The sequence below is a fragment of the Cinclus cinclus genome, chromosome 3 (assembly GCF_963662255.1).
Source record: "Cinclus cinclus chromosome 3, bCinCin1.1, whole genome shotgun sequence".
Lineage (NCBI taxonomy): Eukaryota > Metazoa > Chordata > Aves > Passeriformes > Cinclidae > Cinclus > Cinclus cinclus.
The window spans coordinates 4,390,768-4,534,946 of record NC_085048.1 but is presented as its reverse complement, the minus strand read 5'-3'; positions in this window follow the sequence as shown (position 1 = coordinate 4,534,946).

Genomic DNA, 144,179 nt, shown 5'->3' with positions numbered 1-144,179 from the left:
AATGCATGTTGGAGTCACATAATTCTTTGCCTTTATTTACATGGAAAAAAAATTCTACCATTTTATAATCTCAGTTTGGAATGCTTATTTGCAAATCTAGCTTTCTTCAAAACAAAAAATATTATTTCCAGAAGAATTTAATCATGGGAAGGGTTGCAAAACCTTGGAATGGGGTGACCAGGGAGGTGTTGGAGTCCCCATCCCTGGAGTTGTCCAAGGAACAACTGGATGTGGCACTTAGGACTCTGGGCTGGGTGACAAAGTGGAGATTCATCACAGGCTGGACTCAATGGTCTCAGAGGTCTTTTCCAAAATAGATGGTTCTGTGATTTTTCAGTGAAACTATTTTTGTATCCATGAGGAGATCCATCATCTTGCTCTATGATTTCTTTACCTACTTGATCACCATAAAACAATCCTGGTATTCAAAAGGCAATTTTCTCAGAAACCCTGGAGATTCTGGCTCAAGTGCTCCCCAGTATGATGCAGGCTGCCAGTCTTTGGCCCCAAAATAATTTATCTCATAAAGTCAGCAACTCTACTTTGCTATAACTCAGCCTGTCCAGGAGAATGTGCCAAACTCTCTTATAATATGAACTGAATTACATCTAATCCAGGGACTGCTGCTGTCTTCATTCTCATTTCCAATTCCAGGTGCAGAATGAGCAATTAAAACAAAGCCAGGGTACATCAAGTTTGTGCTGCTGCTGCTCACCAGAAGAATACAAACATAAATCAAGACACCTATGCACAATAAAGGTTATTCTTTCAATTTTGTAATTTTGTAGCTCCTGGATGCTCTCTTTAAAACCATGCCATGCCTCCACTAGATATAAAGAAGGAATATTATCAGCTATTTGTTTTTGTGAAATCATTTTTGTATATAAATTGCAGCAACACATGGACCAAACTACACCATTTACTAAAAAGTATAAAAGCGTATGCCAGATGATCCCAGTATTATCAGTGCATTTAGCACTAATATTTGAGGGCTGTCATTAAAACTGAAGCTGCAGCAATATTTTAACCATCTCTGTACATAGAAGATTTCTCTATTACTTTGTCCATGAACGTTTTCCTTGGATGATTGGTTGACAATATCTAAAAGATAATTTTAGGTCCTGGAGAATTAAACACAGGTCTATTTTTATGAGGTGGGACAGATTGGAAACCGTTTTCCCCCCTTGTTCCAATGAAATTGGAAATGAAAGGAATGTGTGTCATACGAGGGACAAGTGTCATGAAGCCCATATGAATTATACTTCATACCACACTTTATAGCCTAATGCTCAACTATATCCATTTTTCCTGGCAGTATTTTGCCCATCAAAAACAAGTTATTGACACTTATGTCTCAGATATAAATCAGATCCAGCAGTAAAAGTGGAGAAGGTGGTTTCAGAGAGAGCCAGTGATGGGGTAGAATAATGTATTTGGTTTTTTCCTCTAGGATATTACTTTAATATCACCCAGAAACAGTGACATAAAATCATTCCAATTAAATGGTCTTAAAAATAAGATATAAAGCAAATTCAGGTGATCTCATTCTTTTCTAAGTGTCAGAGCAGATACCACAACACTGAGCAGAAATAGTTTAAATTTAGCTGTCTTAGCATATGTGTACAAGGACTGAGAATGTGGAAATTGGATTTGCTTCACTGGAGTCAATTAAGAAGGACTCTCAACAAGGTAGGGTTGAAGTGCATTGACAGGGCACAGGGAATACTTCTGGTATTGATTGGCACTAGCTTGGGTACAAATAAAGCAAAGCATTCTGGTTTCTGACATTCATTTTCTATTACAGCGAAATTGCACTAATGGATAAAATGATAATGAAAAAGTGAATGCAGAGAATAGGAGTTCTCCACAGAGATATGTTCCTTTCAGATGTTAAAATTTAGCTATGCTCTCATTATAAAAGATTTTCCTACCTAATATACAGCTCTGAGGTTATTTCCTCCTGTTAGACTGACCTGTGCTTTTTGTTTTCTCCTTAAACTCTCAGAAATTCCTTGTTTATGAAGGCAAAGCTTAATGAGGTCAGCAGTTCCTGCCACTCTATGGAAGAGCAGCATCTCAAAGCCCTACCTTCTTCTGGTAGTCAATGTCTTTGATGCTACTTGACAGGGGGAAATGCTCATTCATGTCTATTTTTCAGTTAGAGAGGATGAAACAGTTCTGCTTCATATTAGATAATTCTTTTTTACCTCATGTATGTGTAGAGGTAGGAAGGGCTAACAGCAACTCCTTCCCCATCCTCAAAAGAATTAGGTTTGGAAATCATATAAAAGTTTTATTTATTTCCTATCTCTTTGATATTTATGAGATGTTGTTTGATGATCCTATCCACAATCATCAGTGTGCATCTGATAATTTCAGTTTTGACCAACACCATGCACGGATTCTCCCATTTGGATTTTCCTTAGGGGTGCACCCAATGAGCCCACAAGTTCAGCTGCCCGTCTCTGAGCACAGCCAAATGGACCTGCATGAAATCTGTACTGCAAAGGTGATTGTTGCAAGAAGGAAGTTCAGAAAAATTTTCCCCAAAGCAATTTGCCTCCTAATCTCATGAGCTGTGGTGGCCTTGTAGCACAGCCTTTGCTTTATGTCTTTCCCGGGCTTCTATTTCTCAGTAAAACCTTTACTGACATAATTATAAATAGGTTCTTTATTTCTGTCATGGCATATTTATGTAAGTGTTCAATCTATTAAAAATATGTTGTGGGTGCCCTCTGATCCCAAATTCCAGACACAATGTATTTTTCCTTTCAAAAGACAAATATTTTCTATATTTGGAGATTTTGTAACTTTTTACCCTATCTTATGCATTCATTAATTGCTGCTGTGAAAACTCTTGCAGTATGCCAATTATTCTTGTCGCCAACCACTTAAAACACTTGTAACACTAAGAACCCCGGCCTTTTCCCACTTATCTCAGCTTTAGGACAGAAAAGTTATTTCCTTCAGTGTCCAGGCTCTGAATAGACCCCCCCAGAAACAAAAAGTATCACAATGATTTTTGTGACTGCACATTTTCATGAATGGTAATAAGTTGTGATGCCCCCAATAGAACATAAACTATAATTTTCCAGAAGGACTGGAGGGAAGGAGCAGGTGCAACACCAAATCCATTATGAGATTAAGTTTGATGACATTATATTATATGCTTGAACTAATTAGCAGCAAATCAAACCTTATGAATTGGCTAGCCCTGTGTTTGCCATCATATTTGTCATAGTGCCTGACAGATACCTCGCAATGATTTGTAGTTTTCCTCAAAGCCTGTGTCTGGAGCAAGGTGCTTTAGTTACTGTAAATACTGCTAAGTGAACAGAAGTGCTACAGTGAACAGAAGAAAGACTGAGGAAACTGGGGCTGTTCAGCCTGGAGAGGAGATCCTGAGAGGGAACCTCATCCCTGAGTGTCCCTGTGTGTTCCTGTCTGTCTGTCCCTGTCTGTCCCTGTCTGTCCCTGAGTGTCCCTGAGTGTCCCTGAGTGTCCCTGTGTGCAGGGAGGGCTCAGAGCAGGGCCCAGGCTCTGCTCCAGGGCCCAGCAATGGCACCAGGAGAACGGGCAGGAACTGATCCCAGCAAGTTCCACCTGGACAGGAGACAGAACTTCTTCCCTGTGCAGTGACTGAGCACTGAACAGATTGTCCAGAGAGGGTCTGGAGTGTCCTCACTGGAGATATTCCAGAAATGTGTGGACACAATCCTGTGCCCTGAGCTCTGGGTAATTCTGCTGGAGCAGGAAGGTGGGACCAGATGAGTCCCTTGGTCCCATCCAACCTGTCCCATCCTGTGATTCTGTGTTTCTGTAATATGGAGTTACTTGTAGAGTGCCTTGATCTTGGAACTTCTTTATCACCACAGCCTTGACTCATTATTTGGACTCTTGACTGAACCTTGTTATCACCACGCACCTCTGCTGACCTCTCTTTAAGTGACTGACACTTCTGTTTATAAAGCCTTTCTCTGCTGTCACCCTGCTTCCTCTTTCTTTAAGGAAAAAAGGCTTATTCTTTGATGTTTAAGTACCAAGAGATATTTAAGCACCTGTTCTCTGATATTTAAGCACCTGGCCCAACATAGACACACTAGCTGATTTCAAATGTTCCCTGGGGTTGAGAGACCAAGACCAAGAATCCTTCTCTGAGGTCCAGCAGCCTAAAGTCTACTCTAACTGATATTTAGGAAGAGTTAGAATGTGTGATCTGAAGCAAAGTGATATTCCCAATTTCACACAAGTCTTTGGCAGCCCAGAGACCACCCTCCACCTCATTTCCCAAATCCAGAGTTAATGTCTGAATTCCTGGGATGGACTTTCCACTTCGTTGCAGAAGCTTCAAAGAATAATCAGTTTCTTAGTTTCCTTACCTGTAATTTTTAAGTTCCCACATGCACAGAGAAGATGGTTAGATGTCTGCAGGACTGCTGTGCAAAGGTGAATAGTGATACAGTTAGGGAAAATGCTAAAATGTACAAATAGTTTCTTAAATATTAATTTGGATTATTCTAAGGTTATTTGAATCAATGGTCCATTATCTTGGAGAGAGCAATTTTCTTTCATCAAGCAGAGGTGGGTCAGCTGTCTTTGATCAAGGAGTAATGACTTGTAAAAAGCCAAGCCTGGACTGTTTGTCCAGGTACTAATAGTAGTTTGGATGTTCTGAGTTTGAAGATTGGAAACAACTGTTTGAACTGAGTTTCTTAGTTCTTTGATGAATCAGGTTAGTTTTTTCAAAGAAGTCAGTATGAAACTCCTTGAATAAAGTAATCAAAACCAAGGTTAATATCTTAAAACCAATGAGTTAAATAAACAGTGTTGTTGGACAAGTTTTGACTCCCAACACCTGTGGAATATCCAAGGTATAAGATGATTGAAGGACTTCTGCTGATTTAAGTGATCTTTAGCCAAAGTCATTCTCATTTTCTCCTATGAGCACTTTTTCTGCATGCTGTGCAGCTATAAAAATTTTTCTGTTAGCATGTCCCAAAAACGTTCTGCTCACCAGCCTTATACCTGACATCTCTTAGGCAAAACAGATTTTTTTCCACAAAACATCTTCACCTGTATTCCCCCACCTTTCACAGTGAACCTTTTTCATAAATTCCCACAGCATGGTAGCTTTGTTAAAGCTGAGGAGTTTCTTCTACACAAAGATTTTAATACCAGCCTTGCTGCTGGTCCTGACCCAAAGCCAGTTGAATTCAACATCCCAGTGGCACAGATGAGTTTCAGATCAAAGCTTGTAAATCAAAAGTAAAGAAATGTAAGTGAAAATGCAACAGTGATGGGGGGATGAGGTTGGGAGTAAACAGTGAAAACTCTGCTTTTTTCTGTGCATTGTAAGAATATTGACTGTCCTGATAGATACAGAGAAAATGAAAAGACAGGATAGAACATGGAAAGACAGAGATAAAAAGAAGGAAGGGAGAAAAGCAGATATGGAAAGGAAGATGAGTGTAGAATCTGGAAACTGAAATGGCAGGAAAAGATTGGGAAGTCCAAACCAAAAAGACAACAATAGCTAAAGTATTACAAATATGTGTTTATGAGACAGTGGGTGGCTTCAGCTGACCACTGTCACAGAAAATAGAGACATCTGTATTTGGGATATCAATATAGATCACTTTTACAGAAAAAAGAGGAAAAGAATACTCATATTTGTGATTAATTTGATAATAGATTAGGGATCTTAAACAGGTCAGGCAACCACGTCCCTTTCCAGAGGCTGTAAAGTGCTTTGAATCAGCCAAAAGGACATTCAGGTTGCAGAGGCCTAAAGATAGAAGGTGGATCTATGAATATTTTTTTTTGTTGTTGATTCAGTTTATTTATATTGAGCTTTTGAAATGCTGGAAATGCATTTAAAATATCAAGGGTCTTGCAGGTAACACTATTATATTGGTTCTGAGATAGGTATGCTGTCTCCTCACCTTGATCCAGAGGTGGTGTTTATGAAGTCCAGAGGATCCAGTGTTTGTTTGGCTTAAGAAATTTCAATGGAATCAAGAATCCTCATGGATAATCCTAACTTTTGGATTAGTCAGAAGGGGTGGTTAGAGGAAGAACACATTTATGGTCCCATTGTGCCCCACACCAACTACTCTGTGTGCTTTTCCCACTCATCAATAAATACAGCAGGATGCAAACACACCAGAGAAAGACTTCACATCAAACAGCAGTTTTGGCCCAAGAACAATCTGGTGTAAGATACCCATAAGTAGATTTCTGATGGAAATTTGAAATAGGCTGATAAAACATCAGAGGAAGAAAGTTTTGGAACAGCCCTGCAGTAGTACTGGGAGCAGAAAAACACCCCCAAACCCTAATTATTTTTCAGATGTGTTACAGGGATCATAACATGCTCCTGCAATAGCTGGGGAAGAAGCTTGGAAATCCAGGATATGATTTCCAGTCCAATATTCTTAGGTTTATACCTGTCAGTCTTTGGAGAAAAAGGCAACACCTCTGTGTATTCTGAGGGAGAAAGTGTAACTTCCATCAGGAGCAGGATCAGACCATTTGTGTGGATGTTATTTGCAATATTTTTCCCTCTCCTGTTTCCCCGATGGATATGTCTGCATTTTCAGATCCCAGGGAAAAAAAAACAAAAAAAAGGGAAAAAAAGGGAAAAAAACCCCATCTCTACCCAATGGGGACTTTCCTCATTCTCTCGTCTGATGTTTGGTTGCTAATTTGCACTTTTCATGCACCCAGAAGCAAATGCCTGTCTGACACAAAATAAAACAAGCTGCTTCAAGTGCTGTTTGGTTCTGTAGGAAGAAAACAATTTTTGAAAATAAAATGTACTCACCAAACAACCCACCAATGCCGACTGACATTCTCCATGGTGTGTCTGACAGAGGCAAAATGTAGCACAATGCAGAACAAAGAGGCATTTTATATGCCTGGCAGAAATTCTTAAAAGTCTTTTTCTTCTTTTCTTTTTACTTCCCCTGAAAAATAGTTCTAATTTTTACTATAAAAAGAAAAAAAGAAAAAAGCAAATAAATACTGAGAAACTATTAATTGTGAAGGTAGGGAAAGACGGGCTAAAAGAAATGCCTTTTCTTCCTTGTACTTCTTAAAATATATAAAAATAGCTTATCCTTTTCAATTAATTTGCTTTTTTACCTTTTATCCTTTCTTCTTCATTACAGAATTATTGTTCATTTGACAGATAGGAGCCATGAGATAATTTGGGGTTTTGTTTTGGGGGTTCTTTTAATAGCAGTTTGGAATCTTTGTTTTCAGAGAAGAGGCCCACTAGGCATAATGTGGGACTTGTTATTAAAGACAAACTTACATCCCCCAAAGATTTTCAAACATTTCATGCCAGAATGTGATATTTTAAAGCTTTTCCCATTTCACATAATTGGATGCACGTGGCTTAGCAAGAGAAAGACAGTCTCAGCAAATACAGGAATTAATGTAATTTATTTGAGATGGTCTCACAGGAGAGATAGAGATTTTATGCATAATTCTGAGGAAGATAAAAATGTTGAAATCAGTTAGGACTTCTGCATATTGCTTCAAGACCACTGACCTAAGCTAAGGTGGTTATAATAGACAAGGATGGAATTTAGAGAAAGTTGTCAAATTAGTATTCATCCTGGATCCCCAAATGAGCACAATTATCATCCTTGGGAATATGAGTTCCATCCTTATACTTTCTTGGGATGCTTAGTCAAATAATTAGTCAAACTAATTCTAATGTTTGCATAATAATGAAAATATATCCATATTTCATAGGGAAAAAAAACAACAGAAAAACCCTACCATAACTAAAATGTCAAATTTCAGTCCTTCAAAATTATTCTAAATTATATTCATTTAAGACAGGCTATTGTGGAATTCATTAAATTGGTTTCATTTTTAAAATCTGCCTCTTATCAAAAATCCAGGACCCTGAGGTTACACAATTATTTAACAAAATCATTGAGGGCCCTGGAACAAGAAAAGGGAGTTGCTTAGACATGAAATATTTATTCTTATAATTTCTGTATCCCAATCTCTATGTCAAATGGACATCTTCACATTCTCTTTCCTGTCCCGGAAAATTCTGTGAGACAAAGGAATAGTATTATCTTCTTTTTTCAATGAGAGTAAACCAGAAATGTGCCTTGTATAAATATGAAGTGCTGTTTTTAACCTACTTTTGCTGTTTATTTCAAGAGAATCAACACTTTTTTATTTCTAATGAATTATAGAAATCTAAAGGTATACTGGCACTCTGACACACAGACATTTTTCTCTCTATGCCATGATATATGTTTAACCTATATTCCAGCAGTGCTATACTAACTGAAAAGAAAAAAAAAAGATAATTGCCAATAAAGTTTGAGGTAAAACTATGCCTCCTGTCAAGCTGTGTCCAAAACTTCACCCTGGGGCACTGATACTGAGAGAATATGGTGATTTTAAACAGGACACTTTAATTTATTTTCAACTGCAAATTAAATGATGGAAGACCTCATGATTTAATTTTTCTTGAGTCCTTTTGTGTATAAAGTTGATAACAAAGGATATTTCACTAGTTCAAATATATTAGTTTAAATGCTTTCTCTGGAGGATCTTTTCATTCCCTGTGGCATTTTGCTCATCTGGATTTTAATCTTAATTGCATGATTTGGTGGTCAAGTATTAAAACAGGCCAACAAGGACAGTGTTTAAAAAATGTGTGTATGTGGCACTTGGGTACATGGTTTAGTGGTGAACCTGGTGGTGTGGGTTAACAAATTGATCTGATGATTTTAGATGTGTTTTCTACATTAATAATTCAATCATTTGCTGTGTAGAGCTCCTGAAATGAACTTGGTGTGATTTTATGACCTCATAATGGGGCGAAGTCATTCACTGAGGAAATCCACAAAAGGAGAGGGCCTTGTACAGTGAAACAAAACAAACATTGGTTTTATGTAAGTCTCCAAAAGATGCACAAAATTACAAACCAGCACCACTAGAGGAACATTTCTAATGTCTCATCAAATCATGTAAATATATATAGATTAGATCTAGATCTAGATCTAGGTATCAATATAGATATAGCTATAGATGATATAGATATAGATTATAGCTATAGATGATAGATTAGATATAGATATAGATATAGATATAGATATAGATATAGATATAGATATAGATAGATATAGATAGATATAAATATAGATATAGATTAGATATAGACATAGATATAGATATAGATATAGATAGATATAGATTAGATATAGATATAGATATAGATAGATTATATAGATATATTCTGGGTGCTCTATATTTAGGGGTAGAAGGTTTGGAGCCTTATATCCATATCAAGCTAAATAAAATGTTTTTGAATGTAAAGGACTTTGGGAAATTATCTTCCAACAATCAGCTTAAATTCCTCCGTTAACACAGAATCAAGACAAATTGTATTTATAAATGTTTTCAGTGCACATCACAGCACACTGTAGATTGTAAAAATGTGCATACTATAAAAATTCCTATTGTCTTTCAACTCCTTCTACCCATCAGTTCTTAAGGTCTGCATCTGTTCTTCTTCTGCTCCCTACCCACAAGGTCCTCACCACTCTGCAATGAGCAATGAGCTCAAGCAGAAGAGGGCCCTAACATCCTCACAGGAAAGAATTTCTTCCCAATATCCGATTTAACACTGCTCTCTGTCAGTTTGAAGTCATTCCCCTCTGTCCTATCATTCTAGGCCTGTGTAAAAAGTCCCTCCCCAGCTCTCCTGGAGCCTCTTTAGGCACCGTAGAGGCTCTGAGATTTCCCTGGATCCTCCGACCAAACAAAAAAAAACCAAACCAAACCAAAACAACAACAACAACAACAACAACAACAACAACAACAACAACAAAGCAAAAAACCAAAACAAACAAAAAACCACAAAACAAACAAGTTTAAATTTGGAAAATTGTAAAAAAACTTGAAAAGAAATAATAATTATTTTCTGATGATACAAACAAATAAGTATTCAGATATTTCAACCATATGTAGCCCATTTAGATCCAAATCACTTTAATTGCCTTGTTAATAGGGCTTTCAAATGGAATGGACAAATATTCGCAAAAATAAATATGCTTAGATTTGCCAAAAATCCTGCCAAAATATATAATATTTGGCATTTTCATATAATTTTTTATGCTTGCAAGACTTTCTGATTTGTAAGTTTTTCGTCAGTAGCCCTATTTTTTTTGCTTGTACTTGTATACATGCATATACAGAAACATACACTTTCTTAGTGTTTGGTTTTCTGCAGCATGCAAAAACATGTATAAAAATGCACGTGTTAAAAAATCACAAACAAGTTTATTATGTAGAAACCAGCATGGACATGAATCCTCAGTCATTTCATAGCATTCCTGACACCTGACTCCTTCCTTGGTTTATGAGATTCTTCACAAGACAGAAATAAATAACAGGTCTCTTTTAAGAACAAAGGCTGAAGTGAATATATTTAAAAGCTGCACTGTGTTTTGATGTTATTATAGCAATCAAAGTCAGAAAATCACAGTAACTGAGTAAGAAAAATTGACTTCAAAGCCTAAGTGTCTAACGATGATCTGACAACTGCAGCAGTTCATCTGTATTTATGTAATTTATATTACATACACACATATATTTCTCTTACACACAAAGTGTATAATTTATGGCTATGTGGTTAAAAATAAAATTTAAAAAAAACCCATCAGGATATAAACACTAACCTACTTTTGGTGTTAAGCCACAGAAAATACATGCATGTGTGTGCATTGTACTGAAATTTATATGCAGTTATAGACCAGTAGGTCTATAAGAAATTGAAGACCTTTGTGTGGTTCTTTATGTGCAATGATAGACCTGTAGGTCTATAATATCCATGTGGTTTTGAAAATTCATTTTCTTTGCTTCTCACTTTCCTTATTCTTCTGTATTTTTGTAGTAGTGAGTCATTTCTTAAACTTCCAACCTGCCCTGGAAGTCCAGCCTGAATTTCACTCAGACATTGTTGTTTGATATTTGTTCAGAACTGGGAAACCAGGAGTTCTGGGACCTTTAGCAGCTGTTTGACAGATTTTCCTTCCTTGTAACTGAGAGGATAAAGTTTTTCAAACTTCCAGTTCTTTGGGATAAGAGCATCACTTCAAGCAAATTTGTTTATCTGAGGCCATAAAGCCTGACATTACTGGTGGCTCCATCCAATCCTAATATTACTGCTATTGAAAGATTTGCTTTGGATTATGAATGATCTTTTTGTTTGCTTTTATTGTGAACATTCAAGAGCTTTCCCTGAATTTGTGGCAATAAAAAAAAATTCCAATACTTGTATAGCAATCAATTTAAAGTCACTGTCATTAAAACTGTTCCCTAATTATCAGTATTGTCTCATCTCTGAATTGTGTCATTTCCTGCAACCAGTTTCATTGCTGGGTACTTAGTTGTGGAGAACTTGCAGGTTACAATGACCCCAAAGGCAGTAGTTGGATAATCCTCAGCAGCAAAACCAGATGGTGGATCTCCTGTTCTCCCAGTGCACATCTGCATTGTGCACTAATCACTCACTCCGTTGTCCTTACCCAGATGCTTGTGAAACTGCTCAGAGAATTTACCAACATCCATCTGATAAAATTAAGATATCAGCTTGAACTAATGTAAAGGTTAGGGGAGATGAAGGGAAGAAATTAATTGCTGGACATGGATTTTAAAAGTCTGGGGTACCAAAGGGGCAAAATGATGTTTCTCAATATAGTAATGTCAATTAGACTGAGATTTGGACATTTGGAAAAACTGCCTTTCCACTACATATTCCACATAGAAAAGTTAAAAGCAATAGAAACGTGTGAGAGAATTATGCCAGTAAACTGCACAAAAGTGGGGATGGCATAGTTGCACTTCTCCCAAGGTGATGTGTGCAAGTCCCAGTGCAAATTTTTGGCAAAGGGAAATGCAGCCTCAAAATTGCCCGTGCATCAAAATTTATTCTGATTGCTGGTGTGTCACTCTGGGTGTATTACTAATTTATTTTTCTATTAATTGGGAGCAAAACACTGACAGCTTTTCACTATTAGTTCAATCATTGTTTTATTAACTTAATAGTAATTAAGTATTTTCCAGCTTCCTGATGACTTTTAGACCCAGATACCCATGACAGGTCATTAGTTGCAGAGAAGAATGGTCAGGCACTAATATTAAACAATGAGATTGCTTATTCATACACTGCGGAGTTGAGAATTAATAATCATGATAAATTGAATCTCATGAATAACTAATAAGGAAAAATCCAAAACAATTTGCTATGGTTACCAGAACAGATGTATTTTTAAGAAACAAGGGTGAAATTACTCCTTTTTTCACCTGGGTGTAATAATCAGGAATCAGAGCTATTTGCTGTCAGGTGAAACAGAGACTTGGGAAAAAGTGAATGCTGAAATAAATTTGGGATGAGAGTAAGCAGTATAATTGTTACATGCCTGCCATGTACTACAGCAGGAAAAAAAAATATAACATAGACCAATGTTTTTCTGGGAGACATTAAATCAAAAAGCCAGAGGAGATTAGTATGCTGCTATTAAGTACTCATGAGAACATGCCTGAGACACCTGCTTGAGGCCTGAACTCCTTGGAAAAAGTAAAAATGCCAAGAAAAATGAGAGTAGAAGAGATTATGAGGCACCAGAGGAAAAGCAGTTACTTGGAGATCATGTAGTTATGAAACAATTCAGAAGATAGGGACGTATTTTAAGAGAAACATACAATTTTCTTGAATAAAATTATTTCTCAGTGGATGTGTTTATGGATTTGGAGAGCCAGAGATGCCTGAGTGTATCAGTGCTGTCTGCTTTTGTGTGCACGTGGGCTGCACATTGCCTCAGATGCTTCCACAGGAAGATGAGCCCTTAGGGAAAAGCAGAAGAAATAGCAGCATGGCATCATGTCTGTGCAGAGAGGTTGAGATTCTATTCCTAAATCTTATTGATGACTTCCTCAGCTTCTCTCTGGTATATTTTCCATCTCTATATAATGGGGACACTCACAGTTGTTTTTCTCCAGCTCTGGGAGCTGAGAACAAAATACATCAGCTGGACCTGTGAACTTCCCCAGAGGAGGCCAACCTGGAGTCAGGTACGATTTGTCTGCGTCCCTGGCAGCTGATCCCAGCCTTTCCTGGGCTCACGGGGCACCAAGGCTGTCAGCTCCCATTCTTTTTTCCCCATGGAAGCAGCTGATCGAGCAACAAGCACTGAAAGCCTCCTTGGGACACGGGATGCTCAGCCCAGCTGTGTTCTTCAAAGGAGCTGTGGGATTCCTGGGAAATCATCTCCTGCTTGTGGGATCCCCTTTCCCATCTAACTGAGAATTCCTGACTCTGAGCTGTGCAAAAGTGTTGGTGGAAGGCTCACAAGTGCAAAATATTGATGAATGGCTGTGCTGGGTGGATGCATGTATAAAATAGTGATTTATAGTGTTTTAGAAGAAAGAATATTTATTTAGAAAGGTGAGGAAAAGCAGATGACTAAGAAATTAAAAAACTTAAACAAGGATGAGGCACTTGATCTTGGTCTGATAAAATAGTGTTGCATTTTGAACTGGGGGAGAAACAGCTTTTAAAAACATTGCCAGGGACTGGCATTAAGAACTAAAATCTCATTCTGACTTCAGGAAAACCTCAGAAGTCAAACAGCTGCACTGGTGTCGAAATGCAGCACTGAATGTCCAGCAGGAGGCCTGAACACTTCCTTGTCTTTCACGGGCAAGCAAACCAAGTCTCTTTCAGAGGGAGGTAAAACCTGTCTCCGCTTCCTCTTCTCCAACGAAACCATCCATGACACTTCCCCATTCAGCAACAATTTGGAACAACACCTGGGTGGGTTGCAAAAAGCATTTTCTAAACACTGCTGTCACCAAGCCTTCACAATTCATTTGTGTATTAAGCTCCTAATTTTGAGTGCTAGCATGAGGTTTCTTAAAGTTCACATAGTGTAATTGTTACCTAAGGCTGGGAGACTCTGCTCTGCTTTCTAGGTTATTTAGCTGCAGATAATTTATGAGATTGCTGGGGAGGTTGAAAAATTGTTTCACCTCGCAGTTGTTCATGCTTGCACTGGTTTTACAACAGATGGGAGAGAATTTTGCAGTCCTGAATATTTGATTCATGTCGACCGACTGCCTCCTCTCACTCAGTGGAGACAAAAGCCAGAAGGCTGGAGAGGAGCATCAGTGGTTTTTAGAGGGTTGGAGTTGCTTTGATAGATACGCATATATCTCAGTATATTTAAAGCACAAAATTATTATTTCAGTGCTTTGTCTTATTTTCTTAGTGAAGCTGCACAAGGTATCACATAGACCTACAGAAAGTGAACTAAGCAGGAAGAGAGTCTTTGGGAGTTCACTGTAAAAGACAAACTAACACTGGTTCCTGGAATTGCCAGTGACTTCTGAGCTCATTTTGTCTTAGTACATATCATTTTAATTGTCTAGGAATGCCAAGTTGGCCCAGTCATAAGACTGCACTGAAGTATGAATACTGTTATTACAGAGTTTTTGAGGTCAAGGACATCATAAAGCCCAGGATGTGGGCTTTAGTCCTTTCTCTGGTGATTAATTTCTGGCACAGATCAGAAGGGACCTTAAAGTTTCAATCCCCTGCCGTGGGCAGGGACACCTTCCTCTATCCCATGTCAGTCCAAGCCTCATCCAGCCTGGCCTTGGACACTTCCAGGGATGAGACAGCCACAGCTTCTCTGGGTAGCCTGCACCAGGGCCTCAGCACCCTCACAAGGAAGAATTTTTTCCTAATATCCAGTCTGCTTAAAATTATTCCCCCTGGCCCTATCAAGGATGGATGATTACCTTCTGGGAAACTAAAATTTAAAAATAGTGAGTGAACCCTAAACTGGGCACTTCAGTTGAAAGCCTGACATTAGGTGGGATCTGGGCCCTTGCCACCAACAGATGCCTCCAGGGAGTTTTGAGAAAACAGTTTCATTATGAATAGACAGTGAAACCTATTTTTGGAGTGGGACTTGTATCTGTATCTTAAGTGATTATACACTAAAATGATGATAAGATGAAAATTCCACTTCATCTTTCAGGAGGTAAAAAATAAATAAATAAATAAATAAATAAATAAATAAAGCTTAATTGCCTCTAAGGAGCCTTTCAGGTAAACCAGGCAATGGAACACACTTGGAAGGCAGTGGGTTTGATATAATTAGGATTTCTAATCGCTCAGTGGCATCAGACCCCAGGGAATGTTGTGCCAACATATTTAAAGGACTTCAGGCATCTCTAGAGCATGGACAAAATTGAACAGGGCTCATGCAAATCCCAGTAACATCAGAATATTGAATTCAAGGCATTACAGAGGCATTTGGGTGCTCAAATCTGTTTTTAGAATGAGGTTTTAGCATGTCTTTTCCAAAGATCATCATATGAAAAATAGATCTAAACATCATCTTCCTGTGTTGAAGAAGAGCTGAATACTACAGTGAAGTAAAATCCCTATCCTTCTGTAATAAGGAGTGTGAGAGGAAGAAATGAACAATTTTATATCTATCTATTTATCTTTCTAATAACTCTATTTCCATAAGTGGTCAGAATTTGCAATTTCTCTATGATATCTGAAAATCTCGTTTTCTGGGGTCTCACAGAAGCTGTCTCCTTAATGTCTCCATATCCTATTTCCCCATTTGCAAAATACAGGTTGTAAAACTTATTTTGTCTCTCTGAGTTGATCAGACAGAAAACACTTCAGGGCAGGACCATCTTTTAACATAGAGGATTATCATATAGGAAAGGTAATAAAAAAGTATCCATCCAAATTGTTTTTAATAGAAAATTGTGTTTTCAAGAGAGGATATGGGCACACAAATCAATTATGAGATATTGTAAAAGAGATAATGTGAAACTTGCCCAGCATCCCCTTGAGGCTCAACTCTATGTGGTTACACAATGTGAGGTAGGTTAAGTTATGTATTGTCATTTCTGGTACCCAGTTTCTTTGTTGCATTTAATGAGGATGTAAAAAAACCTCCTTTTGGTATCGTGGAGAGGCTCCATTCATGCTTGTGATACACCTCGAGCTCCTCCAGCACTGGCTGAAAAACTCAGTTATTGTGACATGCAAACAATAGAAGTTGGGGAGTGGGAATCTCCACTTCTCCCCTTAAACACATTTGACTTACAAGCTCTATAACTTTCAAGCAAGATTAGCATTATCAATAAATCACCAGGTTCACAGAAGAGGAACACGACAGAATGCTGTGTTGCCGAGGCAGAGAGAATGACAATAGGTGCCTTAGCAGCAGTTATAACAGTGCTGCAACAGATTGTGCCCTAAAGCAGAAAATATCCTGCACACAAGAGGTTATTCAGGTATAGAGAAAAAAAAATTAAAAGTTTAGTTATCGTTGCTAACGTTTTTCAGGGTAAAGAGATAAAGAGAGCAGGAGCGGGAAGGGTGGGACTGGGGAAAGGAACTGGGGAGAAATTGCCAAGCTCTCAAGTTTTAAGGCAGCTCAACCAGCTGTCGGGTAGGAAAGCAGAACAAAGTAGAGCACGTTTTGGGAGAGAAGCATCTCTATTTGTAACCATGAGGGCATCCACGGGTTCAGTGCTCTCACACACTGCAGAGTCCTGACGACACGTATCGTGTCCTGCGAGTCCCACGCTCACTTTCCTGACAGCTCGCTCTCTTTTTCTCACACATCCTCTCTGGGTCCCAGGGCACACCTGGTTCTCTGGCTTGTTCCATCCAATATCAATGAGAATCATATTATCTGTGTGCCAGGCATGCTCTGAAAGCCTGGTTCGCCACCAGTCTTACTCATCCTTTACTGCAGGGAGTGATAAAGAAGGAAAATTGAAGAGAAAAAGAAGAAAATTAAAGCCTCAGAAATGCTCATGTAATTATTCATAAATCACACTAGCAGATCTCCAATTGCAAGGTTTCAGAAGGTGAACAGACTCTTGGGAAACATTTTTAAAAGGGGCATTGGCATTTTTCCAGTCAGGGCTAGAATCAGCAGCCAGGGCTGCAGCTGCAGGGGGCTCTGAGAGGTGAAGGTGGACATTGAAATGTGAGTTCTGGGATGCCACAATGTCATTTATGTTGGAAAAGGGCTCTGAAATCATTGATCCAACCATCAACCCAGCACTGCCAAGTCCACCATCAAACCATGTCCCCAAGTGCCACATTCACAAGGCTTTTAAATCCCTCTAGGAATGGTGACTCCTCCGCTTCACGGTCATCTGTTCCACTTCAGCTGAGAAATCCTCTTTAATTTAAAGGTACTTGTTATTCAGTGGGATAATAATGAATATCTGTATGCTCCAAGCCATTCATTCCCATAAATCTGCACTGGATCCAGAGATGGATTTCTTCTGCACTAAGGACCATTTTCTTTCTGTGCTTTAATAAAGCCCAGACAACATACTTTTCTACCTTCGTTAAATCTCCTTAAATTAGAATTAAGAGTAGTTGCAGAAGTGCAAATCTCCTTGAAAGACATTGTTGTTATGTTCTAGCATGTTGATTACTTTTCTTCCAGGAGAGGGAATAGAGCTATCTCTGGGTAGTTACATGACATAGGATATCCAAGATTTTGTTTTACCTCAGATTTCTTGTGTGACCTGGAAGCACCTCTTGAGAGCAGGTTACCAAACCAGGAAGAGGGGACTGCTTCATATTGCCTAAAATTGTGTGCCTCTGCTTGCATTACTGAACCACACAAGCTCAACCTCTATGAATCAGGGCCCCATTCCTGGAGTTTTTTTCTTGTTTTGGAGAAAGTTTCTTCACATAGATTGTGTTCACAAGCCTAGTGTTGTTCATTTGATTCATCCTTATGTAATTTCAGTGAATATAATGTTCAAACTGAGCATCAATTTGGCAGACTATCATCTGGTTTAGATTTCACACCTTCTTCAGGGTTCTTAGCACCTAAATGGGGCAGGAGGAGGTTGCTGCTTGATTCTAAGCCTGGAACAAGGAAGATGGTTCAAACTATCTCATCTCTTAAAGTGGTTGCAAGGTGATACAGTGGCACAGGCAGCCTCTGGGTCCTTCCTGGGTTTGCAGTTTGTGATGAGCCAAATACCAGCCTGCTGCTCCAACCTGACAGCATCACTGCTCAGGGATGAATTTCTGTTCTGAGAGAGGATTATACAGATCTGGGTATGGCTGCCACAATAATAATTGTCCCCACCAGGCTGCTATATTAATTCTTCAAGGGGTGTCACATAGAAAATGAGCAAAGCTAACACAGATAACTCCTCTGGGACACTGGACCCTCAGGGCAGATGAGAAATTGCCCCTGTCTCTGCTTTGGCATTCCACATCACTCGCTCTCCATGGCTCTGTGCTGTTCCAAGCCATTTTCTCATCATATGCCATGGCGGGAAGAGCAGCTGGAGATGATGGAGAGAGTGGAATGGAGCAGGTGAGAGAATCAGGCCCGATGTGCTGCTTGGTTTTGGTTTGCAATTCTACTTGACTAACACCTGGAACAGAAAGGGAATCCCAAAATGCTGTTGGCACAAATGGCAGCAGTCAGAACCAGAATTACTGCACTGCCCGTGTGGTCAATCCATCAGATATTTTTCAAAGCCAGAGCACAGAATGAACACATTGCCTCAGGACTCCTGTTATGACTATATTCATTTGGAAACAGGTTTTGGATTAAAACACTTGAAACTTGAAAAAAATCTTTCTCTTCATCTCTCCAAGTAGGGACATAGTGAGGGACCCTTTGCCACACTCATCCCTTGACACAGGTTAAAGTCTTTAAAAAAGCACGCCCAGTGAATGCAACAGATCTGCTGCAGACATTAGTGGATTTTAGATTCCCCTGAAAATCCTTTAAAATTAAAAAAAAAAAATTATAAATAATTTCTGATATGTTGCACAGCCACCTTTTAAATGAGAACAACCTTCACCTTGATCATGGAGGAAAAGCCATGGTGATGCAGGAGTTATAGGTCAGTATTGGCATGCAGGGAGGCAGTAGGTACCTTTTCTGTACAAGTGAAATACCTTGTTTTGCCTTATCAACATTGTGACTTTGTGCACACTGGAGTAAAAATTATTTTCATTATGGAAGTATTCTCTGGAGAGAAAGCTTTTTTTAACACTTTCTTACTAACAAGGATCAAAATCACTGCTTTAAGTTATTATCATATTTGTAGAGAAATTCCATGCAAATTTTGTTCCAAAGTATTCCAAACAGTTTTATGAGAAAATAAGTTATTAGGTCAGTATTAGCAGTTGAAGCTGCAACATTTAATTGAGTATTTTACAGTGGAGATGTCTGGGGGCTAAAAGCATCAAGCCCATCTGGAAATTGTCCCCAAAGAGAACACTTTTGGTCTTAGAATGAAAGCTGGGTTTGCAATTCACTGAGTTATCAGCTTTAAAATAAGCAGATGTGGTCAGATTGTGTGTTTTCTTTGCTTTTCTCTAGTTATTCATGTAAATATTGTACTTGCTTAAGCCTGCTCATTCCATAACCTTTTCATCAAGCTGAAATAGGGGCCCATAAACCCCAAATTATATGCAAGTGTATCACAAGATTTTAATTTATATTGTCTTTTTAGTTATTCAATTTTTTGAATTGTAAATAATTAACGTGTTGAATCAGCCCCTATTGCATTTAATAATAAATTAAACGTAGATTTTTTTATTTTTTTTTTAAATAGCAGCTTTTTCTAGGAGGAATTATTTGTTTATTTGTTTGTTTGTTTTTTTATATGAAACTGATTCTTAAGCAATCACTTATTTCCAGAGGCAGAAATCAAGGAAAATAAAAAAATGGTAATATTATGGTAATTGATCACCTTGGCTCAAAGCACCAATCCGTGTCAAAACCTGGGGACAGATGCATACAGAATGATATGGATTTCAGACTCTGCTTATTTTTCACACTCCTGGAGCAACACCTGACCCTTGGAGTAACCTTACAGATCAGTCTAAAAGCAAACCTCAAACCACGGAAAAGATGAGTTGATTAGGACTGGCAAGAAGAGCACTAGGTAGATTTTTGAGTAAGCTGGTGATTATAAAATTAAAAACTGGACCTTCTTGTTTCAGGCCATATTATGCTTCTGCTAAAAATTACTATCTTTTCCTGACATTAATAATCCTGCAGGAACCTACTGAGTTTACTGCTTTGAAGAATGTTTTTTTTCCTTTTTATTTTTCTTAGAAAACTTATAACTTAATCAAATCAAAACACATTTTCACTGTGTCCTTTAGAATGATTTCTTCAATGCATTTTCCATGCCAAACTCTGCCTCTGGCCACTTCTCTCTAGAACTGTTTAATTAAACATTTCAGGGTTGGAGGTTTTGGGTGGTTTTTAATTACATGAAAAAGTTTTTCCTCTTTAATTTTTTTCCCTGATTCTACCATCCACCAAAGCCAGTAGAATAATTTTATTTAAGCTCTCCTGAAACCACGCAGGAAACAAAGCCAAGTTCAGTTTACATCAACAGAAATTTACTTTTCTCTCCAGGATGGAAATGGTGTTTAGTTATGAGGCTCTGCAAAATAAATTACTGAGCAGAGATCCAGGTTATCCATTTGAGTAATCTGGCAGTGGTCTATTAGTAGGATGAAATTCTGCCAATTTACAGTAATTAGTGAATGATGCAGCACAATATTGCATTAGGAACTGTTACTGAGCTCTTGCTAAGGTGCAGTAAAAACACATCCCACAAAATAGATATTTCCCATTTGATATTTTCACCAGCTACCAGTGCTCTGAATTTCAAACTAGACCTACAAAGAGTAACTTGGGTTGTTGTTTGTTATGTATTCATTTTCACTTCCCTAAGTCTAGACTTAAATATTAATGAAGGGAAGATTAAAAAAAAAAAAATAAAATAAAAGCAAATCCCATAAAACCCCTCCAGCCATGCTAGGGGAATCCATCATCTTCTAGCTAGTGGCAATACAAATAATGTAATGTCTTTTTCCTCCTCATTTTTAAGGGTAGTTCGAGATACCTGAACTACCTGGAAAATAAGTAAATAAAAACAATGGAATACTCAGCTGCTTGTGTATTCTTGGCACAGGGATGGAGCACATTTCTTCCTGATTAGAACGAGAGTTGTCTGTGGGCTCTGCCAAGCTCCAGCTCCAGTGCTCAGCACTGAAAATATTCCCTTTTGATGCTTCTTTGGCCGTAACTCAATCTTTCTAATAACAACAATAGTTGGATAAAGAAATGTTTTTCAGTTTGCTGCTGAAATAACAAGCCTGGGGAAAATTATTAGGCTGTGTTGAATTAAAAATGATTTTTTTTTTCTGGATTTAATATGAACATTTAATCTAAGTCTATTTTGAATAGCTGGCTTTGGTTTTAGATTTAGTTTTCTTTTGTAGGTAGATGTTTTCAATGAATGCCTCCGTTTTTCTTTTAAAAATACTGAAATATCTGCCTACTTTTACGAAATGAAACATAACACTAAAGATTCAGTAAATTATCTTCTATATAGCATTTCTATCAGTCTGGGGAGCTGGAGGCTGCCCTTATTTACCTGTGCATTTAATTTTATCAAAAAAGACACATACAACTGAAACTTAATTTGAAAACCTGATTTAGAATTTGTAAAGAAAGTAATAAATGTAACTGTTTATATTTGTTCACAATCTTGGCAGGTTAATGTAAGGCTCAGAGCTGTGATTTGACAGGTTTTAAAAGCAGCCATTGGAAAGTGTCAGTGTGCCTGAATTTAGGTGCAATAAATTAATTTCAGTAGCATGCTGGGCTCTAGTGGAAGGTGTCCCTGCCCATGGCATAGCGTTGGAATTAGATCATCCCTTCCCAGGGGAACTAGAAGGTTCCTTCCAACCCAAACGGTTCCATGATTTTTAGATGAGCTACAAACAGAATTTGATGAATGAATCTCAGCACATGGTTGACAGAAAACAGAGAGAAGAACTTCCAAGGAAGATTTATTCCACCCTAAATAGCTCTCTTTGAATACTGTTTTGATTGTCTTAAAATTTAACGTTTTTGCTGCTTGTGCTAAGCAGAAACTAAAGGATTTAAGAATCTATAGTAGATTGAGGGATTAAAAAAGCAAAAGGAAGAACTAATAATAGAATTATTAAGGTTGGAGAAGACCTCCACAATTAATAAATCCAACCTTTTACCAAGTACAGCCGTGACCATGTCACAAAGTGCTACGTCTGCTTGTTTTTGAAACATTTCCAGGGGTGGTGACTCCACCACTTCTCTGGGCAGCCTGTTCCAATGCTTAATCACTCTTCCAATGAAGAATTTTTTCCAAATATCCAACCTGAACATCCCCTGGCAACCTGAGGCAGTTTCCTCTCATCTCATAGAGAAGCCCAGTGATTTTATGTTACAAACCCTACCTAAACCAGATTATGGTCAGATTTGCTGCTGCTGCTGGGAGGAAGTGAAAGTAAAGCCGAGACCATAAATTCTGGATTAGCCCATGGATCTCTTTCAAACATCTGTTTAGCCTTGTTCTGGTGTTAATTCATCTTGCCTCTTGGATTAGATTGAGCTGCAGCAGGACTCAGACTGCAATAGGTGAGCCAAGTGCTGCAGCTGATCCCAGATTTATGGTCAGGTACTGGGTTTGTGTGGTTTTGGTAGTGATGAGGCTTCTGTGAGCAGCTGCCAGAAGCCTCCTCCATGTCCAGCAGCACCAATGCCAGCAGCTCCAAGGTGGACCCACTGCTGGGCAAGGCTGGGCCAATTAGAAATTCCTTGTCTCCCTGCGCCACTGGAAGGGAGGGAGGGATGGGGAAAAGGTGTTTTTAAAGTTTGTTTCATCTCTTATCATCCTGCTCCCATTTTGTTGGTAATAAATTAATTTAATATCCCCAGACTGAGTCTGTTTTGCCTGTGACAGTATTCAGCGAGCAATCTTTCTCTGTCCTTGTCTCACCTCATGAGCCTTTTGCTACATTTTTCCTCCCCTGTCCAGCTGCAGAGGGAGTGATAGAATAGCTTCAGTGGATGCCTGACATCTGGCCAATGTCAACCTACTCCAGGCCACAAAAAAAAATGTATTTCTGAGGTGGTTCCCATACTAAGTCTGTTCAGCCCTCTAAAGGAAAAAAAAATATATTAAACACCAAATCATTTATGCAGACAGATACACCAGGAGGAGGTGTGTTCACCGAAATGGTGATTCCTCCTGTTGTAAAGTTCACAAGCAGTGGGATGAAACACTCTGTTTTGTATTGTATATGTAAAGTCTGTCCCTTTTCTCTGACTATTGAAATGGCTTAGGGAGCTTGTACAAGTCAATTTTTTGACACTCAGCATCAAGTAACATAATCTCCATCATTACATCCTCCTTGCACTAACTGGAATTTGAGGTGCCCTGACACAAGAAAAAAGAAAAGAAAATTTCAATATGCAAACCAAGTAGTCTGTCCAAAGTCTCAGATGTCTGAGAAATTAATGAAGTTGCTTCAAAAACCATTTTAGAAATGCTGAGAATTCTTTCTGGTCTTAAAGTGTAAAGACATTCAAATTCTGATTTTCTTGAGAATTTCCAACTTGTTTCCTGTTTCCCTGTTTCCTATCATTTAAAAAATGAACAGAACTTATAAATAAATGAATAAATAAAACACACTGACAAGTGCTGTGTTTTAGGTGAAACACAATCCACAAAAAAAATGGTGAAGAATGTGGGAAGGTTTACTGGATTATAGAGAATGTCTTTAATACTGCCAAGTTTTAAGACAAATTTCATTTTTAAGAAAAGCCAATTCCTGATGCAGAACATTCAGCAGCCAAGTCTATTCCTAAATAAACTTAATGAATAATTGATTTCTGAGTTTAGTCTTTAGATCTAAAAATGAAAAAAGGGAAAAAAAGAAAAAAAGTTCCTTAGGAAAAAATCTCAGTTGACAAAATTTAAGGTTTCTGATAAAGTTTTCAATGGTAAATAACCTTTAGTTTTTATTCTATAATAAATTGAAATTAAATTATAAAAAAAATTTACTAAGTATTTAAAAACTTAAAATGCATTTTCTAACATTTTTTGGCTTTTTGAAATGTTTTTCCAATGTTGAGATCTTACCCATGTGTGAAGATGCATTTTTCACCAAGTGTGATATTTTCAGGAAGAAGCTCACTTGGTCTTACCGACACTAAGTGGTTTTGAGGTAACTATGAAAGATAGTGACCCTGATAACAAATACTTGGTTGAGTTATACTGGCATCACCTTTCACATCAGATCCACCTCTGCCTTCCCAAGACTTTCTGGAAGTCATCTGGAATCTGTGTTTTGGTAATCTGAAGGAGAATGGTCACAGTGAGCTTAATTTAATCACTATCTTTAGGCAACTCTGTTAAAGTTGCATGACCCCCACTTTTAGCATGGCCCACGTAGAAAATAAAAAACTGTCTTAAATGCTGTTGTATTTGCATTTCCTCCTAAAGGACTCTTAATTGTCAGGTGTTTGTTTTTGTTTGTTTGTTTGTTTTTGTTGTTTTCTTTCTTTTTTTTTTTTTTTGTAAATAATCATGGAATCATTTACATTGGAAAAGATTGTTAGGATCATCAAACTGCAAAGCCCACCACTAACCCATGTCCCCAGGTGCCAGATCTTTTAAATACTTCCAAGGGTGGTGACTCCCCAACTGCCCTGGGCAGCCTGTTCCAATGCTTGACAACCCTTTTGGTGAAGGAAGTTTCCTTAATACCCAATCTAAACCTCCCCTGGCACATCTTGAGGCCATTTCCTCTTGTCCTAAATAACGCTTTCACCTTTTTACTTTTTTCATCATCCCACCTTAATAATTTTGGTTAGTTCGTTCATAAAAATTAATAGTTCTTTATTAGGTAATTAGAATATTTTTCAGGTTCACTCAGAAGATTTGGAATATTAAGAAAGAGAGAAGGAAAAGAAAAGCTCAGTACAATAGAGAAGAGCTATGCAAAGCAGAAGAGAAAATAATAGGTTGTCATACTTTGTTTAATCAATACAGTGATAAAATGGATAAAGCCTGAGTGTAAAAGGGCACTGGCAAGATTAAACACTTAATTGTGGTGATTCTGGCTTACATTACCAGGGTTAGATTCAGGGTGAGAAGTTTTCTACATGAATATACTGGTAAGGGAAATCTCCATCTTTTTGGGAAATAAAGGCCAAAGAACAGACATTAACACCAAGATGATCTTGCTCCTCTCCTAGAGCTGTGTGTTATCAGCTCCCTGTGGCACACCACAAGACACTGGAAATTCTAACCAGCTGGGTTAAGAACTTTAATTTTCAAGGCAATACATGAAAATGTACCCAGAATTGTACCTATTGGGTTATTTTTCCTGTAATTCATTAGAACCTTTTGCTTTAGTGCATCCAGTTGTAAAACCACAGATTATTATTGTCACTGAAGGAGGGATTTGGAGACAGTGCTTGATTTCAGAAGGCTTTGTACTATCTCAATACATTGTTTGCTGTCTCAGACAAGGAAAGGAAAGAAGCAGCAGTAAATAGAAATCCAAGCTCCAAGGAGCATGAACTGTGTCCTTTCCCAAGTCCATCAGTCCCATCAGACTGAATCTATTTGCAGAACATTTATTCTTGTTTATCTTTATCTGTATGTTTTTCTTCCTTCCTTTTATCAGTTTTGTCAGTCTTCTCTACAAATACCAGCTTGCAGCTCCCACCTCTCAGCTACTTCTGTGTATTTGGAGAAGGCTTGGTGATAGTTGCTTTAAATATTCTCATGTAGACAATACCATGATTTATACCTTAAAATAGTCCCTAAATGGCTTAGGTCCCATGAGAATATATAAATGGATAACAATTTTCCTTAATTCTTTGAGAAGCTAGAAGAATTAGACTGATCCAGTGGCATCATTATTTACTCAAGTTGTTAAAATACATCTGCAATTGATGTTCTTCCAGTTAAGAGATGTGGCCCTATGGATGGGATGTGCTCACGAGGTGGAATTTAGCCATGCCAACCCAGATGATGCTTTACGTCTTGGAAGATGTGAGTGTTTGCATGGGAAGGAAGGAAGAATTAGTCTTCAAATCAGAGTGTTAGATGGTAACTCCATCTTGGGCAGGAAATGAAGGCTTTTCCAGCTCTCTGGAAGATCTGTGAAGACCATAAGCTAGGAGATTTTTTGTTCCTGAGTCTCAGAGTGTCGTTTGAAGCTCACACATAGATAATGGTAGATCTCCTGCATGTACAAAGTCCCTGACACAGCCACGGAACCATAGAATCAGAATTATAGAAAATCCTGACTTGGAAGGACCCCACAAGGGTCATCCAGTCCAACTCCTGGTCCTTCACAGCACAGCCTCAGGAATCCCACGCTGTGCCTGAGAGCATTGTCCAAACACTTCTTGAGCTCTGTCAGGCTCCGTCATTGCTGCGACCACTGCCCCAGGGAGCCTGTTCAGTGCCCAACCACTTTCTGGGTGAAGAACCATTCCCTAATATCCAACCTAAACCTCCCCTGTGATGAGAAGGGACCTTCCCTGGCTCTCCAGGATTGCCCATCTGCCGGATGCTCACAGAACCACTGTACTCTGCTACACAACCCCATGTGCTGGACATGACAGCTGGAACCCTACTGACTTCAAGCAGAGAAGATACTTTGGGCAGATGAGATTTAGGTTCAGTGTTGAATATGAGCACCTTCCAATGGTCACCTTTCCACAAGGCTGAAAGAGGAGGAAAGAGGGAGAAGCCAAGTGGGGAGGAAGAAAGAAACGGTACAGAAATGGGTAAAGCTGGGGCAGAGCTGCCAGAGCAGTAAAATCTTGTGTTTCCAGGTCACTGCTAGTTACTGCCTCCTGCCCTGTAGCTAAAGGGATTTGGGAAAAGGATCATAACACTCCCCAGCACAATCCCTTCCTTGGGCAGCTCCCAGAGAAGCACAATTACAATGCCAACCCTCACTAAGGACTCAGCCTTAGGGCGCAGTGCAGCCTAGACACACCAGAGGTGGAAAAGGCCTATTTAGGTCCATTTAGCCAATTCCCCTGACATTGCAGAGGTCTTCCCTTCCTGCCATGTCCAGCCTTGCTAGCCTTGGGCATGAAGCTGTCACAGAGCTGATGGCTTTGCCACTTCACAGGCTCACGTTTTGCTGGGACTTCTGACACCAGGCTTCAGCAGTTTTTCAGATGTATAATGGATGATTCTGTGACTGCAAAGTCCCCGTGGGTGTCACTGTGGGTAACAGCACTGTCTTTAATGCTGGGTTCGGTTGACACCACAGCACCTGCAGCAGGTGAGAATCAAAAGAGGGACTGAACAGCAGAGTTGATCTGGTACAGCCTGGCCAACGCACAGGAGTTGTACAAAAGTAGTTTTATTGGGTAAAATGGGGGAAATTGACCACAGTCTGTGGCAGATGTGTGCATATAACCTTTGCAATTCTCCTCTGAGGGCATCTTCCCCATGTAAATAACATAAAGAGCAGAGTTGGGAGTTTTGCTGACTCAGGCCTTCAAAGTCCACTCACCACTTTGTCACACAAGGCTCTTGGCCCTCAGCACAGTGTGGTAGCAGATTTGGGTCTGGAACAGCTGTCATGGTTTTATTGCTTATTTTTCTGGAGCCACAACAGTATATATTTATTGATGGTCCTTGGACATCTCCACAATACTTCCCTTGTTTTTCCCTGTTTAATATTCTACGCTTCTGTCCAGAAATTAAAGGAAGTAGTGAGCCAAGTTTATTTACATCTCACATTCCTCTTGTTTCTTTGCTAGGGATGAAGCATAAGCAAACAAATCACTTTACTTCTCCTACATGACTATGATTCAAAGTTCAAGTAGCCACTTCAGGAGCATCAGAACATTTTATTCCCCCAAATGGTCGTTGAAATCATTGTCTATTGGTTGCAAACAAAAAGTAAATAAATAAAAAGATAAAGAATAAGAGAATGTGTGTGCATGTGTGCACGTGCGCGTGTGTGTTAAAGAAAATATGCAAAATGTAAAAAATAAAAAAAATAAAGAGAAAGATACCTGCAGATGGAACAGCAAATAATTGTGTTCTTTCTTAAGGATATAAGAAATGGAATAAAGATTCTTCCAAGAGCTGAGAAAAATATTTGTTTCTTTGTTTTTTTTTTTTGTTTTTTTTCTTAAATCATTCTCCTCTTTAAGATTCAGGACTCCAGGTTTTTTGCTGTAAGACATTTAAGAAGTCACACTGCCTATATCCTTTCAGGATTCAGGCAGCAGTATTAAGGTGCAATATTAAGACTTATATCTAAATCTAAAAGGTCCAGTTAAGCATTCTCTTGGGGAGGATAGAGCTGGAACCTGGAGAGTTAACACAGTGAGAAGCCAAATTTTTATATGGATAGACCTAGATGGGTTCCTCAGTCCTGACTCTCTCACTTTTTAGGGGGTCTGAGTCACCCATCTCATGCATCTGGGAATGAACCTCTTCCTACCTCACTTCCACAACATCAAAACAGAAATAGTATCTTCCCTTGCCTTGGAGGCTCATGGAGGGAATAAATTAGGTAATTTCATAAAGTTGTGCCTGTGTAAGCATGAGCACCTGGGCTAAAAGAAAGTATCTTTAGAAGTTACCATCAAGAAACCTAAAGTAAATGATCCAAAATTTTCTTGAATGTTCTTTCCCCTCAAAGCTTCCAGTTTGTCAGCTCTGTATTTAGGGATATTTCTGCCAGCTGAGCTCTGCCTGTCCTCATGCCCTGCACTCTGGCTTGTGCAGCCTCCAACATGGTCAGCAGTGGTTAAAGAAAAAAATCTCTTAGAAGCCGCAAAGTATCTTCTCTGGAAGTAACATGTTCCTTTCTCAGAACCTCACTCCCAGAGGGACAGGAATTACAGACCAAGTCCTGGACCTGCCTGGTTTCACAGGTGAAATTCAGCTTTTCACAACACTTTGGCATCCCACAGGTCTTGCCTTTTCCTACCTCATAAATTTTCCAGCACAGTGCCATGCTCTTTTTAGGCTCTGTGGGACAATGAATGAGGTCCAGTTGAATGGCCTCATTCGTGATCCACCTACAAGCTATGCCTGGCTAAGTGTTATGGAGGAGAACATGTAGTGAGGATAAACACCTGCGATAGAGATTGTCAGGTGGTGACCATACTTTGAAGGAGGCCCAGAGCAGGCATGTTTAACACCATTGTTGTGTGTTCCAACTGGCCGGAGATGTTTGCAAAATACAAACAATATCCTAGGTCCCAATGAAAACATTTATACCACTATATTTTAGAGTTATAGAATAATTTAGGTTGTAAATTACCTTTAAGATCATCAAGTCCAACTATTAATCAAACACCACTAACCCATTGTCCTGTGCAGGGCCAGGAGTTGAACTCAATGATTCTTTTGGGTCCCCTCCAATTCAGCAGATTCTGTGATTCTGTGATCTACAGCACTTTCAAATCCCTCCATGGATGGTGACTCCCACCACTGCCTATGGCAGACTGTTCCAATACTTGACAACCCTTTCAATGAAGGAATTTTTCCCAATATCCAATCCTCACCTCCTCATGTGCAGCTTGAGTTCAATTCTTCTTATCCTGTCACCTGATTTTGTTCTGGGAGACAGGACTTACATGATTTTGCTTTCTTAAATTCTGTCTATGCCAACTCATTATTCTCCATACCCTGGATGATGGACAGGATGCAAGAGGCTCTCCTTTGAGCCATGTAATCCCGTGGTGAGCACTGAGAGTGGGGTTACCCTCCACTCTATGATCTGGTGATCGACACCCATTCTCAGCCCCAGCAATTTTCACCTTCTCCACAATGTGACCAGACACATCAAAGCTTCCCTCTTCTTCTTTTCATGTGACTTGAGGAAGCACCAGTTGCTGGAACCCTGAAAACTGGGAGTTTAGAACTTTCTGTGCTGTCACGTACTGACTCCCAAAAGAACACTGCTTTTGACCTGAGGTCTTGGAGAAGGTTTCCAAAATTGAATGATAGAACTAGAATCACTGGTGTGCAGTTTGAATAGAAGTGTGTAATATCACAGGGTGAAAAATTTAGAATTTGGGGTTTTAGAATATAACCATATATGGAAGGCAAGATGGAGGTTTTAGGGTGGAGGTTTTATTCTTCTTCACCTTCTTCTTCATGGGTCCAGGTGGGATCTTGTTTAATTGGATAGAAAATGCCACACTGCAGGTCACTGGTGGTTGGTCATTGGGTCAAAAATAAAAATAATTTAGTTGTTATTTCTTAATTGGATATTTAGGCCTTAAAAGACCTTGCAAAGAGAGAGGCACATCACTATTTCACCATTTTCAGCTTGTTAGCTAGAAGTGCTGTAACACTCACTGTAACACAGATAAGAAGTAATAAACATCTGAGTCCAAGCAGGAAATTCTGTCTCTCATGCATTTAATCCCAAAACTAGCAGAAGAGAAAAAGAAGATAAAAACTAATAACCAGCCATAAAAGAAATTCTGAGATACCTCCTTGACATGCAAGAGCATGGAAATATACATCTGGGTCATTGGCTCAATCAGATTTTATCACCCCAACTTTATTACATTACATCATCATGTGCTATCAGTTATCACTGCTTAGTTTTATCAACAATTTTCTTATCAAGACTTTTCCACTCTGTTTTATCATTATTTATTACTCCAAATGTTATCAGGAGCTGGGCATGCCAATTCTGGGCTCCTCTGGCTGTTGTAATAGAAATTCAGTTGCTCAGTGAGAGAGAAAAACAAAGTCAAGTCTCCTGAATATCTCCTGGCTTATCTTCAGGATATGGTGACTCGTTCAGTACTAAAAAGTAGCAGTCAGTTATTCCCCATTGCTGGAACTCATCTTTCTCTACCACAATATCATTTTAAAAGCCCCCCTCCACATGTTATTTGGCCTAGAACAAAAAGGTTTCTCCTAAACAGTAACTGGCATGGCTTGGATGTAGCACGGGGACCATTCCCAATTATTAACTTATTTTAATACAAAGGAAAAAAGTTTAAGCGTGGGTGCAGACCATTCCTTCTTAGTTAACCTCAGTGACTTCCAACCACTCCTAATTTACTTGCACAGAGAGAGCCAGTGTCTCTCCCTGAGATCTTTCTCTCTCTTTTTTAATATCCATATGGTCTCAATGATACTCTCCAAGGACAAGTGTATTCTCCCCTCCCTTTTCATAGAGGTAAAATCAAAATGCCTTATAGGCCATATATGGTACTGAAAGGTTTATAATGAGGTACCAATCCAAGGTCTTTGGAAGAGGTTTCACCATATTCTCCTCTCAGCAGTGAGTAAAACAGTGTCATGGTAGTCTGTCACTACGCCACGTTGCTTAATCACATTACTCTCTGCTTTCATTTGCTCTAATTCTTCACTGGGAAGCTTTTATTTTTGCTCTGAGTAGAACACTTGCAATCTGCCTTTTTACTGTGCATGCAAAAAGTAGCATGTTTTTACCTTCTGAGAACTCATTCAAGAAGACAGCATCATTTTTTGTACATGGTGTTCTCTGAGAGTGCTGCACATCCTGCATGCTTGGTTGGTAGCAGCTTAATGCTGTCATGGTCCTCCAGGGGCTTGTCCCATGTGGTTATAATTAACTTTTAATGTCTGCCTTCAGGGCAAAACACTTAAGGGGTTAACCAGTTTTCTCCAACAGAATGAATAGTTAAATGGTAACATACGTTTATCAATATATTCCACAAAGCAGAGGAAAACATCTCAGTATTTTTTCTGCTCCTAGTCTTGTATTTGTCTGATTCACAGCCACTTGCCAACTTGAGAGTGGAGATTATCCTTTCAAATCTCATAATATAGATGTGCTTGCTATGTGGTTAACACAGTCTTACTTAGTAGCTGAGTCAGTGGGAAGTTTTGTTGGACCAGATCTCGTTGGTATTTAACCATTGCAAGCACTTACAGTCTTTCTTTCTCCCACAAGTACATGGTGCATCATGCTGAGACCTAGGAGACTGACTTACTACAAGGACACACATGACTTTACAACTAAACCAGACAGACTTTACTTATAATGTTGCTAGAGAGACAGGGAAGTTACTATAGAAGAGTATAATTGCCTCGTCATCTGGCTCTGTGTTTTTAGAGTGGGATTCAGTTCCTAAACATTGCATTACAGTGTCACCTAAGACACCCTGGGGCACCAAAGGTACTTATTCAATGCTTAAAATGATGCTAGATACCTGTATTTGAGGAATGCAATCCCACCTTGAATTTAAATGCTAATAAAAGACAAAACGAGCAGCAGTCAACTCCTCAAACACAGAGGATCTTGTGTAATTTTAGCCACTATAGGCTATCTTGCAAATGAAGAAAGGCTCAGTACTTCTGTAAATTCTTTAATACACAAAAACATCTCCAAGGATACCAGTTGGTTGCATTCAGCAAATTAAATTCTTCTTACAGAATGGACACCCTACAATCTGGCACCCTTCTGAGGACACCTGGCAGAGCTCTGAATGAACCCTTGCTTAAGTAGATTGCAGTGAAGCACAAAAAGCTCCTGACTCTGAAGCAAGAGGCTTAGCAGGTGAGTTGTCTGATTCAGTAGGGAGCACGTGTTACAGTGAGCTCTTGGCACTGCATGGTCTGGACATGCCTTCCAGGGCTGTTCTGAGGCTGGAATAAACCCATGCAAGAATGGCCAATGATCTCAAAGTGTGCTGAGTGAGCCCACAAAAGGGACCAAGCTTGTCAAGAATTAAAAATGTTGACCAAAAAGTAGATATTTGCCCTGCTTTGCTCCTATATGCTTGGCTGTGATTTTTTTTTTTCATTGATGTACGATTCAGAAATCTTGAGACTTAAGGGTGCTTAATATGGCAGAAGATTGTTTCCTCTTAGATGTAGTGGAAGATTAAGTTTACATCTAAAAGTCTTCAAACTAACTCATTGTGTTCTTAAAGAAGTTCCAATAGATTCTTTTGCCCTAATGACGGGCACTACAGCTGGGGAGATACTTCAGTAAAGCACTTATATTCTGTGGGAATTTATGGCCACATTCTCTAAGGTATGCTAAAATGAGATATAGCAATTTGGGGACATTTCCTCATCCACCCCATCCCCTTGTCTGTCACTGGGCGTGAACCATGATGTGTTTCAGGATTTGAATTCATCATCTCTGGTGAGTACAGGAAACTGCTGGTACACCCCTCTGCTCCTCACCAGGAGCTGTATCAGTCAAAGTCCAACCTTTCAGCTGAGAAATCTCACAGCCTCACTGCTCCTCAGCAGCTGAAGATAATCACAGACTCATCACAAAAGCATAATGGTTTGGGTTGGAAGGGACCTTAAAGATCACTTAATTCTAGTGCTCTGCCATGGGCCAGGACACCTTCCACTAGACCAGGTTGCTCCACACGCCATCCGACCTGGCCTGGAACACTTCCAGGGATGGAGCAACCACAACCTCACAGTAAAGAATTTCTTCTTAATATCCAGTCTAAACCTACTCTCTTTCTATTTAAAGCCATCCCTCTTGTCCTAATATTGATCTGTGTTCCATAGAGTCTGAAGAGTTTGTGGGCACATTTTGCCTTGTCTGCCATGGGATTCAAAGCCTGAAATAGTGAAACAAAGAGGACCCCCAGGTTGATAACAGCTCAAAAAACGTAGATAAAGTCCCCAAGAGCTGAATTAGATCTGTAGATAGAATTAAATTAATTGCATGGCGTAGGCATTTTCCATCCTTTGTAACAAACGAAAGGATAATGATCATCCCTGTTTTAGAGATGGATGGGAACAAGACACCAAGAAATAAATTGTCTGCCCTTACACTCTTTGGTAAATTAGTAGCACAAGTAAGTGCCAAGATCTGGTGGGTGAGTCTTTCAGCTGACCACACTTTCAAGTCTGCACAATGTTGTAAAGCATCATTTGCTGGGTTCAGGTTGTCCAGGTTGTTCAATGCAATTCTTTGCATTATCAGCCCATTCTTTTGAGACACAACCGAGTAACATTAACTTTTATTCTCAGTCATTTCCCTGTTGTTGACTTGATCTGATCTCAGTGGAGAGTTGCTGTCAGTGTCCCTCAAAGAAAATGGGCTGTGTTAAACACCTCTGACTGTGTTCAAGTAAAAGCCTGAGCCCTCTGTCAAACATTACTGCCTTGGCAAAAGGAAAAAGGGGAAGGAGAACACACCCTGATACACAGCTTATTAAGGGTTACAGAAAATACTTAATACATTTTTCTGTGTATTGTCTGTGACTCCAAATTTGACTTACAAATTCTGATTTATTATCCAATTCTCCATGTCAGAGAGCACAGCTATGAAGTAAGGCCTCATAAACCCTATCACATTGTTGTCTTCACTCTTTTTAAGGTTCACATATTTATTTATGAGCAGAGTCAACCTTAAATAGCAGATTTCATTGGCATTAGGGGATGTCTGGGGTAGCTCGCTCGCAATCACTGCAATGACACATGATATTCACAGTTACACAGTACAGCTCTTAGTAATCCCCAGTTAAATCATCCACTTTTAAAGAACATCTCAACATTATGAAATCAAAAGAGTAAAATTCATCTCTTCCACATCCCTCTCCCCTCAAGTCTAAAAGAAACTAAATCCAACTATGTCAAACCAGACTATAAGAACTCCTAAATCAGTTTCCTTCTGCAGAAGCATTCGAAAATGTGGACACCCTAAGAATGAGGCTCCATTTCCCTCCAGAAATATCCTAATTATATTACTTTTGACTAAGTTGCGCTCTTTTATAAGTCTGGAGCTATTAAAACTTTCCATGCTACCATGTAACTCTTCAGACTGTTCCATAAAAGACAAAATCGTGACACTTTATGAAAATCGTGATAACATATTGGAAGTTTTCTCTATTGCTGACAATAAATTACATTAATTAGAACACTTTTTGAAAGCAGTTTTGGCTGGTGCTATGTATGTATAACTGAAACTGAATTGAAACTTTTTTTCCTAAAGGATCTTCTTGGGGAAGGAGAGAAATAATGGGACTTTCTTTTCTTCATTATATTTTGTCCAAATTGCCACAAAACTCAAATCTTCATTTTTACATCCAATCCTTTAATACTTTGCCAAGCATTTCACAAGCGGAATTTAAAGCACAAACAGTTCCCAGAACAGGTTTTATTGAGAAACTCTGATTTATCTTGGGATAGGGAGTAGTGTAGCTACGTTTTGCAGTTTGGGTATGACCAGACCTCACCATCAGGATGCAGAGCACGAAAATGGACTTGGTATGGATCTTACTGATTTATATATTCATAGGTGGGTTAAAGCAAATATGACAAACTACCCAGAATCATGGAATCATGGAATGGGTTGGGTTGGAAGGAACCCAAAGTTCATCCAGTTCCATCCCCTGCCATGGGCAGGGTCACCTTCCACTGTCCCAGATTGCTCCAAACCCCATCCAACGTGGCCGTGGACACTTCCAGGGATGGGGCAGCCACAGCTTCTCTGGGCACCCTGTGATAAAAGATTTTCCACAGGATTTTGGAAAGCCATTGCAAGACCAGTGTGATGAATGACTCCCTCAAGATCTTGAAGGTCTTTTCCAGCCTTCAGGATTGTATCTTTCTTTCATACAGAAAAAAATACAGCAAAAAATCTGTACAGAGACAGATAGTTAGATTAGACTGCTGCCTTCAGGTGGTTACATTTAGGTTAATTTAGAGATTAATTCTTCCTCTCTGATATCCACACAGAACCCAGCCACTTCTGAAGATTTCATAGTCAGATGAGGTGCATTTACAAGTCAGATTATTGGGTTGGACTATCCAGTTTTATAATAAAATTTATAATAAGTTTGCATAAAGTTGATGGAAGCTTGACTAGCTCCCCACTACAACAGAGAAAGGAAGAAAATTATATCTTGTGCTAATAAAATATGCTACTTTTCTACTGTCTGTGTTTACTTATATTATGACCCACCTGAATATATGCTGAAATGAGGTAAAGAAAACCTTTTTTTGATACATTTTCATGGACTTTTAGTAGGGTGATTAAAAATGTCTTTTAAATAGTTCTATAATATTATCCCTATTTTCACCTTCCCGAAATTATCATATTTCTCCAGCAATCAATAGAATTCTGTTTCCTACTTGAAGAGTTCTCTCTTTATAGATATATATTAATTTTAGGAAACTTGGGAACTTTTCTCTTTTTTCTTTTTTTTTTTTTTGTTTTGTTTTCAGTTCAATCTTTTCACCAGTTTGAACATCTGAGCTTAGTAAAATATACACATGAGAAACAGACACATCAGTAAATGTTATCATTTTAAACTATAATGGTATAAAGAAATACTCTTATTTTTAGTTTCAAAATTGTTTATCTTCTTTTTCCCCCTTTGAAAACATGGTCTTGACTAATAGTTATTGTGCACATTCTTCAACTTTTTTCTATCTTTCCTTTTGGGTTTACCCAGAGGGAAAAAAAAAAAGAACCAAAAAAGTAGAGTTTAAAAGATGTTTCAACCTTTAGTAATTAAGCTCTGGTGAGTGTTACAAGAATATTTAATGCTCTGCTGCTCTATCTGAAGACGATCTGGAGACTTACAAGGAATTACAAGAACATGATTTACAAAACAAAGCTCACATTGTCAGAGCATCCTCTGAAATGCCTTCAGATGAGAATATTTTTTTCTTAGTGTTGCATTAGAAGCAGTGATCAGGGAGAGTCTTACAGCATTAAGACATTTTTGTTTTGTTTTGTTTTGTTTCTCCCCCCCCATATTTAGGAGTAACTTGTTGGGTTTTTTCCACCTCATGCTCACTCTCACAGATGAGCATTAGAGAGAGTTTGGAAATGGAAGGCCTTTCTGCCTGCAGCTAGCAGGGTCAATTCAGTGTGGCAGCTGCGAGCGGGTGACATAGACTTATATTGACACAACCCACTTTTTGCTGCAGAATCACAAAGCGAAAGCACCCGGGGCTCTTCTGCCTTTTTCAATAAGATACGAATTTTTGTCTTCCTTGTATTAAGCAGAGATCTGTCATCTTGGCTTGTACACTAAATGGTCCGTTCTGACTGCCTTGTTTGTGTCCAATCCCAGCCAGGATCTAGAAACATGTGTTAACATTCGGCATGTTTGGGGCGAGCGGGAAGGGCCTGAGGCTAGACTCCCTGATGTCTGCTGGAGGGTAGTCAATAATCATTAGCCCTTCAAGTGGTAGATGCCCAACATAAACTGTATTAATTTATTTAAAAAAATCTTTACTTTAAGCCACAGGGAAAGGCATTTTAGAGAATGCAGCTTCCCTGAAGTAACGAAGCGGTGATAAAGATGTAGTGCCATGGAAGTGAAATTCTGGTTTATTGAGGGGGGGAGCATGGTTTTTTAGCACTGTGTCATCAGCCAGAGCAATGGGAAACTATTAAAAGTAATTAGCCCATGCCTGTCTGTCACTTAAGTTTATCCCTGTGGTGATAAAGAAGTGTGATTAGCCCCAAGTCTTTTCTGATTGCCAACATCTCCGCATTAGCCGCAGAGCTAAACCTGCGGCACAGGGGGAAGTTCTAATGTTCATTGTTGTCAATACGAGGTAAATGAAGCTGGGCTTTTTAATTTTATTTTTGATGAAGCTCAAAGAAACCAAGTTTTTGTACTAATTGAATATTCAGAGAAACTGTGAAGCATCTCATCTAACTGTGACTGTTTATGTGTGGATAGGTGTCAGTGGCAGGCCAAACATTGCTGTCATTTATATTTCCACCCATCTTGGCGTGAGTTGGGTGGAATGGTGTCGATGGAGAAACTTGTTTAGCATAGTTATTTCTATGTTTTTCTACTGCACATATATATCAGATGTATTAAAGTGATAGAAAAAAATCCAGTAGGAGGCAGGGAACTTGGAAGATAGCATTCGGCACACCCAACATTTGAAGTCCAAAAGTGGGCAGTTAGTCTTGCCCCTTGCAGGTAACAAAAAGAACCAGGGACATCCAAAGTACAATTCAATGCATCCTGAAATAAATGGAATGAGTTGTCCCCTTGAGATATCTATTCATGTCCTTTGGCTATGGAGAGGTCTGTGAGGTGGGTTATCCCATTCACGTATAGCTGAAAACACATTACATGAGTGCCAGAGGAAAAATGGAAGGATTCTCACACTGGGAGGAAATTTTCAGGTCCAAATTAATCTAGTTTATCATAACCTCTATAGTTTCCATTAAAAAGACCTCCAGCAATAGGAACTCTGGATTCTTTGTGTTTTATTTTAATATTATGTTCATATATTATTGTTGCATTGTTGAACGAGTGAAATACATAAAAGGAACTAAAGGGTATTCCTCTGAGACACTAAAAAAGCCAACAGCCCAGCTGAAGCCTCCACACCAACACAAACAACACAGACAATGAACAGGAGAAAATGCAAAGTGTAATAGGAAGGGCTTCTATAGGTTTGTCAGCCAGAACAGGAAGGTCAAAGAAAATGTACTCCCTGAAGAGAAAGGCAGGTAAACTGATAACATGGATGAGGGGAAGGCTGAGGTATTCAAAAACTTTTTTGCCTCATTCTTCACTAATAGCACCTCTTACCACAGCACTTGAGTGGACAGGGAGTAGGATGGGGACTGTGGGATCAACATCCCTCTCTCTGTAAGAGAAGACCAGGTTCAACTGAGGAACCAGAACATGCTCAGGTCTATGGGACTTGATGAGATGCATCCCAGAGCATTAAGGGATTGCAATTGTCAAGCCATTCTCCATCACATCTGAGAAGTCATGGCAGTCAGGTGAAGCGCCCAGTGACTGGATAAAGAGGAACAACACTCTCATTTTCAGAAAAGGTGGAAAGGAAGACTTTGGGAACTGTCACCTATCATCTTCTCCTCTGTGCCTGGGAAGATTTGGAATGGATCTTCCTAGAAGCCATGTTAGGGAATATGGAGGACAGGGAGGTTATTTGAGAGAGTCAGCAGGGCTCCACCTAAGGCAAGACCTACCTGACCACCTTTGTGACCTTGTATGATGGAGTGACTGCAGCAATGGTCAAGGGAAGAGCTGTGAACACCGTCTACCTGCACTTCTCTAAGACCTTTGACACAGTGCACCGACACCCTTCTTTCTCAACTGAATTTGATGGACTGACTAAAGTGCATGAGGAACTGGCTGGATTGCGGCATTCAGTGGCTCAATGTCCAGATGGAGATCAGTGACAAGTGATCTATTTTCTTCAGGGCCTGTTCCAGGACCAGTACTGCCAGAAAAGTGGTAGATATCCCATCCCTGGAACCATTCAATGTCAAGCTAGGTGAGTCATAAGAAACGTAATCCAGTCGAAGATGCCCTGCTCACTGCAGGACATTGGATCAGATGATTTTTAAAGGTTCCTTCCAGTACAAACTATTCTGTGATTCTATTATTACTATATTTTATAGCATTATTTAGAGGTTTAAACCTCAGTTTGTCAGGTTCAGTAAACTTTTCAGATTTCTTAGAACTGTTTTCATGGTATCTGGGATGTGAATTCATCATTTTTAAGGCTCTGTTGTAGTCATATATTTAGTTCAACAAGCCTTCCCCTAAGTGTGTCTCAGTGAAGCCATAGGGATTATGCACATGCCCAGGTTTTTTGCTGAACTGGGGCATTAATCTTTAATATTATTGCTTTGGCTGTCCAGCTGGATGAACTGTATGCAATTAGTTACCCTAAAATAACTGCATATGCACGGACAGATTCAATATCCTCTCTAATATATTGGAAAGATAGGTCCTAGGTGGAAAGCTACCAAGAAGCCTCTGGCAAAATGACCTAAGAAAGGAAGGCAGGCTTATTTGACAGTAAGTTTCATGATATCCTCCCTTTAATGCCATAGTTCTTCTGAACAAGTCTCGTGTTTAACAAGACTGGGTGTGTAGCGTAGCAGGTTTTTCCTGCACGGCAGATGGGCATTGACACGTGTAGACCTGTGTGTATCCAGAGCTGACACATCTCGTTTAGCTTGTTGTTGTACTGGAAGGACCAACTTTTCATTTGTCTCAAAAATTTCCCAGCTCTCCATCTGATGCTTTAACATACAAGCCACTCAGACAAGTTACTGCTAAATGACCCATATTAATTCTTAAAAAAATATTAAAGCCTTTGCCACGACCTAATTAAAAATGCCTTCCTTCATCTGTCCTGCATTAGAGCCTATTGTGACAGTGCCTTGAGTAAATGATTTGGAAGAAATGCTTGTTTTCCTGTAGGATTTTCCACCTAAATAGCCAGTTTTTCAAACTGTGAGACAAGACATGCAATGATCAAGAGTATGCTTCCACTGGAATCTGAAAGGGAATTTAGTGGGAGAAAAATAAAACCATTTCTCATGGTAACTCTGTAGATAGAGGCTGTAGGCACCTGAGATGTCTTACAGGACACAGCCCTGGTACTTTGAACCTCAATATAACAAATATCTCTCTTCTCAGTCCTCAGAGCTGCAAGTGAGGATGCATCATGGGAGGGTGGATCTGCTATTCTGACTTTCAAGTACTGGAATTTCAATATCCATTCCCCACTCATCATTAAGAGTATGTCTATAACCAAATGGAGAAGCTACATATTTTTAGAATGTGACACCATATGTCCTATGAAAGTCTTTCATACAAATAAGAACCAGAAAATATAATAATCCTTTCAGAAAGCCATTTTATACCTGTAGTTTTTTCTCATGCTCTTTTGTTTAGCAATCTTCTTTTTGTGTTTATTTGTTGCACTTTTTGAGAAATATGTTAATATTAGTTTTCTTATTAAGGACTTCCAACAGTTTAATTCCTTTCATTAAATAAACCTTATTTTTTTTTGTTATTTTGGCCGAGTGTTTCTCTCTACTGTTCGCAGAAAAAAAAATCCACTCTTTCAGAGATTTATAACTGCTGCTTATCATGATTCTGCAGCATTCTCTCTCTCCTATTTTTTCATTGATCAACTGTCTTACTAAGTATTTACTGTTACATTTCAAATCCACCCAGCTGTCTGTTCATTTTCTGTATTATTCTGAATACACCCATCTCCCTCTTTCCTCACAAAGACCAGATCTTAGACAATGTAACATGCAACACTGGCTTACTCTAGGTTTTTTTTTTGGTTGTTGTTGTTGTTGGGTTTGTTTTATACCAGGCTGTTGGAATGCTTTCAGAAAAATCAAAATATACTGCAGATTATTCCATCATGTGATTCTTTACCCTTTCTTCTCATCCTTGTCTAGAACCAAGTGTGCATTTTACCTACACCTGACTCACACCTCAGTTGGAGGGAAAGGTAACTCCTTACAGAGACACTTCCAGAAGAGAAATATCTTCTTACACATATACTTTAAGACAGGATGAATTGCCTCTTCAATTTTCTTTTTCTGAGGACTGTAGATAGAAACTAGAGAGCTCTAGTGTTTATCTGGTTTTTAGGTGAGGTGAATCCCATCTACTTTTACTTCTCTTATCTGCTCTGCTCTGCTGACAATGGGCTATAAGAATTATTGTAAAAGAAAGTAGGAATGTCCTTGTAAAATGTACCTTTGGAATATTTTTTTGAAAATAGACTTCAACTGCAAGGAGCTCTGGATTTCTTTTCATGCATGAATTATATTTTTATATGTCACTTGCTATTTATTCTCAATTAGTTTGGTCCTTTACACCTGCCTGATGCAAAGACTTTGTTTAGTGATTAAGCATTTAAAAATTATCATTCTTAATTACTATTTTACTTTGTAAAATGATTTAAATAAACAAAGGAAAACTAATAGGAAAAAGCATATCTGATATTCTATTTATTTCTATTTCTATTTCTATTTCTATTTCTATTTCTATTTCTATTTCTATTTCTATTTCTATTTCTATTTCTATTTCTAATATTTCATAGTCTTTCCTTCAAGGTGCTTAGGACTTGTATTTTGTGCACTTCCAGGGCAAAAGCACAGCTGGACAAATGGTAATTTCCTCTGCAGAGTGGAACTCAGAGATCTCAGTTAGAAAGAAGAAAATCATCAGATGTTGTCAGGTTTGAATAAACTGATTTGTTACATCCGTTTACTTTCCAGAGAATCCCTCCCTGCCTTTCTATCTATCTCCTTCTCTGAACCCCTGGAGCAGGAAGATTCTGCCTTAAAACTACTGGGATTAATTATAAGCAACTAATACAAACTCCATTTACCCACACTGCTTCACAGAGGTTTAGAGAACACCTGAAATTATCCCCAAATGAGAGCACATTTATTATTTAGGCAGTCTTCCTCAGATTATAATTTTAGTTCCTCTATTCACTGTAAAAATGTCTGCAAAAGAAAGAGATAGAAGGGTAAGAAAACAGAAGAAACATCCCAGGAGAAAAGTCCCACCGGCTTTAGGGCAGACAGAACAAAATTCAATAGTGCTTATTTTAAAATTTTTTGGACAAAACTGTTACTTATTTTACTCAGTTTCATAACTTTTTTTTTAAATAAAATATCCTAAACTCCTGAACCTGTTAATTCAGTATGTTGATTTTGAGTTTTTTTTAGAGTGATGGTTTAGGAGGAAAAAAAAACAACAAAACAACTTTTCTTTATAGAAGGCCTTGTTTTTTCCTATGGAAAGCAAGAAAAAGACCCTCGTGCTACCTTGTGCTTCTCCTTGCATATTCAACTAATTTTCCATTTGATGTTTCCTGGCTCTCTACAAGTTTCTGTTTCTCAACCACCTCTCTTGCGGGGTTGTTACCTGCCTGCCACTGATGGCATCCAACAGGATCTGGGCTGCTGAGAGATGTTGGGATGGGATTCATTTCACCGAGAGTCATCTCGTGCCTGCCATCCCTTTGAAGGTAGAAGAGGGACATAAGGATTTCCAAGGAGTAATTTATGAGTCCCAAAGTCTAAACCAGATCAAATGTATTGTTCAGTTTAAGTCAGCTTCTCTGCTGATGAAGAAGAGAGATGAGAACAGCTAACTCACATCTATAGGTGTGAACTAGCCATCTATTTAGATGGCTAAACTTAGGTGCTGGCTTGATCCCAGTTCATCCCAGTTCCTCCCAGTGCTAAGGATGGCATGAGTTTGTGTGGGACCTCATAGAATCATGGTAGAATCATTAAGATCGGAAAGCCCTCTAAGGTCACCAAATCAAACTGTTAACCCAACACTGACAATTCCAGCACTAAACCATGTCCCAAGGTGCCAGAGCCACAAGATATTTTTGAAATTCCTTTGTAGCAAATTTAAGATTTTACTACTATATTTAAGCATGTATACATATGACAGTGCCTTGAAAATCGGGATTATTTTATCTCATGACTGGGTTGCATTTTTTTTATTCAAAAAGAACCACAAAACAGTGCATTTCTGACTTTTATTTTGATTAGTGTAGATCAGACAATCTGATTACTTGATAGGAAAGACAAACCAGCACCAGGGTCCATAATTCACCTCCTTTTATACCCTGAGTTTCTCTCCTAGAGTGCGAGTTGAGTGTGAATCCAACTAGTGTAATTTTCCAGTCAAGCTGCAGTTGCACCTACAATACCACATACTGTTTATACTCAAATACCCTCAACTTTTCCATACTCCCTCCTAAATCCCTTGCCTGTGTACTTAACTTAATAAGCCCATGTTTCCAGCTGATTCTGCACTGCAATAAAGGCTACACAGTCCTTCTAGCTGCTTTCCACTGTAAATGCATGCTTCCTCTTTATCTATGCTATCTATTCATTAAATATGTATCTTTCTACTGGAGTTTTTAATCACCACAGGGATCTATTCCATTTCCATGTGAATGATTTTTTGTTGTTTTTTTTTTTTTTTGCAAAGAGGAAAACACACTTTTAATGTAGAGTACACTACATGTTGTTAGACTAATTACATCTTGCCCCTAATTCATCCTCTTTGTACACAAATGTACTCACGTCACACATTTCAAGTGCTGAAAGGACAAAAAGTTCAAAATGGATGGGAGAAGACATTCTTAACAGATGCTTTTCCGTAATCTCAACCCTTGCTTCCCTCTCTACCAAGAATTTAAATATTAATCATAGCAAGTTCTTTAAATATGAGTGTCTGCATTTAAAAAGGAGTGAATTTAGCATACAGGAAAATAAAGCTCTGGTTGTTGGAGCATAATTCAGGCAAGTGTTATCTGCAGCCTGGAATGGAGGAGAGCATCCACATGGCCCTGCCAGTGTACACATGCCTTGGGTGTTCCTACCCACCCCTTTCTGGGGGAGTTTGTCCTGTGCTTAGGGACACCTCCATGTTCTCAAGGGATAAAACAGCAAGCTGGACTGCTTTAGGCCACTTAGTGAAAGAATGGGGCAAATCTTGCTTGAGCCGATATAAAGATGCAATCTTGTCTCTCCAGAGTGAGAAGAAATGGCCTTATGTTGTGCCAAGAGAAGTTTAGATTAGATATTAGGAAAAACCCCTTCACTGAAAGGGTGGTCAGACACTGGAATAAGCATGAGTGCAGCAGGGAACCAGGGAGTAAGTACCAGTGAATGGCAGAGTCAGCATCCCTGGAATTGTTCAAAGGGTGTGGATGTGGCACTTGGGGATGTGGTTTAGTGGTGAACACAGTGGTGCTGAGTTAATGATTGGACTTGGTCTTAGAGGTCTGTTGCAACCTAAATGATCCTTTGATACCATATGACTGCTGTAGACTCCCTTGGTAGAAATTGTTTGGATATTAAGAAAAGTTTGTTTACTGGGAGAGAAGTTAAGGGTTGGAACAGTCTCCCCAGGGAAGTGATGGAGTCACCATCACTGGAAATGTTGAAAAAACAGGTTTGCAGGGCACTTCCTGATATGGTTGAGTGGGCACTGTGGCATTTAGTTAAATACTGGGCTTGATTATTCTGGAAGTCCTTTCCAACAGTAATCATTTTAAGATTCTAAATTGGAGTTGGACAAATCTCTCCAAAGGGTCTTAGCCTTTTTCCTAAGGTAGAGCAAGTGATCTTTGGGAAGTGCTTTTATCTCCCCATTGACAAAAATCCTAAATCAGACATTTGGTTAATTTAATTTCTCTGTATCTGTGATTAAATGGGATGAATCTGACCTTTCTGTTTTCCTTTACCCCAAGGCTCAGTGACCCTCACTAAGGGCAGTAAGGCCTGGCAGCAGCCAGCAGGCCAGTGTTTATTCTGGAGTAAATCCTTGTTAGCCCGAAGCTTCAGTCACCTCGGAGTTCTTGGCCATTTATTCTCATGACAGAAAATCAAAAAACACTGTCCTTTTTGGACCAACACACATGTCACGGTAGAGTCTATGAAAAATAAAACCTCTGCCTCCTCAGAGACTTGGGGAAATTTAAAATGTTTCTTGATGTGGTCAGCTTGTGGGTCATGGCTTTCCTATGGGCCTGATCCAAGAGTCAATTATGCTCTGTGGCCCAAAGCTTTCCCAAACAAATAACTTATTGATGGGAGAGGCTGTATGAAGATAAATGAGATAGGGTCCTTATGACATTTAGTCATTGGATAGAACTAATACTCCAGAAAAGGGGTGTGAGGAAGGGTAAATTTTCCTTTAGGTATTTTAAGGCCCTTTTCATCTTTGCCTAAATGAAAAGACAATGAGCAATGTCCTGATACTGCTTGAGCTCCCACTATTATTTGCATCGGCACCAGGTGTTTGATATCAATTTTAATGAATTTAACTTTCTGGAAGCCTGATTTCTGACCTAAGCTTAGCAACTGGTTTCTGTTTGAGCAAAGAAATTTCCAAAGTGTTAACCCATGCTTCCTCTTACTTCTATAGTTTACAGAAACTCGCTTGAAAACTGGGAATATTTGCATTTTGGAACAAACTCTACCCCTAAGCTGCATGTAGCTTTCTAAGAGTAGGAAGAGTTAAACACCAGGACAATCTTAAGGGATGTAATTAATTTACTTTGTAAAAGCAACTTATTTTTCTTCCCCCTGGAAAAAAAAAATGTTTACAAATTAATTTGCATTTCAGTTTAAATTTCATTGCTCAAGTTAACTGAAGATGGGACTGTCTCAGTAGCTTGTTTTAGACACTCCATAATGTTGCTTATGACATTAAATGTTTCCTAATTCTTTTGCATAACAAACTGTAGAGAACAGAAAAATCTCAGCATTGTCAAACATTGCTAACGCTCTCAAAATATTTCACTAGTATGGTGAGCAGCACAAAAGTTTGTGGTTGTTCATTTAACTAGTTTCCAGTTACCCAAACTGAAAAGGTCACTCACACAGGGACACTCAAGTTAGCTTGTTTTTATTTAAAGACATCAAAAAATCACTTCTAGCTTTTATTCTGTAAAAAGAGGTAATAATCTGGCCTTAATTAGTAATTAAGATAATATATTATAGTTACCCATGGTGCTTTGGCAATGACAGGTTAGGTGCTGGATAAAAAGAGCAGGGAAGATGAAGTTACCCAGTTTTACATATTGAAGAAAAAGTAGATTTGAATTTACTGATTGCTTGATTTTGGTTTTATTTAACATTTGTTTCAGTATTTGATTTAACCTTTTTCTCTCTGGCAGTATTTAACCTTTCACTTTTCTGAACAATTAAAGGCAAATGAATATAAGCCCTTCCAAAAACCACAGAATCTACTGAAGCCAAATGGAGCATCATCATTTTGCAAAAGAGAAAAAAAAATATTTACCTTTAGGCTACTTAAACACTCAATTTACCAAATTACCCCTGTTTAGTGTAATGGAATAAATGGCATGTATAGAGGATTGCTGTTGGCAGGGTGTCATTAGAGCTCAAAAGGTAATGGGCCCTGAATAATGCCCTGAGGAGCCCTGGATGCTGGATGCTGTAAGCTGAAGCTGAATGACCATCTATCAGAAGTTAGATGAGAGTATAGATACACAGGAAAAGAAATCCAAAAGCTGAGCCTAAAATTCTGTAGCTTTGCAGTGGAGATCTTATCCATGACTCTCAGATTAGCATGGAAAACATATTTAAATGGAAACCTTTCCTTCAGGTGTAAATGCTTGGAGGTGAGCTGGTAGTCCTAAGCTGTCCTTGTGGTCAGTGGGAAATAAGCATTTCCACAGCACAACTGAGCCAGTATAGACACCTAAAATAGTTCAGATGAACACCCACCATCACCAGAAACTTCCTATTTTGTCATCAAGCTGCAAATGAATAAATCCTAGTCAACATTGTTATGGAGTGGGAGGGACTGAAAAAAGATTTTAGGTAATGTAAGTCTTAGGAAATCAATGCTGTGGATCTTGGACTTACATTCCGAGACTGAAACCATGAATAATTCCTGAACTGTCTGTGTGGGAAGGATGATGGGACTACCAAAAGAAAACTCTTCACCTTTGCCTGTAGGACCTCCCTGCCACCACTCAGCTTCTACAGCACCGAATTATAGGAACACAGAACAATAAAAAAATAGAACAGCCTGAGTGGGAAGGAACCCATCAGAATCATGAAGTCCAACTCCTGGCCTTGCACAGGACACCGCAGCAATCCCAGCCTGTGCCTGAGAATATTGTTCAAATGCTTGAACTTTGACAGGCTTGGGGCTGTGACTGCTTCCCTGGGGAGCCTGTTCAGTGCCCAACCACTGTCTGGGTAAAGAAACTTTTCCTGATGCCCAACCTAAACCTCCCCTGACACAGCTTCATGCCAGAGCTTCATATGGAGTATTACAGTCCTGTTGTCACTGAGCTCAGAACTCACAGGGTGGACATCTCTCTTTGGAATGTGTGAAAGACGTGGTCTGTCCCATCCACCTACACAACTGAAAGTCTCCACTGAAATGTCTCAGATGTTACGGGATTTGTCTCTCCTCCTTACAAATATAATCATCTACTTCCAAAATCTAATAAAAAACAACCTGCAAAGATCATTTTCCTATCTTTGTAAGTGGACTGTCTTGTTAACTTTCATGTCTTTTAATGACTCTTCCTATCCTTTTGCACATTGTGAGTCTGTTTTCTGTTTGGAGCTTGTTTGTTTATTTTTGCTCTTTCATTTGGAAACAGAGGATTGAACACAGCTTCAATTTTGGCAGTAATTGTAATTGATTTGGCCTTAGCAACAGACCAGGAATGAGGAGGAGAAATAGTGATTCCATTTCACTGAAGATTTCATTATATTTTAATGAAAAAAAATATAAAATTACTATTCACCTGCTGCAAAATTTAATTTTAGGTATTTGTAAAAAACAAAAAAAATAATAAACAAGTTTGATTCACAGCATTGCCACAGAAATAAACTGTCCTTTTCTAGTGAACAAACAAGAAGTTAGAACATTTGCTTGGGATGTGAAAAATCATTTCTGGTCCTCTCTTTTGTACAGAGGGAATGAATTCTTTATCTTTCAGTTGGTAAGGGAGTGTCTCCATGATTACTGTGGAACATACCCTGAGGTGGAATGCTTTCAGTCATTCCTGGTGGTGCCATTTCTTTTTGCATAAATAATGAAACACGCACTGAGCATAGACTGAAATGCAGCTGTCCCACCTCTCAAGTGATCCTCCAAACACCAGGACACAGAGTCCTGGATATTCAAATATTTTTAAACAAAATGCAGTCACTTCAGAATCCTCACAAAAACCAGGAGAGCAGATTTCTACATGGGCAGATATTGGTAGGACAAGGGGAAATTACTTTAAAGTAAAAGAGGAGAGATTTAGATTAAACATTAAGAGGAAATTCTTTACCTAGAGGGTGGTAAGGCCCTGGCACAGGGTGTCCAGTGAAGCTGTGGTTGGCCCTGGATCCCTGGAAGTGTCCAAGGCCAGGCTGGATGAGGCTTGGAGCAACCTGGAATAGAGGAAGATGTCCCTGCCCATGGCAGGGGAGTGTTGGAACTGGTTAAGCTTTAAGGTTCCTGCCATCTGAAACCATTCTATAGTTCTGTGACTCAATAAGAGAATGTAAGGAGTGGTTACCCCACAATATTACAGGACATTGGGATGAGTAGAGCCTATGTACACACAGGCACAGTTACCAAGTGAACTGAGTCCTAACTGTTGCTGTATCATATAATGCACACTGCAAAGCCCTGTTTTCAATCAGGTATTTTTAGCCACAACCCTTCTTGAAAGTTTTGCAGTAGACATAATTATTCCAATTATTAGAGGTATTTGAGTATTTAAGAATCAAAGTTGAAGTATCTAAGTATTACACCAAAAGTATTATATTCCAAATATATTTCTTATTTCAGATATCACCATTGTCTTCTTAATATTTACGTTTTCTCAGGACTATAAGATTTAAAAAATTATTTCAGGTCTGAATCCATTTTACTGCTTTTGTGCACTCCTAGAATTAAACTTTAGACTTTAAACTAATCTCTAGATTTAGGGTGAATGAGGAAATTCCTTCAGTTAACCTTTGTGCTGTGGAAAATTGTCCTCCTTTTGGTCTAAAAATATTCCTCATCAGAGAGGTCTGGGACAAAACCTTGGATATCAGACAAAGTTTTGGACTTCGGCTTGCCAGGATCATATTATGGGTCCGAGTGTTTCATTTCCTCTTTAAGTTCGCTATAAGGAGTCAGAGCATCATCTGTGATTTGTGGTATGCTTCTTCCTAATGAGAGGAGGTTCTGTGGCATTTGGGGTCATGGATTTGTGGGGTTTTTTTTCCAAATCTTTATTCTTACAATTGTCTAAGGGACACAGATTGCAGGTGGCTGAGTTTTAAGATGACCCTGCCAAACTCCTCAGCAAGGGGTCGTGCCAAACATGGAGCAAACACCACGACAAATGACAAAAAACGTGGCTGCATATCTGTGTCCATCCTCAGCTGATGGAAAGGAAGACGGGCCAGAAGTGTTGAAGGGAGTCAGGCCGAGGCCAGAAATGGGGCAGTGTCAGAGCTCGTTAATGTCACAACAACTCCAAAAGCCATACGTTATTTAGACAAGCCCTGGGGCGATCCTAATTGACAGCGTGGAGCTCAAAGCCACCTTTACTCCCTGTCCAGTGGTGTTCAGCATCATTATAAAATTTATCTCTCTTGATCTACCCCTGTATGGAGGGGACTGGCTTACACATTTTAAAAAGAGGTATAGAAATAACAAACCACTTGACTTATGACATCCAGGACATTTATATCTAAGCCAGCCCGAGAACCCATATCACCTATTTCTTAGGCTGGCATATTATGCCTAAGACCATATTCTCTATATGTCAGACATTTTTTAGAAATATTAAGCAAATTAATATTGCATGGGTTAGCAACAGATTAACAGAATGATAAAAAAAATCAAAAAAGCAATCCTGGAGTCTTCACATTCACACTGAGCCTACTTTTAAAAATACTTTGATGATCATCTCTGAACATAAAAAGAATTTAGCTTGCATCCTAAACATACGCATGCAAAATCTACCCCCCTTTCTCTCCTTCTTCTTTAACATTAGTAGGTTCTGTTTCTTAAACAAAAATTACAGATTTCGTATTCCAACTAAGTTATATTCTTCCTAGAGATGTTCCCATTTCAGATGGGGGAAGGAACAAAAATGATAAAGTTAAAAATACAGTCAGGAAGGGGAAAAAGGCTCTTTACTACCTTGCAAAAGTGTCACACCTAGCTGATGTGTAGGGTATGTACCATTATTTCCCCTTTAAATGGGATCTAAACTCTGCCAAAGACAAAATTTTAAATTAAAAAATAATTGCTGCATATTGTATTTCACAGTCTGTTTTTAAACACAGATTGCTTACCTTGGAGAGGTTTATATTTAAAAGGAAAAGTCAGATTTCATCTAACCAGTATCAGTATCTCACAATATGCTTATTGAATGCTGATCCCGACAAAAAGAACAGCTAAGTAGGAGGAAGTCTGCATTTTTGTGCATTAAAAGTGATAGAAAGCAAGATCCTAATCTAAAAATATTTGATTCTGTAGTCAGTAAGCCATGAAAAATCAAAACAAAACCACTTCTGTAACTTAAGATGATGTAAGCCAAAATCAGTTTAAGCGTTTTGATGGATTTTAAAAGTGGAGTGGTGAAGACCATCAATGTTACAAATCAAAGAATGTGAAGAAAAAGACCAATTTAGATCTGAAAGCTCATTTTGGGCTTTCTTAAGGTTAAAAATGAAAAACGATTTTAAATACAAGTAAAATATACCTGGCAATCTCTAAAGGAGATCACAGTGATACTACGTCCGATGAAGTAGACAATAAACAGTGTCTGATGGAAATACAGAAAAAATTATAGTAGTCCTTTTTGATGCCAATGCATCATGAAGTGGCACAAAGGGTGGTCCTGAGAGTAAAGAAATAAAATAAATTTTGACCCTTTTGTAAAACAAATGTTCTGTACAAATAACAGCATGCGGACTATTCTAGTGTTGTGAAAAAGACTGGACATAAGGAAGGTGAACTGAAGAAATAAGAACAGATGCAAATAGTCTTACCCAGACAGGTCACAGGTAGAAATACACCATGTGTACCTAACTGTGGTGGAAAGGCAGGTTAGATGGGTCCATAAGAATTTCCATCCTTTTTCTATCTATATATTTTATTTAACCTACTCCTGTTATTAAAAATAAAGAAAATATTTGTCCATTCTCAGAAGAATTTAGTATCATTGAGTTCTTTCCACTCCAGAAAAAGCCAAATTTTTTACATTACAAATTGAGAGCTCTGATCAAAACATTAAGTAATTTTTTTCTAAATTTCAAAGCAAATATTTACCTCACACACAAAAAAAATCTTCCTTTATACAACTTAGAATAGAACATTTTAACATTTTAGAACTCTCTTTTGAAACCTAAGAGGAGGAAACTCACCAAAATCAACTCTTTGTTACAAAGCAGTATAAATTTCATGACCTACATGTATTTAAAATTTTAATTAGAAGAAAATATCTTCTCAAACCTCCCAAGTTTCTTATAACATTTGATCTAAGAATTATATCTGAAGTGACCCTCAGCATCTCTTTCCCATGACTTGTTGAGAAGGACCTCAAGACTGCAACCCCTCTGAAATGCATGGTGAGTTTTCCTGTTCAGATCCTCTCTATCCCTACAAGGGAAGGGAAGGGAAGGGAAGGGAAGGGAAGGGAAGGGAAGGGAAGGGAAGGGAAGGGAAGGGAAGGGAAGGGAAGGGAAGGGAAGGGAAGGGAAGGGAAGGGAAGGGAAGGGAAGGGAAGGGAAGGGAAGGGAAGGGAAGGGAAGGGAAGGGAAGGGAAGGGAAGGGAAGGGAAGGGAAGGGAAGGGAAGGGAAGGGAAGGGAAGGGAAGGGAAGGGAAGGGAAGGGAAGGGAAGATTCCAACCACAGGGGGATAAGGGGAAAGCTTGACTGTGGAGCAATAAAGCACACTTTTCCCAAGGAAGGAAAAAGGGAAAGGGGCCTTTTGGGTTTATGATCTCCCTTTATGTCATGCTGAAAGACTTGTTTCATGTCAGTTACAGAGAGAATTTATCTCTCCTGTTTTTAGCTCAGTATCATGGCCACAGATTCAGTGCAGGTAAGAGATATCCAAGTCCTTAAACCAACAAAGCACCTGTTGATCCTCCCCCTGAAGGTCTTCTCTCAGGTAATTAAGTAAACTTTGTATTTTAATTATATTTTCCTTGGTTTGGTTCCTTGACCTACCTTCACTCCGTGATGGAAGAAGTTATTGCCTACAGATAATCAGCTATCACACACACTCAACATTCTTCTGTCGATATGGATTTGAAAATGGCTCTTTCTTGCTCATTGCATCAAGGAAAAAAAAATGGACAACTGACACAGCAGGTAGGCTGTGCAAGATGCTGAACTTTGATTTTCAACCTTGAGGAGATTAAAACTTCATCAACCACCTGCTACAGCTCATATTGCCATTCCTTGGAGACTGGAAATCAAGGGAGCATTTTGATCTGTGTATATCACCCTCTTCTGAAATAGCTGGAGTTGTGGGCTGTGTTGACAACCACAGCTCTCCCGATGAACCTCTATCTTGAACACCTACAGATGGAACAAACGCCCCTTCAGAGACCCAGGGAAGAAAAAAACCCACTCTGCATCGACAGACTGGTGGTTGTATGGGGATACAAACGTTGGTTTAAAGAGTAGGCCATGCATCAGTGCTGCGGGTTCACTTTTGGGAGGGCTGGGTAGCCAAAATGCCCCATCTACCCTCTGGCACAGAAGCCATCCTATGTTCAAGACGTGTTTGTGGTTCCATTTTCTGCTGTTCAGTGCAGCTCTTTGTGAGCTTGCTAACGTTTAGTCAGAGATAACAGATTAAGCCAAGTGCAGGGATAATGAAATATAAATTAGTAGGTTTGCCAGCCTTTATCCACAGCACTGTCAGAGTGTATTATCTGGTATATCTAGTTCAGAGCAGTCAGTTAAATTTCCCCTTATCAGAAACTGAGTGTGAAGTGTGGTAATGTTGCTAAGTGCAGAACAAAAATCTCTCTTTTTTTGCATCCCATGACTGCTCCAGGCAACATTCTTGGAAATCTCTGAGTAGGAAGGAAAAGAAGACCCTGAGATATATACACTGTGACAAGCCAGGAGGCTAAGCTCCACCGGTAAACCGTCCTGTGAGCGGCAGTCGCCTGTGGCTGTGACATTACCACACTTTGCTCAGCTTCAGAAAGGGAAATTTAACTGACGACTGCTATGAACTGAAGCCACAGCCTAAACCAGATAATACACCCTGACAATACTGTCAGGCAAAAAAGGCTGTGTTCCCATTGATTTCATCGCATTGGAGACATATTACCCAGGGCTGTGTATGTTTGAGGGTATATGTGAACACTGTGGGAATATCAAAGAGAAAGACACACTGATTTGGGCAGAAATGGGCCTCACAGAGATAAATCCCCAAAGTGCACTGACTGAAATATATATTGTTTGGAGAATGGGGCATGGAAAAGATATTGATTGTAATTATAACTTAATCCTCAATCTACATCTGATATACCCAGCTGTGTTTGTTTAAAGGAGTGAAGAGCAAGGGTGAAAATCGTATTTCTTGCATCTCTGGGTTGTTTCTGATGGTTTAGAAGTCCAGTTTGTCAGCATTTTCAGATAGATGCAAACATCAACAACAGACAAAACTCTAAAAGTTCAGAGCTTGGATTCAGCTCGCAGAGGGTCCCTGCTTCTCTAATCTCTAGGACCTTGGAATATAGATGATCAAATAAACATGTTTTGTGAACAAATGATCACAAAGTGGCACATTTAGAGACACAATATGCATTCTAAAATAATTTAAGAAGTGTTTTAGAATAAAAAGGGTTCTCACACTTTTGAACACAAGACAGCCCAGAATGAGAGGACAGTCTCTAAGTATTTGGCTTTCAAGGTAATGTTTCTGAAGGTGGAAAGAAGAGCTTGTGCTCAACTCCCTCTTTTACACTAAAATTTGTTAACTTTCTTGTAGTTTTTGTCTCCTCACAAACTGTAGACCTCAAGGACTGTAGAAAAATGCTACTTCTTAAAGTTACATTATTTATGGTGTTCACTTTTTTGGCTTAAGAAGCACGAGAAATTTTCTCACAACCCCTTTGCTCTCTACTTCTTGCTCATTGATACTCCAAAGCTTTGGAGGATAAATGAGAAAGGAAAGATGAAAATAATTGGTTCAAACTTTAAAATAAGCTGTTCTGTCATAAAAATATCAAGGCTTCCAGGTGATCAGGATTTACTATTTTTGGAACCTTGATCTCCAGGTCTGTTGGACTGCTGGTGTCAATTTTTCAAGGACTTGGTAAAGAACTTCTGGGTGTTAGAATACAAAGCTTCCTCTGTTCGCAGTAGTGAGCACATCCAGATCCCCTCCTTTTGCCACAACATTTATTGCAAAATTGGAATGAGCTTCCCATGAATATCTGAGTTGCTCCAAGGGCTACCAGAAGAAGGTGAACAAGATTCATGTGTTTTAATTTATACCTCCAGTGTCAGTTTCCTTTGGAAAAAGGAAAGAAGGAGGAAAAATATTGATAAAACTTATTGCATCTTTTATAATGGAAGTGTAAAGCAGGAAAAAATGGATCCTGTCTCCATGTAAAAGATGTATTTGGAACATTTGCAATTAACTCACTTCTCATTTCTCTGCTGCTCTTTAGGTTCAAATATTGTCTTTTTCTCATTCTTAAGAATTCAACAGCTTCAACTCCAGTACTCTGCAAAAGCCATAAATTAGATGAACTGATGTTTTATTTGAAACGTTTCATGCTGGTTTGCAGCTTCCAAATTAACATGAAACAGCACCAGAGGAAACAGAGGGATTCTCCTGCATTGTACAAAGAGCTGTGTGAACTTTTGAAATACTGAGATCTCATTACTGACAACATTTTGACCTCAGAATTTTCATGTGCTGACCTGGAGGCTGCCTTTGGAAGTAGAAATGCAGATTCCCCATTCAGCATGACTGCATGGGTTTATCAAACCAGATTATTTTTTTCAAATACAAAGCAAGAGAACATGGCTTCCAAAAATGAGGAAAAGTAATTAAAAATGATAGATATGAAAGCAGGAAGAATAAATGATCAGCTAGGAAAAAGGCAGACAGAATGAAGTCCTTTCTGGGGTGCTTTTGGTAAGCTTTTATGTTTTGTTGTTAAGCCTGTTGAATTCCACCCAGAGATCTGGGATTAAAAGCTCTGCAGAGGCTTAAAGTACCAAACAGAAGGCAGGGAAAGAGCAAGAGCTACTCGTCTTCTGAAGCTCCCTCTTGTTACTCCTGTGACCCAGTTTTATTGGGAATGCTGCTCAGCAGCTAAAAGAAAAAAAAAACATATCTGAGATAAGGTAATAGAACAAATACTAAAGAAACATTTTCTTTTAAACTGGAAAAGAAACCAAGTAAAATATTCTAGTCCCACAGAAACCAAAAAGAATCAGTGCTAGTGTCAACAGACCCAGAAGTTCGTTACAATACAAAACCTTCTCAAAATTTGGAGTAATTATTTTAAAAGACATTCTAAGACAAAATTTGGGGAATAGCACTACATCCTCACTTTATGGGTTGATGGAAGGAGGACCTTAGGGGTGTCCCTGCCCGTGGCAAGGGTTTGGAACTAAATGAACTTTAACTTCTTTTCAAACCAAACCGTCCTATAATTCTATGACTAAGTAGCTTGCAAAGTTTCTCAGGGCTCCAAAGAACTTTATTTTTTTTCAAAAGAAAGCCTGGAGACAAATCTTTATTGAACCCCACCACATAAGAGAAGGTAGATTGCACCAGCTAAAAATCTGGCCAATTGCTCACGTTTTTTCCAACATCTCTTCATTCAGTTTTAACATCATGGAATGAATTCAGGAATTCTGCAAGGGTTGGACAAGTGTAGAAATCCTCAGGTAATGGGAGCAGGAAGGAGCCTTCCTTGCAGGGAAAGAATGGAGTCACTGTCAGCACAGCAACAAGTCACTTTAGACTTGGGATTCAATACAGATTTTCAGCTGCTTTGCACTATGTATAAGTCTTGTGAGCTTAACACTTACTGCTGATGCCCCTGTTCCTTTGTGGGATTGTTGTATTCTATTGCAACAAAATAATGCTGCAAGCAATTTCTTCTCTCAGTGTCATTTTCATTCCAGATTGCTCCTTGCTGGAAATTAGCTGGATGGTGTTGTTTAAACTGTTTTTAAAACACAGAGTGTAAAAACCTCACCTCCAGACTCCACAGACTTCCCTAACCGACTATGACTGAATGGAAAATTCTGCCGCTCTGATTAAACTTATATGCAGAGGTGAATAAAATATAAAAGAGGTCTTGAGCATCATCTTTTATTTAGTGTCTTGTCCGATAAGTATGATCATACTTTTAAGGATCACAGTATATTTTTAGACACCTTGTAAAGCACTCAGGCTTTTGCTTAGAGTACTAAGAGTGTATGGTTTAATAAGCCAGTTGACAGAACATTAGTGACATCAAAGCCATGGAAAAAACCCTGTTTGCTTGCTCTTCCTTTCATCTGACTTTAAAATACTGTGCAATCGACAGGATTAGGAGAGAAAAAACACACATACACATGCAAACCAAGTGCATTTGGTGAATACTGTGTGATGAACTGTTTGAAAATAATGATTATTTTCAGGAAACTGAGATATTCTTCTCCTTCTAAATGCACATCAGATTTTATGCAAGCCCACTGTCTCATTCTGCTCGTATGGTGCAATTTATCAAGGGATTTCTCAGGGATACCAGATTGATGCCATCTGGGTATTGTGTAGACAGGAAAAGTACACGATGCATCACCTCCTTTCTGCTGTTAACCCCCAGTTTGTCAGGTTTGCTCTTGAAAACAGAGAATATTCAAGTTTCTATGTCTAATGTCAGGCTAGAGCCCCAGGAGGGGTGGTAGGTGGTTATATCTATCAGGTCACATCTGACATAAACACCACACATGGGACACATCTTGCCCAACTAAAAATGTCCACAGAGCTGGTTTCCTGCAATACTCAACAAAACCAACATAGAGCAAGGGGAATTTAAGCAAATAATTCATCGGACCTTCTGAGATATTTATTCCAAATGAGCTGCAGTGATTCCTAAAAATGCCTTTTCTCCCCTCTTTTTCCCCTTTCTCCTTTCTTTCTGTAGAGAGCTGGGTTATATGATTACAGATATCTACATTTTACATAATAAAAGACACATTATACAATTGTGGTTGTATTTCTACATGATATTTTAACTTTTCCTAGATCTGATTATCCCCAGATAATCAGAGAAGATCTCTAATCAGAGAAGATCTCTTAATATAAAGGGAAGCCAACTGAAAAAAAAAAAAAAAAAAAAAAGATCACAACCAGCAAACCTCAAATTGCAGCTGGGTGTAGAAATATTGAAATACCATCCATTTTGCACAATACCACCTCCAACTGGCTGTCTAAAATGATGCATTGAAGAGGAAGATTTGCTCTCACAACATCAGTAGGAATAGAAATTTAGCAAAAAGTTTACCTCTTGATTAATTTTGTTAGACACTTCAGTGATAATCTAGTTATACAAAACCTCTCAGAATTTCAATTTCATGCATTGACCTTTTGGTTCTGCAAAGAATGGGGAGAACAATTTTCTCTTTTAGATCATTTACTATTGTTTGATAAGGTACAACTCAGGAATGAAACAATACATCCCCCTAAACACCTGATTTACACACACCTCTGGTTCCAAATATTGATGCTTTAGTGCTACTGCTCTCAATCGATGTACTGTGTCCATTATTTGACTTCACCTTAGACTGGAAAAAAATAATTTAAAAAGTATTATTTAACTTATTCATAAGATTCCAGCTGGTCATTATCATATGTCCAGAGAAGATGTGGCTGCCCCTGGATCCTTGGAAGTGTTCAAGGCGTGGCTGGATGGGGCTTGGAGCAACCTGGTCTAGTGAGTGGCATCTCTGCCCATGGCAGGGGGTGGAACTAGACAATTATTAAGGCTCCTTCCAACCCAAACTATTCTATGATTCTGTGATTGCTTGGGCTTCATCTTCAGGTCTTGAGGCCTGTGCTGAATGGCAGAGCAATGCCTTTGAACAAGAGAGCCTTTGCAGTTTACACATCATGTATCATCTCTGGTTTTCCAATACTTTGCACAAAGTGGTAGAACAGTAGGATTTCCTAATTCACTGGGAAAGCAAGCACTCATATCTATGTTGCTTTCCATATAAAACCCTTAGAATACACTCAGCTGTGAATGTAAAGCCAAAGCTGAACAGTGATTTCTCCTTAAGGCCTGATTTTCCAGGCAGTATTTTGCCTATGGAGATGTTTCAGCATTAATTTTGATCATATTCTCTTTCACACCCTCTATCTAAGGTACTAAAAAGGGAATTCACAGGAATTCGTAAGGTGCCATAAGCAATGTTCTCAGAAGTGTAAAAGAAATGAATACGATAATAGCTTTCAAACTAAGTTCTCCTCAATGTGTTTAGTTCACTGGGTGTTAAAGAACATTTAGTAACAGTTTAAACGAGTCAAATGAGGATGCAATCAGAATTCATCAGGTAAGGCACTACCCACACTGGATGTTATCCCCTCTTTATGTGTGCTCTAAAGGTGTCCCTCCCTTCCTGACCTGTTCAGATGAAAGCTGACCGCCTCCTTTAAAGCACATTTTTCAGGGACATTAATCAGAGCACTGGAAAAGTTGATTTTTTAAATTTTTTTTTTATCTTTTTAAGCCTAGCATTTAATATCTCAGCCCACTCTGCACAATGGGAGATGTCAGGCTTCTGCTGGAAGTTTCTTTCTCAGCAAAGTCTGCACAGTGGCCATGTCCACCTCTGGAAGTAAATCCCATTCTGTCTGGTGTTAAGAGGTTTTTGCCACTCAGAGGTGGATTACATCATGTTTCATGTCCTCTCACTTCTAGGTGTAGGAGGTCAAGATCTGTAGGAAATGTCATGAGCTGGTTGCTAAGTTTTCACATTTTTCATCATTCACCCTTGAGATATATGGATTAGATTTAGATTAAGCGTTAGGAAGAAATTCTCCCCTGTAAGGGTGCTGAGGCTCTGACCCAGGGTGCCAAGAGAAGCTGTGGCTGCCTCATCCCTGAAAATGTTCAAGACCAGGTTGGACAGAGCTTGGAGCAACCTGGGATAGTGGAAGGTGTCCCCTGCCCATGGCAGAGAGGTTGGAACGGAGTGATCTTGAAGGTCCTTTTCAACCCAAACCATTTTGTGATTCTGTGATTCTCTGGTATCATCCCCATATGGAAAATTCCCATAGAATTTCATTGAATTCATAGAATTTCATTGGGGAAAAAGAAAATGAAATTTTCTCAGAAATTCTTAAGTGCTTCAAATTGAACAATGATATTTTTTTCCTTCTATAGGATTGAATATATTCTTCCACAGGAGATTAGTTTTTCCATATGCTGATCTACATGTTTTCAGTATGATTTCTATTAAATTCCTTAACAAAACATTTCCAGGTGTGAATATTTTTTTTATTACAGTCCTACTTAATGCCTTGAGACTGATACAGACAGGAACAACAGGTGTCTGGAATGCCTTACAAAAGTATCTGAAGAACTTTTTTAATTTAAGGTTAGAGATATTCTTGTATATAAGATATTATTGAAAAGTAACTCCCTTCAATAATAGCAAACAGGATAGATTAGTAGTCTAATTTATTTGAATATTTTGCAGAAACACATTTTACAAACATATTAATTTGAATATGGTGCCCACACACAGGGTGTGAAATGAGACAAAAGGACGGCAAAATGTGGGATACATAACTTGAATTTTAAGCAACATGAATGGATGATGGTGCAAGTACTATTGTTTCATTTTTTCACCATCAGATGGAAACATCATCACTTCAAGTCATGTGCTGAAGGTTTCACCAGGCACATCTGCTCAGAGCTGGGGAAAGTCACCTGGAGTCATGTGAGGCAGCCTGTTCACATCTATTGATACAGAAATACATTATCTCCCCTAATCTCTGCCAGAGCTGCCCTGACCAAGGATCTGCAGCCAAAGTTCACATGACAGAGGAGGTCATTGAGCTTTTGAGGTCCTGTGTCGCTGCTGTCCATGATACTGAACAAACCAAGGTGGAACATGAGTTGGGACACTCAGATTCCTCTTATTCAAGGAATACATTCCAGGAATGAGACTTAATACATAAAGAGTCATATAATTTTTTGGTTTGGAGAAGACCTCTAAGATCATCAAGTCCAATCATTAACCCTAACACTGCCAAGGTCATCATTAACCCATGTCCCCAAGTGCCACATCTACAACAGCTTTTAAACCCTCCAGGGACTGACGGCACCACTGTTCTGGGCAGCCTGTTCCAAGGCTTGACCACCTTTTCTGTGAAGAAAATTTTCCTAATATCCAATCTAAACCTGCGCTGGACCCACTTGAGGCCATTCCTTCTGGTCCTATTGCTTGTTTCTTGGTAGAAGAGCCACCCCGACCTGGCTCCAGTCTCCTGTCAGGGAGTTGAAGACATTGAGAAGGTCCCCCCTGAGCCTCCTTTTCTTCAGGCTGAGCCCCTTTCCCAGCTCCCTCAGCTGCTCCTCACCAGACTTGTGCTCCAGACCCTTCCCAGCTCTGTTCTCTTCTCTGGACACACTCCAGCCCCTCAATGTCAATGAAAATATGAAAATATCTCAGCCTGGTGGGATGAATAGAAGCTCATTATCACTCCAAGAAAACTGACAAGCAATAAATAAAACTGTCAGATGAAATTTGTTTTGATTATTTAAGGTAAGCAATAAAACTGAAGTTCAAGAAGGTTCCTGACATGGGTAGGTGGCATTAATTCTTGACACAGGCAGCTTTAGAAGAAATAATTTGAAATATTCATGTAATATATTAGCTACTAGGTCAGTTGTGAAGTGAACACGCCTGCACACTGCAGGATAAAAAATGGTACAAATCTGCAATGCGTAAAAGCCATAAAACACAACGAATGAGCCAGTCAAAGTTTTAGGAAGAAATGTAATGCCTTAACTCAGGAACACATTCTCAGAGTGGACCTTCCCGATCATCATGTAGTGCTTTGCTGTTTTGGACAACCACAAAATACCACAATGTTTCAGAGCATTAATTGATCAAATTTCATGTTAAAATCTCAAGAGTCAATGGGCTTCTGGGACTATGATTCTTGAGTTACACCTTTTGAAGATAAGTTGAGGAGCTGGAAGGCTCTCTCTGCTTCTAAGTTCTGGCACAGGATGGCCAGATTCATGTCATGAAACTCTCTTGCTTCCCCATGTAGATTGGCCATGGACAAACTGCCTATTGAGAAATGTCCAGGAACCATATTAGCTCTGTGAGCAGAAAGCTCATGGGACAGCACTGACCAAAGAAGTGCATTCTTCTAACAATATCAATAGTTCTCCATGTTCCTCTCCTGACACAGCCAATTTTGGTTTGTTGTAGCTCTGATTTCCTGGGTGATCCTCCTTTTCTCAACAGCATAGATATTAAACTTTTCATTTACTTCAGTCTTTTCTTCAGGAAGGACCAGGGTTTTTCTGACTGACAAGTTATTATAAAAGAGCAATATCAGCACCTTTGGGTCTTAATTCATGTGCCCAAACTGAGACCACCATGGGGACTTCAGGGGGGATGAAGGATGAGATCCAAATCCAAACCAGCAACCATGCCAGTAAAACTGCTTTGCTCAACTTCCACCTCTGTAGGCTTTCAGATTTCACCAGTGTTTTCCACAAACTTATAGGTACTTATTAAATAAAAGGAACTTAGATCTTAACCTCGATAGGTTTCATTGCTGACCTTAATATTCTGGCTGTGAAATTTCTTATGATATATTGTCGATATCAGTGCAAGATATAGAAATAAATATGATACTAAAATATGAGCAAAACAATCCATATTTTTGCTCTTCAGGGTTTCAGAGCCAGCTAACCAAGCAAGTATCAGAAGCACCATTACATTTTTACTGTTCATTTAGGAAGGACAAACCAAATAAGCCTTAAAGACTTCCCTGGAGTTGTAGCCAGACAGGCAACACATGTGACCATGCATCAAATATCTGCATATTGTCTGGGTTTGAAAACAACACATACACCTTTGAACATGCAAGTTAGTTTAGGGATACAGATGGATAAATACAAAGACACATCGTGGTAATCTTACAGGTCTTCAGGCTTTCTGCATTCCCTTTGCAACCTATTAGTGATCTGTCTACTAATATTAAATAAGCTCCTTTAAAGAATTTTCCCTAGATTGGTTTGAATCACGAACTCAGAGATTTGAAATAGGCACTCCTTCATTCCAGTTAAAATAAAATTGTGTTTCTGCTGAAAAGTCAGCTCAAGAAAACTGTGCATGTGTTCCTAAACCAGGACAACATAGTTTTAATGTGGAGGAGGAAAACGAGAAAACAGGCATAACCTGCTACTCAACTCTGTGCCAATACTATATATTTTGGACAGTAATTTAATCACAGAGACCTCTTAATGACCACAGGTGTTTTCCTCTGTAGAAGATTGTGTTGAACTCAGATGAGAATGAACCATGTGTTTTGGTAAATTACAACTGAGGTAGTTTGAAATATATCATTGTGCATTAAAATGTCTATTTTAATAATAATTTTTAAATACAGGTAAGACTCATCACTGCTCTTCACCTGATGCTCTTATTTTTCAAATAAGAGAATTCTGCTTTTATTGTTTATTCTTAGCTACTAAAATACAAAATATAAAGGACTTTTTGGTACTTTCTGGTAACCCAGGGAAAATACTAAAATGTCCTTAATTTATTTAAATAAATATATAGATTTTCATATATATATTCAGCTTTTTCATTGTCTTGGGAAAGAAGAAATAAAGTCTTATTTACTAGATAGTGACTGGCATTTTACTGCAAATTTTCACCAAGCCTGTTTCTGTAAGTATGGGGATTCCAACAAAAATACTCAACATCAACAGTACAGAGTTGCTCTCATTAGACAAATATTCCCTTCTCTTGCTCCTGCTTCCAGCTGTTTAAGTCAACAATGAAAACTGCAGTTGGAACAATGCCAAGTGACTGATGAATAAACTGCAGAATTAAAGTGAAAATTATTTCCTATAAGCTGAAAGGAGAGGTAATTAAACAAAAAGCTTTGAGAACCACAGAAAACATTTACCTTTGAAAAGTTAGGAGGAAATTCTACATAATATTAAAGTCTAAAATTTATTTAAACATTGTCCAAGCACATACTTATGTCTTTGTTCAGTTTTACTTATTTAGATGGCAAAGGCAAAGGTGTGTGTGTGCTGTTATTTTTTTCTTGCAGTCATTATTATTAGAAATACATCAGATAATCTGTTGAGCTATACTTAATAAGGTGTGATTTAAAGCATTTTCCTTTAAAAATGTTATAACAATTCTGTTTTCTACTCTTACCTGTCTAACCTGTAAGAAGACTGACTTACTAGCTCAAATATATGAGGGGATTAATTTTATTCTGCATGGGTTTTTTTTAAATTTATTGAAATTATATAATTACATAATGACAAATGTCATTAAATTAACGCCTCTAAAATATTTTTGAAATTTATCCTACTATCACCTTAAACAGGAGTTAAATCAGTTTTTGTAAATAATGCATTTAAAGTGAAATTATCATTCTCAGTTTTTAAATTACCACAGCACAAACAGATGTTTGTTCCAAGTGTTTCTAATTTCTTTCTTAGAATGGGATCCTAGAGCAGAAGCATTAGAAAAACTGCTTTGTCAGGCTTGGGGTTTTGTGGGGTTTTATTGTTTAGTTCACTTTTCAGGCTTGCACTGGATTTTGGGATAGCATTTGTACAAATCTTTTATGTACATATCTCAGATGCCCAAGCAGGAGTGGCAGCAACGAGGGTTCAGAAACTCCAATCTCGCTTCAGCAGCCCCTGGGACTCAGCAAGATGCACTGTAGGATCCCTGATGGGCTAGGGATGACCCGTGTTCTCTTTCCAGAACAAAGCTGTCCCTTCTCCACTATTCCTCCTCCTTCTTTCTCTCTGTCATTCTTCACTGCCCTTTCTTTGTCCCTTTTAGAGAATCTCTTTTCCAGTTGCCTGTGTGATCATGTTCTGTGGCTGAGTGGTCATAAACAGAAAACAACCAAGTCCACACTCCTCTGTGCATGTACAGACATTGCAGACAGATCCCATGAATCAGTCTGAGTGATTTATTTGTATAAGGACTATTGATTTTCTCTTTCTCTCCATGAACCAGAAGGTGGCATCTGATTACTGGCTTGTAAATTTGCATCTCTTCTATCTTCACTGCCGCGGTCAACTTCAGTGAATCCATTTCTTAACATATTCATCAGTGTGAACACACAGAATTTATGCCCAACTGTCTATATTCTTCTGTCAAACACACACACACACACACACACACATAAATATAATTGTTAACCAGTTCTGTTATTATTAACCTGGCACCAAACTGTTTTCCTTTAAATCTGAAATCACAGTGCATTTATTGACAGGTTCAGCGCCACAATCCAGGAGCTTGACCTTACTTCCATTCTCCAGACTGGAAAATGAAAGCAAAGATCCAAGGTGTCCATCAGAGGCAGGTAGAAATGTTGTGACAAAGCACGGAATATTTAAATCGCATTGCTTTCACTCTTGGTCTTCCAGCTACAAGATAAGTTGAACCAGGTGTTCTATTTTATAAAATCATCACCTTTGTCGATTCCTCAAGTGTCTGACCTTAGTTTCTATGTATTCAGACCTCAGTGAATAATTAGTGTTTGGGCCTCAATACTGAGGAAAATGAACAAACATCCTGTATTCCCAGAATAGCTGATCCATAATGAGTTGTTCCTGTTGACCTGTAAATGTTTGGATCTTTTTAACCAAGCAGATGATGCTTTTAAATCCAAAGGTGTTTGGTTCAAACCCCGTTGCACTAAGAACAGTTCTTAAACACGGCTGTAATATTAGAGGGGAACTTTTATTACTGAAAAAGTATAAATAATTGGCTTTTCTTATGAGAAACAGCTGTGTAGAGGTGCAAAGAGCTTTCAGTGAAGTCTCTGGGCTCACTGTGTAATGACTGTCAAGACCTACACTTTGAAAAGGTTTGGAGTTGTTTCATGTTAATTGCTGAATGTGAGGATTCAGATGTTTAGAACTTTCTGGCCTCAATCAACAGAATTTGTTTGCTGCTGAATGGTGTTTTCCCTGACAGAAAGTGTTGCTATAATTTTGATATAGCACGGACAGGATCTACATGCACATCTTAAGAGAACAAACTGTGCTCCAGACAGCTGGAAATACTAATGCATGACATACACCCCATTTATCCTTAATCCCATAAACAGAGAGCTTGCCTTTGAAAGATCATTTAGAAAAATGCATGGAAAGCTGGACAATGACACAAGGATTTCTGACCTTCATGGCAAAGCCAAAAGACCAACCTCCATCTCCAGGGAAAGAACAAGAATTACTGGTGCAGGTTGTGAATGTGAGTACTGCAAGGTGACAGCAACATGGTGAAGCAGCAGTCAGGACTGGAAGATGGGAACTGACAGGAGTGAGCTGTTCAAAATCAAAAAGAATATGGTTAAAGGTGATGGGATGCTGATTTATTTAATGCAATAGTAAAGAAAGAAGAATGAATACCCTGGGTGAAAGGGAAGCTGTCTGGGTCAAAGTCACACAGGGGAAAAAGGATGAAAGAGTTATCAGTGCAGTTATTCTTGAAGTCCCTTATAAATTGTCAAGAGAAGCCATGTGAATAGAGAGAGTTTTCTGTGACAATCTCATAAACATAGTGCTTTAAATAAATACATACATGCATGTACTCACAAACATAAGTAACATATTTTACATTGCAGTGTGGTTATAAACCATACAATCTATACACTAACAAGATTAAATTATTACTAAGAACTAATCATTTAGGTGCCCCAACTCTCAGATAAAAGCTGAAGAACAACAGAAAAAGAAATTGCCAATAAGATTAATTCACTCCTTTTAGAGCTGGCAGTTCAACAAGCAATGTTCAACTCTGACAAGTTCAACAAGCAAACCTGTGGCAAATTAGGTTTGGATTAGGATTGGCCAAATAACAAGGATGCTACAGAAAGCAAATCCATTTGGAAGGTTATGTACATCCAAGCAAGGAGGACTCACTCAACCTGGATGGTGCTGAGGTAAACAATCTGTTCCACTTCTTTTTGTTCAACTCACATTCACAACTTACTCCCCTTTTTTCCTGACTGCATTTGAATCTTTTGACACTGTTTTAATTTCTTTCCTAGTTCTCACTTGGTTTGATTTTACAATTCTGCTTCCATTTTCTATGAGACATCCTTTTCCATTGTGCATCATCTTCTAAATCAATTTATATTTATGATCCTGTCTCTGATTATGATGAATAATCAGGGAGAGATAAATGAAATATGCCATGAAACACAAACTATCTGCTTATCTAGGCAAAGAATCTTTGAATAAAATTATTCCATTTGAAATTTAGAAAAGTAGAAGGATTTTAGTCATTAAAACAGTGCAGAGTAGTCTTCAAGTAGGAGAATTTTGAGCATAAATTACTCTCAGCTCCCAAGATGGAATTCATGAACTCATCAAAATTATTTTCTGATATCAATGTTCACAACAATAATAAAAGTAGTTATTCTGAAATCCTTTTCTGTCCTGAACTTTACAAAAAAAAAAAAAGGAGAAAGAATAAAATGAATCCCGCATCACATTAAATGTCAACAGAACATACATCTGCAGGTAAAACCATGCCAGACTTCCTTCACAGTCAATGGGGAGACAAATGTCCAATCTGGGCTCTGATGTAATTTCTTCCTTCAAAATATAATTTTAGAAGAAAGTAACTAAAAAAGGAAGCTCTACCATTAGTTTACTCATAGGTGTCCCTGTTTGGTTTTAGCATCCAGAGACACCACACCAAAAGCTACAGAAATGAGTCTGCTCATGGATTACACCACTCTGAAGGCTAAAAAAGAAATCACGTGCATGTGTGTGTGCATATGTACATGTGCAGCTTCCACAAATGATTCCAAATGGGAAAATTACATATGAGCATGTAACTATTTCATTACATCCCTTCCACCTTCTGCTGCCACAGTGTTACACAAAGCTTTTATTTAGAAAAGGCAGTAATTTTGTTCTAACATGCAGAACACCTGGCTCCCCAGAATATCATTATGGGGAAGGAATGCTTTTATTGTTTTATGATGGTTGCTATCAAAAAACAATAAGTAGAGTAAATGTGTTAACTGATATCTAATTGTCTTTCTATGGCTGGTTTGACAGAATAAAACACCACGACCTTCTGGAAGCAATTAAAGGTATTAATAAAATGAATTTGCTGTGCACATCTATCGCTGATCACAGCACAGAGCACATGAGCACACAGCATAAATTAAAATTACATTATTAAGCTGCATAAAGTGCTCTTTTATTTTACCTGGACTTTGCTGTTGTGACCTGGAAAACAAAACCAGAAAGAAAAAAGAATATCTGGTTCAATCACACAAATTAATAAAGAATTAACTCACTAGACTCTTTTCTCAGTGGTTTGCAAACCTTGGGACAAACTTACCCTGACATAAGTTTAGTCAGGTAAACCACAGTGAGGATTCTCTTTTCTGTGTTTCCATCCTTGGCCACGTTATTAACTGGTTTGCACTGCCTGGAAGATGGAGCTTACACACAGTAACAAGAAGCAAAACAGAAATTGTAACATTTTTGCTGTAAGTACAAACACATTTCATTTTATTTGTGAAGATTAACATGTTTCCTGAATTGTTTGAAACACTAAAGTGCACCTACTGGAATAGACATAGAAATCCCTGCTCAGCTGGTCGTTTGCCATCTATTTCTGATGCAGGAGCTTCTGCTTAGAGATTTTCTCAGAACAGGTAAGTTCCGAGTGTGTGTTTGGATGTGTACATGATTGCACAGGTTGAAGAAAGAGGGCAAGATTTCTATCTAGAAAAATAAAATTCAGCCTAATTGTGGAATTTAAGCCTATTCTTTTAAAGCATTTCCATACTGTGAGCCTTTTACAGCTGCAAATAGATTAAAGGGGTGTTTAAAGGTATAGCATTAAATGAGTACAAATAACTGTTTTACGTAAGTTGCCTGGGGTACATCAGTAGCCTTCTAAATGATCAAAAGGTATAGCTGGAGGCAAGGTCCAAAACCACCTGCTTATATAAAAGCCTTTTATATGAGGTAGCTGATATCATACATTTACATTGATCTTCCTTTAAACACAGTAATGAAATCAGCATCAAAATTATGTTAAAGTACTGCTATAACTACCTTGAAGAGATGGGAGCAGAAGTACAATTCCATCCTTGCATTGCCCCATTTACCTCTGCACTGGGATCATGGATTCCACCTGTACCTGGCTGTGGATCAGCAGGACTGAGGTGTCTTAAGATTTTTGAAGAGATTTTGAGATTGATTTTGAGCTCTGAGGAAGGTTCTTCACTTTAAACACATGAGCAGTTCCAACCACCTGCACGGAGATCTTCAGCCTTTGCTGCAGGCTTGAGCATGGATGATTGGCTGAATAAGACCCAGACCAGATAAAGACACTGATGACACAGACATTTTGCTGGCCTACAGGGTTTTCAAGCATCATTAAGTGAAAAAAATTATTTAGAAAAACCTGGAAGTGTGGCCCTTCCAAAACTTTCATACTTATTAATGTAAGTTACTTCACAACTCTGCATATCTTAACAGGGCAAGTAATTTCATTTTTCTAAGCAAAGTTAAATCACACCAACATCTGCAGCATTATTATTCTCTGTGCATTACTGATGTTATTTTTTCAAGTTTTACTTTTTTAATCAGTTCAGCATATCTTGACATTTGTAACGTGCCCACTCCTAAGAACAGGTGGTCTTTTAAACAATAGTGTTTATGCAATCAGTACTATCAAATACTTCTAGGCAACTTAGATATCATGATAGAGCAATAAATGTCTGTCAGTCTCTGTATCAGAGGCTGGACAGGGCTCTGAACAACCTGCAAGATGTCCCTGTTCATGGCAGGGGGTTGGAATAAGATCTTCTAGGTCCCTCCCAACCCAGACCATTCTATGATTCTGGCTGTCCCTATCCCTGCTGAAAAAACAACAACAACAACAAAAAAAAACAAAAACAAAAAAAAAAAAACAAAAACAAAAAAAAAAAAAACAGGTGCCACCAGTACAGCACAAATCAAAAGCACTTGAGGCTGTGACCAGAGGCAGAAATAAGTAAATAAATAAATAAATAAATAAATAAATAAATAAATCTGAAGTTGGAATAATTTCATTCAATCCTTTTGACTCCTGAGGATGATGGACTAACATGGAACTAGAGGCCAAGTTAAGAGAGATGAATTTCATGTTGTGAGACCGTCATTGACAAGACCAGGAGTATTTTTCTGTTTCTTGTTTACCAAGAGTTCTAACCTGGCAACTGAAGAAAGTGCTCATGATATGGCCTCTCTGAGTGGTACTTTAATAAAACTTCAGCCCTGCCTCATTTTTTGCAGGACGTGGAACCAATCTGTGCCTGCAAAGCAAATAAACATATTTTTTCATGTAATATTTCTGAGATGTTTCTTAACTATTAAAAGTAGAAGACAAAAACCTGAATTCAAACCTTGACCAGATTAATTTTGCTTGCTTACTAAAATACGGCAATGTAACTGATGTTTTATTTCCTCCTTGAAAAATAAAATGTGCAGTTCACTTTTAACAGGGAAAAAAATGTAAGGAAAAAAAAAAAAATAAACCCGAGGAAAAGTCCTAAAAAGAAACCTGCAAGCCTTAAAGGACATTGATCAGGTCCTTGTCCCCCATGAACACATGCACAATAGAAAGCTTTTAAAGTGCCCTCATTGTCAGGATACTGACCTTGTTTAAGAAAGAAAATGACATCTTTGTGTTCTGCATTTATTCCCTAAATGGGTAACTTCCGTCCAAAAACAGGGGAAAAGAAAGAAAAAAGACCAAAAACAAAAGCATTTTTTTGAGAGTCATGATACTTAAACTATATTACTTATAAAAAGATTGAAGACCCCACAATTATGTGTATTACTTTTACAGAGAAAAGTGTTTACGAAGTCTAGGGAGAAGGAAAAAAAAATAAAAAACAACCCTCAGCCAACCTCAGGGTTTAAAAGCCTTTTTCAAGGTATCTTTTTTCTCTCCAAGGTGCTGAGCTGGAGTCGATAAAAGACCTCTCTTTGAGAATAAAATGCAAAAAGTCAAAACAGTTTTCCATTTTAGAAGAAGCCTTTCAGTGTGTTTGCCACCATTTTAATGAGTTCTTCCCTTCTCTGGGTAATCAATATAGGAACCTTAACCACATTTTAAGAAAGATCAAAACAAAACAAACAAAAAAAACCCAAAAAAAATAAACAAAAGACTGTTATTTGGGCTGGTGCTTAAAGACTGCAAAATTCTTTATAAAGTTGGCACTGAAAAGGCACTGAAATAAAACCTGTGAGGCAATGGTACACCTCACAAATACATAAGTATCTAAAGGAAGGGTGGTGGAGGATGGACCAGGCTCTGCTCCAGGGCCCAGGAGGACAAGCAGGAACTGATCCCAGCAAGTTCCACCTGGACAGGAGACAGAACTTCTTCCCTGTGCAGTGACTGAGCACTGAACAGATTGTGCAGAGAGGGTCTGGAGTCTCCTCATTGGGGTATTCCAGAATGATCTGGACACAATCCTGTGCCCTGAGCTCTGGGATGGCCCTGCTGGAGGAGTGAGGTGGGACCAGATGAGCCCCTTGGTCCCTTCCAATCTGACCCATCCTGTGATTCTGTAATTCTGTGATGTGGAGCTACTTGGAGAGTGAGAAACCAAGAGAAGATGGAGAGGTCCTGCAGACAGAAGTATCACTTGCAACTTGAATACAACCCGGATTCTTTCTTCAAAGTCCACAGATCAGCAGGACTGAGCAGGTGCAGCATGTAACAGGTAATTTTGCTAAGGACATTAAGAGGGGAAACCATCCAGGTCTGCCTTGAAACGTTCACACCTGTTTTGAAGATCAGCTCATTTGTTTGGCTTAATTACCATTTGAGGTCCCTTCCAACTGAACTATCCTACTCCATTGGAATCAATGTGGCATAGATGACATGGTATATGGAAGGAAAGCAGGAAAAAAATAAAGGTAGTGAGATATTTCATGCTCTCAGATAATGAAATTAATTTAATAAAGGTACACAAATATATATCTGTCCCCAGTGGGCCTTTCCTAGACACTAGCAAGCAGATTCCTTCTAAACACCTTGTAGTTTATAGGAAATGTCTGCAAGGGATGCAGCTGTTTCTAATTCACCATCAGATTTCTATAAAAATGACTAAGATGAAAATAGAGTGCAACTCATTAAAACTCAAGGATAAATTAAAAGAGGCTAAAATAAAAGCTTCCCTATAACAAAACACAAAGAACCAGGGAACACAGTGTTTCTTTGAAGTATAGATGATGGTGGACAGACCACTACTGCATAGCACGATGATTTTCCAATATCTTAATGTTACTCCTTACCAAGAAGTACAAGAACTGGAATAAGAACTGTTGGAGATGAAGAATGTTGAGCCAGCAAATGTCATCTATCATCTTTCAGCCAACAAATGCTGAATTCACCACCTCCCTGTGTGATACAGGATGCAGGAGACCAAAGCAAATACCTGTTGTCAACACCTGGAACTAAAAAGACCACCTGCCAGGATTGATTGGCATGACTTGCCTATAACAAAAGCTGCCTCAAAAAAACTACAGGACAGAGACAGACAGGCAGAGTTCAGAAGCAACTTAAATAGCACCACATGCTCCCCATGATGGCTTTATCTGAATCCTACTCAAAGCCACCTCCCCTTACTTTTTAATTCACAAGTTACTGATGTCTTCAGAAGTGGAAAAAGAAAGGAGGAGAAGAAAGGAAATAGCCTTCCCTCTGCTTTCTCCAAGGATAAAACACAGTCTGTTTGGCTTTGGTTATGGGTAATGGTAGCTGTGTTTTCAGACTGATGATTTAGTCCTATTGTCTGGACAAACATTGAGTAACATTTTACACAAACACAGGTTTGGAGTGAAGACTACAGCGTCTAAAGAAAAATACGTTGTACTTTGGGATCTGAGAGTCTTGCAGAGGTCATGTCCATGCCTAAGCTTTTTCCACAAGATATTTTCTTAAAGATATTTCTGCCAAAAAAAAACACTCCAGGAGATCCTGCCTTTCAACAGGGGAGTGGTATCCAGCTCCCTTGTCCTGCTTTCTGTTGTCTGCAAGACAGCAAGGCAATGAGGGAACTTGCAGCCTGACAACTCCTTCCTCCCACTGAGGTGTGTCTCTGAGTGCCACAGCTCCCACACCTGACCCTGCTGCATTTCATTAGAAATCTGCTCACCACAGATCTCTGATGCTCAGGCCACAGCCTGAACACTGAAATGTCATTAAATCCATGGATGGCGGCAAGTGAATCAAGGATGGCGTATTTAATTTCTCGCTGGCTGCAGCCTGGCATTATTTGTGTTTCTGAAAATTGCTGCCATATAGTAGGAGTAGCTATTTCTACATCCCTAGACTTGGTGCAAATAATGAAGAAAAAGGACAATGTGTCTGTACGGGGATTGCTGAAACTTAAAAGAATGGGAGCTACTAATGAAATAAAGAGGTTTTGAAGAGGTTTTGATAAACATTCTCTTAAGGTCAACGTTTTTGGGAACCAGTGTGGAAAGACACATCTGCAGATGTGTCTGCACATCAGGCTGCCTACAGCTGCCAAAAAAACATAATGAGGAGATACTTGAGTCTTTATCCAACTGTGACAATAAAGGTGGGGCTCCCAGTAAACAAGTCCAGCATGTAACAAATAGACATTGGCCTTAGATTTCCTTATGATGGTGTACAAAATTTTACAACTACCAGCCAGCCAAAAGTGTCAAATTCCCATCTTTTCTTGAGTGAAAAGGGAAATGAGACAAGCTAAGAAGGAAATAGAGTTGCAGGAAAGGGATGAGGGGATCTCTTCTGGCAGAAGAGATCCAAAAGATCTCTTTGGTGTTGTCCTATATTTCCTTTGTTAGGATTAGAAGAGTTATAAATGGATCTGTAAAATGCTGGACCTGGATTCATTAATTTAAAATGGGTCAAGGAGTGACATCTCATGAGATGTAATAGACAAAAACTGTGCAGAAATTTGGCTGGGGAAACCCTACTAAAATATATATTTTTAAAAACTATTCCAGAGGAGACATATCTCAGTTTCTTTAATTTACTGATTCAATGTTTATCTTAACAAGATCATATAACAGACTTCTACAGAAGCTTTCCCAGAGCTCAATGACACTGAGCTCTTCCTTTTGAAAGAAGAAGGCCTGTACTATATTTCTCTGCTAAATACTCTGTATAGGAATACAGCCACTGTATAAATGTGTTGGTTTAGCTGAATCCCAGGTAGTTGGGGAAAAAAATTAAAACTCAAAAAATTAAAAATTAAGCAATTGGTGTAAAGATTTTCCTAATGAACAGTGATGCTCCACATTGAGATGCAAATGTCTACTAACCCTTGTGACATCTATTATCAGTTTTCTTTTGTCATCTGGAGCATGTCATGGAATCTTATGTGTCATTTAGGTACCTTTCAGGCCCTACCTCAGTGGTGCAACCTAAGGAAAGGTGTCACTGGCATTTATATTTCCCATAATAATCTTCATTGGGTAATAAGATGTTTCTGGGGAAAATGCCTCAGCTTCCTGAATTGGCTATGCCCACCTAGAGTCATTTTCCAAAAAAGACTCAGTTTGAAGGTGAAAATATCAATTCTACTTTAGGGATTTACATTGCTGATCTTCCTCAGAATCAAGCCTGTTAAGATTGCAATAAATTAAGATAATTTTTAAAAATATAGAGTCAAAATAAATCGACATAAGAGCCCAGTGATTAGATCACTCATGTGGAAGGCAGATGACCTGGTTTGCAGACTTTTCTCAAACTGTGGGGTGGTTATGTCAGCACTTTGCACATCCAAACAGAATGTTCTCATTGCTGTAATATTCCACAGACAGATCACTAAATGTTTGCTTCAGCACCACTGCTCAAGACTGGCAAGATCCATGGAACCAAAAGGAGAGGATGTGCAGCTCAGGGATTTGGCTGGAGGTAGGAAGATTTGATATCTTCCTTATTGTTTGTAGAAAATAACTATCCAAAGAAAAAGAAATATTATTTCTTGATGTTTTCCACCTGGCTCAGAACCTTACATTGTAATGTGGACACTTAATTCTGCCTCCTCCTGCCTCACTGTTTAGCTGCTCACTTGAGCACCCAAATCCCTGTGTCAAAAACCTCAGCTCATGGGTGAAAAACTAGGGATGAATTTCCTTCCCTGCAGCCTTTTCATCCAAGCTCTGTTAGGTTTGCAAATTTTTTGGAAGTGATATTTTCTTTCTAGATGCTTTTAGAGCCAAATACATGCTGTAAGTGGACTGTCATAGTCTGAGGAAAATGTTATTAACACAACCAGAACATGTTACTGATATCCATACAAGCCATTATTTATTATTGCAAGAGTAATTTCAGCCTTTTTCTCATTATCTACATTATTTTTTTCCCTCTTCAAAATAATTTGAATTTCCAAGCAAATAAATTCTGTGCAGAGAATTTTTTTGAACAAATCCTAAGATTATATTGACAAGCTTACAGTATCTAGCAACCATTTTTATTATTATTCTATTTTTACTTACATCTACACTGAGGAATACACTGAACAGCAATGGATATGTTTTATGGATCTCCACACAAAAAAAAATAAAGAAAGCAAGAAAAAACAAGCATAAGATAGAGCCCCAGCGAAAGCAATGAAAACATTTTCCTTTCAAAGCTTTCCTTTGCTTGCTAGGAAAATATTTATGAAATGCAGTTTAATGCATTTGCTGAAAATTAACACAGAGATGCATTTGCAGCTAATTAACCTATTCTCAAAGAAAGCAATTGGGAAATGCTTGATTAATGTTTAAGGCATAAGATACACACAAAAAATGTAGGCAAAACTTCATCATGGCACCCAGGAGATCGCTGTGTGACACAATCTAGAGTCTGTGTGTAGCTCACTCTCCACAGGAACTAATTTTGAAGCACCAGAATGCTGTGAATTGTCTGTAAAACACTGTAGAAGAAGCTCAGCGTAGAACAGAAGGCACGCTTTCCCTAGGAAGAATGCTGATAAAATTTTAATGAAGTAACATGTTGTCATGGGGATTTGTTGCTATTCATTAATTCATTGTGTTTTTCCCCTATAGTTTTGCTGAAGTTGAGTGACAAATTGTCAAGTAGCAGTCTTAGAGGTTTAAAGTTTCCCATTGATAATCCAACTTTACCACAAATAGTTTTAAAATATCCAGTGTTTATGGAATAAGTCCTCAGAGGTGTTGGAGTTAGATTCATCCATGTGGGGAGAGCCAGGGTTTGTGCTGTGTTTACTTTATTCCCTCAACCACCTCACTAAGAGTAACTGAAAAATCTACCTCCCAGGCACAGGTCGTAGCATGTCTGAATATTTCCAGACATGTTCATATTATCAGCATGACCATCTTTAAAAAAACAAAACAATAGTCCTGAAAAATGTGTGTCCTTCCCAGTGAGGGTAGGGTGAAGACTCTGGCCTGAAGCCCGAGAAGAGCAGTGGAGGTGGGGAAGGGTCTGGAGCACCAGGAGAGGCTGAGGGAGCTGGGAAAGGGGCTCAGCCTGGAGAAAAGGGGGATCAGGGGGGACCTTGTGGCTCTGCACAACTCCCTGACAGGAGGGGACAGCCAGGGGAGGGTCAAGATCTGCTCCCAAGGAACAAACAGGACCATAGGAAAAGGCTTCAAGTTGTGCCACGGGAGGCTTAGATCTGATACTAGGAAAAATTTCCTCAGGGAAAGTTTTGTCAAGCTTTAGAACAGGTGGAGCCACCACCCCTGGAGGTATTTGCAGGCTCTGTAGATGTGGCACGTGGGGACACGGGTTAGTGGTGGTCTTCTGGTGGTGCTGGAGGAATTGTTGGAATCAATGATCTTAGAGGGCTTTTCCATGATTCTATGGGTATTGCTGCTCCCAGAGTTGCAGGTATAAGATAATTTTATCCTCTTGTCTGGGCACTTGGGTGTGAGATCTATGGGGATTCTGTTTTGTTGTTTTGGGTTTTTATTCTCGCAGGGGCTTTATCAATGCAACCCCCATCAGGATGTGAAGTTATCTATGGAATTTGCCTTTACAAGAAGGCAAATACATAAACGCCCCACAAAAAAGGTTCAAACCATAAAATGGTGAGGTGCATGAGAAAAAAGGAAGTTTAGTAGGCCTCATCTGAGAAGAGATATTGACTCATTTATGGTTTTGACTCTTGAGAGCTGAGTGCTGTTTCCTTACTCAGTGTGTGCTTCCACATCAGACCGTGTTTTCTGTCTTTATCTTTGCAAATATCTACACCCAGCACAGACTTTTGTAATTTTTTATTCAAGATGACCTTTTTGTAACTGAAAAGTTACCCTGAGCTACCTGAATGCCATAGACAATGACAATCACCTTCAGCTGGTATCAGTTGGATCAGTTGTTTCTCATTTAAGCTATTCCAAAGTCTCAGGGTTTTTTTTTTGGTTTTTTGTGGTGGGTTTTTTTTTTTTTTTTGTTGTTGTTGTTTTTGTTTTGTTTTCCTATATAGGGCAAATACTTTCAAGGTTTTCAGAAAGAGGATGGTCTAAATTTTGCACAATGAGGTGATACTGACATAGCAACACACTGCTAAAGTATAGTATCTTCCTGGACTGCCTTCCAGCTGTTTTCCAGATTGGCTGACAATTCTGCAATGGAAATAGTTAGAGTGTAATATCAGACTTGATTGTGACAAGTTCTGGCCTCCAGATTTTAATTTCCCACTAATAAAGCTGAAAATGAAGGTGATGATTTTAAACAGACATTTTGAGACATCTCTGTTTCCCTAATTATCAGCAGTGACTGTGGATATTTAGTCAGTAAGGGATATGTAGGAGACAAAACTATTTCATGAACAGCATGATCTTTGTTCAGTTGCTCTAATGGTTGCACCCATGGTTTTGAAACTACATCTACAACTGGAATAATTTTTCCTTCAGAAGATTGCCTAAAAAATTCTCCTTTCCATTTCTGTACCAGCATCAAGAATAAATCTTCCTAACCACGACAAACCAGGGATCTGAATTGTTTAGTCTACCAGAAACAGTCTTAAAACAATCTCTTAAATTATTAAATTTCATATCAGATGTGTTTTATCAGAGTTCACCCCTATACTGTGTTGGCTGGAGAGGGACCTTTCACAAGGGCAGAGATAGAACAAGGGGGAATGGCTTTAAACTGACAGAGGGCAGAGTAGAGGTTAGATAAGATGAAGAAATTCTTCCCTGTGAGGGTGGTGAGGCCCAGACACAGGTTGTCCAGAGAAGTTGTGGCTGCCTTATCCCTGGAAGTGTTCAGGGGCAGGTTGGAAGCCAAGGAAATTCATGCATCTCACACCCTGTGCTTTTCCACAGAGCTTTCAAGTGATAGAAAAGTTGAACCAGTTATTGCTGAGGCTGTACCATGTCTAAACCCAGAACAAAAGGTGTAGCAGGCCAGCATTGCTACTCATCCTGTCCTGCTGGTTCTACCTGTGGCTTACTTGGAAACAGGATGACTCCAGAGATTTAGCTTGTCTCTGTTGCTTCATCTTTCCCAACATATTTTCTCACTTCAACATGGTTTGAGTAAACATGACTGAGAAGTGATAGGAAAAAGTAGACTAAAAGAATGAAACATTTGAGATTATAGGTCTAATTATGAGGACTTGCAGAGCCAAAAATTTGGATTCTGACTTGGTTGAATCAGTGTAATCATAGATCAGTTTAACTTTATAGCAAGTGATAATCAGGGGCAGAGCCTGCTTTGTTAGTGTTAAGTGGGGAGTTAAGCCAAATTATCCTGTTACACACCGGATCAGAATCAAGCCTCTTGTGATCCTCCACCTAGATTTTCCTTGCTGTCTAACCTTCTGCATCTAAATCTCCTTTTAAACACCCTTGTCTTTCATTCCAGTAGGACCTTAGCATAATTTGCACTTTAATTCTACCTTTCGTTAAATGATCTTAATGTCCTTTACAGGAATTAATTGATTAAGGCTCTGCTTGCTCTTAAGAGTGCATGCTTTTATCCTCAGTTTATCCGGGGGGATATTGAAACATATCCAAGTCAAGTAACAAGCTCAAGGTCGCAGGAGGGGAGTGAACAAAACTGGGAATAGAACCTCCGTGCCTGGATCTGCCCTGCTGCAACCCCTGCACTCAGTTGTGCTCATCGCCCTGTGTGTGAAGGCAGGTCTGGATCCAGCAAGTTTTAGTGAAGACTTGTGGTGAGATGTAATTAATTTGTTACGAATGCCTATAAATAAAATAAATGCTGAAATGATCCACACTTCTCTGTTGTCAAAATCATCCCCATCTCTCGCAATCCCTGCTCACTGGCTGCTGACATTATTTCTTGGTTATTGGCTGACAGTTCAGTGCCTTGAGTGTTCCTCTCGCTGTAGGGTTAGTAGGATAATTGACAAACCACAGGGACCAGATCCCTGGATTAGGATGACCGGACTGTCAAAACAGCCATGACAAACTCTCACATCAACTTGTACTGCAAGTCAAGTCTATGAGGAAAAAATGCACCTTGGCAGAGCCAGAAGGGAAGTCTTTAGTTTAAATCTTTTCCCACTGCACAAAAAGCTACAGCAAGGGGGAGGAGAGAGCATGGATCTTTGTGTTTAATTCATAGAAAACTCTGTTCCAGCAAGTCACAATTAATTAGAGTACTTGAGTAAACATTTTGGGGTCCTATTGTGTTTGCTTAATGTGTTTACTGGAATGCATGACAGATGTCACTTCTGTTTCTTATTAGAGACTGACAAATGACTGTAAAGTCTGTGTGTGTACAGCCCTCAAGAACACCCACACACAAACAAATCAATTTATTTTGCAAGGTGAATATTAGCATTTAAAAGTCATAGGTACTATTTAAATTAGTTACTGTCTACATAAGAACTTTAGAAATTGAAAGCATTATAGAAATACTGTTACTAGTATTACTGAATAATATCTTCAGGGCTTTTTCTTTTTGCATTTAAATTTTTAAAAAGAACACTTGAAACAATAGTCAAATCATTTGCTTTACTTCATGTCACTTTTAACATCGCTTAGACTTTCAGAAATTCAGTCACACGTCTTTGAAATGACAGCTAGAGTGGCATCTGTTTATAAAGAAAGAGAAGTGTTCTCTGTATGAAAATCTATATTGCAAAATGTTGAAAGAAAATTAAAATGCAAATACAGAAGAAGGTTATTTACTTCATTCTGCAACTAACACATGGGATCAGGACACCTAGGATTAGAAATATTCAATTGTTTTTAAAATATAAAACTTGAAAATTATTCTTCATGCTTCACTTGGGCTTTGGAGTAGAATCAAATGGGTTTAGAATAGCTAATCAGTTTTTGGGGGGTTATTTTATTGAGAGGCACGTTTAAGAAAGAAAAGTGAAATTAGAAAAGAAGATTCCACACTGTTTTACTTAATGTCACAGAATGCAAAAGAAGAGCTAAGAGTTATAGTACTGAGGATGAAAATCTAGAGATAGGAGGGAACCAACGTAGGAGGAAATGACATTTTCTGCATGAAAACTAAAATGACAATTTTGGTTTGCATTTTTCAGAATTTTGTGGTTTATTTTATTTTTTTCTTTCTGAGGCACCAAGCTTTCTGGTAAGGAAAAAGATTTGCATCCTGAAGCTGACTGTTGTCATTCAGATGTGAAATGCCCTCAGATTCATAGAGACACAGTTTGAATTAAAGATTCTTCTTTATTTTGTTGTTTCTTTCTTTTTTTTTTTTTTTTTTAACTGCAGAATCAAGTCCAGTCATAGGACTCTTTTTTAAAGTCGGTTCCTCCTCTGTCCTTTGATTTATAAAGACATGGACACCAACAGGTTTATTCATGTGGTTCCAAAAAAAAAAAAATGTTCAGAGAAGAAGCTGAAGTGGAATTTTATTTTTTTCCCTCATACTGCACAAAGTAGACATTAAATGCATCTAGACATTTTTAAAATATGCTGATATATGGCCAAAAGAGTCTTTAGCTGCTGATAGGACTTAGTGAAAACTAACATAAGGCACCCCAGTTAACCCATCCATCATCTAGAATTGCTTTTACCAGTCCTGATCTGAATGAAATTTCATTTGCTCCAGGGAAAGTTTGCTGAAGTTCTGTGTCGAAGGAGTCAAATCTCCGTTGCTGAGAGAGCCAAATAAAAAGTTTATGTTTGGCCTTAGGCCAGTCCTGCTTGTTACCTTTGAAACTCAGTGTCAGTGGGAGGTTAGAACAAAATCTTTCTTTGACCAACTTGCTGATTCCTTCACTCACATTGTTCTGCTCCACGGGGTCAAGCAAATTTGGCAGTAGGGGAGAAGAGTCAGCAGTGTGTTCTTGTTGTTTGTGCCAGCTGGGTCTTTGCTTACAGTAGCAGAGAAGTTTTCATAGCATGCCTTGATCAAAGAATCAGGGTTACAGAATGGTTTGGGTTGAAGCGTTCTTAAATCTCATCCAGTTCCACCCCCTGCCATGGGCAGGGACACCTTCCACACCTTCCACTGTCCCAGGCTGCTCCAAGTCCCATCCAGCCTGGCCTTGGACACTTCCAGGGATGGGGAGTTCACAACCTCTTTTAGTTTAGCTTTGTTTAAATTATTTAGCACATTTTAGCTCAGGTGTATTAATTTCTGTGTGACTGATGCTTCCTCAACGAAGTTAACACCATTGTCACCCTCCAAATCACAGTGTCACCATATAAAAAATTAAAAGTTAAAACTTTTGGTTTTATTATTATTTTTTAAAAATTCATTCCAAGTGAAAAATCTGAAAGTTTCCTTTTGGAGAGGATAGCTTAGAAACATATAATTGTTTTTGCAAACACTATTTTCTTATTCTTTCTGCGCAAATTAAATCTGTGTAACTGAATTAAATCCATGCAACCTTTCAATTATCCTGGCTGCAATTCTCACAACTCCACTGTAATATGAGATACTAAAAAAGTATTTACAGCATGAAACTTAAAATATCAGCAAGGATGTTCCAAATGTATAATTTGAGCTTTGTAGCCTACTTCTATACTCTGATTCAACATTTCTGATAAGTAAGTGTATGTGATTGGGAAAATGATAGTGGTGCCAAATTTGTGTGGGATACAAGAATGTTTGCCACATAAAGGAATGACATTATTCAACGTGGTAGAAACTGCATCACCACAGTTTGAGTAACTTTTCTGTAAAATTCTACAAGTCTTCCCTCAAAGAAAATAATGTGCTAGAATAAATTTTTCAACCATTTCAACCATTTTGAGTTTTGGTTTGTTGTTGATTTTTTTGTTGTTATTGGTTTTGTTTGTTTGTTTTGGTTTTGGTTTTTTTTGTTTGTTTGTTTGCTTGTTTGTTGCTTTTGGTTTGGTTTGGTTTTTTAACAGGGTTTTTCACTGCTGAGTTCTTAACATAACCTTCTGTTAACATCCAAATTACAGTTTTTCATGTTGGACTTCATGCAGGGATATCATATATTTCTGATCCTGCTTGTTTTCTATGCAATTAGCAGCACCTTTAGAGACTCACCTGGTAGCTGTCCAGCTTCTGGTCTTACTGACATCCTAATTTCAGGGAATGACCAACCAGCAGTGCCAATGCATCCCAACATTGGCTCAGCTGCCAATGAGTTACACTGGTTCAACAAAGACCCTCAAATGCCTACAGCAGAAAGGAGATGACTTTCCCCAACTATTTGGGAAAATAGTTAAAAAATTAAAGCTAAAATTACCAAGATTTCTGAAAGCAGAAGCAAAGGCAATGCAGTGCTGAGAATACTGGTGAATAATAAATGGGATGATCTAATGAACAAGGTCTGAATAAGAATGTTTAATATGTTGAAAGCAAAAACACAGCAGAAGAGACTGAAGTTCCTCAGCCATTTCCTTGTAAGAAATCCACATGGACCTTAAGAACCAGGGCTGAGTGCTTGTATGGTATAAATCAGGATCACCTTTGCTTTTCACCTTTCACTTGTGTCTTAGAATTGGGATCAGAATTATGTAGAGAAAAAGTAGTAATTGCACACACAAGTTACATGTACTTATGAAACCAACAGTAGATGTGTCTGTTAAAGGAATTAAGGAAAATAAAAATCAGTTCAAGACTGAAGCCTGAACACAGTGGAAGGTTCTGGCCGTAGTTCCAGCAGTAACAGGAACATTTTGAGATCTGTCAAGAAGCCAAACTGAGACAAATGAAGAGGTCCCCCACTGGGTGCCCAATGGCAGCCCGTAAGGTCTTGCTTTCAGCCTGGGTGCTGTAGGCAGCATTTTGCCAGCCTTGCACAGGATCTCAAGGACCTTGTCTAGCAGCTATCAGCAGAAATTTTCTATTTGGAGTCAATTACTTTCTTATAGAAGACATTATGCTCTATTCACAAACTTCCAGCCCAACAGGGAGTCAGAGCTTAGATTCCTCAGGGTACAGGTCAGATGAATTACCACCTACCTCAGGTTTAAATTCATGTGACTTCAAGGTCAGATGGAGACATCTGTCTGAACCTGCTTCTGCTATTTGATTGCATTTATTAATATCAACAATGCTTTTTCTGGATCCCTTCTGATTCTTATATTCAGTACACAGCTGACACAGACCACACTTTGTGCAGTACTGAAAGTTGTAAATGTGTGGCTTTTTTCATGCTTACATTTGTGCTGTCTCAGTCACACTTATTCTGGTGTTTACCATGTTCTACTTCACTTGGTAATAAGTCAGTCTGTGAAACTGGTTACCTTTTTCATAGGATCACAGATAAACAGAACGGTTTGTGCTGAAGGGACGTTAAAGAGTGTTTTGTCACAGCAGTCTCCCATGAGTAAGGACATTTCCCACTAGATCAGGTTGCTCAGGACCCCGTCCAACCTGGAGCATGTACATGGAGATAACACAATTTCTCCTCCCTCAACAGATCTCAGCTTGGCCCAAAGCATGAGGATATTTGGGACCAACTGAGAAGAAAAGCCCTTGGTTGGCAGGTATTTTTGTGGTACTGGATTTTTCTCCTTCTCCAATATGTAAATTGTGTACACCCAGCAAATTAAGAAATGGAGTCTGGGATGGGCTCTGAGGAAGCACAGCTCTGCCTAAGCCAAGGAGAGACCTGTTTGCAAAGGTACCTTCCTTGCTGCATCTTCCTCTAGTGATTCCAAAAAACGGCACTTTAACTATTTTTACTGTTGAGATTTGCTTTTTACAATTCTGAGATACCAATGCGGGAAACAATGAGGAAGAAATATTTCCTATCAAAAATAGCGCACTAAATTGAAATTATATCTATCATTTAGAATAGCACCAACACAGGCATTTTTCTTCTCTGAAAATTTTTCTTCTCTGCTGTTCCTCCTGCTCAGTGGCTGCAGTGTCTCAGTGCAGAGTCCACAAAAACACAGGTGATCTCACTGCTCTCAGCAGAATTATTTTTAGCCAGAAGAATCATTTGTAGCAGCAAACTCTGAGCATTGGTTACAAGAAAATCCAGTCATAACTGAAAGGGTGCATGAAATTAAAATGTAAACCAGTAAGCACCACAAGGGAAAAAAAAAAGAAATCTAGTTGTGTTCATGCTATTTCTATCTATTTATATCTAACTAAAATTCTACACATTTTTATTTATATGTCTCCAAGCAGGTAATAATTAAGACAGATGCCAATGCCTGTAATTCAAACCATTTTTGCTTGCTATTGTTTGTGCTGTATGCTCAGGAGCTTTAGTTATGTTTTGAACAACCAGTGAGTTAAAATTGCAAATACCTACAGATCTGAGCCTGCCTTGAGCAGCCTTTTTGGTTCTGATTCCTGACCTACTTTAGAGGGTTTATTTATTTTTTTGCTGAAGGTAGCACCCAGCTTTTCAAAACAAGATGCTGAGCTAGAGGAATATTTCTAAACAATAACTTAGTTTGAGAGCAGTCAGTAACTGTAGGCTGTGAAAGCTCTGGGAATGAAGGATTATATCAAACCAAGGACCATCAATTTTGTTTCCTTAGGTAAATACACAGTGATTTCAACTAGATTGTAGGGGTCAAAATGCAGGCAGTGGAGAAGGAAAAGAAGAATGAGGAGAGGGGAAGGGTCTAAAGTTTACAGGTATTGTATATAGCAGAAAATAAATTTATTCATTGAGTGTACCATAGCAAAAAAAAAGAAAATTTTATTCATGCTGCAATGTGGCTGTGGTTATATGTCCAGAGAAATCACATTATGTGACATTATGTAGAGCAGCTCCCCATCAGTGACTTCCACTTTCACTGAACTTTCTTCCATCACCTGTCATCTTAAAGAAGTGTGTGCATGACTCAGAAGTCAAAATCGATAGAAATATGGAAAATGTAAGTCCTTTAGGCTCACTCACTGCTAATTTCAATAGCATCCAGCATCAGTGCTGCAGTGACAGGATTTCAGAGAGACTTTCTGCAATAGTGTGTAAAATAAAGTGCTATTATAGTTAATCTATAGTGTTCTGAAGAATGGGGCTTTGCACACAACACATTGATATGAATATGCGTTATTTAATTTAATATTTATCAGATTATATAGGGAAAATAGACCATCTCCAGCAAAAGCCAAATGCCTGCAGTTCTATAAAGGGGAAAAAATCTAACAGATTTCCAAATAAAAATTCAAATAGGCTTTAACTTTTACAGCTTTGAGTGCCAATAGGTAGATTAAAAGTTAGCTTGAAAAAATGCCTGAGGGAGCAAACAGTTGCTTAATGAGGATACATGGAATGAAATTAAAATGCAGCCTTAATAAAGATAAATTCAAAATGTAATGTTAGCAAAGTCATATTATTTAAATCACATTCCCATCTATAAAGTGACTACATTTGGTCTATCTGGAGAAACAGAATGAAGAAAACATACACAAACCCTCTAATGATCTCCCAAATCTCAAAGGTTGACTTCAAAATTATGGAATAAGATTTAGCCCACAGAGAATATGAATGGTTACATACAGTGCAAAAAACCTCATTTCAGCTTAGGGAATCTTCAAAGCTGTCTTCCCAAAAGGGCTGGATGTGCATGTTTTGGCTAGTGAGAAACAGATTAGTTTTGCTAAATATTAATAAGCCTTTCCTATACGCCTTAATACTTGTTATATTCTCATGCTGTTTTCCTCAGCAGTAAGAGTGTCTTATTGATCTGACACAGGTATTTCACTGCACACTGTGACACCAAACACACAGATGTTAAAAATAAGACCTGCCAGAGCTAGGTTGACAGACATTTACTTCAGCAGCTGCAGGTACTTCACCAGGCACAGCTCTAATTCAGCTCAGCCTAAGACCCCGTCATTTACAATACTGTTTTGGGATGATCTGATATATTGTCCATGAGCTTCTCCCATCTGTGTCATAGAATCACAGAATATCCTGAGTTGGAAGGGACCCACCAGGATCATCCAGTCCGACTCCCAACCCTGCCCAGACACCCAACAATTCCACCCTGTGCATCCCTGAGTGTGGTGTCCAAACTTTCCTTGAGCTCTGGCAGCCTTGGGGCTCTGCCCATTCCCTGGGAAGCCTGTTCAGTGCCCCAAAACCCTCTGAGGGAAGAACCTTTCTGAATATCCAACCTAAACCACCACTGAAACAGCTTCATGCTGTCCCTCTTAGTCCTGTCACAGGTTACCAGAGAGGAGAGATGGGTGCTTGTCCTGCTGCTGCCCCTCACAAGGAAGCTGCAATCTTCTCTGAGACAGTGTAAGGTGGAAGTTCAGTGCAGGGTATCACACTCAGTCCTAATAAAAACCCAGTGGGTACATACAAGCCTGCCACACCCTGACAAATACCCCATTACACGATGCAGCAAAATGTGCTCGGTGTATATGGAAAGTGGAAATGTTGAAAGGCAGTCTTCATCCTGTATTTGAAGTGACATTTCTTACTTAAGGAGCCGGTTGTAAGATGAGGACAAACCACTGAGAACAATTGTCTGTGTGGTAAAACACTTCTCACAGAGCTGAGGAAGCTGTTAGTACAGCAGCGTGCACCGCTAAGAGTCTGATTAGAATTCCAGTGAACAAGCTCTACAATTATGATTTGATTTTAATTAGTTTAGATATTAACAGAATAGGCCCCAGCAGCCTTTAAATGTCACTGAGTTTCCCAGAAGGCCAAGGGTGTCTCAGCCTTTCTTGCTTTGTCCAAAGGGCCTCCGGGAAACCAAGAAAAAGCCAAGAAATATCAAAGCCTCAAGTACACTGTGGTCACCCACACTAATCAGCATTGGGTCTGTCAAGCGTCTCTGTGACTCACATTACCAAACCTTTTAAAAGAAGCACATTTTAATAATTTCCTGAAATTACCCACTAAGGGCATATGTAACATTTAGCACATTATTATATACGCCGCACTGAGGTTCATCAATCAATCAAAACAGAGTATAATGTGCATGTTTAAACTACATCACAGAAGAGAATGTTGTTGTTGAGAACTTTTCAAAACACATTGGTGCCAGTCTACTGGGGTGGCAAGTAATTAGGAAGAAGGTGACCAGTGACATTGTGCACTGGGAAAATATTGCCAGGTTTGAGTGTGAAGCAGCTATTTTTTTTCCTTAGCTGAAGCAGTTGATTTGCTTTTGTGAAGCTCAGAGACTGAAGGGTCCTTGAGGAATCTGAAGGCCCTGACTATTGTTCAAGTCAGTCCTTTAGTTTCAAGAAGAGAAAAAACTATAGAACTAAAAAAGTTAGAGCATGACTCTGTGGAGGGAATTTAGTAGACAAAATACTGTGCCAAATATTATTTTTTCATGATGCAATTAAAATAAGCTTCTGGATTTTAAAATGGCCCCAGTAGATTATCAATCAGAAGGTTCGAGGAAACTGAGTGAAACTCAGCTCCAAACTTAACTGTCTGAAAGTACACTGAGGATCAAAACTCTCCTTATTATGGGATGTCCAACCCCTGGAAATGTTCAAGGCTCTGAGCAACCTGATCTAGTAGATGGCATCACTGCTCATGGCAGGAAGATTGGAATTAGGTGATCTTCAAGGTCCCTTCCCACCCAAGATCTTCTGTGATTATATGATTCTGTTAGTATTAGAATCTATTAGTAGATTCTGGCTCATATCAGTTGTCTAAACAAAGGATATTGTGCCCTTTGAGTGTGTTAGACTACTGAAGTCTTTGGCTTGAAGCTGTCAGTTACAAAGCAGGAGATGGATCAAATCTTTGTTCTGGACAGGCATCTGAAGGCAAGACACTGTGCAACACTGAAAAATACTGGGCTAAGGGAATTTAGTTGATATTATAATATCCAGCCTCTTCTCTACTGCACAGTATGCAACAATAATAACATAAACTGTCAGAGATACTCTTTGTGGTGTCTAGGACACAAATTTCCCAAGCACTCATTTTTTAGCCACTCCGTCTACACATAATTTAAGAGGCTTCAAGTCAGTGGACTATGAGCCATCTGTCAAATCAAGATTACTGAAGAATACTAAATTCTATAGAAAACAGCATCCCTTGGAATAAGACATTAATATAAACTCTGGCCATCAAAATGATCAAGTGGAAGTAAGAGTTGACTTGGTGTGAATTCAAGATAAAACTCTGAGTGCCAGCAAAGCTGTGAGATAACAAACAGAAATTCTTGCGAGACATCTCCCATGTTGTGATGAGAAAAACTACATAAATACCATAAGGAAAAAAGAAAAAAAATATTCTCTGAGGTGGTGGAGCTGTTCCTGACTAGAGTCCATCTTTTCTTTGGACTTGAAGCAAAAGTTGGCAATGTTCACACTGAATTTCACTTACCTTTGGATCTCCATGGGGATCAGTGTGGGGTTCCCTATGATTCCAACAGTGCAATCATCTTCTGTATGAATTCTCCTTTGTTCCAGTCAAATGTGTTCACCATCAGAATGATATTTTCTTGGCATGCAACCAAGAAATGCTTCATGCACTCAACAGAAAAGCATGCAGAAATCTTTGAGGTTGCAAAGCCTCCTATAATTTACTGGAAAACTATCCAAGGGTGGAAGTCAAACCTGAAGCATTTTTGTGCTCCACGAGGCATCCCCTGAGCTATGGAATGTTACCCCCAAGGCATGCTGAGGCTCTCTCTGGTAGGCTACCTGTTGGTACAGACCACAGATGTGGTGGAGAACATGCCAGCCGTGAAGCAGGAGGGATGATAAGCAGCTGGGTGTGTGGGATCATTCTTTGTCCTGTTTCCATTTAGCAGCACTGGTAACTATGAGGGGCTGCTGATTGGTTTTAAAGAGCAGAATGCACTCAGGCAATGCTGGTTTGGCAGCTAGAAAACACCTAGGAATGTTTCATCAGAGCAGGAGAGGAATGGCTTTCTAGAGTTGCAACAGGGGATAGCAGACTAGGGTATCACAGGCCAATCTTGATTTGAGGAATTTTACCTAATTTGATTTACTATTAATTAACACGAACTTCAGATTAATAAGGAAAATCTTAGGGAAATGTCTTCTCCTCACTCAATGTGAACTTCAGTTAACACCTCTTCCCCCCTCTCTCTAGTTTCATACTTCCTATTTTATTTTATTTTTCTGGGGGGGAGGTGGGTGGTGGGCGTATGGTTTAAAGTGTATTACATTCTTGCCATTTCTGCTGATGTGCTGTGTGGCTGCAAGAGATTGTTGATGGCTTAAACATTGCTAAAATCACTGGAGCACTCTTTCCCACTGCAGCAAACTGCAAAGCAGTAGCTGTTCATCTGCAGCCTCTGCAGCCCATTCCCCCCCAAATATGCCTACTAATGGAATTTGGACTGTGACTCGAACTTGGGATTACATAAAGGGGCTACTATTGTCTAATCCCAGGAGAAGAGCGTATCCACAATTTATGCCAGAAGAGAGACTGGAATGCTGATGGCTCAGACATTCAGGTGGATGCTGCTGATCTGCGAAGTAACAGCCCCAGCACAGCCCATCAGCTCAGGCTAGGACATAAGGAAAGAGGCAAACCCTGGAGGTAGGTGGGCCCTGCCTTTTTGTCCCTTCTCAAGCTGTGATAGCTCCCCTGATGGGGAAGTACCAGCACAACCACATGAAGCCTGAAGGTGTTCAGCTCTGATGATGGGCCAAAAGGGGCTGTAATTGACCCAGCTGGGCTGGTCTAATAGGCAGCTGGATTGTCTTGGAAGGTGTCAGAGGCTCAGAGCACTACATCATCCAGCTGAAACCCCACAGGAGGTACCTGGGCATTCCCACCTGAACCTGAGTGAATATAAATCAAGTAGATACTGGATTCTGGGCTTTCTCCCACCGCAGGATGGATCCAGTCTAGAATCATCACTTGGACACAGTCTGTGAACACTTGAAGCAACAGACATCAAAATTGCAACAGCCAAGCCTTGTCACCAAGCCTACAGGTAGTGAGATCTTTTTACACTTATCCTTCTCTTTCTTAAACATTTTCACAAGTGATATTTTTATGCTTTTATATAACATACCACCATAGATAACAGCAACCAAAACATCTTTATACCTGTTCTCCTGTGCAACCAAATTCTACAATAAACCCACATATGTGCATTTACAAACATCAATCATTCAGTGTTGTTTCACTGCATTTACAAAAGTCTGGGTTACCCTTGCCTCCTGTGACAGGTTGTAAGAGAGTGGCTCAGAAGGTTGGGCTCATGGTTGTAGCAGAGTCTGGTTCTTTGCTTCTTATTCATTCAGTGTGGTTCTGCTGTCCCCAGAGGGACAGTTCAGTCCCAGTGTGCAATGAAACAGTAGATTTGTGTGCTGTTTTATCTGCCCTGAAGCAGTTTCTCAACTCTAAGTCACCACTAAAATTATTAAGGTTGGAAAAGACCTCCCAGAACATCAAATCTAGTTGTTGACAACCACCATATTTACCATTAAACCATGTCCTCATATTATATCTGTGGTTTTTGAACACTTGTGGGGAGGGTGACTCCAGCACTTCCCTAGGCTGTCTATTCCAAAGATTTACTTACCATGAAGCAAAAATTCCAGTATCTAATCTGAGCTTCTGGTGCAAGTTGAGGTCATTTCCACCTCATTCTGTCACTTGTTACCTGGGAGAAGAATACTCCAAGCCCGATTCTTATAAAGCTCTCTAGTTTGCAAAGTTCAGCTGGGACTGTGCATGTGTCTGCTTTCACATGTTCATCTGTTTCTCCCTAATGACTTGTTAACATATTTGTCATTGTCAACAACTCTTACAATGATATCAAATTCCAAGGAATGTTATGGGCTAGCTCAGTAAAGGAGAAAAAAAAAGTACTGTCTTATGATTCCATCACGAGAGCTGCAATACAAGCTCAACACATGTTTATTAGGGAATCAGTGTAGAAGGGGCACTATGTAGCTTGGGAGTGGGAAAATCTCGGTGTTTGTAGTTTATTAGAGAACAGAAATCCCAAACTCTCACTTCAAAACATAACAAACCAAGCTGCATTATTTCCACTGTTTTGGAAAATAATAGTTTGTGAAGAGGGTGACCTTCTCCAGGGTCAGATTAAGTATCACAGAGTCACAGAATGTTTTGAATTGGAAAGAACTTTAAACACTACCTGGTTCCAACCCCTGCCATGGGTAGGGACACCTTCCACTATCCCAGGTTGCTCCAAGTCCCCTCCAACCTGGCCTTGAACATTCCCAAGGATGGGGCAGCCACAGCTTCTCTGGGCAACAGCCCAGTACCACACCACCCTCCTGTGGTATAGTTGTTCTGAGTAAACTGAGAATAGATACTTTTCTTTTGACTATTTCCTCCTGTACTTTACATGAAATATATATGTTTTCTTCTATTTTGTGTAGCAATACCCTGGCTTTAACTGCTGTTCCACCCCAAAACTGACGAATTAGTTATACTGGGTTTATATACCTACATTTAATGGCCTAGATTTTGACCTGTTCTTACAGCATCAGCTTTACTTACTTTTCATTCTTGAATGGAAAATGATGCCAGAAGACAATTAACCTGCACCTCACAAGAACTGCGGTTCTTTATACCAAATTCTCTGGCCTTCTTCCTCTTACTTGCTCAGGGCTTCCTATTTGTTTACACACAGAGGCTGGATTCTGGCTTGAGGCATCAGACAACTGATCAAGGACTGTGCAGAGGTTTTTGTATCCTTTTGATTAGCTCAGGTAGGAGTTGCATGAGAGTTGCCTCTGCCTTCCAGTACAGCCTGTACTTTGTTCTCCTTTCTGTGCATTCATGAAGCAGCATTCTCCAGACCTCAGGCTTTAGGAGGATGCTGCCATCCATCCAGCAGCCACATCTGTGTTATAAAGCAACTGGAAAACGCAAAGGTAAAGCAGCTCTTCACCAGTTTTCCCCAAGTTATTTTCTGTCTTATTCCTTGCCTGCTCTGAGCTCAGGGAATAGACAGCCCAAGTTCTGAGCAGTGCAGGAAGCAAAGGCTGTTTGGATCTGTCTTTTCCTGGGGTTGAGATGACACCTATGTCCATCCAGGAATAAACCGTCCTCACACGGCATGGTTTAGTCTCACAGATGAAACCAAAATCCTGTGATTGGTTATGTTTTGACTTCTAGTCAGGAATATTTCCTGCTGAAACTACAGGATTGGTATGTCATGAGTAACAAGAAATCAGTTTTCGGCACAAGTCTTTCTTCTCTTGTTTCAGTCACTCTCAGCTTTTGTCTAAGTGAAGCTATTTCATAGAGGAAAAGCAACTGAGAAATGTTACATTAAAGAGCCTATCATCGACAGTGTTTTATATTTAATTACAGCTTTGATTCCTGTTTGAGAATAGCTATAAGGCATCTATTGTTTACAGTCACCTCTGTCTCATTAACAGCAGGAAAACTTTCTCTCTTTTATTTTTTTTTCCACTAGCATTTTTTGCCACTGTGAAACAAACAGTGGATCAAGTCTGACAATTCTGAACCTCTGACATATAACAGATATGTGTTTTTGGGGATCATTCATATTGTTTATTTTTAAGGGAGAAATCAGATATATATTTAACCAGAATTTACTTTACAAAGGAACAATTTCTTCTCCAGAATTATCAAAATTTTCCATCCCCCTGGACAGAAGCTGAAAATAGCACTCATCCAGACAATATAAAAAACAGAAAACTTGCCCCTTTATACGACAGACACTTTATTTATTAAACAGAGAACACATCAATTATGTATAGCAGTTATACTTACGTCAACTATTTTGTTGCACAGGAAGATTTATACAAGAGTGGGAGGAAAGTGTGAAAACAAAGAAAATAAACAGTTTCCTGGAAAAGGTTGAAAGATAGGCAGTCATCCAATTTTGATACATATAAGCACAATAAAAAAGATGCAAAAAGTTTAAGGACTAACATGATTGTGAGAAATACATAAATTTAAGAGGGCAGTGGTGCACAGCCACAGAAACATGACCACAGATACTGAAGCACATGAAAATGCCTCTCTGAATATTTTCTGCATAAAATAAGACATTTATTTTCATTTTACAAAAGGGATATAGTAAAATATAAGCATTCATAACTGCAACTGTAAACACCTAATTAGAAACCATGACAATGAGTTAAATGTTAAGAAACCACATCTGCTCCCCAAATTATTGTTTGCTGCAAGAGCTCTCTCTTTCTGTATGTGGCTAAACAAAAAGGGCCAGGTCTCCTCTGTCTGTAAGACCAGCTGGGAGGAGGCAGCTTGTACGCATATGTTGAGACACTCTTCCTCCTGAAAACAGAGTGGTGGCTGCATCCCACCTGCTGCTTGGGAATGGCTCCTGTATTGTGTGACCCCCCTGAGCAGCGTGCTCAGAGGCACTGTCTGCGTGGGTGCTGCTTAACAAGGACCAAAACCATGGCTGGAGCACTTAGGAGAGTCAGGATAATCACAGGATTGACAGGATGGTACCCAACACCTTTCTGTGTTAGTGGCTGGTGGATAAATTGGGCCTGGGAAGTAAGAAATGGATGGAAGGATCAGTTCAGAGAGAGCTGTTTGTATGTGCATGGAGCTGCAAGAGTCACTGTGGTAACATTCATCTACCTAAGCAATATGCAGACAAGGGAGTGACAATGGGGTCGCCAGATAGCCCAAAATGAACACTAGGACTCTGAAATACCTTTTAGACCACAGACACAGAATCATGGAATTATGAAATGGGCGGGCTTGGAAGAGACCTTAAAGTTCATCTTGCTCCAGGCTCCACCCATCCTGGCCTTGGACACTTCCAGGTATGAGGCAGACACAGCTTCTCTGGGAAACCTGTTCCAGGACCTCAGCACCCTCATTCAGGAAAGATTTTCTTCCTGACATCTAGTCTAAATCTAAGATTTTTCAGGTAAAAACCATTTTCCTATGTCCTATCACTACATACCCTTGCAAGAAGTCCCTCTCCAACTTTCTTATAGACCTCTTGTAGATACTGGAATGTTCTCTAAGGTCTCTCTGGAGCCTTCTCTTCTCCAGGCTGAACAACCCCAGCTCTCCCAGCCTGACTCAAGAGCAGAGGGGTTCCATCCCTTTGATCTTCTTCAACACCTTTGATCTTCTTCATCATAAGCTTTTGTTGTGTCCAAAAGTTTAGAAATAGAATATGCAATCTTCTCCCCTTTCTCAAGCCAACATGTTGAGAAATATGTCGTTATGTATGGCAACATCCAGGAATGAGAATTAGAAATGGATCATGGCATGAACCCTTATTCTAGACTACAAAACTTGGTCGAGTCAGTCTGTTCTCTCCAGTTATTTCTGCCGCATGACAAAATTAGTGTTGGAAAATGTTCTTTCCAGCCTCTTCCCCTTTCCAGACCCACAAAACCAGTGAGCTAAAAAATGTCATTCTTTTGTCCCCACCTTTCTTTTCCTGTATTGTTCTTGTTTTATCAGGCCCATCTTCCAGCACACTGTACTATGAATATTATAGGTATATTAAGAGTCTACGAGTGTATTTATATAACTTGTAAAGATTCCTGTTGATCCAAAGCAGCAGGCATGGGAGCCTCATAGAGATTTTCCTTCTTTTCTTGTACAGAAGTAGGAGTTTGACTGACTCACACCTTTATCAGAATTCAGTCATAATGTGTCTCTGTGTTTCCTTAAGGGACCTTTAGCTATCCCTTTCCTTTGGATGTCTATTAAGAGTGTTTTTCCTGGGTCTCTTTCTGTGAATATTGCATCTGTGGGTTGCACTGCCCTACTTTGCAGCTACAAGAGCATCAATCCCAGGTACCCACAAATAAAAGGAAAGCCAAGAAATGTTAAACTGCTCTACTCTGTGCCTCAGCTAGACCTTTCCTTGCAAAGGGGCAATGGGAATACTTCTTTTTCCAGTGTTACACTATCAGAAGGAGCACTCAGGCAGCATGCAATGTTATTGCTGCGTATAAAAGACTTTATTCACAGATGAGGGTTGTGGGGTTTTCTTCCTTTCTTCTTTCTTTCTTTTTTTTTTCCCCTACTTTTTTCATTCTGTATTGCTATGGTGCAGCAAAGCCCCACAAAGAATTACAGCCATAATCATCTGAAGCAGTCAAAGTATCCAGATAGCATGTGCTAAGTAAGGCAGGATAAATCCAGCAGGGTTGAGTTAGAAAAGGGCTCAATGGATTAGGTTCGAAGTTTGGTTCTCAGGGGTTGGAAAGTGAATAAACACCTGGCACCTTCTTTGGAAACTAAAAAAAAAGAAAAGAACAAATAAAATGGAAATGTAACCTCCTGTCTCAATGTTCCCTTCTCCACATCACATCTCCAACTTCACAGGCTAATTGGCTTCCCTGAAAACTTTCTTAAAGCACTTTAACTTTGTATAACTTTAACACATACAGAAACATTTTTTTGGTTTTGTTTTTTGGGTTTTTTTTTTCAGGATGGATTGGGAGGAAGGTGATGAAGAATTTGTAAAGGCAGTGAAGTTCATGGAAGACTGTCCTCCAGCTACTCAGCCACAGCCAGCTTCCCTTGGTCATTATTGGTCTTTCATGTCATGGTTGTATCAATAAATTGAGGGAAAAATTACTTCCAACCTTTGCTGTGTTGAGTTTGAACTCAAAGACTACAGAGATTTTCAGTGGTATGAGAGCTATGTCAGCAAATACTACAAGAAAATATATTAAACTGATCCTTCTGTGAGGAGTGGAGTAGGCACAGTCCATCAGTATCACTCTGGGAAAAAAAGCAGGGAGGCTCTGTTTATATGTGTCACTCCATAATTTTGAGATTTTTTTGGTGTTCCTGCTGAAATTATATTAAATTTCTCAGATGGGATTAAGAATAGTTATTGTTTCAAAATTTGACAAAGTGCATCACAATTTTTCCATCTGTGTTTTTAGTGTGGGGATGGCTGCCTGTAGACACACACACACATATTAAAACCAGTTTTCTTGCTTTGTGGATAGAAATAAGTATTTCCTGACTGAATGTGTCCTTGCTAAAGTGACAAACCTGACCTGGGTAACAAGAGAAGACACAAGAGAACTCAGCTGAAGCTGAAGTCTCTGGTGATACCTGAGTCTATGTGCTTTGCACACCCTTTTTCCTTTTTTTTTTCCTCTCCTGGAAGGGAACAGTCTCACAGGTTTCAAATTACCCATCAGACTTGTAAAGGAAGCATCATTGTCTACAAAACTTTTAACCTATTTTAAGCATTTCAACATATTTATTCCAATTAAAAAACAAATGCAAAAAAACCCCAAGTCCTCCTCCATTATTAGAATCAAGGGTGTGAGATCAAGTAAAACCAGAAAAAGTGTGTTTTCAAAAAATAATAGCCTTCTTTTCCCTCGGAGAATACATAAAAAACAAGGAATTCTCCACCCAGGCTTAGTCTCTTTTGCTCTTTGAGGTAGTTCACTATGGACTTGGGAAAACACATTCCCAGAATTCCAAATGTTCTTTCACTGATAATATGTCCCAGCTCACAGTGCTTTGCTTACTCACAGTGCTGCCACTAAAGATCTGGAAGATTAACCCAATTCTAAAGTTGAGGACTGCCTATTACAAATCCCTCTCAAAGGATACAGGAGATATTTGAAACAAAATTTTGTTAGTGGGAAGAGCAGCAAAACTTAAACGAACAAAGCCAGACAGTAATTCCACCTTTAATTCAAGTACTACTTATAAATCTCCTCTGATTAAAGATAATTCCAGCATTTTAAAGATCAAAGTCCTGCTGGCTGCTTGATTGCTTTTTAAATTCTGATTTTATATTCTACTAAACTATACACCATGAAAAAAATAAGGAGAAATCACATGTATCATGCTGAGAAATCCGATTTCATTTAATGGTTGGGGATGACAATTGCCTTCAGAATTCTTCTGCTATGAAGATCTATCTCATGTTACCAATGAGAGAAGAGATAGTTTTCAGTCAAGGATTTGCATAATAAAAATTTTTGAGGGAGGCATACTGTGAGAGGTATTGTGGGGTGCTTTGTATAATTTGAGATAATTTAAAGAGAGGCTAAAAGCCCATGAAAATGAGAACCTATTGTCACATCAGAAAGTTCCACTTACATTTGAAAATTTCACCTGTGAATATTTGAGGGCTGTTTTTTGGAAAAAAATAATGAACTAATTCCAGAACTTTGCCATACCGTTTTCATTACCCTGCTGTAAAATACTGTGAATATTTTCAAGCTTTTTCCTTTTTCTTTATCACAAAAGTTTTAGGAAGTTTATATAAATTAATAAAATCCTGGGCTCTATGAAGCCCATCTTACTTTGAACATGCTTTTATTGATCTTTCAGGTAAATCTGCTGTGAATGTTATGAGCCAAACCCAGATCACCAGCTTCAAACAGAATTGGTGGTACCTGTAGAGAGTTTTCCCTGGCAGACGAGCTTTTACTAAAGCCAGCAGAGCAGAGGTGAGGATAAAAAACTTGCTTAATTAACATTTCAGATGTATTGCAGGTTGAGTGATTTAAGGTAGCTTAAACTACCCCAGTTGTCTTGTGGAGGATGTCATTTTTATAGGATAGAGAACTCAGTCATACACTAATAATCAGGTATGTTAAAATAAGGAGAAGAATTTCACTCACCTATGCTTCTTTTGTTTTTGTTTGCCTCATTAGGAGGCTGCAGCTTCTTTTCCCCAGTTTCCCGAGGCTGGAATAGTTGGGAAGTTGTAGAAGGTTTTTATAATTTGCTAGGACTGTTTCTCATTATTGTGAGAGAGGAAAGAGAGACTCCTGTCTGCTGCTTTCTGAAATACTGTTACGAGCAGAGAATTAAGGTTGGAAAAAACCTCTAAGACCATTGAGTTCAACTAGTCCCCCAGGACAGCCAAGTCCAACACTAAACCATGTCCCCAAGTGTCACATCCACCCTTTTTATTGAACATTGGTCCCTAAAGTCTTCATCCCAAACCCCCTGAAGTCAACTGAAAGCATTGTTCGAAAAGCCATTTGGTTTCCAGAACAAGTCTTGGAAGGACAAACTGGAAAATCAAGTTCTCCAGTGATTCCTTTTTTTTCTTTTTTTCTTTTTTTTTCCCTCCCCTCTCTTTTCTTTTTCTTTCCTCTTTTTTTTTTTTTTTTTTTGGTTGGTTTTTGTTTGGTTGGTTTTGGGTTTTTTTTGTTTTTTTTTGCTAAGTGACAAAAGGGATTCAAAGGGACAGATTCAGAAACAGTACACACAGAGAGGGTGTCAGCTCTTGAATGAGACTACTGAAAGCTGATTATTTGATGTACAGCTGAGTCATCTACAAGGGCACTCTTCTGCCACTCAGAGTATTAAGAGAAAGACTTTTAGTGTGTTAATCTGAAAAGTAAATCAATCTTGTTACATATTTTATGAATGTGTATTTGTCACAGGGTCCACAGTATTTCATCATTCTCCCCTGTAAGATATATTAGAGTAATCAAGTCCAAATAGACTTTGTGGAAAGGTTGGGGTTTTTTTCACAGTTCTGGACTCAAAACTCCAGAAAATGAAAGGCTTAGTTAGAATGTCAACAGCTGACAGAGATTTGTGGGCTATCACAGTATCACTGGGATTCTTGGAGGTTCACCTGAATGTTCAGCAAATTTTCCAAATCCAATTAACCAAAGGCACCGTTTCCTAGGTAATAAAAATGATGAGTGTCCTAACAACTCTTTCACAGCTTGAACTATCACTTAAACTAAGGATGAGTGAGCCAGCTTGGCTATAAAGTAAAATAAATGGCCCTGCTTGCCATTTCCACTGTACTCACTTCATCCCATGCTGGAAGCATAGTTGAGCAATTCCTATTATTGTTCAACAATTGCATTTGGAGCAATTGGTACCTGAAATTTATGTTCATAGTGACAGGAGAATATGAAAGATCCATAGTGTAAATGAGAACTAAAAAAGTCTGAAACAAACACAGGTCTGAGGGGGTACAAGAATTTTTTTAACAATATGAGATGTGTGTGGTTACACAAAGTGTAATTTATTTCCCCGTGGGATGTACATGTCTGCGCACATGTAAATCTACTCATTATCACCCAGTACCAACAATGATCATTCAAGAGCAAATTTTCATTACATTAGAGGAGGAGACAGTTTTTTTGGTTCAAATTATTGCAACTTAAACTGTCCAGAAGTTGCAAGGGGAAGGCATGGTGAACAAGATTGTCTGAAAAAAAAAAAAAAAAAAAAAAAAGAGGTGAACCACACTGTTTATCTCGGTTAATTTAAGGTGAATTTCAGAGCACTGAATAAATAGAAAGACTAGGGTAAAGCAAGAGAAAAGATGGAAAATGTGATGAGCACCAGCAAAGAAGAAAGTAAAAGGGATATTGCCAGCTACCTACATGTGAAGCTAGAAGAGAAGTTCCATATCCCCAGAGGGAAAAACAGACAAAAAAGTCAAAGGAAACACTTTTATTTTGTTTAGAAATAACACCGGTGCTTCTAAAGCTCACACGTTATCTCCTTCCTTACCACAGCTGCAAGGTAAGTAATGCAGTCCATGACAAACTTACTGAGTTTCTCAAGGAGTGTTTCAGAGCAGAAGACCAAACACAAAGCAGGAAAAAATTGTCCTGTGTATCTCAGGAAATCCTTGAAATAAAGGGTGGGGAGACCTAGAAAAATAAAGCTGCCTCTTTAGTTTGAGGCAACAAACAACCAGGACTCCTGAAACACTGCCTCTCATTGTGACAGGAACCTTGACAGCAAAAATGAGGTTTCTACACAAGTTCTGAGGGGGAAGTTAAATGACAGGAAAAGACTGGTTTTGTAAAGTCTGACACTCTTGATTCTGAATGTTGGTAATTATGACAAAGATGCACAGAAATAAAATGATGTTCCTGCAGCAAACTCAGCTGTGAACTGTCAGTTGTGCACCAGTAATGAGAAAGATGTGTTTTAACACTGCTATGTCTGTGTGTGTGATGTGGGGAAGAGTGAAGACGCAACATTTTTAATTCTGTTTCCCCATGGTGGTATTCCTCAGTGACAATGTCAAGGAGCCACTGAACAACAGGAATCATCTTGGATTCACCTGTACATTAAAGAATAGGAATGTACTTGGGGAGTGGCAGGGGTATAATCCAGATTAAATCCGGGAAATCTTCCAGATGAAAAGCAAAATAGTGTATCAATTGCAGGTTTCATAAAGATGTCAGTCTTCTTCTGATTTACACAATATCCTGTTTTAGAGGAAAAAAATCAGTGGCAATCAAATTTTCAATAGAAGTATGACTGATAACGTGATTTGGAGGCCAACATTAATGTTAATGTGATCAAGAAAGCATCAGTCACACAGAAATTAAAACACCCGAGTTAAAAAATGCTCAACAAACTAAACAAAAGTAAATTAAACTAAGAGAGATTGTGGACTCCCCATCCCTGGAAGCATTCAAGACCAGGTTGGAAGCGTCTTGGAGAAGGTGACCCTGCCCGTGGGAGGGGACTAGCATGAGATGATCTTTAAGGTTCATTCCAACCTCAGCCATTCTGTGTTTCTATGGTTCTATTAAATAAAATACCACAGAACAGAACAAAACAAACAAACAAAAATAGCAAAAAAGAAACTCATTCTCAAGACAGAGGGACCAAACAGAATGAAAGGGGAAAAATGAGTTTCCCAGGTAAGCACTGGTTTTATCAATTATCAAAAGCCACAGGCTGCTGTTACAAAAAAATGTCCCTTTTATCTGTAAGATCCATGGTGTAAAAGGTCACAGGTTCAGAATATTTCCCTTGCAGAAATCACTACCAGGATCAGGGCTGAGTTTCATAAGCTTTAGAAAAATATCTAGCTCTATGGAGAGACTGCAAATGTGACAAAACAGGGTATCTCTTGATGCCACTTTTAACAGTAAATGACTCGATTATACTTCAAGATAGACACGAGGCCCCAAGTCAACTTTATTTCTGAGATGAATTACTAAGAAGAGTGCTACAAACCTGTCTTCCTCTAAACAGAAATTAAGGTGACAGGATACTCATGGGACTGAGGTGAGTTGAAAAGATCTGTGTTGCAACACTAAAGTTAAAGCTGACTCTTTTAATTTCATATTTTTGTGTTACAAAGGAAAAAGAAGAAGGAAAAAAAGCCAAAACAAAAAAAAACCAAAAACCTGAAATGTTTAACTGTGTCTGTTTAAATAAGTATATATGTGAAAAAAACCCTCCAAACCAGATGGGTGCAAAAACGTGATATTCTGGGAAAGGAGATTTAATCATTAGTCCATGCTCTAAACAGCTTGTCAACATCTCAGGAGAAAAAGATATAAGGCCCAAAATTCACATATTCAGGAGAGAACCATTTGAAAAGCAGCCATCTGAAACTGCCAACAAACTGAAGACAAAAATGAGACTTGATAGAGGTGACAGAGCCTACAGCATCAGATTAGCTCTTTGTTTGTCACAGCAAGCAAAAGATGTGGTGTTCAGTCTGACAGACTCACTCGTGACCTTTATTCTGCCAAGCCAAATGAGAGGGAGGACAGTGAATGCCATTTTGCATCCTGGAACTGTTGCTTGAGAGGCTTGTAAACAGTGATTTGAATAGAAAATAAAAAATCTGAGCACTGAGACTTCATACTGAGCTGTCACTTCCCTGCTTCGCCATTTGCCACGTGCTGTGTTTAGACAGAGGTTCAGTTGTCAGCTCACAGAGAAACGCTCAGACAACAAAAAAACCACCACATCTGGACGACTCTTCAGGAGGATCTTGTAGCTGGATAACACTCAGCATAGGAATCCTCAGCTCTCTTCCCTCCTCATTCTTTCCCTCCTACTGCCTGAAATTCCAGTGGAAAGTTTGTTGTTGAAAATTACCACCCATACCTGCAGGGCTGTCATGGCAAAAGGTGAGAAAGAATACTGAGAAGGTGGGAAAGTCCTGTTGTCTGATGGATATGAAGTCAGGGATGTCCAATCACTGAATGTGTTCAAAGTCAGGCTTGGGTTCTGAGCAACCTGGTATAGCAGATGTTGCCCCTGCCTGTGGCAGAGGGGTTGAAAGTAGATGATCCTGAAGGTCATTTCCAAACCAGTCTATGACTCCATGATCCCCTGTTATTTGAACCAGGAGTGGTGAAGTATCATATTATTCTGGAAAGATGGCTTTCCTTCTTCTCCACAAGTCATACCAGTGAGAAGAAATATAACAGAGATTAAAGGACAAAAAACAATGACTAAAAGGAGAAACAATTCCAAGATACAGAACATTTCTGCTCAGTTCATTCTTTTTTTTATATGTCAAAATACTTACATCCTTCCCATATTCTCTTTTTCAGTTTTTTTTGTTAATGCATAATACTTACTACTTCAGTAATTTTTTTTTCTGATTTTTTTTCTTATTTGTGTCGTCTCAGAGAGGACAGACCAACCCAGACTCAAACAAGACATTGCCCTTTGAGTAGCCTCTGAAGTGTTCCTCTGTCTCTAACATAGGGACATATGTTTTTGCATTTGATTTCAAATGACTTAGACAAATCTCAAGTTTCTCACATCTTTACCAAAAACTTACAGGCCCAATATGCTTTGCTTTAGATGTTTCTTTTCTTTGTACTGTTAAGAAAAGGAAACTGAAGCTTTTTGATATCAATCAGATGCAAATTCTGTCAACTCAGTGAAAATATTTTGAGCATATTTATTTATATGTAGACACTACTAAGATTTTCAAATGTTTTATGGCCAGTCTGTCTTTGTTCTTATTTAAGATATGAAAACCATATTATTTAAACTTCCTCCAGTGGGTATGTCTATTTTCACTGAATTTTACGAGTCATATGGCAGATGTGAGCATGGAAAAAGCTCAGTTGCATTTGTCTGCACTTTAGTAAAGCTCCCTGACAGGAGGGTGAGCCAGAGGGAGTTGGGCTCTGCTGCCAAGGAACAACAGACAGGACGAGAGAAGAGGTTCCCAAGCTGTACCAGGGGAACTTTAAACTGGACATCAGGAGGAATTTCTTTACTGAAAGGGTGGTCAGGCATTGGAAGGGGCTGCCTAGGGAGGTAGTGGGGTCCCCATCCCTGGAGGTGTGCAAAAAATGACTGGATATGACACAGAGTTCTCTGGCCTGGGTGACATGGGAGTGTTGGGTCAAAGGTTGGACCTGATAATCTTAGAAGCCTTTTCTAAAAGTAATGCTTCCATGGTTCTATGAATATCATAATCCTGATATTACAAGAGAAAAGCATATTCTGAAAAAATCTACCCAGAATTAAATATTTGGCTCGTTACCTGGAACAGCAGTGCTTTGATGCAATAGTACTGCTAACAATATGCAAAATGCCGTGGGAATATGAATGTGGTTTATGATCATACCATGATGCACATCTTTGGTAAAGCCTGCCTTACCTCCTGAAGTCAGTCCTTGATTTAAGAATGCCACAGAATAAAATCTTGGATCTGAATGTCCTTTGATTTTTATTGCTTTGGCCAAATGACAACCCCAAAATTGGTCCCCATCTCAAAATCTGTTACCTGTCTAGGTTCAGACCAATAACCTGGGGGGCAAAAGGCTTCATCCTGTTCATAATGCCTGGATTTATTATTTGACAGAAGTTTTGAGATGCTTGGTTGAATATGCACCAAAAAGGTCAATAATATTACTGAGACATTCCTTTCAATGCCTCAGTCTGTTTGCATCCTTATTGTCCTGACACCCTGCGGGGGCGAAGAAAAACTTTGTGGGGTTTGCAATGCACTCTCATCTCCTAGAATTTGCAGCTGGGATCCACTTCACCAAACAATGCACATTTATTGACAGGTAGTCTGACAGCTTTCTTAAGCTGCTTGGCAGCTTGTTTTTAGCAACACATTGTCATGTTCAGTGTTATCACATTTCTTTTAGATTTGTGTGATACTAAAAGGCCAAACCTCCGAGGCATCAATATGGGGTGCAAAGAAGGACTAGCTCTAAGACACCCAGGAAAATACACCTTAGGGGTCCATTGATTTTTCTTCTAAAAGTTTATGTCTACTCACTTTCCAACTCTGTCAGTGACAAGCATCTTAACAGTTGTTTCCCAAACAGTTGCTTTAACTTCGATTTTTTGTTGTTGTTTCTCTTTACCTTAAGCTTGCAGATGTCTGAGGCAACTAAACTGAACAGTGTTCACAAAACTCTTCAAATAAATGTGAAATGTGATTCAAATCACTTTCCAGAAAACCTAAGAAAGAAAAAGGCACCTTTCGGGGAGTGTGATGTGTTAGTCAAACTCTCCACTGCTGAGGAGTACAATTGATTACAAGCAGTGGGGTCATTGCAGTGCTCAAGTTCAGCACCTGCAGAAGGAGGTAGTTGCAGTTCTCTCCTGGCAGTGAGGGATTCAGAGCACGCCAGTAATCCAAATTTAAACAATGCAAGGGACAGCAAAATATTTTGTGGTACTTAAACTGGTGAGTAGAAATAATTTTGTTTGATTCTTGCTGTTTTCGTATCAGGGTCAATTTTGTAGATTGTGGGGATTAATATCTAGAGTTTGTAAGTTCTCATTATTTATTTTCTAAGTCAAACATGACTGCTTGGAGAGAAATTTGCATGCCTTTAGAGGCTGTCTTTCAGGGCATAAAATATAAAATATAAACCCTATCATATGTGCCCTCCAAAATTGAGCCTGTAAGTTTAAATAAAGCTGTCAGGATTATGCAGCAAAGGGATTCTTCTGCTGGCTGTATTCTGTGTGGAATTTCAAAAATTGTACCCTCCAATTACTCCAGCTGTAAGCAGCCAAAACACTATTTAATAAATCCGGTCCAGTTCAAAAAGCAGAACCAAAAAGCTGCCTGTATTCCCAGCTTATGTGGCTGTCCTTCAGAGTTATATCAGCAGCAAAACCTGCTCCCACTGCATGTTGTGTCCAGAGGAGGAGAAACAACTGGAAGGTCCCAGCAGCAGCTGGCAAGTAACAGTGATTGAATTCCAGATGGATCTAAAAAACTAGTGATACCTCCTGGGAAACTTTGAAAAACATTTTACTTTGCAATGATCCTGTTCACATCACACTCATTTTAAATATTTTTTTTTCCTTTGTTCTTGGCACAGAAGGAACAGATGAGCTCCTGAGAAATAATTCCATTTTGAGAGACCAGCCCCTGCTAATAAAGGCAGAGAGAAGAAACAGGACAGGGAGAATTGCCATTCTGTTGTGATTTCAGACATCAGCTGTTCATTTGTGCTGTTCACTTGTGCAGTTTCTGTAGCTAATTATTTTTTTTTAAGGATTATACTAACACCATAGAATAAGACATGTTAAAAACAACTTTTGTAGCAACTCACTTGGTCCAGTCCCCCCATCAGAGAGGGGCCAAATTTGATTGCATAGAATCACAGAATGATTTGGGTTGGAAAAGAGCTTAAAGCTCATCTAATTCTAACCCCCTGCCATTGGCAGGAACATCTTCCACTGTCCCAGGTTGCTCCAAGCCCTGTCCAACCTGGCCTGGAACACATCCAGGGATCCAGGGACAGCCACAGCTTCTCTGAGCAACCTGTGCCAGAGCCTCTCTCAGTCAGCTCGGGTCCTTGGCCAGTGAGGTTTGGCTGTCTCCAAGTATGAAGATTTCTTAGTTTCTCTGGGCCCTTGTTCCAATATTTGACCACTTTCATGGCAGAAAAAGGGTCCACAGCCCCTCCAGGGGGCTCTGTCAGGATCCAGATGGAACAAGACAAAACACAGATCTGTGAAGAAGGCCACAGTATATGTCCAAAATCCATTCAGGAGGCATGGTCAGAGACAGGACTGGAGACCAGCAAAACTAGAGCTTAGGTCAAACACAGACTGAAGCACAGGTCTGAGTTTAAATGAAGCTGCTATGTCCACAGGCAAAAGGGGTGGAGGTCCAGGGGTGGCTGGTTTGGGTTATTAAGACCTATCACCCTCATGACCCTGACACCAAGAACTTTTTGAAAAATAAGCTGCACAACCAGTGCATTGTCTATTTACTCCTTTTTACTCTCCTGTCCTCTGAAAAGCAAAGCTTCTGTCTGAAACAAACTTGGATCTGTGGGTGTTCACACAGTCTTTACTCACCATGTCCTGCAAACTGGAACTCAGCCACGACCTGGAAGGATCTTGGAGAAGGGTGGGAAGGATGATACAAACCCCACTCATGCATGGTCTCAGGCTTTTCTTTCACAGCATGCTAAACAGATAAAATGCTCCTGACACATTCAAAATGCTTTCATGAAGAAAGATAACAATTCTGTGTCATGCCTCAGTTGCCTGAAGAGCTCCAGGAATGTTTTTTTTTCCTGAGTACACCATTAACCAGATACATTTGGGGTTGTCTGGCTTCTTTTTCTCTGCTTTCCTCAGAGACATCCATGATAGTGGTGCTCAGTACTCCAAGGTGGCACAGGCAATTTTGCTCTTTCACAGAGCACTCACTGTATTCAGAAAGAAATTTTCACTTAGGTCTGACAGGCAAAGATCTGGATTTTGTGGTGTAGTAGGCTGCCTTTTACCGATAAGGTGCAATTAAGGTGCAATTTATCTTCAAATGTGCAGTAGGAAAAGGATCTCCAATTGATTTCCATGCTTTGCAACCTCAGGTTTTGGTCACACCTTGGCTTCTTCTTTTCTCTGCCAATGACACACACCTGACAAACCCTGAAATTTAAATTATTTGACTAACTTAAATCTGGGGTATGGTATTGGGTAACACTGAGTGCCCAATGATAGACAGAAGGTCAAAATTTAGTAGGATCCCTTGTGGTTTTATAGTCTATGCAATGAAAGCCATTAACTCATTTTGCAATATTGAAAGATGATGGCCTCTGGCATATTAATCCTTCAAATAACTCTGACTTATAGCCCCTTTGGCTATAAAGCCTTACACCTTCCCTCCAATACCACAGAACTGGAAAATGCACTTACCCTGAAAGTTTCTAGATTAACTATGAGGGAGAAAAAGATTCTACCTCTAGGACTGTTCATGCTGTAATATTCTGAAATTCTCCTGCCAAGCTTGAATAAAATTTGTGAAAGCGCTAATTTTATTTGAGAAAGCTCATGAGATACAATTATGGAATGTCAGAGAGCTTATCAATGCAAAGCCAGTCAGCTAATTAAAATCCATTTTGGAAGGACCATCTAGTTTTAAAAACAGCTTGTTAACGGACATCCATAGTTCCCCTGGTGTTTATATCTTAGTAACTAATTTACTAGCCCCAGAAATAGATGGAGAAGACAACATATTTAATAATTAGACAGTTAAACTTGGGTGAGATGTCATGACTGTGTCATCATTCACTGCAAAGCAGTCTCTTTAAATCACATGAAGGTAGAATCTGTAAAACAGTGGTTAATTATTCTAAAAGAGGACTGATACCAACTACCTTTCTTTAAGAAATATATTTGACAGCTTCGTGGGAGAAGCATTAATGGTAGATTTTCTGTCAATTAGAAGAAATTACTGTTTGTCTAGCTTGGATATCATTTAATATCCCGTGCTTAAATTAATTCCTTCTTTAGTAAAATAAAATAAATTATAAAGCCTTCATCTAAATTTTCCTGAGATAGACGATCCATCAAAATCCTTGCTGCAAAGGTTAATTCCTCTCATTATTAAAATAAATAGTCTTTTGCTTAGCCTGAATTTGTCCAGCTTGAATTGTATTTTGATTTCTTGCATTCAGACTGATTTGGTGAAGATTCAGCAACTGCTGTGTGACAGAAAATCATGCCCAGCACATGTCAAGGCCTGTCATAATTATGTCATGTTATACCTTAATACAATAGTAATTCTATCTTGTTGTATCATTTCTGAAATTATTAACTGCAACTCTGACTGAACTATTCTATTTTATTTTTTTGTAAACATGTGTCTCCTGTTTGAGCTGTAAAGAAATGATCTGACACTTTGACATCTTAAATAAGAACAGAAAGCATGTTTTCAACACATTAATTGGAGAAAAAGTCGATCCTGGTATTCAGAGAAATGAAACCAGATATTTAAAGTAACAGCTTCTCCATTAACTGTGGATATAATTTGGGATTTCCAGTTAAGCAAACAGTACTCTGAAGTTACAGCACTCCTGAGAACGTAGACTCACACTTTTGATGATTGTATTTTGGAAAGGCTTTGTGTTGTGTTTATATTTTGGGAGTCAGAGTGAAAGAAGAGAATTTATTTTGAGTCAGAGAAAGAGCTGCCGAGCTCTGATGAAATATGCATTACAGTGTATACTTGATATTCACTCCTATTTTTTGCTATTGTTGCTGTCAACTTTTCCTGGAGCAAGGACACATCTAACAGACCTACAAAACAATAGACTGCTGAAGCAGTCAGAGTGCAAATGCCTTTGAAGAAAAGTTTATGAGTAAGGTCTAGGTAATTTCGCAGGATCACCTTTATTTCCCTCTGTTATATCAATTATAACAATGGACATGTCCCCACTGGTAGCATGTCACTCTCATGACCTGGCCTAATGCCTTCTGTAGGTGCAGAAGAGGAGAGAATAAAGAACTGATGATTTTTGGATTCTGTATCTCCATGTGAACAAAGATGCCATTAGTTAGATTTCTCAACAATTTGTTTCAAGAACAGAATAAGAATTTCTAAAGCACATTCACTCCCTAGCTCAAAAGTCCCATCAACATTTGCAATATGAGCTCTGGAGTCTGACCTGTCAGAAACAAAACAGCTCCCCTGGCTGTGTTTGGGGGACTGGGGTCACCAATGGAGAGCTGATACAGAAACAGGGAAATGATAATAAAATCATTGTTAGCATGATAAGTATTTTCACCCTGGCAAACTGAAAAATATTTAGGATGCTTCATATATATGTTTGTGTGTATATATACGTGTGTATATATATGTGTGTATATATATGTGTGTATATATATGTGTGTGTGTATACATATTTGAGGTTCTTGGAGTTAGATGTTGGTCAGCTGCTTGGTCAATCCTTGTTGTAATCTTTCCTAACAATCCTTATTGTTGGCATTATGTTCACCAGCTAGACACACCTTACACATCCCACAGAATTTTCAAATTCTACCAAAAATTACGCTAACCCACAGTGTAAGAGAGGTGGATCCTGTCCGAGCTAGTGCTGTATCTTCCATCCCTGCTGCACTGATCTAAGTTTCATTTTGCAGGTTTTGCCCCCAGAAATTCCTCCTGTAACGTATTTTGACCAAAAAATCTACTTCATTTGGCCACAAAGCAAATGCTCTGACCACTGAGAATGAAAAAACTGATTTACTTCTAAAGGTTACCCACCTTCTTCTATCAATGAAAATACAACTTGAGGACTTGACTATACAGTTTTGTATAAAACCCTGTCACAGAACAACAAAATCCTTGGATGCCTGTACAGTTGGTGTACGTCTTTGCTCTGCTGTGAAATACAGTGGCTTTTTTTCTGACCAAAAAGTTACAATCTAGAAGTTTTCCACACATATATTGACAAAGTCTGAGAAATCTGATAATTCAAATAAGGTATTTAATTGGGTGTTACAGACAGGTTTTAAATTTACAAATTTACAAATTTGACTGTCCATGTCCTTCTCTTTCAATGACTTTCTCCATATTTTAGGTTCTAACAGAAAACTGTAATGTCTTTCAGCCGGAGACTTTCTGATCAGGCGTGTCAAACTTGTTCAATCTTGCCCAAGACTTCGATGAAACCAGAGGTCCTTGAGTCTTTTATTTATCACACAATAGATTATAATATCTGCAATATCTCATTGTAACAATTATGTTTCCACTCTTTTTTTTAACTTTTTTTTTCCTTGCCTGATATTTGAATGTCCTCCAATAAACCTCTAGGAAAATTTTATTTATAGGGAAAAATTAGAATATTTTGACCACATATTCTGTGACAAAATAAATAAGGACAAGCTGGATGGGGCTTGAAGCATGTTCGAGTGGAAGGTGCCCCTGCTGGTGGCAGAGAGTTGAAACTGATTAATCTTTAAGGTCCCTTCCAAACCAAACCATTCTATGAGTCTGTGAAGTGTTGTTTTCCAATTAATTTTTTTATATCTTATTTTTGCAGAAGATGACGCCAGGCATGGTGATTGGTGAGGAGCAAAAGTTATATTAAATAAAAATATTAAAGATTTTAAAGTTCTTAATTGTTTTAAATTTATTAACTAGATTATTATATTTTTTATTACTCTGGAAGAGAAAGATACATCCCCAAACCATGGGGGTCTGTCAGACTAACTGGGTGAAAACTCTCTGAGCCATTCCTGTTGGACCATGTTTTAGAAAGGCATCCAAGTCTGCATAATGAGAAGTGGGCAGATGGTGTTAGGATGGGGCAGAGGTCTCAGTGCCTGATGCCTTAAAGAATTTCTTCTTAAACTCTTTCTCTTTCCAGTGACTTCTGTGCTATTCAGGCAGCAAAACCTGAAAGGCTTCTCCTCACAGTCCTATGAAAAACAAGTGAGACCACATCCAATTTATTATTATACCACTGCTGAAACTTTCTAAGGAACATTGAGTGGCCTTGCAACTTTAAAAAAAAAAAATAGAGAATAGGGGAAGAGCAGAGAGGGGGGTGAAAAAGGCCTGCTGCCAAATTGTGATTTAAACTGAGATTGGCATCAGCAGACATTTCCACATCAGCCTTTAGCACATCTGGTCCAGACCAAACAAATAGAAGATTTATTCTGTCAGTGAGATCATTTAGCATTCCTTTTTATGCTTCAGAAAGAGCCTGTACCTGTCAGTCACCAAAGCACTAGGCTTTTGGTGGCTGGGCTCTGTTGCTCTTTCTGACTAGCCTTGATCTGAGACTTCTAAGAAGGCTTGTGTTCACCCGCTCCACCTGGGAGACCGGTACCCATGCCAAGTTCATTTCCATAGTCTTATAAAAATCTCCTGGAGGATTTCAAACATCTGCTCATAAGTAAAGAAACATTGTCTTGAGATATAACAATAATATAAAGGGCAACTGAACCTTCCTTGCAAATAAAACTGAGCTAATAAATTATTTTGTTTCAACAGTTTTATACAATTCAAACAAAAAACTGAATAGAGCTAAACATGCTCATACACATAAAAAATCAGGTGTGAAGGGGTTTCTTCTAATACCTTCTGATACGTTTTTTATTTCCTTTTGGTCAAGAGGTTTGTTTTGGTTTGTTTGGTTTTGGTTTTTGTTTTGTTTTTGTTTTCTTAGCACTTGATGATGATTATTGAAAGGAAGAGCTGAGGTGAGGAGCATTAATTAGCAGCAGAGAGCTCAGTGTGGTGCACAGGGGGATGTTCTGGACTGGGGGAGGCAGAGATGCAGCTGGAGGTGAAGAGCTGGAGAGTCCTGCAGACTGGACAGGATAATACAGGATATGAAGGGTCTCTGTCCTCTCTCCACCTGGCTGAACAGTGACTTAAGGGAGAAGGGGCAATGGTGGCCAGTCCCTGGTTGGCACAGCAGGAACATCTCTGTGAGTGCCTCACCTCGCCAGGTGCCCCTGGGTAAGAGGGCTGGGGCTGTGCAAGAGGAAACAATGAACGAGGACAATGGTTCATTGCATCAGGAGGTGTTACCGAGGTTAATCAGCCTATACCCTGCTAAGGTGTCTCATTGTCGTGGGAGACTCCCCTGTGGAGGGAAAAGAAGGCCCAAGGTGCAGGCCAGACTTCTTAGGGAAGCCTGATGCCTCCAGGGAGCCTGGGTTAAAGCAGTGAAGAGAAAGCTTCCTGGTACAACCCTCAGATTATTGTCCATTACTGACTTTTCAAGTTGACAGCAACAGAAGTCACAACAAGTATAAGGACAATCAAGAGAGACTTCAGGACACTGTGACAACTGGTTAAGGGGTCAGAAGAACAAGTAGCATTCTTCTCTATCCTTCCAGTTGCAAGGAGTGATGAGGGAAGGAATAGGGAGAGCCAGTAGGTCTCCAGCTGGTGTCACCAGCAGAATTTGGGGGGGTTTGGACACAGATGAGTCTACATGACATCAAGGCCTGTTGGCATCAGAGAGGTACAACTGTGCCAAAGGAGAAAAGGTCCTTTTCACAGGAATTAGCAGGGGTCACTGAAAGAGCTGTAAACTGCATTTGAAGGTGGAAAGGGATAAAACCAAGACAACTGCACATAAACCTGGGGGGGACTTGCCAATGACCGTGGGGTGGTGTGCTAGCAAGGCTGTTCAGTCTGCTGTCTCACTGGTGGGGGATGAAGATCCATGTGGCAGCAAAGGCACCGGTGATGTTGATATGTTAGAAACTGTGGAAGCATCTGAGAATGGTCACATAGGGATTAGGGCTTTTCCCCACAAAATGTGGCAAGATCACTACCCCAGATGAAGAACATCCACATGAATGCACACAGCATGGGCAACAAACAAGAGGATCTGGAAGATGTTGTGCAGCAAGGAAACTCTGATGCAGCTTCCATCATGAAACCATGGTGGGGTGAGTGGCACAACTGGAGTCCTTCACTGGATGCTATTAGAGTCTTCAGAAGGGATTGACAAGGAAGAAGAAGCAGTGGGGTAGCCTTGAAGTTTAGGGAGAGTTTTGTTTACCTGAAACTTATTGTTGGTGATAGGGTAGAACATTTATGGACAAGAGGCAGGGAAAGGCCAACAATGCCAATATTCTGCTGACCAGACCACCCATCCAAGTCGAAGAGGCAGATGAAATATTCTACAAACAGCAAAGCAAAGTCTCACAATCTCCAGCCCTTGTCCTCATGGGGTACTTACCAGATGTCTGCTGGAAATGCAATACAGCAGAGAGGAAAACAGCCCAGGAGGTTCCTGGAGTGTGTGGAAGAGAACTTCCTGACACAGCTGGGAAGCAAGCCAGCTAGGGAAACAAACTGGGAACTCACCTCCTCATCAGACAGAAAACAGAGACACTTCAGGTATGGAACATGTCAGTCATTAAACATATTTGACAATACCCTGCCACAATTTGAACAGGAACTGAAGGCAGCTGAAGGGGCTGAGGGCAAGACATGCAAAACACAATTACCTGCACTGAAATTTCAGTGTGATCCTAGAATTAAACTCCTTTATTAATAATGAGAGTTCCAGACAATCTTATACTGTCAGAACAGGCCAGGATCACTGTTTCTGTAGGAAGATGAATATGGATGGGCAAGGTGGAAAAGTAGTACTCCTTAGACTTTTTTTATTTGAAAATTAATGCTGTCTGTATAGTTTATTTTTATGCCATTAAAAAATTTGGGCTCAACACTTAAGTAATGCACTGCCTATGCCAGCAACTGGGTGTACAAAGGTGTCCAGAGAGGTTATCTATCAAAGTCTTCTGCTGGTGAACTTGTTCTGTGTTCTCTGTTACTTGGACAGATTGTCCCTTGTGGCTTCCTTAAAGAATTCCATCAACTTCACTAATAAACCTCAAATTTTTATACAAATGATTGACATCTGAATGCACCAATGTTGCTTTAACTGCTTTAATTCTGTTGTAATAAGTATCCACCAGGAGCCACTAGCTTAATCCCAGTAACAGACATGTGGATGTTGCTGCTTGATGAGTAATTCCAAGAGGCAATGTTCACCCTCTTTTTATTTTTACTTGCTGTTATGTCATTGTAATAGACAACAGTAATATTTTAATTTTAAAATAATGCCCTCACTCAAAAATGAGTTGGCTCTTCCCTTAGAAAGCATCTGCTTAAAAATGAATAAAAAGCGGTCAGTTTGCAGATGAAGCCTTTGTCATTAGGATACACGACAGTATTAATTCAAACAGGCTGAATTCTTTCTAGAAATGCTTATCTCCACAAGCTCCCTTGGTAGTCAGAAACAGGAAAAAAAAAATCACTTATTAAGATTCATGGCAAGGGCCAAAGTCTGAGTGCCCTGACTACCGTGCTGGAAGAGTCAGCATTTCTCTCCACTGATTATAGAGAAACACTGGAGAGATTTTCTTGTTAAGCTAAAACCAACACTAGCCTAGATACATCCCAAAAGGTGTGGAACAAACACAGTACTGATGCTCTGCCCCAGGAGTGAAGATGGTGGGATTTCACACAAACTCGACTCAAGTTAGAGGCCAGCTGCAGAGATTGATTTGCTCAATTCAGTGACTTGTGCAAGAGGTCAGAGGAGACAGTCACAGTGCTTCCTGCAGCCCTTTCCAGTCTCTGTGTGAAGCCATTTAAGTAAAAATTATGGAAACTGAAATCATCTTTCCATTGCTTTCTGATGGACAGGTTCCCAGATCTCACTCCATCACTTTTCTCATGTGTTATGGGACTGAGTCATAGAATTATATTTGTTTGAGATGCAGAATCTAGCTAAGAAGAGCAGCAGTCTGTTCAAGTAATGAACTATGATCTAATATCACCGATTTGTTTTCCAGCTCAGCCCTCATAATGTTAGGATGCAGCATCAAAGCCATAAAACAGACAATTGACCCTTCTATTGACTGATTCTTGAAGGAAAAAGGAAATAATCAGAGGAGAGGAGGAAAAAAACATAACTTGGCAAAAATAAAAGGAGGTGTACAAAGAAGAAAGAAAGCAAGAAGTCAAAGAAAAAGGAAAGAGAAAAATAGAGGGCTTAATATATGGGATCATTGCACAAACACATTGCATTTCACTAGGAACAAAAATGGTGGCAAAATGACTTTGGGGGAGCATAAAAGTGATGTTAATCCACTCCCTGGTTCCAGCAGTGTATTGTCACTACCTGAAAACCACACAAGTGTCAACACTTGTAAAATGTGTGTCTTGATATTTTGAATTATATCAGTTAAATAATCACAGAAACAATCTATATTTACAGCACTTAGCCTCACTGAGTTGAGGTGAGCTTCTTATAAATCTCCTTGGAAATAGTTTTGCAAAGATGATCTTAGAGGTCTTTTCCTTAATGGTCTAAATGGCTGTGTGATGGTGAAGGAGATTAAGTTAGACCAGACCAAAACTAAGGAGGTGGCTAAAGTGTCCTGGTTTGTCATGGGAACAAAATCCAGTCTTTTGCCTGTATGGTAGTAACTGAGAGAGATAATCCTCTGAGTTTGGCAGCCATTTGGATTTTTTATTTTTTATTTTCTGTACAGCCAAGAAATTGAACCCTCAAGCAGGAATTTATCATTAATTCCTCCCCAGGGTGGCAGAATAGCACATCAGCTTTCAGCAGTGCTTCTTCCCTTGATTAGAATTAAGGAGATACTCTTGGCCAGCCTTGAATCAGGAATCTGAGGAAATAATAATATATAATTCAAATATTCAAATAATTTGAATTATTGACTGGTCACTAACTTGTGAATTCAGCCTCATGGCTGCCTCTTATTCCCCTTGTGCACCATGCCACCTGGACTTACATCAGAAAAATATTGAGTAAAGCTGTATAGGTTGCTGGGAATCAGTTGTCCTTCCTGCAACTATCTCACATTGAGCCAGCCAGGTCGTCACACAGCTCTGTCCTACCAGGCTGCCCCTTCTGCAGGAAGATCTTTGCATTACCTGCTTTTCCTTTTGCAGTACTGAGTGGACACAGAGGTTGTAACCCTGTGACACCTGTTCAAGAGGCCCTTCAGGTCAAGATACCCAGGCTGTGGACCCAAGACTTAAATCAAAGTGACCTGATCTTCAAAAGCGCTGAACTCTGAAACACTTTTAAGAAGAGGTCAACTTCTCTGAAAACTAATTTTCTTTGATTTAAGGACCTAATTATGGATCTAACTAATGGTAAGCATCTCTATGAAAAAGTTCAAAACTAGCTGGGGGAATTAGCTACTGAGATCACATTAATTTCACCACCTTTGAAAATATTTGCCCCAGGTTTGAAAAAGTATATCCCTAACTTGATTTTTTTTCCCCTTTCCCCTTTTGCTGTTAATTATTCTTCTTTCAACCCCTGCTTTTAAATCCATACAGCTCTTTGGAAGCTGTGTTAATTTGTACAGTGTTCCTCTGCACATGGTTCATTCCCATTTCTTTCTTGTGGTTTTCACTGTAACATACGATTATTCTTATTGGTCTGCTCTTCACTTTTCCTACCTAACATCCTTATCCATACAGTAAATTCTGTTTCTAACTGCTTTGCCATTTGTTTTGATAAAGGCAGTAGTCTTTGGTCCTACACTAATAAGAGCTGTGGCTTGTTGCTTTGCCAGAGACACTTTTTATAATGCTCCCACCACCTATTCTTTCCTTTAGTTAAAACAGGGATGTTTCTTTCTAGTACAAAGATGCTTAAAAAGAAAATTCTGATTTAAATTATTACTATTTGCACAGGTTTAGTCTTGTCCTCAGTAGGCACACAGATTTTCATGTCTGCTCCAGCCTGTATACATGGAAGAACAGGAAAAACAGCAGAGGCATTAAGTGGAGAAAATGCACAACAGGTTAGCAAACTCACCCTAGGATCATTGTTATCGTGGCTGTGCTGTTGGATTCTTCATTACCCTCTAGTTCTTACTTAGACATGCAATCAACAGTCACATATGACGTGCTGTGTTGAAGCTGATTTATTCCCCTCTTGTGGCTCTTAATATACAAGATTATAACCAGCCTTTGCTGCAACTCCTACAGCAGAAGTTGCTGATAATCTGCAAACACTTACCAGAAAAAGATAGCGTGTAAAACAAAATACAATAAAAAAATTCCCCTTTCTCAAAAGCTGTGTGATGTTGCATTTATTTTGTGCCATCCAGGACCGAAATTTCTAGAGGCTCCTGAAATTTTCTGTGCCTTGGGAGATCCTCGTTCTGCAACCCAAGTGCAGGACTCTGCCCACACACGAGAAATGCAAGACATGGACCCAAAGTGACTCAGAAAAAGCTCTACAGTTTCCAAACAAGATGCTATTCTTCCTTCCAAACAAGCTAACTAGCAAACTGATTGACTTTGACCCCTGTCACAAAATTTAATATTTTATATTGCAAACAAAATTGCTGGAAGTAGTAAAAAACTCCAGAACCAAATGAAAAAAAATATACATATATATATATTAGGGCTTTTCAAAGACAGCTAGAAGAGACCATATACTTCTATGGAATCTGAAGAATACCTAGGTTTTAGTAACCCAGTTTTTCTTAATTTTCTGCTCTTCTTTCTAAAAAGTTTAAGTTTTCAAAAATCCCTCCTTTTTATTTCTTTTTTTTTCCTTTTCAAATCTATGAAATATGCAATGAGTTAACACACAGAAATGGCAAACACTTAAGGGACTTGGCTCCTAAGTCCTCATTATCTTCAGAAATATGTTACAGTGGTAGTAGAAGCCTGTCTAATTTCATATCAATTTGCTTCCAGCCATGATTTTCTGTTATACATCCCAGTGAGTGAACAAGGGACTAACAAAAAATTAAGAGCTTTTATAACCACAGATACAATTTAGGAGGACTAATTCTCCAGCAGCATATTCTTCATTAGTCTTATTATTAAGACAGCTTTTTTCCAGTTTTTCTTGGATATCAGGCATGTGAATTTTGTCAGTTTTGGTAATTTGAACCTATCAGCTCCTGAACAGAGGCACTGGAATGTTAATGATTTATTTTAGCCATGTAACGTCTGAGACATTTTTTACCCAGGTAAACTAGCAAAATGCTATACAACATTTATTCATGGTTTCTCAATCAACACAGGCCATGGATCATTTCCAAGAGGAATTCAAAGGCCTTCTATTATATTTCAAAGGTTAAAAGAATTTGATAATATGGAAGTATTCTGTCATTTGGCCTATGGGCCAAAAAACTGCAACTGGCTCTTGAGTTTACCAATACACATGTAGCTGTGTTGCCTCCTGGATTCCCATGTGAAGCTCCTTATTTTTATATATTCTTCTGATATCCTGGGCAGCAGTGGATCTCAGACATGAATGTTGCACTGAATACCTCATTGGCGCAGGAAAGCTGCAAAAACCGCACATTTTCTGTTGAAAAGGCATTGGTGCCAACATACTTCAGTAAAATGGGTTGAATACTTACGGGGCATCACCTTTTGCCTACAACAACAGAATCATAAAATCATATAAATGTTTAGGTTGGAAAAGTCTTCTAAGAGCATCAAGTCCAACCATTCCCCCAGTGCTGTCTGTGAAGGCCACCACAAAACCATGTCCCCAAGTGCCACATCCTCATGCCATGCTGATTCTCTCCCATATTTCCCAGAAGTCGTGGTTTGTTAGTGCAAACTCCAAAGAGTAAAACCCAAAACCTCCCAATCTGAATTGCTTTAACTCAAGCCAGACTTGGTCTTGCAGCACAAAACTTGTCAATATAAGAAATTCTAAGGTCTGCAAAAGAGAAGGAGGCCGTGTAAAGAAAAATACATTAATACAAACTTACATTCATATATGCAAACAAAAGCAAACTTGCTTCTCTTTCAACTTTTCCAAACCTCTCAGTTCTTATCTCCAGCTTTTGTTCCAGAACCCTCTGAAGAAACTAAACTATAAATGGAGCTGTGAAAACTCAATAAACTGGGAGAAATGCCTGAATTTTGCTTATCTACTTTAAGAGGTTTCAAGAAATATATAGATACTCCACAAAAGCACAGTGAAATTGTGTTGACGAAGGTGTCAAAATATGTACATACAGGAAGGGATAGCTTGATACAAATTTAGACTTAAAATGGTTTGTTTTCCTGAGGTTGGAATCTGCCAGAACGTTCACTTATCTGTCGTATATCTGTGATGTTGAATACATTTTACAAGAGCAAGAAAGCAATTCAGCAAAGATTTCAAGAGAGACTAAAGTGTCATCTAGAAATGACTTCTTAGCCATGGGTCACGGGAGAACTTATCAGAATAATACAAGAAAACATGATAAACATCAGCAATTTTTAATGTGAGATCAAAGGAGTTTTTCCTAAGTGCAAGGCAAGGGATTCTTTGAGAAAGACAAAAAAATGTGTGTGCAAAGAATGAAGCAAGATCCAAAATCCATCTTTAATGAGGCTGCAGAGTCATATAATAAGTGAGTCCAGAGGAAGTCACCAAAACTATTAGATGGTCATCAGGTGATGGAGCACCTCTCCTGCAAATTAAAGATGAGAAAATTGGGATTTTTCAGTCTGGAAAAAGAAAGCTTCAGGGTCATCCAATTGTGGCCTTCCAGTACTTGAAGGGAACCCATGAAAAGATGGAGAGAGACTATTTACAAGAATGACAGGGCAAAGGGAAATGGCTTCAAACTGACAGAGAGTAGATTTAGATGGGTATCAGGAAAAAACTCTTCACTGTGAGGGTGTTGAGGCACATATTGCCCAGAGAAACTGTGTCTTGCCCATCCCTGGAAGTGTCCAGGACAAGGCCGGATGGGGCTTGGAGCAACCTGGTCAAGTGGAAATGTCACTGCACATGGCAGGGGGGTTGCAATGGGTTGGTCTTTAAGGTCCCTTCTAATCCAAACCATTCTGCGTTTCTATGAATCTATGAATAAATGCAAATGAATGCAGTTTAGAAGGGGCCTCAGAAGTCTCTGATTAAACCTTCTGCTCAAAGCACTGAAAGCTGTAGCTCTGGGCTTGACCCAGGTGGTGGCTCAAAACTTCTGAGGAGCAAAGATGTACAACCACTTTGAGCAACCCCTCCTAGTGTTTGAGTACTCTCCTGGTGGAAGTTTCTCTTTAAATCTTGTCTGAAATTCTGTTTAAGCTTATGTCCTTTGGCTGTCCTCATCCTGTCATGCTAAGCCAGGTTCTGCCTCCTTTGACAAGAACAGGACACAGCATTCTAGACATGATCTAATGATAATGGGTGATTTGAACAATCATTGAGAATGACTTGTCTTGGAAGGAACCATAAAGATCTTAAAGTGCCAACTCCATGTTACATGCAGGGATGCCACCCACAGGATCAAGGGTCTTGAGACCAAATCCAACTTGGCCTTGAACACTTCCAAGAACATTGTAGTCACCAAGGAACAAAATATAATTCAAACAACCATCAATATACCTTTGAGAGAAAAAAAAGGCTCTCCCAAACTTACTGTAATTGCCATTGGAAAATATAGAGAGGGAAAATTGCAAGTGAGAGCTGGAAATGGTGATGCTTGTACTATTCTTGGCTCATTCAATGGCCAAATATGGAAATATAAGCAAGTTGCAACCCATCTGTGCCTCAAAGTAAAATGGGCTTGAACAGCAAAGTTTTCAAGCGGGAAGCATGGAGTAACATATGTTTATCTAGAATATCTTACACCATGTGACTGAATGGATTCCAGGTTTTACTACAGCTTTCAGTGAACTGCATAATTTTTAACTCATTGTCTACCTTTGTGTTCAAGGACCAGAGACCTCTGGAAAAAAATCAGAATTGTTCTGAAAGCTAGACTCTAATGGGAAGAAACCAGCTCTTCTAGGTGATTGTGTTTTAATATATATGTCCAGCAGGGTTAAGAAACACTGGGTGTAAAATTTCTCTATGCACAGACTTCAATTCAGCTCTACATGGCTGTCTTGATGTGCATTCCGCGTACATGTACATTATAATGAACTTATTCCACAGGATTGTCACTTTTAAATAGTTCATTCTTTCAATAAGTAATTAAAAAATATTTCAAACACTCATTGTTAATTTTCACACCACACCCAAAAAGTTCAAGGAGCTTTGGAGGTCTTTTATGGTAAAATCCTACATGGATGTGTTCACCCAAATTATTCTCCTGACAAATAGAATTTTCTCTCTAGGTTTAGGTCTATCCTCATTTGCTCTGCTGTAAGTATGTAATAACTCCATAAAGTCTACATAGATCACCAAGAATGTAAAATTAATGTAATGCCGATCAAAGATTGCATTGTCTGCTCATTTTGGACATATACCAGATGGCAAATCCTTACTCTTTCTTCCTTTCTCCCTTCTTTCATGCAAACTCTGCCAAAACTGATGACTTCTCCCTCAGCTGGTTCCCAGGAGCCAATTGGTCTTTCCCTGTCTTCCCCCAGCTAATGTGAGCTGGTTTTCTCCCTGTATACAGCTGCCATAACTCTTAGAGCATTTCATCCTTTTCACTTTCTAAATGGAAATGTTAAATTTTTCACAGAGGAGGTGCCCTGGGGGGGAGTTTTGCTCACACCCAAGAACGGATGTCAGTTAATATTTGGACATGATTAATTAACAGTAAACCCTAAGGCAAACTTTGCCATTATGAAAATAAGACAATATTCCAGATTACATGAGCGTCTGCCTATATGATAAAGTTTCCCAGATGCTCTGAAATCAACAAAGATTTGTCACAGATACAAAGAGAGTGATTATTTTATGAATTTCATATTCAGTTGAATTACTTTTGTCCTTCATAGACAATATAGGAACAACCTAAGGATGAACCACTCTTTGAATTATCTCTCAGTCACTTTCAAGCACTGGTATAAAGTTTTCTAATTTTGCAGAAAATTATTTGGATCTCCAATTTATTATTTTCTATTATTTTCCTAATTAGTAATTAACTGGTATTTTACCATACAAGGGGAAAGCCAACCTTACCATGCAATGTTTTTAAGTCCTGAATTATATTTGTAGCTCCATCTTGGGTGAAAAACAACCTCTGTTTGACAAATAGAGCTGAAACCCACCATGGCTAAGCTTGAGAAATAAAAATGAGCTTTTCCAGGAGAAACTAAAGTAGGCCATCATGTAGGCAAATTAGAGTCACGTATGCTTAGAAGAGAGTGTAGATGTTGGAGTAGCTAAAGGAACTCCAGCACTGAAGGACTGAAAACCATACCTGTTTACTGGAGGGAGGCAGGTGGAGACATACACAGCTGCATAAACAGTGCTGTTGAATGCGCAATGGAAGATAGGGCCAGAAGTTTAATTTATTTTCTTATCCAAAAGATGTAGGAAAAGGCATAATAACTCTTCATCATCATCAGAAAAATGCACTTCTTTTACATCATAAAATAAGGATGTCAATATTTTTCTGCTATGGCACATTACAAATTCTCTCAGGACAAACTATTTCACAATCTGAAAATGTTCTATCACTGTTATTCAGGTATCTTCTTCCACCTCAGGCCCAGGTGCAGATGTGTTTGGAGACACCGTGAAATTACACGTTCTGACTATGAGAAAAAAAAAACTTCATGATGAGGTCAACTAAAAACTCTGTTTGTTTTGTATTGAACTTTCAACAGAAGGATTTCAGAAAATAAAAAAGTAACTCTTTCTAGAACACAGACACAAGAAGCTTGGGAAAGTCTGAAGCCAGAAAAATATAGTCAAATAGGAGACTAATATTTCAAAATATGATTCCTCTTCAAAGTTCAGCAAATAAATTTTTGTCTCCTCACATGAAAAAAAGAGAAATCTCTTGCAAGGCATTGCAAATGCATTTGTAGCAAAGAGCTATACATTTGATATCCACAATCCTAAACCTCTAGATGTAACATGACAAAGGCAAAATATTAGTTAAAACTCTCAAAAAACATGAAATTTCAATCCCAGTACTTATCAATCTGTTGATTGACTTGATTGCCACCAGTTCATAACAGCTTTTTAATTCTGACATGACCATTTGTCCTTCTTTACCTGTGGCATGGTTCCATCTCTAACAATAAATTCATGCAATGGTTTGTGAGTTTTTATTTTTGCAGATTCTGGATTCCTCTGACATGTGAGCAGAAGAAACTTCAACCAGAAAAAGTGAATTTTCCTCAGGGAGATACTCAGTTATATGATTTGTCTCCAATTTCATAATGTTATCACTGAAATGTGTCAAGGTCAGATTGAGGCAAAATAAAATAAAAAATGTATACAAAGCAAATATAATAAAGGATCATTTTGCTATAGACACCTAATGTAACATCTTGCATCCCAGAAGTATTCTGAAAGGAGATTGTAGCCAGGTGTATTTGGTGTCTTCTCCCAGTGGAAAGGTGGGCAGGACATGTGGAAGGGACTTCAAGTTGCATCAGGGAAAATTTAGATTGAATTTTGGGGGAAAAAAATCTTCACTGCAGCTGTGCTCAGGCACTGGAACAGGCTGCCCAAAGAAGTGGTCTTATCATGATCCATGGAAGAGTTCAAAAGGCACATGGATCTGGCACTTAGGGATATGATTTAGTGGTTAATGGTTGGACTGGATGATCTTAGAGGTCTTTTCCACTTATGTATTGTATAAGAAGTACGGTTTAATGTTGATATTAGGAAGTTTAATTACAAAATGGCAATTAACTTTTTGTGAATTACTCCAGTTAAATGGTCTGCAAGTGTTCCACAGGAAAATAATAAAAAGTCAAAATTATCATCACAAGAAGATTTAATTCTGTAAGTCTAAGTAAAAAACTCTAGAGTTATAAGTAAAAAATGAATTAGCACAGAACAGGAGATGTTTGAGCAGTCAGCACTTCTACAAAAATACCTGCCTACTGCAGGAGCAGTGACTCTTCACTGTCATTCTTTTTCAGAGTTAAATATCAGGCTGGGAGCTATGACGATTTCTAAAATAAAACAAATAATTTCACTGTACTTCATGGCTTCAGGTGGACAATGTACACCAAAAACTTAGCAAGTGGGTCTAGAGGAGAATAAACGAGGACCTTAGTTTTACAGAGAATGCAAGAATGGGCAGAGATTGAAAAGATAAGAAAGATTCAATTCAGTTGGAGGAAAGAGATGTTGCTGTTCCCATAGGGTTCAAGAAGTATTTGGACAAAGCTCTCAGGCACATGGTGAGATTGTGAGGACTGTTCTGTGCAGGGCCAGGAGTAGGATTTCAATGATCTTGTGAGTCCCTCTTGGGGGTTGGTTCTTTCCCTTTTCGTTCTGTGGAATTTGCCCCATTGTCATGCTAAGATACCTGTTGACTGGGCCCTGGTGACAAGGGGGAAGAGGGGAGGGAAGGGAAGAGGGAAACCCCTCGATATTCAAACAGCCAGAAGAGGAAATGGAAGGCTCTGGCTCAGCCCATTTCCCCGTGGAGTTGGGACAAGAAGGACGATCGCCACCTCTGCCCCATCCCTGCCATCCCAGCGTTGGGAGCCATCCTCACTGCTGTGGGACCCTGCCCGGCTGTCTTCTCGCTGTGAACTACCACCATCCAGCACTCTGCTGAGTACTGGGACCCACACCGTGAGCGGAGAGCTCTCTCTCTCCATCTCTCTCTCCCCCTGGGACAGCGCTGCCATCACCCCCAGCCCTCCTGCGGCTCTGCGGGACCCGCCCGCCCCCAGCACCGGGAACTGCAGCTCAGGGAAAAGGTGCCTGCAGCCAAAAAACACTGGGACTGAGTTACTGTTCTGTTTGTGGGTAATTTCATAGCTGGTGTTGTTCTTGTTTGTCTTGTTAGATACACTAGTAAAGAACTGCTATTCCTGTCCCCATATCTTTGCCTGAGAGCTCCCTTAATTCCAAAATTATAATAATCTGTAGGGAGGAAGGATCACATTTTTAAGTTCAAAGGGAGGCTTCTGCCTTTCTTAGCAAATACCTGTCTTTCAAACCAGGACAGTTCCCCTCCAATACAGGATATTCTAGGGTTTTGTGATTCTCTGAAAGATCTCTGAAACTGGTCCAAGAAATAGAAATGTTCACAGAATTATTTAAAATTATTAAAAGACTTCAAGAGGGGGGAAAAAAAGAAAAATGCAGAGAATTTTGCGATAACATGGTCAAAAAACACTTGATACTGATATGGAAACTGCAGATCTTGAATTCTCCAGCTGTCTGGATCAGTGATCCTAAGAAACTCTTCCTAGAGTATGGATGAATAGCTTGTAAGACACTTCCTATTTGGCTTTTTGTTTTCTAACTTGGGCAGTGCAGATTTATGCTACTCAATTCTTTCACAGTATTTTAGACATCCAGATGCAAAGTATTGTTACAATTGAACATGTGGAGCAGACCTGAATATAAAAAAGGCAATAGCGTTTGTAATAAGTAATATATTTGTATTCCTTGTTTGTGTTCAGAATATTTCTTGGAAAGCAACAAGAAGTAGAAAAATAAGACCTTTCTAGGAAGCTAATTAGAAAATGTAAAACTTACATCTTGTAATTCATAGATGTAAAACAATCCACACAAAAAGACCTTAAAGGCCACCAAAGAATGTTTGCCATCTGAAATTTGTAAGATTTTCAGCTATTGCATAACATTGCCTCCAGCAATGAACCTCACCAAATCGCATCAACTTAAAAGTTTGTGCTACAAATCCATGTCACTTCAGAGAGAGACTAAGAGAGAGAGAGAGAGAGAAAAAAAACAGAAAAGGAAAGTGCACCCCATATGGAGTTTATACCAAATTATTTAAAAATATGTTTAAAAGTCATCAAAAAATCAGTTCCATTCAGTGGTGTCTGTCATGAATCCTGGAAGAACATGGTATGAGAGATCTCAAGTTTTATGGAGGAAAAATAAAAGAGCAGGTAACTAGCAGGCACACTGAGGATGGTGGCAGTTCCTTATAAAATCACAAAACATGGTAAACAGAAAAAAATCATGGCTTTTTTTAGTGATGGGAGGCGTTTTTAAGTTTAGAAGCTTCCAACAGTCTGTTGTACAGGCAGAAGTACAGGGAGAGAATATTTACTAAGGGTAGGAAAGGACAGATTTTGGGTGAGCATTTTATTCTATTACTGGTTTATGACAAAATAAATGTATATTTTTGTATTTATATAGGTGACACCACACTACTTCATGTAAGCACAAGAGGAAAACAGGCTACCTGCAGATGATGGAAATATATCCTTAATTGCCTCACCAGATATTTCTGCACCAAACCCTCAAAACAGCAGCACTCCATTCTGCCTTCCTTACCCATCCCTTCAGGCAGATGGTGATCAAACCTGATCCTACAGCTCCATTCCTCATTTCTTTATCTTTCCCCCTCTTTTTTTCTGTGTTTTCCAGTGGCAGCATTGCTACTGCATCACTTCTGTGTCCTATAAGCAGCAAAATTCCACTTTTCTCCCATTTCAGAGAAGGCCATCTCAGTGCATGAGGTTGGGATTCTTAAAGTAACCAGGCAGAAGAGCATCAGTTTTGCTTGCCTTGGGGTTTCTGCTTATCCCAGTCTCTTGCCTGCTCCACTGCTTTGTTTATGCAGCCCTTTGGCTCTTCCCTGCCTGCCCTTACAAATATTGTTTTGACATCATGGTCACCAGGTGCCCCACCACCCTTCCATCAACAGACACTTGTGCAGCAGATGGCACAAATGGGTTGGCAATAATTCAGTGTCTCAGCATCGGACTGCCTTGTCTGGAGCTTGTGATGGTGGCTAGACGGGGTTAATGACAGTAGCAGGGGGAAAAATATATTAAAAATACTGTGGGGATGCACTTTCAGAGGGGAAAGCTCTTCCATGGGCCAGAAGCACCACTGAAAATCTGTTCCTAATAATCATGAGCTATATTCTGTGGCAAAAGAGGTTTGTTTCAGTACCTTCAGTTTAAACACATTAAAAATGTCAAGATTTCCCTTATCTTCATTTGATCATCGTAACTCCAATGACTCAGATTATATTTTCTCCCATATTTTATAAGACTATGATTAGTTTAGCTATGGTGGTCTAAGGATAATAAATTAAATAAGGTTAGTAAGGGGTGGTGAGAGCTTTCGTTAGACCAACAAATAATTATTTGTGTGTACATACCTGCTGGTACTCTGAAATGCACGCTTAGAATTAGAACCCAATGGTAAATACTGAAATTTTTTATTCTCTACATGAGTTGGTGCCAAAAAACAGCCATTTTTTTAATATAAACACTTATAAAGAGTTGGAAGCCAATTCAGTGGGAATAATCATGAAGTTCAGGGGTGTTTGGATTCAGGGTTCCAATACTGAGCTCAGTAACCTACAGAAATATGCAGCTCCTGCAAAGAGTTAGAAATGAGTCATTATCAGTTTCTTTACTCTGCTGGCTTCTTACTCTGAATAAATCACACAAACTGTTTTCATCCATTTCAATGCTTCTAAATTGGAGATAATATTCCTGTCCCAGGGGTACTGCAATGATTAATTAATCACTTCAAGTCACTTGAGATTTGAAAATGTGTGTGTGTGTATATGTAGCTTCACATATGCAGAATATATATAAATATTTCCTTTACTTTGTACGTTAGGCTTAAAGGGTGTCGTTCTGGAATCAGCACTGAAAATTTTGAACAAGAATAATAATAAAAAAAACCATCTTGGGAATTCAGGCTGTCAAATTCAAATGACAGTCATACTTCCCATCTCCAAATTATCTCCAGCTATAAAGTTCTCTCTCTTTCCTTGAAATCATCTCCTCAGAAGATTCAAGAAGCAAAAGTTATTGATAAAGAAATTTCATATTGCTTTCCTTTTCCAGTATGACATGGAGAGATTTGTATTCTGCTTTGTGGGACTTTGTCAGGCATTGTATATTATACTGCAGTCTGGACCACTGAGAGGCACAAAACAGCTCCCACCACTGCAGCAATGAGGGTAAGAAAAAGAGAGGAAAAAAGTAGAAGATTTGTATTTTAAGAAAAAATAAATATGGATGCATTTGAGCTTCTTATGCAGCATCACTAAACTTCAACTGTTGGACTTAGAGATCTTTTCCAACCTTAATATTATGATTCCATGATAGCACTGTAGTATAACACACAAGGCTGGGTAAATGATCACTAAAAATGTGGTTGGCTGTTCCAAGCTGCTTTCTGGACTTATATGCATAATCATAAGATCAGCAGGTAAAAATAAGCCAGTCCTGCAAATTTCTTCCTAGATTTCTTCTTAAAATGCAAATAAAAAAATAAAAACAAAATGCAAATAAAATATTTGTGATAACCTTTTATTTTTTTCCTAAATTTTTGTTGTTCTAGCTTCTTAAAAGATTAATGTACATATGTTTTTTGTGCTTTCTGCTTTTAAGCAGCATGGATTTTGCTGTTAGTCGAAGGAAAAAATAAACTATATACAGCCCTGGCACACATTTTCCACTCAGCCTTAGTTTCTCACATGATCTTGGGCAGGTGTTTAAGCCCACATTGGCTCAATTCCCCATCTGTTGATCAAAGCTAATGTCTAGACCAAGTAGAGTCAGTCAACAACTTCAGAGTAAAATTATTTTCTGCCAGATTCGCCAGAATGAAAACATTTTGAGAAAACACATCAAGTCCATGAAAGTTTTTGACACAGAAACCAGAAGGATACTGTGAATCCAGTGACACCCCTTTGATGAAGCAGGTCTGCTTGCCTCCCATGCTTCAAAACTCTGGGATAAGCCACCCTTCACAGTTGTCACTCTTATAACTAATCACATACGTAAAAATTCAGAGTAGTAAACTTCCAGGTTTGTTCCTGAATGTTCTTGCCCTTCTTGTCCTGATTTGTCCTTCTTGTTCCTGGTTTCCTTACATGGCATTGACAGATTTCCATTCTTTATTGTGTGGATGTGGATTTGTTGCCTAACCTCAGAGGCTCTTAAATTTTCAGCTCTTTTTGTGGCTCCTCTCACTGGCTGTCTACTGCACAGGTAGGTCAGTGACTCACTCCCAGATGGTCATTTCCCACAGTGACAGAAAGATCCTGGAAATATATTTGCTTTGAGAAACATTCTGGTCTAGTGAGTCTTGTAAGCAGAAGAACATCCTTCCTCTTCTAAAAACCTACTCTGTTTTCATTACTTCTGCTCTTATATTCTGCCACAATGCAAAAATACCAAATAATAATGATTCTTAGAAATTCTTGGCTGTGAGGGTGGTGAGGCCCTGGCACAGGTTGCCCAGAGAAGCTGTGGCTGTCCTTGGACCCCAGGAAGTGTCCAGTGACAGGCTGGACAGGGCTTAGAGCACCCTGGGATAGTGGAAGGTGTCCCTGCCCACAGCAACGGGTTGCAATTAGATTATTTTTAATGCTCCTTCCAGCATAAGCCATTCTATGATTCTATGATCCTATGATATTTCCCCTGTTAAAGCAGAGCAAGAAATCAGAAACTGTCAAATATTTAGAAACTGGAAATTTGAACAACCAAAGATCTGAAATTAAAAAAAAAAAAAAATAAAGACTAGATACCTGAAATTATTTCACAGTCATTCTAGTTACAAAATATTTCTACTTTCACCAGGGTCTAATTCCCCCCCCACCTCACAAAAAAAAAAAAAAATGGTCGAAAAACAGTCATACTTCCTGATCTGAGATATTCACTCATTTCTTGTAATTTTTGGGAAAGTATGTAAAATAAATGTATTTTTAGATAAAGTAAGTTACTATGAGGCAGGAAAGGATCTATTCTGCAAACACTGGTGAAAAACAGGTACAAGTAATATTCTCTAGCTGCTCTTTTTTACTAAAGGTGGGCATTTAAATATGATGTGTGCAGAAATCTTACAGTGGAAGAGACTAAGAAGTCCTTTGCCTTCCTTCTCATTTTGATTTTAGTTTGGTTTCCCTGTATCCCATGTTTCAAAAAATGGTCATGAGTTTGTGTGTGTGTGTGTGTATAATGACAGAATAACATCTCAATTAGATCTGTTCTGTAATGGGCTCATTAGTATAAATGTGTGCAATTGGCCTCTGTTCTGCTGCAGAACTGAAGTTAATCAGATAAACTTCAAAGGGCAAACAGAAGGATTATGCCTCACCTCACGGGGACACAGTCCATCCTTTGAAGTACCTGTTGGCATCCAGAAAGTTCTGTCAAGTCATCAATACATTTTAACTACCTTGGGGTAGTTTGCTATCTTTTTCTTCTGATGTAAAAAGCTTTCCTTTTTCTCTCATGTAAATATCCTGCTTGGCCCGATGGGATCTGGATCTCCAGTTGATGCCCTGAGTACCATCACCATGGCCAGAATCAACCAGTCATCAAACACTTCCTTTTTAGTACCCAAGAGAAGCAATTTGGTTCTTCACAAGTTACACAAATACATATAGAAAGCAGCGCTAATATTAGGAAGTCTTCAACTTCCAGCTAAGAGGGGCCCATGCAAGTGTTAACCAGGGTTATCCTTGTTAATTCAGAATCAATTTTTCTGCATATATAAGTGTTCACTCAGTTTCACTATTAAATAAAATGTCAGAGCTAAAATATAAGCCTGCACGTTACTACTAACAGTAGACAAGTCAGGCGTTTTCTCCTCTGTTTATTCAACAGCAAATCACTGTTATTTGCAAAACAAAAAAGCAACACAGTGAGAACACTGAAATCCTTTCTATTTCTTTTTTAAGCACTCAGATTAAACCACACAAAACCAGCCAGTCATTTCTTCCCTGCCAACTGATTATGCAGCCATGTTGTTTGAAAGCTTGCATAATTTACATTAGCATGCCTAAGATCTCAGGTGACTATGCCTTTGAGGCCAGCATGATAGCCCCAGTGGACCAAGATTTGATATTCTTCCCAATATCTGACCCTTTTTTCCTTGTTAATTATAGGCAGACTTCCCTGGCCTGGGCCCGGATCTGCACCTGTTTCCCATCTCTGAGCAGCTGCTAATTAGGTTGCAAATGGTGGGGCAGGGCAGAGCTGGCCACACAGGCTTCAGAGCCCATTGATCAGGCTTGGCGTGCCATGCACACAACAATTACTGCCTTCTGAACTTCCCGCAACGAAAGCTGCTCCCAGGCACCGCATTGTATTGAAATTAAAAATTGTATCACTTCTCACCCTGGTGATGCGTAACACTGCTGCTCCAAAGGAATAAGGGACAGGGGAGGATGAATTTTGGCTCCAACACTCCCGTTGTGAAACGAGAAATAATAAATATATTGAGTCATGTATGTTTAACGAGGAGGTGACTCCAACAGAGGGTTGCTAATGCTTCTATTAAAATCATTTATTTGTCCTGCTGGTCCCAAGAAAAATTGACTTCTTAATCTTATCTTGGAAATAGAGTTAAAAACCTTATGGTGAAATAATCCTAAAAATTTTGTTTTAATTAGCAGCATTTGAGCAACACCTCAAAATAGTGGGTTAACTGTAGCAACACTGAGCAATTTAAGCTAAAATTTAAAACTGGCAGCATCTTTGGTGCTCAGAGAAAAGGAGAAGTACATTAAGGCTGCAAAAGCTGATTAGTTTATTAGTAAATAAATAAATAAATGTTATTTCCACCCCAAATAGTGAAAGGTGATAAATGTTTAGGAGATGCTGAGAGAAGTTCCTCATGAAAAGAAATAGGCAACTCCCTCTCATTCCAAGACATGTCAAGAAATATGTAATATAATTATCCATGAAGTTTATGGAAATTCCCTTGGCTTTATCACAATAAATACTGAGATTTTGGAAACCTAAAGATATATTAATTACTCCAAAATTCTACAGATAGGGAAAATATGGTATGGAGAAACTAAAGTGACTTGCATGAGCAAGTAAAAAGGGTTTCTGCAAGTGAGGAAGGGATTGTAAATGTATCTCGTATTGAAACCACTGATCCTGGAGATGGATCTGATTCCACTGCAGTCAAGGATCTTCATTACCAATGGACTGCACAAGAGAACCTTCTTTGTGGATCTAGATCTTCAATTCAAGAAAGAAAAATAACACACTAAATAATACCAACACTATTTTTAAATGTTTATGTCACTAACAGCAAGTGCAAGAGCAAATACGGTCAAAAACTCATGGGTCTTTACCCAAACTCACTGAATAGCACATCCATCACCTCTAAACTGAGACTTCTGCAGTCCAGAGGATTCTTTGCCAAAGGAAACATTCTGAAGCAAATTTGCATAGAATGCAAAATAAATCAAAGATTTTCACACGCAGAAAATCATGTGTAACTCATGCTATAAATAATTCACTGTGAATTATCTTCTTGTCTTAGGATCTGTGGGCCAGATTCCCAGCTGGTGTAAATCCACATGGTTGTCCCAGCTTCAGTGGAGCTCTGCTGATTTACACCAACTCAAGAGTTGACCCAGTGTGTTGATCAAGAATATTTCACCAGCACAATAGGACAGGGTATGCTTTGGGGAAAAAAAAAAGAAAAAAAAAAAAAAAAGACATGCAGTGAAAAGAGTAACAAAACAGTTCACCAGCTGTTCACAATCTCAGTATGTCTGTGGATGGTGTGAAGGAGATAGAAAGGTCTTTGTGAAAGCTAATAGTGAACTAGGAAGCTGCAGCGGGTGAAAAAAACAATAATCATCTTCCAGTTTCTCAGGAAATGATGATCCAAAACAATAGTTGGCAGCTTAACTCTTGTCAGCCTGTTGTTTTACAAAATCCAGCATTTCTTCTACTTTGAATTTGTATTAGCAGAGGATGAATCATTGATGCTGCTGGATCCCCTCATTTTTTATATACAGCAGAATGAATTATTTTCATATATCATGTCATGAGCTTTCTCTATTTTTATGTTTTCCCACTGCAGTTGAATCAAAGTGAATATTTCATAGAGATTCCTTTTCTGTAGGGTTTGACCATAAATCAGATTTGCTGCAATCTATCTGCAGAGGTGACCTGTTTTCACAAAGTTAATGTGGCAAAAAAAAAAAAAAAAAAAAACAGGAGAAAAAATGCCCAAGTCTCTAACTAAATAAATCCTCACCAAAATATTCTTTTAATTAAAGACACACAGTAATAAATATTTTAAAAATTGGCATAACTTACCTTTTATTAAATGTTTAAAAGCATCAAGATGTTGCATAGACTTAGCTTTTAATATCTTGGACAGGCATGGGATAGAGTCTATCTTCAACAAAGATAAAAGGAAGCAGAAAAGGTAGTGGATAAATTTACATCAACACGACTAGATTTGAGAGGTTATGGTATAGTTAAGTGCATTATGAAAGATTTAGAAAACCCTGGTCTTGGCTTTAGGCTTAAAGTAATTAGCATTTTTTGCATAACTGAATCAGTGGAGATTCTGTATCTAACTTCAGGGGCATTAAAGTTTTGAACACAATCCCTCAGTTGGTGTTCAGAGTCAGCGTAGTAAGGAACATCAGGGATCAGTAAGTACAGGGTATAATAAAGCAGACCTTGTGCTGCAGTGAATTGGTTCTCCTAGGAGTGAATCTTAAACTCCCAAAGGAGGAGGCTGACTAAGATCTAAACTTAGTGGCAGATTCTTGTTATCAGGCCAGAGAGATTCAGGAAAAAAAAATGCAAAGAGAAAAAAAATTATATTAAAGGGGAATAAAATTGCTGTTCTTTGTAGGTGGAAGTTTGGCCAAGTATCAATGATAAGATGAACTATGTCCTAAAAGGAGCTGGTCTTGTTGACCAATGTCATATTCTTGGGAGAAGTGATCCAAAACATCTGTGATTTCCAGTTGGTCAAATATTTTCTTTCTCTCCCTACTGACTCAAAGCATGTCATTTTATTCTCTCGACTTTTTTTTTTTTTTTTTTTTTTTTTTTTTTTTTTTTTTTTTTTTGGGACAGTCATCCATGGTTAAGTATATGTAGTTATACCTTCTTTGCATCACCTATGAAATCTGAATTTAGGAGTTCCTGAATGAAACCCTTCATTTTTACCTCTTGGTCTAGAAAACTCAGTCACAGTCACTAAGATATTCAAGCTCCTTCTGCAGAGTTCATTACAAAACGTAAATTCATTCTCTCAACACAGATTAACCTCTGTGCAGAGACAATGCTGAAATGTTGTGTTTTACTCAGAGGTGTTTAATTCTGACACTGGAAAGCAAAATGCTTGGAAGAAACAGAAATATTCTACAAATATCAGTTCCTCTCAACAAGGATCTAGTGACTCTGCTGGCCCATTGTACAGCACAAACAGACAAAGCACAAAGCTTTGCTGAAAACTTGCATCTCTTTGTAAATAACCCATGAGTGTGAACACACACACAAAGTGTGTGCTGAATATGCTGAATATTATATGCTGAATAGAGATTTTATTTTGAATTTATGATCTTGTCCTTTTCTTTCTGTGATTGTTGGCAATGGTCCAAAGGTAGAATGATTTTTGCTGGAAAAGCTGAGGAATCACCCCCAAAAGAGGTCATTATTCATTTCCTACTTAGATAATGTTAGAAAAATGGGGTGAAAATGTATATTTGCACTTCTTTAAAAAATATTAAATAAATAAAGTTTACTCTTTTTTAATAATCCTGGTTAAGAGCACTCAGCAAGATATGAACAGAGGCTGGGAAATTGCCACATAGAGAGAAACTGATGTGTAGCCTAGAAAAGTACAAGTTCCACAAATCACAGAATCACAGGATCACAGAATTATTTGGGCTGGAAAAGAGCTTCAAGATCACCTCATTCCAACTCCTCTGTCATGGGCCGGGACACCTTCCACTATCCCAGGTTGTTCCAAGCCTGGGACACTTCCAAGGGTCCAGGTGCAGCCACAGCTTCTCTGGGCAACCTGTGCCAGGGCCTTACCACCCTCACAGGGAAGAATTTTTCTCTAATACTCAATTCTTTCAGACTTTCATTACAGGAGAGATGCTCCAATCCTCTCACCATTTTTGTGGCTCTCATCTGCATTCACCCTAACTGTGAGCTGTGAGCCCGGAGTCCTTCCTGTATTACATCAAGTGACACAAGTCACAGGAATTACTGCCTACATAATTTCCTCTTTCACTCAATAGCCACCTACATTTAACCAGCAGAAAAACTCCCAAGGACCTTTTGGAGATTGTTTCACTTGCATAACCACCTAAACACTGCCCTGGGCTATCTGAGACATCTGCATGGCCCTGGTGGTGTAGTACAAGACCTACAGGAGACCCATGACCTGGAAAAACAAGATAATGGGGGATAACCTCAGTCATCTTCTGCTCTCTAAGAATTTCTTTTGTTCTCTAAGCAGTGAAGCAAACACAGTTTTCAAGTAATGCCTTTGGCATTTTAACAGTTAGATCTAATGATCTTAGAGATCTTTCCAACCCAAACAATCCAACGGTTCTGTGATCTCAAATCCAATTAGATGGACTTTGCAGCCAACTGAACTATGTTGACCAAATTCCCATTCTGATCAAAGGCTAAACTGTGAACACCTATATTTCAGTGTGTTAATCCTTTACCAAACCAAATCGTAGATCATTAACGTGAAGCAGATTTTGAATAGTCAGCTGGCTAAACATGACCATTTAGTGCCATCTGGGATACCCTAAAATATTCCACCTGGACTCCAGCTGCAACTCCCTAGACTCAGATGGCACTTGGAACTACAGCATATGTGTGCTATTAAACCAAGCCACTAAATTTTAGATGGCTAAAATTAGGTTAGGTGAATCCTGCTTTCAGGGCCTCAGGATGCCACTTTTAAATCTTCTACACCCTATTAATCTGACATCTAAAGGCTAAGACTGGGAATAAAAATTATGCCTTTCATAGGCTTCTAAATGCAAGGGATATGTTATTACTCCTCAATAGGATCTAAGGCCTGAGGATATTTTACATCCTAAAGTCCTACAAAGGAATTCAGTGTATGAGTTTCTGTAAGCATGAAATGTTGCATCCAAACATGATTTATGATAACTTCAGGTCTCTTAGAGAGACATAAGGTTGGGTAATGGATTGGGTGGATTGAGTGGGAGATAGAATGCTTATTTGTAGATGGTGCTGTTTAAAATTAGTCATCACCATTTTTTTTGTATTTGTTTAGTGATATACTTTGTCAAGATTTGATGCTACTCTTTGAATGATAATATCTTATCTGAAGACTTTCTAACATAGGCCACTACTCCACGTCTGCAAAATTTGTACTAAAATATATGGGGTAAATTGCACTTTGAGTTACTACATTTCCCTCCTAGTATTTTGTCTGCTTCCCATATCCTGCTGTATTTCCACTTCTGGGTTTTGTGCTGAAACCAAATGAGAAATTTGGGCAAGTAAAAATTGTATGAGAGTGAAATAGTTCGAGGTTTGCCAATTGTAATATATTTAACTTTTGTTGTGAAATGGAATTAGGAGTAAAAGTAAAGCAGGCCTAAAACTTAAAAAGGGAATAAAGAAAAAAATTTATTAACAACACAAAGAATAATAATAATAAATTCAGAACAGATTTTCACACCAGTTCTTCTTTCCCCCTTTGTAACAGCTTAACAACATACAGGGACACTTCAGTCAATTCCTTACTTAAATAAACTTTTTCAGTTCACTTTAGGGAGAGGAGTTTCTTTTTGTTTAGCTATAACGATCTCTTACCAAGAGAGGAAATCACCAGTTCTCTCTTGACTCCACTTTTTCAGGATTAACAGCCGCCCAGGATCTGCTATCATGAATTTCCTCTCACTTTACAGTCTTTTCAGAACTGAGTTGCAGACCATGCTAAAAAGTCATGGGGTATTACTTTTAAGGATGAGCTACTCAGAGGCCAAAGTTCTCTTCAGCTCACTTCTCTCTGTTCATACTTCATTCACAGGAACAGAGATCCCCTTCTCTTCCTCGGGGGAAAGGATTCTTCAAACACTTTACACCTTGCTCCACCCCACCCCAACCCCCCCCACCCCCATGTCTCTCTTTATTTCATGGTTTAAAGGAATTTTTTCGTGAAGTGCAGTCCACCCCTATAACTTACAAAAAGATATTTCAGCCAACCTTCATGGCATCTCCTCATTCTCCTTCCATTTAGAAACTTAGCTTTTACTTCATTGACTTTAGTGTATCTATTCTGTTCTCCTTCTCACCCAAGGAAAGATGAGTCTGTAAGTCTTATCTGAGCACTGGGAAAAAAAAAAAAAATCAAAATCTCACCCAGAAGTTGCAGGGGCTGGGCCAGGCCATGCTGGAGCAGTGTCAGGATCTCAGGGTGCCCGGGGGGGAGCCGGATGGAAACTGCAGAGTCCGTGCAGAGGAGAAATGGGTGCCAAGGCCGTGTGTCCATGGCTTTCCCCCGGCGCTGCCCGCCCCCAGCTCCAGCCGCAGCTCGGGGGTTCTCCCTCTGCCCTGCCCAGCACACAAAGCCCTGGGGGCTCTCCCGAACCGGGCCCGGCTGCCTCCCCCCAGCCCGTGAGGGCGGCCGGGCGGGCTCGGCCACCCCAGGGCTGCTCCGAGCCGGGGCAGGGCAGGGCAGGGCAGGGCCCCCCGAGCCACGGACACACCGGGAAAAGGGCGAGATTCCCAGCAATGGGCTCTGCTCCCCTTGGCCACTCGGACCCCTGGTTAAAGACGGGGCCCAGCAGCCTCCGGAGCCGCTTCCGAATGGGCCGGGCCGCACTGGAAGGACCCGGGCTAGGTAAGAGGCCGGGGTTTACTTGCTTCAAATGTGATTCACGGAGCGAACCGACTTTTCCAATCGGTTTCTCAGGCTGTCAACAACTAAACCAGCCTCCAATTGGTCCCATCAATTCACAGAGGAAGTTCTCATGGGGAAAAAGTTCCTAGTGTGCCCTCCGCCCAGGGTAAAACCAGCACGGAGAGCACAGCAGCTAGATCCTCTCAATTATGGAAAAATTCAAGAACTATAAATTCCTTCTAGTTGCTGTTGCAGTGCCTTAACCAGCATTCTAGCTACATAAAAAGTAATAACAACTGACATATGGATGCCTAGGAAATATTTAAAATCAAAGACGAGCTCCTTTCACTCAAAATTCTTGTTTGTATGAAAGCTCCATGCATTGATATTTTGGTTACATCCTTTTTCCTCACTTTTTTACTCATTAGCGTCAGTGATAAATCCATGAAAGTTAGGTAGTTTATCTATTCCAAAACAGGTTTTTCTTGAAACCTGGTTTGTTTATTTATTTACTTACACTTAGGAATATGTGCACACACCTTGACATGAGCATCCTTAAGAGACTCCCTTGGTTAGATAACACTATTTAATTTTCAAAGAAAAGAGGCCTAAGGTCACAACAACTAGGAGTCATTGGCCTTAGATGCACTCATCTGAGATAGGATTACAGGATTACAGGATTCAGTGTGGAATAAAGGAAACAATTCAGTTCAACTGTATCATTTGTCTAAAACAGGTATCATCACCCAGATCTCCATTATGCTCAAAGGAAACAAATAGCTGCTTCCAGCTGTGAATTATCTGATGTAGTTGGGATTTTTTTTCTTCAGAATAAGGAGCCACACTCTAGAGGCAAAAAGAAAAAAAAAAAAAGAAAAAATTAACAGTGACTTCTTAGCTCTGCTGTTAAACTACAGGCTAAGAGAGAATTTCTGAAGTTACCTAAGAAAACCTTGCCTCCAAGAAATTAAAAATTTACCCAGTGCCATGCTGAAGATAAATAATAAAACCTTCAAGTCTTCTGATTATTATATTCAGACACCAAATCCAAGGGTTCCAGTGCTTTCTAAGATGCATCACATGTAAAATCCTTCCAGCTTTTCCTTTAAATCTCTGTATCATTGCTGCAACCACAAATAGCACTCTACATTCCTTTTATTTATACTTAAGGTTCAGGTGTCTGTTTTCTTCCCAGTTACTCCACTTTCTCTGTTCTCCCCACGCTTATGCAATCCATTTATTTTCCCTTACCTTACTCTTCAGGGAATCTTGATATTATTTTTATCCAATGTGTTCTTGTAATTTTGGCTGTGTTATGATATCACAGCCGTGCAGGAAGCTAAATATATCCTCCAGGTAGTTTGGGCATCTGGAAAAGAGATGTTCTAAGCAGAACATAGTCTAAAGCTGTATCTGCATCAGAAATTAAAGTCTTTAAAATAAAAGTCTTATTAAGGGGTATTAAACCCCTTAATTCCAAACCTTTTAAAACCTAAAATTTAATTGTTAAAGTATGAAAATGGTTTTTATTAATTTAATTTCCAATCATATAATTAAGCCTTTTCTGTTATATTAAATCATTAGTTATTTATTACATTACACTAATATTATTAATGCAATGCTCTAAAACAATCTGAATTACTAAATTACACTATTTGAATATAGTGATAATATTTATTTTAAGTAGATAAGGTCAAATTGATAATGGAAAAGAAAGTGAATATATTAGTTCCTCTTTTTTCTCCAATCCTTAAATCAATAGCAGATTTCAATGTTAGCAAAATCTCCAAAGTGTGTCAGTAACTGGAGATCAGAAACTACCATGTGCTGACTGTTCTCACTGTCTCCTGAGAAAGAGAATTGTTTGAGCAGAGGAGTGCTAGAATTTAACTTTTGGACTTTCCCCAGAGAACCTGTGTCAACCCCATCTCTCGAAGTGTCCAAGGCCAGTCTGGACAGGGCTTGGTGCAACCTGGTCTAGGGGAAGGTGCCACTGCCCATGGCAGGGGGATGGAATGAGATGATCTTGAAGGTGCCTTCCAACCCAAACCATTCTGTGATTCTACGGAATTTTTCTGTTTGTTTTTCAATCTACAAACTACTTTGAAAGCAATATTATTTCATAGCAACATAATGTTCTCTGCAAGGTCTTCTGAGGTCATTCAGGAGCATATGGACTTAATTTTTCATGGTCAGTAGTTACATGTGGCCAAGAGTTGTTCTTATTACAACTGTGAAATGCTCTTTTTCTTGGTACTTGAAATCTTATGCTTGCAGTAATGTTGTCAGGCAGGTATATGACACAGGAAGGGAAGCCAAGGAACTCAACATCTGTTGGAACTGCTCTCTCCTTTGTCCATGCCATGAAGCAAATCCCTTCTCTGCAGGACAGCCCTGAAGGCTCCATTCCAGCCAGAAACTCCATATGATCATATCAAGACTAAGAAGTCCAGAATTGTGCAAATGTTTCTGCAGTACTGGAATGTAAAAGTGGGAGGTACAAGTTTAGCTTCAAGGGAACAGAACTGGGTGTCAGATATCTGAGACTTGACTGCTCTCTCTTGTTTACTTGAATGTAACTCTCAAGAGTCCTCCTGGTGCTGAGTGCTCTACTGCTAAAGAAATAGGGTTGTCTTTAACTATGTAAAGGATTCCCATTTTTAGACATGCAGAAGAGTACATCGGTCATCAATTTTTCTTCTACAGGCAATGGAGAACAAAGAGTTTTTCAGAGTGGGATTCATCCAGTTCTAACAGGAATATCTAAAATAGAAAGAAGCAATTAGCCTCTGGAGATGCCTGACCCTTGACTGTAAAGAAAATCAAGACTGAGTTGGAAAGATGTCTAATTTAAAAAAAAATTATTTAGGCAAAATGGCTGCCACCTACATTTAGCTGCCCTGACTCAAAGGCTTGTTCCATATGCAGAAAAGGCCAATAAAGAATGTGGCATATCTTATTTCAGAGGCAGGGATGCACATGGCAAAAAGGGCAGCGTTTCCATGTGCACTTCAGTGACATAGGAACCCAAATTGCACAATATTTTTTTATTTGGGTCCAGTAAGATCAAATTACTTCCATAAAGTCACAGAGTCTGTGTTCAGGCGAGAGCTGAAGTCAGCTCTCTGGAGCCCGGAGCTGCTGCTCATCCCCACCACCTTCCATCCCTCCTTCATCAGCCTCCTGACCTGACTAAAGAGCACTGTCAGGGTCCCTTTCTTTCCCTTTTTTGAAGGAAAAGCTGTGTGGGTCTCTGAAGTTAAGCAAGTTTCTTCTGCTTTACACATCTAAATTAAAATCTATTTAAGAAAAAACTACAAGACATAGTGCAATTTTAAAGTCATTTGGCAAACTGATTCTGTCAAGAAAGCTTAGTTTCATTCTGTTTGCTTGCAACAGCTTTTTTTTTCCATAACTCTGCTGTTCTTGTTCTTTTAATACATTTGGGAGGCCTGTCAAGGCCTATCCACTCTCTAAATAGCTTTGCAGATTAAATTTTTAACTCTACTCTCTTCATGCAGATGTATATTTCTGACAAAGAATTGCACTGACATGTCATCTCCCATCTTTCTCACAAGAGAGGAATAAGCTACGTGCCAGTGCTGTTCGAAACTCTGACTCTCCCCAGCAAACAATAAAATCAAATAATCATAATTATAAACCCCTGCATTGAGAAAACCCACTTCCTCTTTATTTGAGCTTTTGCTACACTAATTTCCTTTGTCATAGCAGTTTTGGGTTATTTTCTTCTTCACCTTCAATAACATTTGTAACCAGCTAATGAGAAACTGGGGAATATGGGGCAGAGGAAAAAGGATTTGTTGATTTAGTTGCTGCTACAGGCACACCTGAACTTTTAGCCAAAGACTGTGCAGTACATCTAACCTAATCTTAAATCCTTTCCTTCAGTCAGAGATACTTGTATCATTACTTTTTATTATTTTAAATAACACTACAAAAAAAAAAATCCTATTCCACTGCAGATACCCTGTGTAAGGAAAGGAATGGCCTGCCTTCATAGGAATGAAGGTTTTCTGATTTTCTAGATCAAGGGGGTGCCCAGTTAAGGACTTTTTCAGAGCAGTTGCTTCCTAGAACAGGGCAAGAGACATTAAAGAGGGAACTAACTGAATTTCAGCGAGCAGAACCCATCCCCAGATTAGGTATGTAAATTAAAGGGGTCTTCGATGTGTCGTGCAGTTTGTCATCTTACGTTCAGCTTCCTTCTCCCCACAGAATCAATTGCATGTAAATAGGTCGTTGCTTATGCATAAGTCATTGCTTATGAATTCTTATTATCAAACACTTCTTTGGGACTCAAGATGCTTTTCTGAGATAAATATAGAGCAGAAATGGATGAACATGGAAGAAAAATACTGGTAAAGATAATGGGAGATCTCTGGGGTAATTCTACTGCATCTAGTACAAATGCCCATTAAAGAGTTTGAGCATTTATGGTCATAAATACTTACTCAAGGTGTAGAGAAAGCAAAAGGAATGTTTCATGAACCAGGATTATTAAAAAATAAAGGAGATTGCACTTTCTGGGAGTTGTTAAATGACAGAATTGCTACTTTGACAACAATTGAGAAATGCTGGGTTCTGTCATTTAAGGATATTTCCACATTTTTGTCCCGCACTGGGGACAGAAATTAGGCATGTTATTTCCTCATCTCATTTTATTACTGTGCACCTGATTTGTGTCTCCCATTTAGAAGTTCAGGTTAAAGTTTGTTCTTAACACTGAAGTGCTAAGACATTTTTTTCTATTGGTCATACTGGAAAATCTTCATTATTTTATTTTATTTCCAGACAAGAGATAAAGTTTCTGGAAATTATCTAGATTCTTAGTTGCCAGACTATTTGCCCTGTGCTGACCATGTGAGCTTTTGTTCCACACTTCCAGAATATTTTTGGTGGATTGTTCTTCTCTTCTGAGTTTTGGGGTTGTTCTTGTTAATTGGAATCAATTAAACCTTCCATGGGACTTAGGATGCATTTGTCAGCATTTGAAAGTGTTAAAAATAATAACAAAAATGCATTTTGTAGCAACTTCTTTGCCACTGAAATCATTTGCCACTGAAAAGACACTTGCCTTCAAAAAAAAACCCATAACTTTTCCCTTCCTTAGGACCACAGATGAACAGTAAAGTATAATGACTATTCAAGAGCAGCCACAGAAAAGCTCCATTACCCTTTTACATGTGGAAATTGAATCAAAGAAAAGAAAAAGCACAAATCCTCAGGGTTATTGACTTGGATTTCATTGCTGGATTTCAAAGTTTGTGAGAAACTGAGTAACTGAGGCAAAACACTTCACAGTGGATCGTCACCCATTCAGCTGTTAACTCCATTTGTGACAGTGTGTTTTGAAGTGATGGAGTTCATTACTCCACTGATTGCAATGTGTGACCATCTACCAGGAAGAAGTAAAGGGTTTCACTGACCTCTGTCTGGGAACAGGAGTTAAATATTTTTTTCAGACACACATACAAGCATTTATTAGCATTGTACTGGAGTTGGGTATGGACCTTACTAGTGTGTGGATGATGTTGGGACCTTCTCAGCTCATAAAAGATGTTAATACTCACCAAAAATAAAGCAAATTACTGTAGAAGGGGGAAAAGTCCATTGTCATAGTATCACAGATTCACTTAGGTAGGAAAAGATCTCTGTTGACCTTCTCTGGATATGCTCCAGCATCTCAGTGTCTTACTTGCAGTGATGGGCCCAAAACCAAACACAATATTTGACATGCAGCCTCACCAATGCCAAGTATAGGGGGATGATCACATCCCTAGAATCAGTCCCATGAAATGTGAAAAACTAGGGCCCTAAAGCTGTTCAAATCACTTCAATAATTCTGGCTGTTAAATACATGCTGTTTTTAATATTGGAGCACTGAATGGTAGAATATTCAAACATACAGCATCTACACACTCACAAAAAGTGCAGAGCCTCAGCTATAGACATTAAAAATGGGGGAAAAAAATATTCATGCATGGGCAGTCTTCCACAAGGTTCTGCTGCTATCCTTTGCTTCACCTTTGAGAGGTGTTGAAATATATCATGATTGGGTGTGTGGTTGGGGTGGAAGGCAGGAACAAGCAAGTCTTTCTGTAGTAGAGCTTCTGAGCCAGTTGTGATGGAAGAAAATTAAAAGACTCAGTTAAAAGATGTTATTAGTAATTTAAATATTCTGGTTTTGTTGTTTTTTTTTTTTCTGATTCATCTGCTGCCATGAAGCAGGTGAAGACTTTAAACCACAGCTCAAGGGTGAACTTGACAATTTGTTGAAAAAGTGTTACATTTGAAAAAGCATCTAAATCTGTTTTGCTTTTACTCACATCTTCCTTAAATCTATAAACAGCAAATAATTTCAATATGAAAAAAAAATAGCATTTGCAGAATACCATTCAATTTCTTTCTTTTTCTTTTTTTCTTTTTTCTTTTTTTTCCCCTTACATTTCAGTTCAGGGGATTTCAATGCCATATAAAAGCTGACAACATTTAAAGCACTGAAAGCAGATTATTTCCATTGTTTACCTCATAACTGGAAGTCCTGGAGGGCTCAATGATCATGGAAGTTCAAGTGATACTATAGATGGGTTGTGCTCAGCACTGTAAGGACACATATAACTTATCATATGCATGTCCTAATCTGTAAATTCAGTATTTTTAACTGAAAGGCCCTGGTAAACAGAAAATAAAAAGAAGGCATGAAATTTAGAATAGTTTGTCCAACGAACTCATGGAATTACCATCCCAAGTAAGTGTTTAGGCACTTATGGCTTCGAGTTGAACATGGTGGTGGTGCTGGATTGACAGCTGGACTTGATAACTCCAGAGGTCTTTCCCAACATTAATGATTCCATGATTCTGTGAAATTGTGCACCTCTGAAAACTGGTGGATCCATTGTGTCAGGACAGCTGAAAGACATAGGAGACTCGGGAGTGGCCAGGATTTCCTCATAACTTGATGATTTCAGGGTATGACCTACCTGTTTATTTACTCACAAGGCAATTTTAACTTCTGTGACTGAGGCTGTAACTAGCAAAGAACTGAGGGATCCACATAGCAACTTCTGCCAGTTAAATAAAAGTGAAGGTTTGTATCTTCACATCTCTTCTCATTCCTGGTGTGCTATTTAAAATGTTATTTTGAATTTCTTTTTCAGAGGGGCTGTCAGTTCACCTTTGAGAGAACTGCAGTTGCTGCTCTGTCACCTCTTATGAAAGGTTTCAGACTGATAAATGATAGCAAAGCAGATCTGTACAAACGGATGTACACTCCGCTTTGCCTACATTAGTTAGACTCTTTATGGCACTTGTAAATTAGGAACAGAATGATATGGAAGAATATGAAACAAAAATGCTGTTCCATTTGACATGTTCCCTGGACCCGTTTGGTTTTTCCTTGATCTGGTTCCCTTCAAACTTTTTCTG